Source organism: Rhinolophus hipposideros (genome assembly GCF_964194185.1).
Source record: "Rhinolophus hipposideros genome assembly, chromosome: X".
In the NCBI taxonomy this organism is placed as follows: domain Eukaryota; kingdom Metazoa; phylum Chordata; class Mammalia; order Chiroptera; family Rhinolophidae; genus Rhinolophus; species Rhinolophus hipposideros.
In genome coordinates, this window is record NC_138046.1 from 49,916,089 (window position 1) to 50,060,267 (window position 144,179).

At 45.9% G+C, this 144,179-nt stretch overlaps 1 protein-coding gene and 1 pseudogene across 21 annotated transcripts; both read left to right on the forward strand.

Annotated features, from left to right (window-relative positions):
- Positions 1-33,302: 33,302 nt before the first annotated feature.
- TSC22D3 (TSC22 domain family member 3) lies at positions 33,303-94,517 on the forward strand (the record flags this gene model as incomplete). 20 transcript variants are annotated; one of them, XM_081041836.1, is made up of 5 exons in its annotated part: positions 33,338-33,399; positions 35,009-35,431; positions 90,894-91,100; positions 91,816-91,867; positions 92,993-94,517. In XM_081041836.1, the coding sequence occupies 4 exons, from the start codon at positions 35,115-35,117 to the stop codon at positions 93,221-93,223; spliced, it is 807 nt and encodes a 268-aa protein (XP_080897962.1). In that variant the 3' UTR covers positions 93,224-94,517. The 20 variants fall into 20 exon arrangements, with proteins under 20 accessions (XP_080897950.1, XP_080897953.1, XP_080897947.1 ...); XM_081041833.1 differs by having other exon boundaries at positions 33,382-33,489; XM_081041832.1 differs by lacking the exon at positions 33,338-33,399 and adding an exon at positions 33,425-33,489 and having other exon boundaries at positions 90,834-91,100.
- A 28,293-nt stretch (positions 94,518-122,810) lies between these two features.
- LOC308494902 (small ribosomal subunit protein eS24-like) lies at positions 122,811-123,202 on the forward strand (annotated as a pseudogene). The gene has a single exon. The product of its transcript is annotated as a small ribosomal subunit protein eS24-like (transcript).
- The last annotated feature ends 20,977 nt before the right edge of the window (positions 123,203-144,179 follow it).

Genomic DNA, 144,179 nt, shown 5'->3' on the forward strand with positions numbered 1-144,179 from the left:
GCTTTCAACTGATGTTAACAAACTGGCTTACGCAATGAAATTATGTATTATCTCACACAATAGGACATCCAGGCATACTGTGTGCTGCAAAGTTAGTTGATTCAGCCATGGGATAATTTCATGAAAGACACAGTTTCTTCAGACTTTTTTTTTCACGATCTAAAGTGTCCAATTCGTCCTAGGGCTGGTTTCTCCTGTGGCTGTAAGAGACCGCTTGTAGCAATCACCATATATGTGTGTGTGTGTGTGTGTGTGTGTGTGTGTGTGTGTGTGTGTGTGCATATATATATATATATATATATATATATATATATATATATATGCACACACACACTTAGTCACATACAGTAGAAGGAGGGAAACACCTCTCCTTCAAGGATAAACTAAAAATACTTCATTTCAGTCTTGCTGTGTCCTCATTGGCCATTGTACACTCTGAACTTATTATTAACTACCATCACGGGATTGTCAACCTTTGATTGGCTTAACCCATGATTCCTAAACCATCACTAGCAAGAGGGAGAGAATTACTATAACTGATTTACACTAATGACAGTGTAAATCTGGGCTCTGCCATCTGGGACCCAGAAGGAGGATGGTCATGGCATGGAGAAGAGCCCCCAGGGAATCAGCAATGGAAATGTACTATGAAGAACACACTTTAGTGATGTTAAGCCACTGAGACTTTTTGGGTTGTTTGTTACCACAGCATAACCTAACCTATGCATATACCAATAGAAAAAGTAAAGTGTTGTAAACTGTATTGAGAGGATGGAGAGATGTGCAAGTAAGAGTGCAAGTGAGCTAAATCCTTATTTATGAAAGCAGGAAATCAATAGATGATGTTTAAAATGAAAATAAATACTACAAGTGTCATGTTATTTAGAAACATGGAGGAAACTACCAGGAAAGAAAGAAATAAACAAATGAACAGAAAACTGCTGAAAAAATTAAACGTTATTGCCCAGGGAATAAGTCTAGGGTGGGAAGAGCTGCAACAGGAGGATTTTTGCTTTCATTATAAACTCTTCTGATTTTTTTATGTTCTTAGATAATGTGCTTGTATTCCTTTGAGAATTTTTAAAAATTTTCCATTTATCTGACTTTACTTTATGCAAGCTCTAAACATTGATAATTTTGGGGTCCTGGGAACAAGGTCATAAAGCCCAACTGAAGTATTTCTGAAAGTGAAATCATGTTTTGGTTGACTCAGATCCTACATACCTAATTTATTCCTGAAGAACACTTCAGTTTTGACCACCTGATTGTCAAACTGGTAATCTGACAGCCACCTTCAAAATTAAGACAAGAATAAAAGAATATTTGTGTTTATGTAATTTAATAACTTTGCAGAGAGGAAAAATACATCAAAAGGGTTTCTGCTCAGCACATAAAGTAAATAAACTTGTTATGAGATGGGCTATTTGCTCACCTGGAGTTGTTCTTTCAAAGGCTTTTTGAGGGGCTAGTGCAGCAGGTTTTTCACTGGCAGGTTCCTGTCTTATGACAGGCCTGAGCTTGTTGTCCAAAACCTCCTCTACCAGCATCAAAGTTCTCACCAGATTCCTCTCTTACCTGGCAGGCCCCCAGGCTGGCCACAGGCATACTGTCTGCCCTCTCTAAAGCCTAGTTCCCAATCTGTGCAGATGATACGATCATCTAAGAAGGTCCCATTTACGAACCACATGGCATTTTCAGCATGAGCTCTGTTATAGTATTCCACAAAACAGAAACCACATGCCTTTTTCTTTATTTTATCCAAGGCCATAAAAACATTCCTGACATCACCACATCTACTAAAGAGCTCAAATATTTGCTCTTTGTTTGTATAAAAGGAAAGATTCCCCACATAGAGCATGCAGCTTACCTTCAGTAAATTTTCAGGCTCTTCATTATCACCACTGAACTTGTGGTCCTGGTACTCGCTCAGGTTCAGGTAGGAACCTGCACAAAATCTTCAGGTTGTTGGATGTGGTGCTCAGCAGGCACCATGAGGGCAGCAGGTTGTGACCCAGCTTGGCAGCGTGACACCAGTAAAACCCTAAATTAAATTTAAAAAAACAATAAAGTTATAAAGGCGGAAGCAGAAACACAAACCTGTGGGTATTTAAGACAGTTGTGCCTAGATGCATAGACACTTCAGCTCTTGACCAAGAGGAGCATGTCACGGCAAACCCAAAATGGAAAGTTCCAGGTCCCAGGAACATGGTCATAAAATGCAACTTTGCAACTTTTCCTGAAAAGGAAGTTATGCTTACTTTGTTTGACTCAGATCTTCCATACCTAATCTATTACCAAAGAATACATTTAATAACAATATGCTCTTGGAAAATATGGCATAAAACAGTACAATTTTTTCATGGAGAATGAGCACTGCTATCATTCCTGGTCAAGGACTAGACATCAGGTAATTCACATCTCTAATCATGGCCAAGTACAAATCCAGTTGTGACATACTTTCATAATTTAAAATAATACATTCGTGATTCAAGTCTATCATATGGGAATCAATATATTGTATTGTTAGGTTAGACAAAGAGCCTTTATATACAATATCAAGTATACAACTATTTCTATAAAAATGAAACTCTCTGGCATTATAAATTTGACCTAAATTAAGATTAGATTTTATTAGCAATAACCCCACTTGTCATCTTAGACTTTAGAGTACTTTCATTTAATTATTTGGACATTTCAAGTCCATTTAAAAAAATCTTCCTAGACAATTTAAATGAATGCCATTTCCCCACCTTTACTAAATTTTCCTACTGGGGTCAGAGGCATTAAAATGACCCCATTAGCTATACTTTTCAAAAATAGGCATTAGTTGCCCCCACCTCTCCTATTTTGTAATGATACCCAAATTTTAGTGTGAAAGAAAAACCTGCACAACACGATGAAATGAAGATTCTTGCAGCCAACACTTAAGAGATTCTGACTCAGCAGATCTAGAGCAAGACCCAGGAACTGACATTAAACGTTTACCCTGCACCCCTCAGTGATCCAGATGCAAGTTGTCCAAGGAACACACTTGAAGAAACTCTGATGAAGAAATGCCTTCATTTAACAAACATTTAATGAGCACTCTTTATTTGTCTGTCACTAAGCTAGGTGCTATGAATAATACATTAATGAAAAAGACACAGTGAAAGTACAATTTTCAGAAATCATTGTATTCCCAGCACCTAGCATGAACAATGATTTGTGCACACTGTAGACATGCAATAAATATCTGCTGAATGAACGAACACACAAGTTCAGAATTTGGTGATTAAGCCAGACAACTAAATAAGAAACATAATACACTGTGATCAATACTACTTTAGAGCTATACATGGAGGAAAGGGAGAAAGGGACTAACATTTTCTTGGGATCTACTTCATGATAGACACCATGTGCACTTTCTACTACATCACCTAGGAGGAGAAGCAATTATTCAGCTTGGGGACATCAGAGAAGGCTTCCAGAGGAGAGGCTGCATGCACTGATTCTCAAAGGACCAGGAGGGTGAGTTTCTGTGTGTGTGTGTGTGTGTGTGTGTGTGTGTGTGTGTGTGATGGGGGAGGATGTAGAAATTTAGGGAATGAACCAGACAGAGAAAAAACGTGCAAGGGCAGAATATAGTCAAAGAAAACTAAAAGCATAGAAAACTAAAATAGAAGCCTAAATGAAACCAGGTGCGAATGACAGTGCTATACAATTCAAAGCAATGATAATGGGCACCCCTGCCTGTTTAGATGTCATTTGAAGAGCAGTGGGAAGCCCACTGTCCACAAAGCATCTTTCTGACAGCCTGTAGCTGATGTCTGAAACTCTGCCACTGGAAACCCATTACTTTGAGTCATTGACAAATTGCCCCGTTAAAAAATAAATATCTTCCCCAGATTTCATCTTTTTTTTTTTTTAATCTGGTTACTAGATTGGCAGATCAGGGAATGTGATAGCTATAGTAGCTTTCATTTCACCCAGCCGTTATACAAAGTTTCCTACAATTTCATTGTAGACGAGAAGGCAAAATGTAGGCTGTGTGCTTCAGCTGTTTGTTGAGATGAGTCTGTAACTAGTTGAACAAACAAATGGTTTGGTGTCAGACTAGAAAGGAAATTCTAGCAGTGAGCCAAAGGCTCTATTCTTGGCTGTGCCTTGTTCGGCTCATTTATAATTTTCCCTTACTACAAACAAGAGCTTCTGAGAAAGTCAGAGCAGTCCAAAGCCGAAATGGGCTGTCTTGGGGAGGAATGAGTGCTAGGCACTAAGGGGTTCAAACCAACGTTGAGATAACCCTTGCCCAGTAGTCAAACAGTGGAGAGGCCCCTTTTAACCATGGCAGTGTTAGGAATCAAGCATGAATTTTGAAGTCAAAAGACCTCAGTTCAAATCTCAGTTTCACCACTTACAATGTGACCCTGGGCAAAGCGCTTAACCATACTGATTTCAGTGCATTCATCTGTAAACCAGGGATCAAAATACCTACCTTGAAGCATATGCTATGACAATGTCATATGGAAAAACACCTACCACAGTGCTGAACACACTGTAAGTGTTCAATATATAGGAAGTATTAGACAAATTATTTAAATTATGTAATTCGGTGACTCAGAATAGGACATATAAATACATATAAAATATGCCAATAACACTAAGGCAAGAGAGACTTTAACCACTCTGGAGGGTAAAAGAGATCAAATACAATGTGACAGAAGGACAATAAACTTAGGGGTTGTAAGCACACGATAAGATACACAGATGTACGATCAAAATGGCGCAGTGAGGAGAGCCTCTGTAAAGCTCCCCTGGAATTTACAACTAATCGAACAACTATAACTCCACAAAGGACTCCCTGCACATCAGACAGGCAAGATGAACAGGCCCACTACTGAATTCACCTAAAGGTGGGCGAATCGTGTAAGCGGGGAAGGAGGGAAGGGAGAAGTGTGGAGACAGAGCGGCACAGGCACAGGACACAGAACTAGCTCAGTGCTCCGAGCTTGCTGCATCCCGGAACTACCGCAGCTGCAGGAGAGGGAAGAACTCGGATGGCTAGGGCTCCGCTTATGGCCCACAGGACTGAGGAAGCAGCATATAACACGGCTGAACCCAATGCTCATGGCAGAGACCTCGGAGAAAAGACTGAGGGAAGAAGGCTGAAAACGATGGTTTAAGCCCTCACTGCCGAGCAGAGAACGGAAGCCTTAGGCACTGAGACTAGCTGCCCCCTCCCCACCCTCCCAGAACTCGCCCCGCCCCCATCTGCCCGGTGCCAAAAGCGGAACAGTAGCAGTGTCAGAATAAAAGAACAGAAAATTTGCTGTTCTGAGAACTGTGGACTGCAGACACAGATTCTCAGCCCAACTAGTTCCAGCAAAGGGCAGGGAGCTGTGGAAGCAGGACAGCTGTGGTGGTGGTCACCGCCACTGCTCTGGGGCACCTCTCACACCTCACCCCACCCCTGGCCCAACCTATCTGGGTGAATCCCTGCAGGAGTAAACAGAACTGCTGAAACATACGGGCTCTGAATCTGGTGCAGAAAGAGCTTTGGAACTTCAAAAGCTCTCCGCATCTCCACAGGAATGTGGCACCCTATAAAACAGTCGAACTGCTAACAGAGGAGAAGCCCGTTTCCCAGGGAATCCCCCCATTGTGTTAGAAGCTGGAATAGTGCAGAGAAAACAGCACTACTGTGTGAGAGAGGAAAAAAAAGGCTGCAGTCGAAGAGAAAATAAAACATTCTACCAACAAGTATTGGAAAACAAAAGAAAGACTTCTTCCTATCAACCTGTTGCAGAAGCCAATCCTGTAGATGTCTAACAAGAGAAATAATGAATCAGAAATTGCCATGAATAACCAAGGCAACAAGACAGCTCAGAAAGAAAGTGAAAAGTATCCAGAAAAGGAACTGAAAGATATGGAAATATGTGACTTACATGACAGAGATTTCAAGATTGCAGTTCTGAAAAAACTAAACGAGATAGAAGAAAACACAGAAAGGCAATTTAATGAATTCAGAAACGCAATCAAAGAACAACATGAGCATTTTACTGAAGACATTGAAATTTCTAAAAAGAACCAAATGGAATTTCTGGATATTAAGAACTCAATAAAAGAAATTAAGAATGACATAGCCATCTTAGGTAGTAGAGTTGACCAGATGGAGGAAAGAATCAATGACATCAAAGACAGAAACCTGGAAATTACACAGATGGAAGAAGAAAGAGACTTGAGACTTAAAAGAAATGAAAGAACTCTACAAGTACTTTCTGACTCTATCAGAAAGAGCATATAAGCACATAAGTATAATGGGCATACCAGAAGGAGAGAAACAGAGAAGGGAACAGAGAATATATTCAAACAAATTGTTGATGAGAACTTCCCAAACTTGTAGACAGAACTGGATCCTTGAATCCAAGAAGCAAATAGAACACCTAATTACCTCAATCCCAACAGGCATTCTCCAAGGCACATTGTATTGAAGCTGTCTAACATCAATGACAAAGAAAGAATCCTAAAAACAGCCAGTGAAAAGAAGATGGTAACCTACAAAGGAAAGCCCATTACATTAGCATCAGACTTTTCAGCAGAAACTCTATAAGCCAGGAGGGAGGGGAACCAAATATTCAAACTATTGAAAGAGAAAAATTATGAGCCAAGAATAATATATCCAGCAAAGATATCCTTTACATATGAAGGAGGAATAAAGACCTTTCCAGACATCCAGAAGCTGAGGGAATTTTCTAATACATGACCTGCACCACAGGAAATACTAAAGGAGGCTATTCGACCACCATCAACAGGGACAATTTGTGGCAACATAAAAAGGGGGAGACTAAAGGCCTGAACCGGAATATGGGAATGAAGAAAGTAAGTGTGCTGAAGAAAATGGAATACTCTAAATAACAAACTTTTTTAAAAATAAACTTAAAAGTAATCACTCAAAAAAAAATCTAGAACTGAAATATGTGCTGTAATAAAAGAAGAAACAGAGGGAAATATCATAGAATACCACCAAATAGAAATAAGAGACAACAACAAAGAGGAAAGAAACTATGGAGACACAGCCTTACCAGAAAACTAAAGATAGAATGACAGGAAATCCTCACGTATCAATAATCACCCGAAATGTAAATGGACTGAGTTCACCAAGAAAAAGATACAGAGTAGCAGATTGGATCAAAAAACTAAACCCAACCATATGCTGTCTCAAAAAGACACATCTCAGCAACAAGGAGAAGCATAGACTCAAAGTCAAAGTGTGGAAATTGATACTCCAAGCAAATGGTACCCAGAGAAAATCAGGTGTAGCTATAATTATATCAGATGAAACAGACTTCAGGTTGAAAAAGATAACAAGAGACAAAGATGGACATTTCATAATGGTAAAGGGGATTATACAACAAGAAGACATAACAGTCATCAATATTTATGCCCCCAATCAGGAAGCACCAAAATATATGAAACAACTACTAACAGAACTAAAGGAGAAATTGACAAAACACAATTATACTAGGACACTTAAATACATCATTGACAGCTATGGATAGATCATCCAAACAGAAAATAAATAACGAAATAGCAGCCCTAAATGACACATTAGATGAAATGGACATACTTGACATATACAGAGCACTTCATCCTAAAACACCAGACTATACATTGTTTTCGAGTATACATGGAACAATCTCAAGGATAGACCATATTTTGGGACATGAAATCAGCCTCAGCAAATTTAAGAAGATTAAAATCATACCATGCATATTCTCTGATCACAAGGCTTTGAAATCAGATATCAACTGCGAAAAGAAAGCAGGAAAAAACACAAATACATGGAGATTAAACCACATACTTTTTTATTTATTTTTATGTTATATCTTTTTATTTTTATTTTTTTTAAATTTATTGGGGTGACAATTGTTAGTAAATTTACATAGATTTCAGGTGTACAATTATATATTACATCGTCTATAAATCCCATTGTGTGTTCACCACCCAGAGTCAGTTCTCCTTCCATCACCATATATTTGATCCCCTTTACCCTCATCACCCACCCCCCACCCCCTTACCATCTGGTAACCACTAAATTATTGTCTGTGTCTATGAGTTTTTCTTTCTCATTTGTTTCTCTTGTTCTTTTTGGTTTATATACCACATATCAGTGAAATCATAGGGATCTCTGCTTTGTCTGTCTGACATATTTCACTTAGCATTATACTCTCAAGATACATCCATGTTGTCACAAATGCTCCTATATCATCTTTCCTTAACGCGGAATAGTATTCCATTGTGTATATGTACCACAGCTTCTTTATCCATTCATCTATTGAAGGACATTTTGGTTGTTTCCATGTCTTGGCCACCGTAAACAAAGCTGCAATGAACATTGGAGTACACGTGTCTCTATAGAGAAATGCTTTCAGATTTTTTGGGTTGATACCGAGGAGAGTGATTGCTGGGTCATATGGTAATTCTATTTGTAATTTCTTGAGAAACCTCCACACTGCCTTCCATAGCGGCTGCACCAGTCTGCATTCCCACCAACAGTGTATGAGGGTTCCTTTTTCTCCACAGCCTCTCCAACACTTGTTACTATTTGTCTTATTGATGAAAGCCATTCTGACTGGGGTGAGGTGATATCTCATTGTGGTTTTCACTTGCATTTCACTGATGATTAGCGATATTGAGCATTTTTTCATGTCTATTTGCCATTTGTATGTCCTCTTTGGAGAAATGTCTCTTCAGGTCCTCTGCCTATTTATCAATTGGGTTGTTTTTTTGTTGTTGTTGAGTTTCATGAGTTCCTTGTATATTTTGGATATTAGCCCCTTATCAGAGGCACTGTTTGCGAAAATCTTCTTCCATTCAGTTGGTTGCCTCATTATTTTGTCAATAGTTTCTTTTGCTGTGCAGAAGATTTTCAGTTTCATATAATCCCTTTCGTTTATTTTAGTTTTTACTTCCATTGCCTTTGGAGTCAAATTCATAAAATGCTCTTTGAACCCAAGATCCATAAGTTTAGTACCTATGTTTTCTTCTATGCAGTTTATTGTGTCAGGTCTTATGCTTAAGTCGTTGATCCATTTGGAATTAATTTTGGTACATGGTGACAGATAGCAGTCCAGTTTCATTCTTTTGCACGTAGCTATCCAATTCTGCCAGCACCATTTATTGAAGAGGCTGTCTTTCCTCCATTGTATGTTTTTAGCTTCTTTGTCAAAAATTATCTGTCCATATTTATGTGGTTTTATTTCTGGGTTCTCAATTCTATTGCATTGGTCTATGTGTCTGTTTTTCCGCCAATACCAAGCTGTTTTGATTATTGTAGCCCTGTAGTACAAGCAAAAATCAGGGAGTGTGATACCTCCAGTATTGTTCTTTTTTTTTTAATATTGCTTTGGCTATTCGGGGTCTTTTGTGGTTCCAAACAAATGTGATGATTTTTTGTTCCATTTCTTTAAAAAGTGCTATTGGGATTTTAATGGGGATTGCATTAAATCTGTATATGGCTTTGGGTAATATGGCCATTTTAACTATGTTGATTCTTCCAATCCATGAGAACAGAATGTCTTTCCATTTCTTTGTGTCTTCTTCAATTTCTTTCAAAAATGTCTTATAGTTTTCAGCATATAAATCCTTCACATCCTTGGTTAAGTTTATTCCTAGATATTTTATTCTTTTTGCTGCATTTGCAAAGGGAATTATTTTTTCTATCTCTTTTTCTGAGATTTCATTGTTGGTATATAGGAAAGCAATGGACTTTTATACGTTGATTTTGTAGCCAGCAACTTTACTGTATTCATTGATTGTTTCTAATAGCTTTTTGGTGGAGTCTTTAGGGTTTTCTATATACAGCATCATGTCATCTGCAAAGAGTGACAATTTAACTTCTTCATTCCCAATTTGGATGCCTTTTATTTCTTTCTCTTGCCTGATAGCTCTGGCGAGGACTTCCAACACTATGCTGAAAAGCAGAGGTGATAGGGGACAACCTTGTCGTGTGCCTGAACGTAGAGCAAAGGGCTTCAGCTTTTCACCATTACTTATGAGATTAGCTGAGGGTTTGTCGTATATGGCCTTTATTATGTTGAGGTATTTTCCTTCTATACCAATTTTAGTAAGTGTTTTAATCATAAATGGATGTTGTATCTTATCAAATGCTTTTTCTGCATCAATTGGTAGAATCATATGATTTTTGTCCTTTATTTTGTTTATATGATGTATCACATTGATGGATTTGCGAATGTTGAACCATCCTTGTGCCCCGGGGATGAACCCCACTTGGTCGTGATGAATAATCTTTTTACTGCATTGTTGTATTCCATTTGCTAGAATTTTGTGTAGGATTTTAGCATCTGTATTCATCAGAGATATTGGTCTGTAGTTTTCTTTTTTTGTGTTGTCCTTACCAGGTTTTGGTATCAGGGTAATGTTGGCCTCAAAAAATGAGTTAGGGAGTACTGACTCTTCTTCAATTTTTTGGAAGAGTTTGAGCAGGATTGGTATTAGATCCTCTTTGAAGGTTTGGTAGAATTCACTGGTGAAGCCATCTGGTCCAGGACTTTTGATTTGGGGAAGTTTTTTGATGACTGATTCAATTTCGTTACTGGTGATCGGCCTGTTAAGATTTTCCAGTTCTTCATGATTCAGCCTTGGAAGGCTATATGTTTCTAAGAACTTGTCCATTTCTTCTAAGTTATTAAATTTGGTGGCAGATAGTCCTTCATAGTATTCTTGGATAATCCTTTGTATTTCTGTGCTGTCCGTGATAACTTCCCCTTTCTCATTTTTGATTTTGTTAATTAGTGTCTTCTCTCTTTTTATCTTAGTGAGTCTAGCCAAGGGTTTGTCAATTTTGTTAATCTTTTTAAAGAACCAGCTCTTTGTCACATTAATTTTTTTCTATTGTCTTTTTGTTCTCTATTTCATTTAGTTCTGCTCTGATTTTTGTTATTTCCTTTCTTCTGCTGACCTTGGGTTTCGCTTGTTCTTCTTTTTCTAGTTTTTTAAGGTGTAACATGAGGTTATTTATTTGGGATTTTTCTTGTTTCTTGAGATAGGCCTGTAATGATATAAATTTCCCTCTTAATACTGCTTTCGCGGCATCCCAAAAATTTTGGTAGGATGTATTTTCTTTGTCATTTGTTTCTATGTACCTTTTGATCTCTCCTCTAATTTCTTCTTTGACCCAGTCGTTCTTTAAAAGTATGTTGTTTAATCTCCATGTATTTGTGTTTTTTCCTGCTTTCTTTTTGCAGTTGATATCCAATTTCAAAGCTTTGTGATCAGAGAATATGCTTGGTATGCCTCTTCGTCTTGCCTGTCTGCTGTGCAAGGAATCCTTCGTGGAGTTATTGTTGTCCGATTCGTTGTAAATTCCAGGGGAGCATAACAGAGTCTCACTCACGCCGCCATTTTTTTTCCCGCTCCATCCACATACTTTTAAAGAACGACTGGGTCAAAGAAGAAATTAGAGGAGAGATCAAAAGATACATAGAAACAAATGACAATGAAAATACATCCTACCAAAATTTTTGGGATGCCGCGAAAGCAGTTTTAAGAGGGAAATTTATATCATTACAGGCCTGTCTCAAGAAACAAGAAAAATCCCAAATAAATAACTTCATGTTACACCTCAAAGTACTAGAAAAAGAAACAAGTGAAACCCAAGGTCAGCAGAAGAAAAGAAATAACAAAAATCAGAGCAGAGCTCAATGAAATAGAGAAGAAAAAGACAATAGAAAAAAATTAATGTGACAAAGAGCTGGTTCTTTGAAAAAATTAATAAAGTCGACAAACCCTTGGCTAGACACACTAAGATAAAAAGAGAGAAGATATTAATTAACAAAATCAGAAATGAGAAAGGGGAAGTTATCACGGACACCACAGAAACACAAAGGATCATTCAAGAATACTATGAAGGACTATATGCCACCAAATTCAATAACCTAGAAGAAATGGACAAGTTCTTAGAAACATATAGCTTTCCAAGGCTGAACCATGAAGAACTGGAAAATCTAAACAGGCCGATCATCAGTAAAGAAATTGAATCAGTCATCCAAAACCTTCCCAAAAGAAAAAGTCCGGAACCAGATGGCTTCACTAGTGAATTCTACCAAACCTTCAAACAGGATCTAATACCAATCCTGCTCAAATTCTTCCAAAAAATTGAAGAAGTGTCAGTACTCCGTAACTCATTGTATGAGGCCAACATTACCCTGATACCAAAACCTGGTAAGGACAACACAAAAAAAGAAAACTACGGACCTATATCTCTAATGAATACAGATGCAAAAATCCTAAATAAAATTTTAGCAAATCGAATAGAACAATGCATTAAAAAGATTATTCATGATGACCAAGTGGGGTTCATCCCTGGGGCACAAGGATGGTTCAACATCGCAAATCCACCAAAATAATGCGTCACATAAAGAAAATAAAGGACAAAAATCATATGATTATATCAATTGATGCAGAAAAAGCATTTGACAAGATACAACATCCATTTATGAATAAAACACTTAATAAAATAGGTATAGAAAGAAAATACCTTAACATAATAAAGGCCATCTATGACAAGCCCTCAGCTAATCTCATAATTAATGGTGAAAAACTGAACCCTTTGTTCTACATTCAGGAACACGACAGGGTTGTCCCCTATCACCTCTGCTTTTCAACATAGTGTTGGAACTGCTTGCCAGAGCCATCAGGCAAGAGAAAGAAATAAAAGGCATCCAAATTGGGAATGAAGAAATTAAATTATCACTCTTTGCAGATTACATGATGCTATATATAGAAAACCATAGAGACTCCACCAAAAAGCTGTTAGAAACAATCAACGAATACAGTAAAGTTGCTGGCTACAAAATCAACATAAAAAAGTCCATTGTTTTCCTATGTACTAACAATGAAATCTCAGAAAAAGATATACAAAAAATAATTCCCTTTGCAATTGCAGCAAAAAGAATAAAATACCTAGGAATAAACTTAACCAAAGATGTGAAGGACCTATATGCTGAAAACTATAAGACATTTTTGAAAGAAATTGAAGAAGACACAAAGAAATGGAAAGACATTCCGTGCTCATTGATTAGAAGAATCAACATAGTTAAAATGGCCATATTACCCAAAGCAATACATAGATTTAATGCAATGCTCATCAAAATCCCAATGACATTTTTTAAAGAAATAGAAAAAAATCATCAGATTTGTTTGGAACCACAAAAGACCCCGAATAGCCAAAGCCATCTTAAGAAAAAAGAACAATATTGGAGGTATCGCACTCCCTGACTTTAGCGTGTACTACAGGGCTACAATAATCAAAACAGCATGGTCTTGGCAGAAAAACAGACACATAGACCAATGGAATAGAATTGAGAACCCAGAAATAAAACCACATAAATATGGACAGATAATTTTTGACAAAGAAGCTAAAAACATACAATGGAGGAAAGACAGCCTCTTTAATAAATGGTGCTGGGAGAATTGGATAGCCACGTGGAAAAGAATGAAACTGGATTGCTGTCTGTCACCATGTACCAAAATTAATTCCAAATGGATCAAAGACTTAAGCATAAGACCTGACACAATAAACTGCATAGAAAAAAACATAGGTACTAAACTTATGGACCTTGGGTTCAAAGAGCATTTTATGAATTTGACTCCAAAGGCAATGGAAGTAATAGCTAAAATAAATGAATGTGGATGGATCTTGAGAGTATAATGCTAAGTGAAATAAGTCAGACAGAAAAAGCAGAGAACCCTATGATTTCACTGATATGTGGTATATAAACCAAAAAGAACAAGACAAACAAATGAGAAACAATAACTCATAGACACACACAATAATTTAGTGGTTACCAGAGGGTAAGGGGGTGGGGGGTGGGTCATGAGGTTAAAGGGGATCAAATATATGTTGATGGAAGGAGAACTGACTCTGGGTGGTGAACACACAATGGGATTTATAGACGATGTAATACAGAATTGTACACCTGAAATCTATGTAAATTTACTAACAATTCTCATCCCAATAAACTTAATAAAAAAAAAAGAAAACGAATGGGACTATATGAAACTTAAAAGCTTCTGCACAGCAAAAGAAATCATCAACAGAATAAAGAGCCAACCAACTGAATGGGAGAAGATTTTGGCAAACAGTGCCTCTGATATGGGGCTGATATCCAAAATATACAAGGAACTCATGAAGCTCAACAACAAAAAACAAACAACCCAATTGAAAAATGGTCAGACGACCTGAAGAGACATTTCTCCAAAGAGGACACACAAATGGCAAATAGACATATGAAAAATGCTCAACATCACTAATCATCAGAGAAATGCAAATAAAAACTACAATGAGTTATCACCTCACCCCAGTCAGAATGGCTATCATCAACAAGACAAATAGTCACAAGTGTTGGAGAGGCTGTGGAGAAAAAGGAACCCTCATACACTGTTGGTGGATAGCAGACTGGTGCAGCCAGTATGGAAGGCAGTGTGGAGTTTCCTCAAAAAATTACGAATAGAATCACCATATGACCCAGCAATCCCTCTCCTGGGTATCTACCCAACAAATTTGAAAAGTTTTATACATAAAGATACATGTGCTCCAATGTTCATTCCAGGTTTGTTTACGGTGGCCAAGACATGGAAACAACCAAAATGTCCTTCGATAGATGAATGGATAAAGAAGTTGTGGTGTATATACACAATGGAATAATATTCGGCGGTAAGAAAAGATGATATAGGAACATTTGTGACAACATGGATGGATCTTGAGAGTATAATTCCAAGCGAAATAAGTCAGACAGAAAAAGCAGAGAACCCTATGATTTCACTGATATGTGGTATATAAACCAAAAACAACAAAAGATCAAGACAAACAAATGAGAAACAAAAACTCATAGATACAGTCAATAGTTTATTGGTTACCAGAGTGTAAGGGGGGTGGGGGGAGAGAGATGAGGGTAAGGGGGATCAAATATATGGTGATGGAAGGAGAACTGACTCTGGGTGGTGAACACACAATGGGATTTATGGATGATGTAATACAGAATTGTACACCTGAAATCTATGTAGCTTCACTAACAATTGTCACCCCAATAAATAAAACAAAGATACACAGATGTCATATATTTTAAAGTTGTACACCTGAATTTTGTATAATGTTATTAACCAATGTTACCCCCCCCCAATAAAGTAAATTTTTAAAAAGAAATAGAAAAAAGAAAGGATCTGGGTAGCCTTGGATAATTTTGAACCCAAACTGACAAAGTGATGGATAACACTTAAGAATACACATACCACAACTTCTTTATCCATTCACCTATCGAAGGACACTTTGGTTGTATCCATGTCTTGGCCATTGTAAAGAAAGCTACAACGAACATTGAACATATACATCTTTACAGATAAATGTTTTCAGATTTTTTGGGTATATACCCAAGAGAGGGATTAGTGGGTCATAGTGTAATTCTATTCTTAATTTTTTTGAGGAATGTCCACCCTGCATTCTGATAGATTATTGGATAAATAAGTTGTGGTGTGTATACACAATAGAATACTACTCTGCCATAAGAAAAGATGAAATAGTGCCATTTGCGACTACATTGATGGATCTTGAGATTATTATGCTAAGCGAAATAAGTCAGACAGAAAAAGCAGAGAACTATATGATTTCACTGATATGTGGTAAATAAAACTGAAAACAACAAAATAACAAGACAAACAAATGAAAAAAACAATCATAGACACAGACAATAGTTTAGTGGTTACCAGAGGGTAAGGGCGGGAGGGGGTGGTAGACGAGGGTAAAACGGAACAAATATATGGTCATGGAAGGAGAACTGACTCTGGGTGGTGAACACACAGTGGGATTTATAGATGATGTAATACAGAATTGTACACCTGAAATCTGTGTAGCTTTACTAACAATTGTCACCCCAATAAACTTTAATTTAAAAAAAAATGATCCAAAAGACGCATTAGAGCTGATGGTCCAGCTAGGTCTTATTTTGGGAGAAACACGGTAATAGGTCTTAGTGATTGATTGAACAAAGTGTCTAAGATGACTCCCATGTTTCAGGCCTAGACAACTGTGTAGACAGAGGTCTGAGTCACTAAAATGGAGATAGTGGGGTATATAAAAGAGGAGTGGCAGATAAGAGTCAGGCAGATCAATTTGTGACATACTGAATTTGTTTTTAAAGTACCTGCGAGATACATCATGTCCCATATGTTTCGTTGCAATTGAGTATTCAGGTTTGAAGCTTGCAAGAGAGGTCTGGAGCTACAGATATAGATTAGGGAGTCAACAGCACAAGATAAAATCATGAGGATAGATGAGATGATCTAGGGAAAAGGTATAAAAGGAGAAAAATCCTGGGAAAGACCAGCATTTAAGGGGTGGCAGAGGAAGAGCCCACAAAGGAGCACAAGAAGGAGTAACCAGGGCGGAAGGAGGAGAACCAGGAGAGGAGGAGCACCACCAAAGCCAAAGAGTAGGCGCTTTCAAGAGAGGCATGAGGACAGAAGTGGAGTGAGAGCGATCAATTATGTTAAATGCAACAGAGAAAGGCCCAGTAAAATAAAGAGTGAATACTGATAGTTGGATTTGGCAATCAACATGTCATTGGCTTCCTTAACAAGAGCAGTAACAGTCATGTTCTGGGGTCACAAAAGCAAGACTGGGGGGTGGAGGTGGGCCTGAGTTTTGAATGGCGGGGGTGAGGAAATGAAAAACTACTCTAGACTACTCTATTGAAGAGCTTCTGTGATAATGGAAGGGAAAAAATAGGGCGAGAACCAATTGGGGACAGAGTTGAAGGAGAGTTTTGTTTCTTTTTTTTAATGGGAGAAAGTTGAGCATACTAAATGCTAATGGGAAGCAGCCAGTAGAAAGGGTAAGAGTGGTTGAAGATACAGATGAGAGAGGGGATAACTGATAAAGAAAGATCCCCAAGGAGGAGGGAGACAATGGGTTCCAAATCATAAGCAGATGTTGTAACCTTGAATGGGAGAAGCTATGTCTACTCCTGAAAGATAAAAAGAAAGGAGTTTAGGACGTGTAGGGACACAGCTCTGTGGTAGGGTGGGGTGAGGACTGGAAAATGAAAGTTATTACCTGATGGCTTGGGTTTGCATAATGGAATAAGTGGTGAGGTCATCTTCTGAGAATAGAGTGGATCAGAAGAATAGGTTGGTGAAGTGGAGTGGAGGTGAAAATGATTGAAAAGATGAAGGGTCATTTATCCATGTAGATGGGTCGTTTAGAAGGACATTAAAGTTACTCAGGATAGTGGCCAGAGTTGGGGAGACTACAAGTGAGGTGCTGAGGTCCTCAATAAGAGAGAGTAGATAGCAGTAGGGAGGAAGGGAAAAGGGTAGCTGTCACAGTGGGCGGCCTGTGGGGTCTCTGCTCCCGCTCCCCACACAAGAACACAGGATGTGGCTAGGCCAAAACGGAACACCCATGGAACCATAGGTAGGGGAGTCATACCACTATAGTCTCACTGGAGGCTGGATTCACACGACGTGCGACCTGCTGTCCGCTTTTCTGCCAGCCGACCGACTCTCCTCGACTCCCCAGCGCAGCCGCTGCAGTTATACTAGTGCCCAACGGCTCAATGGTTACCACTGACGGCCATCCACTACCCGAGCCAGCACCTTTCCTCGTGAGGCCGAGAGCCTGGGAACTGCTCTCCTGGCTCTGTCCCCACAGTAGCTATACCACCTCCTGGCCCCACAGGGTAAGAGAGAACAAGGGACCTCTACCACTGAAACTTTGGAGAGGTTTCTTAGTAGATGTTAAGTATCTGACCTAAAGTAGATGCTCAATAAATGTGAAGACGTGACACTATTTTTTAAGCCAGCGTGATCATAAAATTGCATTAGAAGATCACAGGAAAGGACTGTCCTAATGGACTCAGCACTAGTCAAACCACATATGAGCCGTATGTCCATTTCTAGGGACCATATTTTAAAGTGAACATTTACAAACTGTAGTGCATCTAGATAAGAGTAAAAAACCACGGAGGACTGATTAGGAATTGAGTATGTTTAGTGTGGGGACAGAACCAGGAGTGCAGTTTCCAGGCTCTTGGCCTCACGTGGGAAGGTGCTGGCTCAGGTAGTAAATGGCCATCAACTGTGGTTGGATGGCCATCAGCTGTGGCTAGTTGGCCATCAGCTGTAACCAGTGAGCCATTGGCTACTAATATAACTGCCGTGGCTACGCTAGCAGAAAATGGGGACTAGCAAGAAGATGGTGGCTGAGCTAGCAAGAGTGGATTGCAGTTAGCATGGCAGATTGCAGCTAGCAGGTGAGGTGGGTTGGCAGAGGGAAGTGAGTGGATGGCCGGTTGTGGATCATGTGGCTCCTGCTTCCTGTGTCTCGAACCCAGCCGCCAGGGAGAATATAGTGGTATGACTCCCCTAGCTGTGGCTCCGTGGGTGTTCCTTTTTGGCCTCACCATATCCTGCGTTCTTATGCAGGGAGCGGGACCAGAGACCCTGCCTGTAACCCTGCATGACAAATGGCGCAGCGAGCAGGGTCTCCTGCATGACATTTAGTGTAGCAAAGAGATGGCTAAAGGAGGGTATGACAGCCATCGTGAAACATTTGAAGGGTTATTTCTGCTCCATATGGTAAAAGTTAGAATAATGGATAGAAGTTACAGAGAAGATTGCAAGTGTTTTTCAGCAGTTTTTCATTTGTCTGATGATGAAATGTGAACTTATCTAGTGCATACAAGTGGAGGCTGGATGAACACATAGCTGTGAAAGGAGTTAGAAAGGCCACAGTTTGAGAGAGAGAAGATGGAAAAGCAATCAAGCCATTGTGGGCCACAGATCATCAAGTTGATTTGTAGACATTGTGAGAGACTATTTTCTACTTTAAAAAGTAGAGCTTGGCTAGAATAGAAGGCCCTCCCTGACTCTTGCTATTGGGGAAGAATGAGTCAGAAAATCTAAAAATAGAAGAAGAACTTGAAGAATGGCTCAAAATGATCACAATCAAAATCCTAAGGGGAGAGAGGAAAGAAGGTGGCAAGATAAAGCAAATAACCTTCCAGGAAACAAATTTTACTGGCCTTCTGGAATTGGTGGGAGGACTCTGCAAAAAACCTTTTCAATGGCTGCCTTAAACTAATGCTTGGTATTATTTCAACTATACAGAAGAAATAAGGATCTGGACTCTTTAAAAAGCCAGATTATTTCCTGCTCCAGATGAAGTCAGTAGCTCTGAGAAAGGAAATTAGAAAGAGTTGGGACAGCAATGTTACATGCCTTACCTTCCTAACACTGTTCCTAGTGGTAGCGAGAGAGAGCTGAGAACAGCTGCTGAGGCCTAAAACCCCCTGGCCAGATACCTATCTTGTGCTGAGAGAAACTAATGCCTGATTGAGGCTGCTTAGGGCTCAGAGTGGTAGAAGATGCTCATACGTCTTTAACACTTATATTTAAAAGATCAGTTAAGCATAAGCTGAAAAAGACAGGCAGATCCAAAGCAAAGACAATGACCTGGGGGCAGCCTCCAGAAGAAATGGGAATAATAGGTGACTATTTAGTGTAGAAGCTTATCCTGATTCAGTAAGGTATTAACAGGTATTACAAGGTATTAATGATGCTTAAATGTTTTGTCTGTTTATCATTTGCATTATATGGATGGCCTTACTATTCAAAGCGTTGCCCATGAACCAACAGGAGCAACATCACCTGGGAGCTTGTTAGGAATGCAGAATCTCAGGACCCTCCCCAGACCTGCTGAATAATAATCTTCATTTTAACAAGCATCTGGTGATTTGTGTACACAGTACAGTTGAGAAGCACTGCTGTACCTGGTTTCTTAGTTGAACCTTTGCCTAGCAAAACTCTCTCCCTTCCTTCTTCCTTTTTTCCTCTCCCTCCACCTCTCTTGATTTCTCTGATCTTTGTTTCCTTTGTGAGATAACAAACAACTCTAATCATGGCTGACAGCCCTAAAAGTAGTTGCTCATGATATACCCAGATAAGGAAAAGGGTGGCTGGGTACAGATGGTAAAGCATGGGCTTGGAGAGTGTGAAACCACTGACTTGGTTTCCAGTTGTGCTGTTTGAGCAACCTTCATCAAGCTCATTGACTTTCTGAGCCTCAGTCTCCTCATCTGTAAAATAAAGACCATTCTAATATTTACCTCAGAATGCTGAAATGAGGAGAAGGTATGCCAACAACCTGACACAGTGCCGGACAGTGCCGGTAAGTGCTCAGCACATAGTTGTTATTATTATTGAAAGCCATCAATTTTGAAGTCAAGTTAGAATAATAAAGAACTAGTGTTATGACTCTACAGCCTTCCAAAATCCACAAAGTCCCGGTGAGAGCGTCCATGAAAGCCCCTTCTACCTCATCCAATTCAGCCTCCTTGATTCCAGCGCCAGCCAGCAATCATGCTAAAGCATTTCTTATTCCATTGGCCCATCTTCCTGTTTTTGCTGAATAAGTAAGATTTCTACCTTTTTATTGCAAATTGTGCACAGTTCTAGTACATTAAAGCTAAAAAATAATCTTTTGTGGGCTGACCTGGAAACGTAACAACCATTTATAACATATTTTTCTCCCAAGGAAAAATGCATGTCACCTTCCAAACAATTGACTTCAGAATGAACTTTGAATCTCAGCCTGCATACAAGTTGGAGGCTGCCTGTATGTCAACATATTGGAGTGGTGACAGAGGGCTAGATAAACCAAGTCCAGAATTCCAGAGGTGACAGAAAAATAAATAAGAATGCTCCACGGAGTGTAAAGTAGGGAAAATAGTTCATTCTGAGCACACAGTATCAAGATTTAAAAAGCTAATACAGGAAGGGAAATACACCTCAGTAACGATATTTAAAAAAAAGCAACAGAGACGTCATCAAAATGGCGGTGTGAGGTGAGCCTCTGTAAAGCTCCCCTGGAATTTACAACTAATCGAACAACAATAACTCCACAAAGGACTCCCTGCACATCAGACAGGCAAGATGAACAGGCCCACTACTGAATTCATCTAAAGGTGGGAGAATAGTGCGAGCCGGGGAGGAGGGAGAAGTGCAGAGACGGAGCCGAGTGGGTGCAGGACGCAGAACTAGCTCAGTGCTCCGAGCAAGCTGCATCCCGAAACTACCACAGATGCGGGAGAGGGAAGAACTCGGACTGCTAGGCCTCCGCTTACGGCCCACAAGGCTGAGGGTGCAGCATATAACACGCCTGAACCCAACACTCACGGCAGAGACCCCGGAGAAAAGACTGAGGGAAGAAGGCTGAAAATGGTTGTTTAAGCCCTCACTGCCGAGCAGAGAACGGAAGCCTTAGGCACTGAGACTAGCCGCCCCCACCCTACCCTCCCAGAGCTCGCCCCGTCCCCTCCTGCCCCGTGGTAGAAGCGGAACAGTAGCATTGTCAGATCAAAAGAACAGAATATTTGCTGTTCTGAGAACTGTGGACCCCAGACACAGATTCGCAGCCCAACTACTTCCAGCAAAGGGGAGGGAGCTGTGGAAGCGGGACGGCTGTGGTGGTAGTCGCTGCAATTGCTCTGGGCCACCTCTCACCCCGCCCCGGGCCCCAACTATCTGGGCGGATTGCTGCAGGATTAAACAGAATTGCTGAAATGTACGGGCTCTGAATCTGGTGCAGAAAGAGCTTTGGAACTTCAAAAGCTCTCCACATCCCAACAGGGATGTGGTGCCCTATGACCCAGGTGAACAGAGGAGAAGCCCGTCTCCCAGGAAACCCCCCCCATTATGTGAGAAGCTGGAATAGTGCAGAGAAAACATAGCACTACTGTGTGAGAGAAGAAAAAATGGCTGCAGTGGTCGGAGAGAAAATAAAACATCTACCAACAAGTACTGGAAAACAAAAGAAAGACCTCTTCCTATCAACCTGTTACAGAAGCCACTCCTGTAGATGTCTAGGAAGAGAAATAATAAATCAGTAATTGCCATGAATAACCAAGGCAACAAGACAGCTCGGAAACAAAGTGAAAAGTCTCCAGAAAAGGAACTTAAAGATATGGAAATATGTGACGTAAATGACAGAGAATTCAAAATTGCAGTTCTGAAAAAAACTCAACGACATGGAAGAAAACACAGAAAGGCAATTTAATGAACTCAGAAACACAATCAAAGAACAACATGAACGTTTTACTGAAGAGATTGAAATTTAAAAAAAGAACCAAATGGAATTTCTGGAGATTAAGAAGTCAATAGAAGAAATTAAGAATGAAATAACCAGCTTAGGTAGTAGAGTTGACCAGATGGAGGAAAGAATCAGTGACATCAAAGATAGAAACCTGGAAATTACACAGGTGGAAAAAGAAAGACACTTGAGACTTAAAAGAAATGAAACAAGTCTACAAGAACTTTCTGACTCCATCAGAAAGAGCAATACAAGAATAATGGGCATACCAGAAGGAGAAGAAAGAGAGAAGGGAACAGAGAATATATTCAAACAAATTGTTGATGAGAACTTCCCAAACTTGTGGACATAACTGGATCCTCCAATCCAAGAAGCAAATAGAACACCTAATTACCTCAATCTCAACAGGCCTTCACCAAGGCACATTATATTGAAGCTGTCTAAAATCAACGACAAAGAAAGAATCCTCAAGGCAGGCAGAGAAAAGAAGACGGTAACCTACAAAGGAAAGCCCATTAGATTATTATCAGATTTTTCAGCAGAAACTCTACAAGCCAGGAGGGAGTGGAACCAAATATTCAAACTATTGAAAAACAGAAATTATGAGCCAAGAATAATATATCCAGCAGAGATATCCTTTAGATATGAAGGAGGAATAAAGACCTTTCCAGACATCCAGAAGCTGAGGAAATTTTCTAATACAGGACCTGCACTACAAGAAATACTAAAGGAGGCTATTCGACCACCATCAACAGGGACAATTTGTGGCAACATAAAAAGGGGGAGAGTAAAGGCCTGAACCAGAATATGGGAATGGAGAAAGTAAGCGTGCTGAAGAAAATGGAATACTCTAAATATCAAACTTTCTTTTACATAAACTTAAGGGTAACCACTCAAAAAAATCTAAGACTGAAATATATACTGTAATAAAAGAAGAAACAGAGGGGAACATCATAGAATACCACCACACAAAAATAATAGACAACAATAAAAAGACAAAGAAACAATGGAGACACAGCCTTACCAGAAAACTAAAGATAGAATGACAGGAAATCCTCACATATCAATAATCACCCTATATGTAAATGGACTGAACTCACCAATAGAAAGTTACAGAGTAGCAGATTGGATCAAAAAAACTAAACCCAACCGTATGCAATCTTCATGAGACACATCTCAGTTACAAGGACAAGCACAGACTCAAGGTGAAAGGATGGAAATTGACACTCCAAGCAAATGATACCCAGAGAAAATCAGGTGTAGCCATAATGATGTCAGATGAAACATAAATTCATTGGGTGAAAAAGATAACAAGAGACAAAGATTAACATTTCATAATGGTAAAGGGGACTATACAACATGAAGACATTACAGTCATCAATATTTATGCCCTCAATCAGGGAGCACCAAAATATACCAAGCAACTACTAACAGAACTAAAGGGAGAAATTGACCAAAACACAATTATACTAGGGGACTTAAATACATCATTGACAGTCATGGATAGATCATCCAAACAGAAAATAAATAACGAAATATCAGCCCTAAATGACACATTAGATGAAATGGACATAATTGACATATATAGAGCACTTCATCCTAAAACATCAGACTAAACATTCTTTTCAAGTGTACATGGAACATTCAGAATGGCTATCATCAACAAGACAAATAGTAACAAGTGTTGGAGAGGCTGTGGAGAAAACGGAACCCTCATACACTGTTTGTGGGAATGCAGACTGGTGCAGCCATTATGGAAGGCAGTGTGGAGGTTCCAGAAAAAATTACGAATAGAATTACCATATGACCCAGCAATCCCTCTCCTGGGTATCTACCCCAAAAATCTGAAAACATTTATCCATAAAGACACGTGTGCTCCAATGTTCATTCCAGCTTTGTTTACGGAGGCCAAGACATGGAAATAACCAAAATGTCCTTCGATAGATGAATGGATAAAGAAGTTGTGGTATATATACACAATGGAATACTATTCGGCAGTAAGAAAAGATGATATAGGAACATTTCTGACAACATGGATGGATCTTGAGGGTATAATGCTAAGTGAAATAAGTCAGACAGAAAAAGCAGAGAATCATATGATTTCACTGATGTGTGGTATATAAACCAAAAACAACAAAAGAACAAGACAAACAAATGAGAAACAAAAACTCATAGACACAGACAATAGTTTAGTGGTTACCAGAGGGTAAGGGGGGCTGAGGGGTGGAAGATGAGGGTAGGGGAATCAAATATATGGTGATGGAAGGAGAACTAATTCTGGGTGGTGAACACACAATGGGATTTATAGATGATGTAATACAGAATTGTACACCTGAAATCTATTTAATTTTACTAACAAATGTCACCCCAATAAATTTTAAAAAAGAGCAACAGCAACACAAAACATTTTTCTACTATGTTAGATAAGGGGCCCATAATCATCTTAGGATCTACAAACAATATCAAGGCCTTACAAGCTATCTCTGCAAGATGGTTACCTTATTCCTTCCCCACTCTCTACACTTTTCCTGGATTCTCAGCTCATATAGGAAGACAGAAAGCAGTATACCCACCCCCCAATTCTCCTCACCCCCACACCCTGACAGCCAGCCCTCAGGCTGACAGCCAACCCTCAGGCTCGGTCAGCTTCGCTCTGCCCGTAAACCCCTTCTTTCCAAAAGAGGTCAAAGCTTCGGGAAGGTTCAACCTAGTTTTTCCTTACAAAAAGGAAGAGGATTCCTGTATTGGGTAAAATGAGATGACTGGTGAAAATAGGCTCCCCATGATGGAGAGGGGTGGAAAGCTGGTAACAAACGACCATGGGAAAGCAAAGGACTTTTATACCTTCTTACTGAAGTCTTTAGTGAGAAGATGGGTTATATCCAGGGGAATTCTGGATCAAGAGGGCAGCAAGCTAGCAATGTCTAATACCCACCATTTACAAATGTCCATTAAAATATCCATGAAGCTCTGCAAAAACACTGAAAAGCTTCACTAGCTATGGAAACGGGGCGGGGCGGCGGGAAGCGACTGCCAACTGCTAGTGGAGAAGAAGTTTCTGCTGGCTTTTGAGAGAAGATGGGATAAGATGAAGGAGCATACTTGAGGCCTATGTACACTCTACCCTCTGATCCAGACAATGAAAATGGCGAAAAAGATTTGGAAAGTTTTTGATTCACTTCTACTAGCTGTCTTCATCATAGCAATACCAGGGTTGTACTAATCAGGAAACCAGAGACTATCCGTTTACTACAAAGAAAATACTTTCTGAGGCAACCAGGGTTCTGCTCCACTTCTTTCAATGTCAGCTCCGCTATTTTCTATATGCTTTTGGAGACTATAACTTGAGTATACCACCTGGTCAGTGATGGTGGTAGTGACGGTTGGGCCAACAGCTGTTATTATATGATGAAAACCTACAAACATAAGAATGCTTAGAGACATCATACCTGAAATAATGTAACAGGACAAACTGCAGAGTCAGACAACCAGAAGATCAGAGACAGAAGATTCCATCTCAGTGCAGTAGAACCTAAAACATAATAAAACCACTAACAACAACACTATCAACTGTCCCATGTACTGTGCACCTATTATGCGTCAGGCACTATCTTACATACCTTACACGCATTATCTCATGTATTCCTCATAGCAAACACAAGTGTCATTCAAGTTTGTTTGAAAGGATCAGGTAATAATAATGGTATTTATCATTTGTTGAGCTCTTACTATGTGTTAAACCACTAAGTGTTTTATATCCCACTATCTCATTAGGTGAATGCCTACTAGGCACTAGAAAATGGGCTCAGCCTTCCCAGTTCATCCTTCAAGGCTCAGTTCAGGTATCACATCTTCCAGGAAGCCTTTCTTGACCCTTCCAATCTGGGTTAGGTACACCCACTCTGCATTACTTCCTTCACCACCCTGTACTTCCTTCTATCGCAACTTTTATCTATCTCCTCTCTCTCTCTCTCTCTCTCTCTCTCTCTCTCTCTCTCTCTCTCTCTCTCTCTCTCTCTCTCAGATGGCAGAATTGTGGGTGAATTTTCAGGCTTCTTCATACCATCCTGCACTAGCAATTTTCTGAAATAATTTTATAAATAATTTATATTACTTTTATAATAAAAATCTTTAACTTAAGCAAACCATACTAATTTTGGGGCAAATGGTAAAACAACAAAGTCCCTCTCCTTTACTCCTTGCCCCCACACCTAATCTCACCCCTGCCTTAGAAGTAAACACTGTCAACAATTTAGGTGAAATCCTTTCACAGGGAATATATTTTAAGTTCAACAAGGGAAAAAATGTGGCAGCTCTGAGTAGAATATACCCCAGTTATAATAGGAGGATGGAAAACCGAACTGTAGTAAAATAAATGAGTGTTTAAAGAAGATGTAAAAAAAAATGCTACTAGAGATTCTTGAGTGTCAGGACCATATACCACTATGACTACTTTTTTTTAAATTATTATAATGGTAACCATTTATTGAGCTTTATGGGAGAAGAATAAAATGGCCCTCACCTGAGATTAAGAAACCTGATACAAGTGCCATTTCATACATCCATCTATATAAATCCCTCTGACTTATACACAGCCATATTCAAACATCCTCTCTCTCTCTCTCTCTCTCACACACACACACACACACACACACACACGCACACACACACACACACACACACAATATCCATGCATAAGCAAAACTCCATACAGAAATATATTCACAATTACAAAGACTCAAATATCCTATATGTAATTGAGACTTACTTCTGTTTTCATTTCCATTCAAATTAGCTCTTAGTTAATGCTCTCTTATTACTTGCACATAACTTTTCATCTTGTTATTTTTGCATACAGAAAAACTGAAAGAAGGGATGGACATTGAGATCAGCTGGTCCAGCTCCCTGTCTGCAAACACGGCATCTATACTGTTTGAGACCTCAAACTAACTTCTACTTGATGATCCCTAAAGACACTTTAAATTTCCCCCAGTTGCTCACCTCCATATTTTATTTCCCCTTGGTCAATCAACCAACAAATATTTATTGAGCATCTGCTACACCCACGTATTGTGCTAAAAAAAAGTTTGCGGTTGGGAACACGACAGCTCCTAAACCTGGCTGTCTATAAGAATCACCTGGGGACTTTTTTTTAAATTATAGATTCCCTTGTCCCCACCCCAGACTTACTGATTCTGAATCCTTGTGGTTGGAATCTGTAATGGGCTATATTGTGCACCCCCCAGCAAATCCACATGTTGAAGTACTATCCCCCAGTACCTCAGAATGTGACTATCTTTGGAAAAGGGATCTTTAAAGAGGTAAGTTAAATCGAGATCAATAAGGTGAGTCCTAATCCAATATGATCGATATCCTTATAAGAAAAGAAAATTTGGACACAGACACATGCAAGGAAAGACAATGTGAAGATGGCCACCTATAAGGCAAGGAAAGCAGCCTCAGTAGAAACCAATCTTGCCGACACCTTGATCTCAGACTTCTAGTCTCCAGAACTGTAAGAAAATACATTTCTGTCATTCCTTTCCACTTGCCAGCTGTGTCACCTTGGAAAATTAATTAGATTTCTCTGAAAGCTATAAAGCGAGGCCACCTCATAGGCCTACTGTGAGGAATAAATGATAAACAGTTGTAAAGCCCCTTAGCACAGTGCCTATAGTAAAGGCTCATTCATGTTAGTTATTGTTATTAATATTAGAAGGTGGTTGGTCTAAAACAAAGACTCTTAAAAATGAAGAGGATAATAAGATTCAGTGGAAAAAATATTACCTCTTTATTTTCACCAACCTTTAGTTGAAATTTATATTTCCTTCAATTACAAATGCAGAGAACAGATCACAGTAGTACAAGCAGCATCTGTGACTTTGTTACCAGTAGAAAACAATTTCATGTCACACTACTGTCAATACAGGTGTCTTTATTTTTACACTCATCATTACCTTGAAGTTACCATGGTTATCAGAGCTGCATCTAGAACTTGTTATTTACTATATTAATAACAAGTATTTATATAACAAGTAATTTTCTCTTTAATATTTTGGTAATTGCATGACAGTATAATTGAGTTCCTTTGTAATCCTATGCACTTCATTTTATATATGTTGTGGGGACAAAGCCCCAGAGAGCAGTTTCTGGGCTTTCAGCCTCACATGGAAAGGTGCTGGCTCGGGTAGTAGATGGCCGTCAGCTGTGGCTAGTTGGCCGTCAGCTGTAACCATTGAGCCGTTGGCCACTAATATAACTACCGCGGCTGCGCTAAGGAGCTCGAGTAGAAGAGAGTCGAGTGGAGTCGAGGAGAGTTGGTCTGTCAGCAAAAAAGCAGAAAGCAGGTCGCACGTCGTGTGAATCCAGCCTCCAGTGAGACCATAGTGGTATGACTCCCCTACCTATGGCTCCGTGGGTGTTCCTTTTTGGCTTAGCCACATCCTGTGTTCTTATGTGGGGAGCGGGAACAGAGACCCCACAGGCCGCCGCGTGACAAATGGTGCAGCGAGCAGGGTGTGGTGTCGGCAGAAACTCTCCGGAATGTACTGGAGCAGTTTATACTTATAAAAGCTGTTTTGTAAGCAGGGTACGGTGCCGGCCAAAACCTACCAAAGCATGGTGGAGCGGTTTGTGCGTGTGAGAGCCCAGCTTCGGGAGGCCCATGAGGAGTGACACCGGGAACGGGAGGCGCGGTCTGCCTGGGAGACTCAAGCCTCCAGCTGGCACACCACCCTCTTGGCCATGGACGGCGTTGCCTTCATTTTGGTAATCTGCTGCGGCCTTAGGCTCCCAGGGTTGTGGACATCTTACACGGAGGCCTCCATCCACTCAGACACCTGGCATGGCGAGCAAGATTCCGACCAGGTAGGAATGGAGTCTGACTCTGGGTAGGAGGACATGTGGCCCCCACACAGTGTGTAGTGTCCGGTGGCCACTGTTCTCAGGAGTTGGACCCCCAAGAAGAGGTGGGAGGACATGGACGGCTCTCCGGCCAGCATGGAGGGAGCCCTGCAGGCTCTGGCTGAGCGGTTGCCGGAGGAGGAGAAGGCTACAGCCGGTCGTGTGGGCTGGATGTTCCTCACGGCTTTGAGTCTCAACATGGAAAATGCGCTTAATGAAATGGCCCAGGTGGCAAACCAGGTGACCTGGTTGGAAGCGCTGGAAGCTCGGGTCCGCCTGTTAGAAGAGAGGCCCCACAGTGGAGACTCTGAGGCAGAGGCAGAGGAAGCGAGTGGAGACAATGTAGCTCCCAACCCCCAAGCCCGGCCAATCTTGAAGCAAAGGGTAAAACGTGAGCAACCTTTGGGCCCCGGGGGCATTGCTGCAGGCAACCCAGCTGTGACTGAGTTCACAACCTACACCCCATACACTCCCACTGAGGTGCAGGAGCTGGGGAGGCGGTACCGACAGCGCCCTGGAGAGCCGGTCTCGGCTTGGCTACTATGTTTATGGGATGAAGGGGCAGACAACATTCTCTGCTCCCCAGGCGAGATGGAAAAGCTAGCCTTTGTGACAGTGCATCTGTCCCTGCGACAAAGGTTACAGAACTGCCATAGGTTGGCCCACGACCAGGGCAACCACACTCTAATGGAGTGGCTCACTGCTGTGGTACGCACAGTATGGGGACAGGCTGGCGAGCTGCCAGACACTGGGAGTCAATGGCAGTCATATACGGAACTTACTCAAATCATCCGTGAAATGGGTATGAGACATGCTATTTTCAACCTAACATGCAGGGGCCGGATGACAAGCTTTTTACAGCCAGCATGAGAGATCTGGTTTTGGATACTGCACTCCCCTACCTATGGCTCCGTGGGTGTTCCTTTTTGGCCTAGCCACATCCTGCGTTCTTATGTGGGGAGCGGGACTAGAGACCCCCGCAGGCCGCCCCGCACAACATATGTAAAAACATTGTTTTGATACCTTGATCTGAGAAGGGGTCCATAGGCTTCACTATACTGTCAAAGAGGTCCTTAGCATACACAAAAAGGTTAACAACCCCTGATGTAGACGTTTTTAAATCCTTATTAGCTATAATAGTGTACAAATCTGTGATGAACAATTATGCAAAGTTTCAAGAAGGGTAACGTGCTTTCCTCAGGTAAGAAAGGTTGATCAAATTGAATATCGATGGCAGGAAAATTACCTTGCCTAAAAATCATTGTTGTGCACCTTAACTTGGACCTAACTAGACTGGAAGTGCATAGAGGGCAGCTACCTATTCTCTACATGTGCCAAATAACCTCTCTGTGCCTGAGTCTCCTCATCTCTTAGGTGGGGATGATCAGATTATCTAACTCACAGGATGGTTGTGGTAATTAAATTGGATGATATGTACCGTGTAAAGCACTTGGCACAGTGCCTGGCACACGGTAGAAAATCAAAAATTCAGCTATTATAATAATTATTATACTGGATTTGTCAGTTTCCTTCCCGGTTCTCCACAGCATAAATAAAAAGCTTTTAAATATATTAGTCAGTAAATCCTTGAACTGCGTTTTTTGAGTAAGCAATCTTTTTAAAACAGATGTTATGCTTTGTAAATGTTTGGTAAACCCATCATTAAAAAGTCATCAAATGGTTAAAGGCACAAGCTTTGAAGTCAGAAAACTGTGAGTTCAAATCCAAACACCACTACTTATTGCTTATGTGACCTGAGAGCTTCTTTATCTTTTCCCAAGACCATTTCATCACTGGAATCATAATACGTACTTCATAGAGTTGTTTTGGGGACTAAATGAGATAATACATGTAAAGTACCTGGCATGTAGCTGAGACTCAATAAATGATATCTGTTCTTTTTTTTTTTTCTGTTCTTGTTCTTAATGATTGCTAAATGCATGGCACCCTTGTGAAGTGGGAGGATTCCCTTAATGTATCACACGAGGTTCCCTGAGTCCTGGTCCCTGATCCCTTCCCAGCCTCCACTCTCACTGTTCCATCTCTCACATCTTTTGCTCCAGCAACAGTGACCTGCTTTGCGATCCACACCTGGCGTCCAGAATACGTGCTGTTCTCCCCTTCAGGCCTCTGTTCTCCACTCTCTCCTCCTTGATTGCCCTTCCTGCCATCCAGAGCTAACTCCTCTTCTACTTCCCCCAGCATGTGCTCCCCACCCCCTCCCCCTCACACCAGGTCTCCATCATCACTTCCCATTAGTACTGTTTTTATCTGTTTGTGTATCTGTTTTGCCGCTTAGACCGAGTTCTTTGTGGGCTTGGTCTGTGTCTTCTTTACCTCTGAATCTCCACTAACCCCGTACCTGGCACAGGGCAAGTGCAGAGTAAGTGTGGAATCACTCCATCAGAGAAGGAGGTGTCCTGTGTATCTGCTTTCTGCTCCACCCAGAAAGCCAGCAGCTCTGTCTGAAAGTGGAAACCCCCTCTGACGGCTGGGTTTATGCAGAAACCTTTTTGCTGCTTGGAAGTCTCTCTATCCAACACAATATATGTGAAGAAAGCAAGCCTCCACAGAGAGGAGCCGAGAAGGCCCTGTCCAGTCAGCCTTCCCACGGAGGTAGGCTATATGCCAATACAAGCTGGACCTGTATGCAAGCACTTGACAGCTTTCTGAACTCTATCTCTGAACTATCTAGATTTTTCTATATCTTAGTTATATTTGCTCTTCATCAGCCTGGATATAGTATGCAAAGCTGTACTGAATTAACAATACTGCTTGAGAGCAAGGACTACAGCAAAAGAAATGTCAAGGGGACAAAATCTTGAGTTTAATGGTGCCAAATGCCAAGAAGGAAATACTTCCACCAGGGCCTCGTCCCAAGGTTATGCACAGATAAGAGGACACAGGCAAGTCTAGACGCAAAAGGCCCCAGCAGTTCTCAAAACACAACTTAAATAAACATTTATAGAACTAATATATTTTGTTATAACGTTTAACATAAAATAACTATAAACAAGAGGGAAAATCATAAACACTGTAATTAAAAACAATTCAGTAGGCTATAAGTCTACACAACACATATGAAATTTCATATTCTACTACCTCCTCTGGCTTTTACCCAAGAACATTAAAAAAGTCAATGAAGAAGAAAAGGGGAAATTAACGCATCAGTTAAAAAAAAGGCAACGAAAAAGAAGGGAAAATAAATTCATCTAAAGGATTGGCTGTTGAGAGAGCAAACCGAATCCTCAACGGTCAGTGAGAATTCAAGGACTGTATTCTTTGCACTGGTCTGGTCAGTGACCTCCAAGTGCCTCTTTCCTCTCTGATTCGGGGTTCTGTCAGGAGCCGGGGCTGTAGCTTGTTTCTGGTTTTCTGGCCCCTACAGCATAGTAGAGTATTGCCCTCGCTCTATTTCTGCAAACTGTGGGTGGGGCAGGGGGGGTAAGAGGGTAAGGGAGGAGGGGCAAGGGGGAGGGGGGAGGGGGGAGAAGGACGGGGGAGGCGCGTATAAGGCCCACAGAACCATATAGATCCCATATACCGTGTTTCCCCGAAAATAAAACCGGGTCTTATATTAATTTTTGCTCCAAAAGTCACATTAGGGCTTATGTTCAGGCGATGTCATCCTGAAAAATCACGCTAGGATTTATTTTCGGGTTAGGTCTTATTTTTGGGGAAACAGCATAAGACCACTTGGGAACAGGCATTTGTTGGAAGCCCTTTGCTCTTAATAACAGGGTTGATGCTTGCGGCACCTGGAAGGAATTTCAAATCTGTGGAGTGGCTCTGCCCTGATTAATGTCCAGGTGTTCAGCTTGGTAGTGCAAAGTATCTACCTTCTTCTTCCTGCTGTTCTCAGAACCAATGCGGTGTGGATTCCAGTAGGAGGCAGCCCGGGTGGCGTCTCCCAAAGATCCAACTCCGCGCCGCAGGCAGAAAATGCTCGACGTCTTGACCACTAGGTGGCAGTACGTACTGCTCTATGGCTAAGGCCCTGGGCTTGTGAATGAAGCGAGCTGAAGGGGGGTGGGGAGTGCTGACTGAAACGAAAATACATTTGAGTTTTATGTGAAAACTGAACATCATGAATATTTGGAACTCTTTTCAGGAACCAATAATTATTGAATTCTATATAGTCAGAGTACTCCGCGTGTGTAAGTCGTGGAAGTCTACCGGTCGCCCACCCAGAACATCCCCACGTCTCGTAGAGCGCGGGTATGACCCGGGGCACCAGCCTGCCTCGCTCTCCGCAAATCTGCCCTTTCACCTTGCCTCAGCTCTAGCCACAACAGGCAGTTTCACGACACCCCCCAGTGCTCGCTAATCGCGTCAGTACGTGTCTTGAGAGGGTAAGGGTCAGAAAAGAAAGAGAGCAAGTTTGGAAAAATAGGGGAAGCTAAAATGAAGTGAAGAGAAATGGAGAAAACCGAGGAGAAAGAGTGAGTGCTGAAGTGAGGAAAGCGAGGGGAAAATAAAATAAGGGAAACGAAGGGGGAAGACCTTGAGGAGAGAAAAAGAACCGGCGCGAGAAGGGGTAGATGAGGAAGTACGGAAAAGGAGAAAAAGAAATAAGGAAAGAAAGGGAAGAGCGAAACGGGTAGAGAGAGAGAGACAGAGAGAGAGAGAGAGACAGAGAGAGAGAGAGAGAGAGAGAGAGAGAGAGAGAGAGAGAGAGAGAGAGAGAGAGAGAAAAGAAAGACAGGGATAAGAAGTGCAGAGGGAAGGGTGCGGGGCCGGGGAAAGGGGGCGAACGGGGAAGAGAGAAGAGCGAGGGAGGGAGAAGGGGCCGGGCAGCGGGGAGCCGGCCGGGGGAGCTGGCATTCCCGGAAGCTGGGACGGAGATCGCCTCCGTTGGGGTTCAGGGAAGAGAGGAGAGAGCGAGTGTGTGGGGGGTGGGGGTGGGGGTGGGGGCGGACATAAATGAAGTGAGAAGAAAGGGACAAAAACCGAGGAGAGTTTGAGCGTGCTTCTGTGAGTTTTGTTTAAGGCGTTTATTGGGTCCTCCTGATGTGTGCCTGGCACGCTCAGACTCTCTTCAGGGGAAGCCGTTCCCTTTACCCGTCGAAACCAGGGTTATGCTTCGCACCCCTTGAAAAGAGACTTGTGGAGGGCAGCGGTGTTAAGACTGTAACTAGACGGGCTCTCGAGGGCGGTGTCTCTCCTGTAGGGGGACCCGTCTGCTGTGGGACGAGGGAAATTTGCCCTCCCGCCGAGCAGAGCGGGGCGGCGCGGCGGCCCCAGTCCGGCGGTTTGTAGATTTCTGACGGAGTATGCGCCGTGAGCGGCGAGACAACCCGAGCCCAGGCGCTGGGCGCCCGGAGGGAGGGAGAGCGGGGCCGGGCTCCCCGGAGAGCGGGCGAAGGTGTGAGCCACCGTGTGGGTGTGAGGGCGTGTGGATGAGGCGGGGCTGGGGGTTGAGGGCAGGCCGTGGGGCCGGAGCCCGCCGGGATAGCGGCGCAGGAGCAGTCTCTGCCGTCCCCCCGGGGCTAATTTACTGGCTGTCACGGCCCCGTGCGGGCTCCTGGGCGTGTAGCTCGCTCTCTGGCTCACTCGCGCTCCACTCCTGCCACCGTTCAGCCGGCACAGCCCAGGGGAACCCGAGAGAGGGCGAGCCAGCGAGCCAGGGAGGGAGGGATCGAGGAGGAGAGAACGAGGGCGCGCCTCGACTTTCCCTCGGCCGTGCTGCCCGCCCTTCCTGCTGCCACAGGTCCGCCCCGAGCCCCAATCACACTTGGGAAACTTGGGACAACGTTGGGGCCGCGTGCGGCACCTCGGGGGACGGCCCGGGCCTCTAGTGAAGGGGAAAAGGAGGAGGAGGAAGAGAAGGAAGTGAGCCCCAAGGATCCGCTCCGAACTGTTTATCCAGCTGTTTCTGTTCGTACCCGGAGCAGCACAGCCAGGAGGGGGCCGATCCGAGGGTGGTTGGCTGGAGGCGCTAATTTCCAACTCTTCTCGCAGCTTGTCTTTTCCAGACACCGTGGAGTCCCCTAAGGACAGCCCGGAGGGCGCGCACCTGCCAGCCGCCCCCGACCAGGCAGGTCAAGCTGCCCCCGAACCTGAAAAGATGGCCCGGCCCAAGACCGACTGCCGCTCACCTGTCGGTCTGGACTGCTGCAACTGCTGTCTGGACCTGGCCCACCGGAGCGAGCTGGGAGACAGCAGCGGGGAGAACAACAGCCCCGGCAGCCCTACCGTGAGCAACTTTCGGCAGTTGCAAGAGAAGCTGATCTTCGAGAACCTCAACACTGACAAGCTCAACAGCATAATGCGGCAGGATTCGCTAGAGCCGGTGCTGCGGGACCCCTGCTACCTGCTCAACGAGGGCATCTGCAACCGCAACATCGACCAGACCATGCTGTCCATCCTGCTCTTCTTCCACAGGTGAGGTGCCGGCCAGATGGGTGGGCGCGCGTCTGGGGTTGCACCAGCCTCTGCTGGACTCTCACCTGACAGAAGGGGCCACCGGGACACTGTGGAGGTCGGGCTCACAGGTTGCTGTGACTGGACCCCAAAGCTCCCCAGGATCCTTATGGGGTGGAGGGGACTCCTGACAGATAGGAGCTCTGTTTTGAAGGGTTCCTGCAGAGGCTTTCCTAGTGAGGTGCTGCAGTCTAGAAGGTGACCAGAGCCCTGGATGGTCTGGGAGTAGCTGGTGGCACCCCTTCCTCCAATGCACAATTTCCACCATTACGTTGGAGATTCTGCGGTGGATGTTCTTGGGATCTGAGTCCCAGGTTCTCAGAAGCCCATTTTTAACTACCGATTTGAACTCCGACTGAAACTGCAAGGGCATCTAAATTACTGAGTGGCCCTGACTGACAGTGAGGACAAGCAAAATGTCAAGACAAATGAAACAGCTGCTGATGTGTGGGTGGATGGGGAACAAGAGAAATTAAGACACTGGTGAGAATTTCTTGAGACTCTGGATGGGAGGACCCCCACCCCCTCTATGGATCACAGCCTTCAATTTCCGATGATGGCTAAAAGCAGCCTCAGAGAGATTCCTAGGATGAAAGAGTGGATGAATCCATGTCATCACACGTGTGTGTTCAGACTTTCTAGAAATCCTGCTGAAGGGCAAGGACAGGAGAAGGGAGGGGAGAAACACAGTGGGAAGCCCCAAAGTGGCTGCTGTCCTCTAGTCTGAGACACTTTGGTAAGAGCCAGTCTTTGGCGGGACAACTGTGGCCATTTTGAGGCAAAGGAGGCAACTTCAGGAAAGCCAGCCACCCCCTGTGAGTTTGGTGTTCTTGGAGCCATAGGAACAGGGCACCAGCGTGCGTACGTGTGTGTGGACAGGGTGGATTTTATTTTTTCTCAAAGATGCAGGTTATGTACAAAAAAGAGAACCCTGCTGTGGGAGACCTGGAGTGTGTGGAGTACAAGTCATGGCTCTACCTAACTGTGTGAGCCTCAGCAAGTCACCTGACCTCTCTGGTCTCTAAGGTTCCTTTTGGTTCTGAGATTCCAGGTCATGGGCAGGAGGTGTGTGCTCAGACAAGCTAATAAGAAATTGTGAGCACCTATAGAATATTTGAATAATTGGACGGCTTTTCAGAGAGGCACCAATAGAACGTTTTAAAGGCTATCATCGCGATAGGCAGGTACTACCCTCAGTCAGTGCTCAGACTGTTTGCCTCCTCAGCTCCAGAAGTTCCAGGAGGGGCAACAGAGCTGCCGACTTTGTTAGCATTATCATAACAAGTTGTATTTCTCAGGCATTTGCAATGCCATCAAAACCCTTTCTCATCTATTATTTCACTTTAGGCATCAATTTATCTCATTTTCTCAAAGAAACCAGGCCGCATATGAACAGATTTCTAAGGAATCTTCATTTCTGGTGAAAGATTACTACAAGCGTATTCAGACCACAGATGCTGTAGCCCTGTGGAGCAAAAGCCCTGACAGGCTCCTGACAATCCAGCGGGGCTTGGTAGGAGAGAAGCCGGTGTGCGGGGGGAGGGGTGGCTTGGCAGAGACACTTGGAAACAGCACCTGTCACATTTGTACTCTTTCAACTGGGAGAGAAACTGCCCCAAATGTCCTTGATGATGTGTAAGAGGGGACACTTCCCCAGCTTGGTTCCTAGGCTCTGGGCCTGTGAAAGTCAGATCTAGGTGAGTGAGGTGTGAGGCTGAGAGCTGAAGATCAAAGTGTTCTCTTGCGCCACACCTTGGGAGGCTTTCTGGTTGTGTGGGTTTCTTGAACAGAAAGACCTCCTGTGTCACCTGGTCCATTGACACCTGTCTATTGATGCTTAGTTCTTAGCAATGCCTAGAAATGCTACAGAATAGGGATGGGGGCACTGGTGGTGGGAACAGGGCAAATTATTAGGAAGGTGAATGAACCTGAGCACCCTGCCTCCTGGGATCACAGGGACTCTTGGTTGGTTCCAAATAGCTAAGCAGTGAACAGCAAGCCCTTCCTTGAGGCTGGGGAGTGACAGGGTCCTGTGGTGATAGCCGTCCGGTTCTAGCAGGATGAAGCATTCTTGCATTTTTTTTCTTGGCAACTAGGACCTTAGAGATTGGGGATTCTGAATTTGGTTTAGGATTTGCCCAGAGCGACATGCTCCTTAGTAGTAGTAGGAGACCGTTATTGCTTGGTCACGGCACTGCTCCAATATCTAAGCTGGACAGTCTTCTCCTGAGTGAAAATTTCCTCTTTCTTCATTTATTCTCTGGGTTTCTATCTTTATACCTAAGCCATCAGTTTTACTTCTGTTGCATTTAATGGTTTGATATTTCAAATGCCATCATTTTTACTTCTATTTAATGATGTGATATTTCAAATTCCTGTTTGCGTGTCTTTTTCTTTTAATTTGTCTACTTTGAAGGCCACCTCTCCTCCCGGAGAAGAGACTCTCCTTGCCTTTCCTCTTCCCCACCCCCCAGCCCAATTGCAGCCCATTTCCCTACTGGAAGGGCTCCTATATTCTTGGGAGGGATGGGCGGGGCACATTCTTGATTTCTATCTGGTTTGTCTACTTTGACCTATCCCTCCCTCCAAACTTAGCTCTTGGTGTCCTTGGAACACAGAACATAAGCAATTTGAGGGTAAGGTTGTGTTTTATACTCACTTGCTTTTCCCTGGATTTCCAGTTATACAACCAAAGGATTTTGGTTTTGTTTTGGTTTGGTTAGATGACTGCTTAATCATTAGTGTAACAATTGTAAAATGTAAAGATTTTACAACTTTAAACTAGTCTTGGGAAATCCTTATTAAGATTTAAATGTGATTTTTTTTTTTCGGTTTGAACCACATGTGTAAGTCTAATAGCCTGGAAGAAGTCCTGATGCATAGTGCTGTGTGTATACCCTTGAATCAGTGGGAATGGGCATGCAGTTTGTTGGTATGTAAATGGTGTCACTAAACGATTGGGAGGTGTGTTTTAAACACTATCCCTTCGATCTTATGTTAGGTAACTAATAATTATAATAGATTAATAGCTAACACTTACTGGGCATTTGCAGTGTGCACTAAGCATTATGTATGCATAATTTCATTTAATATTTATACCAACACAATGAAATGGGTGCTATTGTCTCCCTTCTTCATTTTATAATGAAGGAAATTGAGGCTTGGGAAAATTAAGGAACTTGCCCAATGCCTCATAATGAAAAGCAGAGCAAAACTCTAGAGATCAGTCAGACACTAAAGACTTGTCTATTAAGAAAGCATTGTTAAGCAGAGGTAAATATTAGCCAAGAGACTAACCAAATGATTAAAATGTGCTTATTAGGTAGGGTGACCAACTACCCTGTTTAGGGACGTAAGCCTTTCGATGCTCAAACTTGAACAGCCCCGGGAAACGGGGATAGTTTGTCACCCTATTATTAGGGGATTCCACCTTATCATTTAAATATGCTTCTAAAACTGGAAAATAGTAATAGTAGGAGATTTAGGTGGCCAATAAAATATGCTGGGCAAACAGCTAAAACTTCCAATTTAAATGTAGCCTATGAAAAAAACTGGCAAAGGTGAAATTTAAGGGGCCTTAATTCTCTGATCAGTAAGGTGTAGCAAGTGGAAAGGGGAGCTTTTGTGGTATTCTGTTGTTGTAACCTCAAATTTATTTCTAAGATTTTATCCAAAACTTCTTATTTTTTTAAATTTTTTTAATGTTTTTTTTTATTATTGGGATGACAATTGTTAGTAAAATTACATAGATTTCAGGTGTATAATTCTATATTACATCATCTGTAAATCCCATTGTGTGTTCACCACCCGGAGTCAGTTCTCCTTCCATCACTATATATTTGATCCCCTTACCCTCATCTCCCACCCCTCACCCCACTTAACTTCTTAATCAGCTCTATCCTGCCTTCAGTCCCTGAGCACACCTGCCCAGGATAGTCTGAGATATTCAGAATTGGAGCTCCCTTTCAGCTCTAAAAGCCCTCGGAGCCTACCTTTAAGCTTCTCACCTGGCACCAACTAGTTCCCACACTTAGATGCTCAGAAAATAACAATAGCAAAGATTTCTAATTGTTTTGTGCGTGCTAGATTCATTTAACTTTCCCTGTTGGGTTGATATATAGTAGTAAGGGGAGAGATCAAGTTTCCAAGAAAAATTTATTGCATAAATAAATATTCGTGCTTCTCTAAGTGAGTCTTAGAATTCATGATTTCATAAATGTATATTCCTGGACCTGACTTCTGAGGACGTAGCCACTTACATGGTGTGATTTGAGGGGCAAAACTACTCTCCCGCATGCCTGCTGTAGCGCTTAAATTCATACTCTAGGATTCAATTCTCTGTCCAGGTACCATCTAAAACTTCTCTCCTATAGCACAGTGGTATGTGGACCACACCGTGAGAAACCCTGAATTAGAGATTGCAACCCTTTGTCAACTAATTTGACATTTGATTTTGACGATGGAGTTCTTTGCTGTTGAGAGGTTTTGAGTTTCTGTGTGGTTAAGCCTGCCTTTCTTTGCCTTTGTGATTTTTGCTTTTGGTATCAAGCTTCAAAAGTCCTTCCCTAGCCCAAGGTAATTTAAAATAACTATTTCCTGAGTGCCTAGTGGTCTGACAAAGAATAGGCACTCTTAGATTAAGGCACATTTCCTATTAAAAACACAAATGCATTTGCAACTTAACATTCCTGGTTTGGATACCTCATCAGAATCTCGATATAAAAGAAACTGTCTTTTTTGCTGAGGCACAGATGGGAATTCTATGTGCTAAGTGGCCTATGAGTGACTCTAGTCCTCCACCAGCACACCTACCATATATATAATGTATATAAACTATCTGTGTATTACATATGCATATGTTACACATAGAGCAGTAAATCGTATATAACAAAATGTGTCACTCTAACCATGCTAAGCATATAATTCCGTGGCATTAGGTACACTCACAGTGTTGTGCAATCATCACCACTATCCAATTCCAGAACTTCGTCATCATCCCAAACAGAAACTCTGTACCTATTAAACAATAACCTCCCCCTTCTCCCCTGGCCCCAGCCCCTGGGAATCTCTAGTCTACTTTCTGTCTCTGAATTTGCCTATTCTAGTTTTTTCATGTAAGTAGAATCATATTATATGTGGCCTTTTGAATCTGGCTTCTTTCACTTAGCATCATGTTTTCAAGGTTCGTCCATGTTGTAGCATGTATCAGTGCTTCATTTCTTTTTATGACTGAATAATATTCAAGTGTATAGATATTCACCATTTTGTTTATCCATTCATTCGTCCATGGACACTTGGGTTATTTCCACCTGTTGGCTTTGGTGAGGAATGCTGCTATGAACATTGGTGTACAGTTATCTTTTTGAGTCCCTTCTTTCGATTCTTTTGGGTCTCTTCCTAGGACTGGAGTTGTCCAGCACCTAATTTTCAACCCAATTTTGTAGTCCTTTGGTCATAGTCCACATAAATATAGTAACTCTCATGAAAGGAGCAAATGTCTGTTTCTTTAAGGAGAATGCCCCCCCCCCACCTGAGTCAGCTGCTGGTGCTAGTGATTATAATGTAAAGAGAGCTAAGAAGTTTAACAAAGTGATGGAAATACAAGTTTTATGGGAGAAATGATGCATTTTCTGGATGCTCATGAATAAGGGACAGGCAAAAGTCTTAGTGCGTCTCTCATGAATGACCAGGGTCTACCCTGATTTGTGTCCCAGGGCTCACTTTTTAAAGGACTAGCGAGTGGCATCTTTACTCATCATCGACTGCTTTGGGTGGATTTGTTCATCCTTCATTCAGGGTGACGGCTCACAGGGAGTAGTGTTCTCTGGGAATGGGATGTGGGAAAGCCAAGTTTGGAGACGAGAGGTAGGGATCGAGGCTAGAGTCCATGAAAGGCCTGCTGCAGTCTGGGGCTCTGGACAGCATGAGAGCTTGGGAGGCCTGGATGGAAGGTTCATGTTCTTAAAGAAAAGTGGCAGGACCAGAGCATGACTTTTACCTGCTTCTCCAGTTTTCCAGGAGTGGACCCATGTGAGTCCACACCTCAGAAAGTAACTCTTTCCAGGGTGACCTTATTTTCCCTCTCCGCCTGAAGAGAAGGTTAACACTCTTGCTTATATTTGCACTTCCAGATAAAATAACAAACTCTAAATTCCAGGTAGAGCGTTGGCTCCTTTCCAGAACAGATCCTGAAGGCCAGGGAGTCTGAGTCAATGGAGATGGATGTGTCTGGCCACGACTGCGAGGGTCTCCGGATTCCCTGAGTTATGGAGCTCAGCAGAGCCCTTGTCCCCACCTGCTGGGCTGGCTGGGAGGAATGAGGGCGGTCGTGTCTGCACCTGGTGGTGGCCGTTGTGCTGTGTTTGCTCATCGCAATTCTGCTTCTGCCTGAACTTTCTCCTCTTATGTAAGGCATCCCTCAATATAAGTACAAAGCCGCAATGGGCGATGGCGGGCCAAGTTTACATAACTAAGGGGTTGGTCTCATGCACTACAGCCTCTGGAGCCCCAGACAAGCCAACGCGCTGAGTGGGACTGAAGCTTGGGGCCACTTGGTGGGGCACTCTGTGTGCTTGGTGCACTCAAGGGAGAGCATTCCATGACCACAGGGGTCAAAAAGACAAAATGTCCCTTTTAGATGAAGAGAGGAATAATGACCCAGGACACGCTGTGCTGTCCCAATACTTGCAATAATGGGAGAAGGGCTAGGGCTTCACTGCGGGTCTGCAGCTTTGGCAGAGCAGGCCCTCTACACAACCCCATGGACTAATGGGAACCTTGTGAAGCTCAGAAGGCTAGATCTCAAGTCTCAAAGCACGTTAGGTAAGGAGGCAGGGCAGGGAAGATGGCTTATGGAGGCCATTGTGGAGCTTCGTTAAGGCGTCCGGGTGGGGATGAGATGGGGGTCTGTGAGAGTAGAAAGCAAGCTTTTGCAAATCTGAACTCAAGCAGGAGAGAATCTTATCAGCAGGCAAGACAAATTCACTTCTACCTTCTAGCTGGAAATCCCTGCCCCAAAGTAGCTATCACTCTTTTGGAAACAGTTTAAGAAGTGTGAGATCACCGCCAGCACGGGAGACTGAATGGGAAGCTTTCCACTGTGCAGACACTAGCCTAAGGGGAAACAAGAGCTGGAAGCCTGTTTGGTCATTGATGCCCCAGGCACGCTATCAGCCTTCCTCCCCTGGGAGCCACTTTCCTCAAATAGGCCCAGCCTGAAATCAGGCCCTTGCCTGTGGATAGAGCACCACAGGGACCTTCCCCATCCTTCCTCGAAGGAAGAATTTACTCAGGAACAGCTTTGGGTATTCACCTCGCTTCCTCTTGTCTTCTCTTTAGGGGAGATGGAGAGCAGCTGCTCACAGCATAGGGGTCTGACCGGGATTTGGGATTTCCCCTGAGTTCTCTAGGCCAGTGATTGGCTACAGTTATCCCTGAGGAAGTGGGTGAGAAGTGAGCGGAAGGGAGATGGTTCCAGCGGCTCCTTCCTGGCTTACACCCCCCCCACACACACACACACACCTCCCATTTAGCCTTACTCGCAGACTAGACTGGGCCTAGGCCAGCCTGAGGGCTCTGACTCATATCGCGCCCAGTGCCTTATGTAACAGATAGGTTACTGAAGCATCAAGCTTCTGCTTGTTCAGTGGCAGGCCTCTCTGGGGCCAGGATTCAGAAGCCTGCTGGGGGTCTAAATTGAGCTCATCATACTCCCAAAGGAAAAGCCTGCTCTCCCTAGTGTCAGGCAAGCAGTCTGCTCAGAGACAAGTACCAGGCTGCAAAGGTGATCCCCCTGGAACTCCCACAGTCAGCAGTAAATGTAGGCAGGCAGGTGAGCTGCTGTGGGCTGAGTCTGGTTTAGGGCTTGTCGGGGGAGGGAGCCCCCTGCTATCACCTGATAGTACCTTGCTAAAAAGGGACAGCCTGCTGCCTCGGGGGGAGGTACAGAACAGGTCTCAGAAGTCCCTCTTCCTTTTTTATCTGCTTGTTGGTTCAGGAACTACTCTGGGGACCCCAAGCAGAAGGGTTTACGGGAAGCTGGAGGAGCTGTTTAAAGGAAGGCCCTAAAAGACCCAATTCCCAGTCCATTCTCCATGAAGTCTCCAAGTCCCCAGGCCGGCCTGAATTCTCGATGATTCTCAGCTGTCTTCCTGGCCTATTCAGTAAATTACATTACTGCCTTGGTACAACTGAGCCCCCAGTAAAGTCAGGCTGCTTGGATTCTATGACATGTTTTTCTAATAAGCTCATTTGACTATCACAGAATAGCCCCATGAATCTAATATTCCATTGGCTCAAAGTTTGTGACTAAACCAGTAGGTCCTCTTCGTGCCTTCCCTTGCCTTTACCCAGCCTGTCCCATTGTGTTGGTGGCGGGTAAGTGCCTCAAAGGCTGAGGGTGGCTCGGGGTGCTGCTCTCCAGTCAGAGAAAGAAGAAACGGGAAATAAAGTAAAAAAAAAAAAAAAAAAAAAAAAAAAAAAAAAAAAAAAAAAAAAGGCAGCTTGGGGATAACCAGTAGGTCTGGTTGCATCCAAAGCTCAGACACATTCATCCTCAGACAAGTTCAAGACCATCATCTCAGTGCTCCGGAGAGCTGGGCTTCCCAAGTCCCCTTGCTCACAGCCAGAATTCGGTCAATAGCGGGGGCCTGAGGTGGAAATGCAGCATTTCCCTTCCTCGAGACCTCTCCCAGGCTTCTAGCCACTCACTTCTCCCTATCCTCCTTGCTCTTTCAGTTCATAGTCAGTGCCGAGTGAAAAAAGAAACAAACAGGGAAAAAAAGAATAGGAAAAAAACCCTGCTCAGTGTTAAGGCAACATACTCTGCCTGCTCAGGTGCACAGCAAATGAATGATGGCAGCACCTCATTCAGCCTTGTACTGAGTGACCAAGCACTTCAGTGAGTCCATCCCTCCTATTTGACCAAGGGCCTGCAATTTATTGAGCACTTACTATGGATTTATCGAAGGCCTCCCTGCTGAGCATGGTAGAGGACACGGCAGGTGGCAGAGACTAGGGCAGGACCGCAGGACCGTGGGGAGCTGAGAGTGTAGCCGGGGGAGTAGAGCAGCTCTACCCACGGCAGGTGGGGAACAAAGTAGTGCCACTGGGGCTCTTGCTCCTGGAGGGAAAAGCTTCACGCTTATGGTGCCCGGGGTCTGCAGGGCCAGAGCGTGGGCAGTGCCAAAGCAAACTAGGAAGGGAGAGTCTCTTTATGGTGGCAGCTTCTATCAGAGCCTTAAAGAATGGGTTGGCTTTGGCATTGTGGGAAGTGGCTGCAGGCTTTCTGGTCAGGAGAGGGGAGGGGGACCTTGCCATCCAGTGGGGCTCATGGGTAGAAAGGGCCTGGCCTTGGGTAGAGATAGCGAGGAATACTTTCCATTCTTTCTGGGCTAGAACCCAGAGTCACCAAGGTTCAGGAATGAGAAAAAGGCCCACTCTAGCCCTCTTCCCATACCCCTCTCAGACTCAGAGCAAGCTGGCCCCTAGCAGTCTCCGTTTAAGGACCCGGGCTAGCCCTGGATGGGTGGAGGCCTTTCAGGACCTGGGAGCAGGAAGGCACCTCTCTTGGTGCCTGGAGAAAGCCCACTGGGACCAGGAGGGTTGAGCTTGGTAGTGCAGTCTGGGGCTGACACCAGAGGAGCCTGGGATGTGGCTTCATACCTGTGCACCTCTGGCCTCAGTCTCCACTAGGGCCCTTTTGAGGTGGGTAACTCCGATGGGGTTTCACAGTGCTCCCATGAGAATATACAGAGGGTGCCAAAAAAATGTATACACATTTTAAGAAAGGAAAAAAAACTGTATTAAAATTTCACTGATGGTAACCATTTTGAGCACCTCTTGGCATTGCAGAAGTCAAAAGTGGCTTGTATTCACCTTTTGTTATCAATATGTATTGAGTATTACAATTTTAATACAGTTTTCCTTTCTTAAAATGTGTACACATTTTTTTTTTGTATATACCATTTGCCCAAGTCTCTCTGGAAAAAAAGTTGCTGGTGGCCCCTCAGGGTGTCATTTTAGCCTTGTTCACACGTGGGTCAAACCCTTTGTTCCCAGATGCCCAATAAATGACGGCCCTGGGACAGGGCTGAGCAACAAGGGAAGCCTCAAGAAGACAGGAAAGGAGAGGGAACTGGGGTAGGAAAAGGAACCAGCCTCAGGTCACCTGGGGAAGGAGGGTGTTGCTTATGCCCAGCAGTGCTCGGTGGCTTTCTGGGGCCCTTTCCCACAGGTAGTATCCTGTGCATCCATTTCCCACTAGTGCTCTGGAGAATTCACACTTAATTTCACGAACAGATTCAGTCAATAACAAATCTTGCACACCTTCCATGTGCCAGGCTCAGTGTTAGGCACTGGGAATAGAATGGGAAACTCACAACAGGCACGGGCACAGCCATCATGGAATAGCCAGTGGAGTGGGGGAGATGGACATCAACCAAATAATCACACTAATGAATGTGTAATTTCAAACTAAGTGCCAAGAGGGAAAAGGAATGAGCTTCTGTCAGAGAGCATAACAAAAGATCAGGCAAGTCTTCCTGAGGAAGTCATACTTGAGCTAAAGAAATGAATCTCGAATGCTGAAATTCTAATCATCTGACCCAGGCCAAAGGAGACATTTTTAGACAGGAGTTTCAAAAGATCCCCTGAAACCGTATCATGTAGGTAGCTGCTCACACCCCTGGTAATATCTTTGTGGCCAGCAGGTCCAAAAGTAGAGGGCTGACAATATTCTGACAAGAGGAAGAAATGAGTTTCAAGCCCACAGAGCAACTAGTACTTAATCCTTTGCTAAAAATAGTCCATGACAGTATGGAAATGTGTAAAGACTGGCCCTGGGAACTGGTGATAACGTGGGTATAGCGGGGCGGGGGGGGGAGGAAAATTTGTTTTTGTAAATTATTTACTGTAAAGGAAAAAAAAAGGGGAGGGTCGTCTGGGTTTTCTTTGCCCTTTGCAGGCCTCCTTCTAAGTTACTATGAATGCTTCTCATTGTACAGAGGCAGTGGGGACAGTGCTTTGGACTGCATGCCTTTCTGGGGCTCGAGGTGTAAATTTTCTGGGCTTCAAATGTCAGATATTTGTCTGAAAAACAGCCTGAGTGCAGAAGGGAAGGGAGGCTACACCTCTGAGAGGGGCAAAGAAATTGATCGAGGGGCTCCAAAGAGCTTTCATGGCAGAGGGGAAATTCCACACAATGTCAAGGCAAGTGACAGCTGAGAGCTCAGCATGCTCCAAGGGAGTCTGATTGTATAGGGTCCAGATAGGGCTGATAAGACTTTAGCCAACAGGAGGGAAGCCTGGGACTTCAGAGGGCTGTGGGGCCAGGCTGTAGGAACTAAGATGAGTGATCTAGGAGGAGTTCAAAGGTGGAGTGGAGGGTGGTAGAGAGAGAAAAGAGAGATTGATCTTCAAATATAAGAAAAGTCACAACTCAGAGATGGTGACTAGCTGTTTCCAAACCACAGTAGGAACAGAACAAGAGGAAACAGGCCTCTACTGTAGCATGAAGAATTGAGATTAGATAGCCGAAAGTACTTCCTGACTGCAAACATTCAGAGAAGCTAGATAAAATTACCATGGGGTGTTATAGTAATTTATAAATATGGGGAAGGTGCTGATAGTAGCAATAAAGAACTGGATAAAACTGTGAGAGGGCTGGTTATAAGGACCATGGACAGAAGGAGACAGACAGGTGGGGAAAGCAAAGGAGTCAGAAGCAGGTGCTTCTTAAGGAAAAGGAAAGTGCATGTGTTGTATGTGTAGATGAAAGTGTTTTCATGAAAATACTTTCCTGATAAAAGTGTCTATGAAATTCCATTGGAGGTTAGTCATTAAAACGAGCATATACTTTCCTGATACCGAATGGCGTGGGAGAATGGACTAAGGAGCTGGTAGGGTCCGGTCCCTCATCCTTCTCCCTTCTCATTTCCTAGCCAAATTAGCCTCAGTGGGGCACCCACCTTCGACAGTCGAACAATTTTGGGGAGCACCCTGGGGGCACTGGAGTAAAACTGCCCCCCCCCAGGTACTTGGAGAGGAGGAGGATCTCTCCTTTCATGTACACAGCAAACATTAGACAAAGGAGCTACAGTGTCAGTCAACAAACCAGGCAGGATCCTGAGGCAGGAAACTTACACTCTAGTGGTGGAGACAGATGTCAAATAATCACTACACAAATAATCACATCATTACAATCGATCGTAATGAAGGAAAGTTGCAGGACGCTGCGAGAATGTATGCTAAGGGGGCTTCCCCAGGGTTACAAAAATCCTCAAAAAGAAAAGAAGTCACCTTGTTAAAACCATGGGCACTGCATGTGCCCTTCTGGGGGAAATTCTTGCCCCAAATCCGTAGCGAAGGAAGGCAAAATGGACCCAGTCACTATTAATGCCCTAACATGTGGATTTTGAAGCTCGTCCGGTTCACTGAGGCACTCGGATAGCAGCAAACCCCCAAGGAAATATTCTCATTGCCAAGATTAAGCAGCCTTGATTTAGGCAGAGTGATTCTCTAAGGCCTATAATGGCCTATCAGCTGAAAATCAGGATCAGGAAGACTGACGAGCTCATCATTTGCCAAATGAACAGGATGAAGGTCAGTGAAGAGAATAAAGAACTAATGCACCGGAAATTATGCTTGAAACTGGCCCCCAGAAACAACCATGTCTCCAAAATGCTGTGTCTTCCGTCTCCTATTCAAATGTGGGAGGCTTTGCTAGCATGTTCTAGCATTCGCGGCAAGGTGTACGCCGGGCTGTTGAATACTGGGAAAACAGGAGCCTAGAGCAGGGTTGGGAGGTGCTGGCACTTGTGAGGGAGCTGGGAGGGGCTTCTCTGCCTTTGGAAGGCCCTGGAGGGGCCACTGAGGAGCAGAGAAAGACATTAGCCACCGTGTGTTCGTGACACACAGGGCCTTGCCACTCTGATGGACAACCACTGACAGATTCTCTGACTCGGCTAGTGACAACTTCTCTGGACCTCAGCTTCTTCATCTAGAAAATGGGGGAAGTGTGGTTGTGAAGGTTAAGTGAGAGGACGCTCCCAGGAAGCGCTCAGTAAGAGGGAAGCCTTTGTTATCTTAGGCAAGCCATATGTGGAGCCAGAACAAAACCTTCCCTGACTTGCCTTGCCTCCCTCTGTCACCAGTGCCCTCACTGACCCTTCCCTTGCTCCATCAGTCAGGAACCCTCTCCTGCTCAGAGCCAGCTAACACCTGCCACCCAGCCTGGCCGCTCTCTCCCTGTCAAGGCTTGCTTGCTCTCTGAACATTCTTCATTCACACTCAGATATGACTGAGAAGGTTTTCTTCCACTGGGGGGGGGGGGGCATGGGGGCGAGCTGCCAGGAGCTTTGGAATTTTTACCAAAGATCAAAACCTACAGAATCACAAGGTCACCCTGCTGGCACAGCTAGCAAATGGAGAAGGATCCCAGAGCGCAGTGGAGCTGGGCACCGCTTCTTCAAGACCTGGAGCTTTCTCCCTCCTGGTGTTGGCTGCCTGCACCTTCTGCCTCCTTGTGCATCTTAAATGGACACACAGAGGCTCAGAAATCCTAGGGCTTTTGCAACCCTTCAGTCTGACTCCCTCCCATTACAGATGAGGAAACTGAGGCCCAGAGTGGGGTGGGTACATGCCCAAAACCAAACAGCCAATTAGTGTCCAGCTAAAAAGAGAAACCATATCTCCTGATTCTCTGATCCAATGGCCTTCTGACTTCTCATCTCTAGACAGCTGTGCACATCCCATCCCAGTAGGTACACAATTTCTCCATGCCAGGAGACCAGCTCTGGGTCCACCTGATGCCAAAAACGGTGTTTTTTTATTTGATTTTATTTAATGGAATTGACCAGTGGTTTGGGTGTTATGGAGCCCCAGCCCTGGAATTCTGCTTCTGCTCAGGCTGGGGCTGCATGCCACAGCCACAGTCATGCAAGGGGGACAGAAAGGCCTGCTGTTTCGGGTTGGAAAAGAAATCAGTTGCTGAAACATTGGTCTTTTTGAAAGTTCCAACCACAGGGGCTGGCTGGCAGAGCCGCCGTCTGGGCTCCCCCGGAGGATCCGGCCCTCCCCTTCAGTCTGGGAGTTAGTTTAGGAAGCTGGCCCGGCCTCGGCAGAAGATCTGGAGGGCAGCTTTCGCCCCAGGAGCTCCAGCCTTCCCTCAGAGCCTGGGAGCCCCCAAGACTCAGAGCCGGGAACTTCCTCCCGCCTGCACAGCCGAGCCAGCCCAGGCTGGCCACGGGACTCCCTGAGCACTTTTTCTTCCGAGCCTGGGAAAGAGTTTTCAGTTGTTCCCGCCCTAGCCCGGCAGCTACAGAGTGAGGAGAGAGAGAGCTAGAGAGGGAGAGAGGAGAAAGCGCTGGAGAAGGAGAGGAAGAGGGAGAGGGGAAGGGGGGGAAGGAGGAGAGAGAGAGAGAGAGAGAGAGAGAGAGAGAGAGAGAGAGAGAGAGAGAGACAGACAGACAGACAGAAGGGGAAAGGAACCAACCCCAGCCAGGCAATCAAGGCTTCCCTGGGCAGTGTTGAGATGAAGGGGGAAAGGCTGGAGGAGCCCCAGCTTGTGGAGGAGACCCAGCTTGGGGAGGACTCTGAACTCCTGGAGGAGGCACAGTTCCTGGAGGAGCTACAGCTCGAGGTGGTAGAAAGTGGGTCAGATTTGGATCCAGAAGATCTGGGTTCGAGTCCCGACTTTGCCACCAATCTGATGCTTGAGCTTGAGTAAGTAACTCCTTGTCCTTCTGTGGGCTGCTTTCCCTACTTACAAAATGGGGGAGGGGACAGACAAGATGGTCTCTAAGGTCTCTTCCAACTCAGATAATTCTGGAAGACCACACCTGTGTGGATGGGATGCACGGACACTTGAGTAAGTCATTGAAACCCCTGATTGTTAGAATGGTGGGGGTGGGGGAGAGAGGGTTCACATGAACCAGGAAAAACAGGAGAAGGTGGTAAATGTGTTAAAAGTCATGACCCCAAGAGGGAGTCCAGGCTGACTGGAACATTAGGGTCAATGTTCAAAACTCAAGAATGATGGGCTTGGAATAGGGGAGTGAGGAGAACCAGGGTGTTTGGGGGTGTGGTCAATGCACAGTTGCTAATGAGCCCTTCCACCAAATGTCTCCCAGTGGCTCCTTCATCCTCAAAGCTCAGAATGTTTTTCTGAGTTCTTCATGTGTGTCTTTGCAGAAATTCTCAATCAAATTGGGGGCATTTTCACATCTTGGATGTTCACGTCCGGATCTAAAATAGAGCCTGAGAGGGATGAGACTGGCCCCTTGTCTTAGAAACCTCCTTGCTTGGTAAATCCCCTCTCTCACCAAACCCACCGCTGCATGACTCAGTGTAGGGACCTTTGAGAATTTGGTGGTTACTATATATAGCTACTCTCCCCCCACTCATGCACAGAGGAGCTACCAAAAACCAATGTGCTTGCTGAGTGTTGGTGTTTGGTGCATTTCACGGCATTCAGAATTCTTCAAAGTTGGTCAATCTTCTCTGGGCTATATAGTGAGCTTCTATAAGCCATAGTAGGTAACATTTCACTAACCAGAGAGTTCCTTGCCATCCCATGCGTAAGAACTTGGTGTTCCCTATGTGGCAGACCATCTTCAATGTCCCCTGCCAACCGTGTACCCACCATCATCTCCACTACTGTGGAGACTGCAGTGGGGAGAGTGACTAGAAAAAGAACCACCTGCACCTACCCAGACCGCTGCCCGCTGCCCTAGCACCCTCCCCTGACCACCGCACACCTGCTCCCTCGCTGCCGGCCCTCTTTCTTCTTAGCTCACTTTGTTCAACAAGCATTTCTTGCCGCTCAATCCATCATAGGTTCCTAAGGCTGAAAGGGATCTCAGAATTCCCTCAGGGAATAGGGCTGCACTGTACCGAGCCCTTAAGGTCCTCCTTGGCCCCTTAGAGTCTCCAGGTAGGGGAGATGAAGGGAGAAAGGGAGGGCAGAAGAGGGGAGGACAACAAGAAAGAGGAAGCTGGACTGTGCCACCACCCTCACCAAATAGAGTTGACACCTCTAAACAAACAAGGACACAAATAAGAATCTACATATGTCCTTTAAAGGTTGCAAAGTTTGGATCCTCACCTAGCATGCTCTTCTCCCCAAAGGGTTCCATGGACTAGAAGGTGTCTCCTAGTGGTGGTGGAAGCTAGGGTGCTTTGGGAGCTCCTAGAGCCCAGTGCATGGAGCTCCCAGCCTCAGCCCCAACTCTCTCGGAGCCTTTCTGCTGCTCTAAGAACTTTGTATACAGAGACTCTGAGAGCGGCCTGGTGAGATTAAGGAGGGTGGAGGGAAGGGTGGGGTGTTTATCTATTTATAATAACAACAACAAACATATGTAAGCCCCTGAAGGACCTTAACTCTCCAGCTGACACAGGAATCGCTTCTAAAGCATCCCCAGGGGTTAGGCACGCCCACTTGGCTTGAGGGCGTGCAAGCTCGCTCCCTTGTTGGTCAGCCTTGGTTGTTGGATGGTCCTTTGGTTTAGCCAATATCGCACATGTTTTTCTGCCTCGAAGAATGTTTTGCCCCCACTTAGCGTGTTCCTGCTGAGGGCCTACTTTGTCTCCTGACCACCAGGTGATCAGGCTCAAGGACCGGGCAGGGGTCACTGGCTTCCCAGGGAAGTCTGTGTTCCAACTAGGGACCCCATGTGATCCTGGCTTCCCCAGCTGCTGCAGGTTGCTGGGGCTACTGATGTGGGCTGGGGGCACTCCAGCCGAAGCAACCCCTAGGGCCAAGGCGGAGGAAGTCCACTCCACAGAGGGCACTGTCCGAGTTAAGTGAGGTCTAGTGTGCAATTCTCAGCAGGGGAAATAGCTCGAGGGAAGGAGCACTTGACTGAGAATAAGGGCCCTGTGTTCTGTTGTAAACTCCAGCCTTGGCTGGGGCTGGCACCTGAAAGGAGGAAAATAATAAGGGCCAGGGCCCTAGCCCTGAGAGGAAGGCGAGAGAGGCAGGCTCAGGATGGTATCCCAGCCATTCGGGCGGCCTAAAGCCCTGCCGGCTTTACATTGGAGGAGGAAATAAAGCCGTGCTTGTTGGAGTTGGGGACCATCTGCGTGCACTATACAGAGACCACTGTTTCCCTAAGCGTGGTAAACATACACTGGTGGTGTGCAAGCTGATTTTAGGTGGTAGGTGGACCAACTTTGTTTTTCTATTTTTATAGCTATTTATAAATTTAACATGTATTAGGGGGAAATGTATCTAATCCATACACCCTGTAATTTCAAAAATATTTCTAAGGTGGAGGCATTTTTAAGAAGTGAATCTGCTTTAAGTTATTTTAGAGAAAATAGGAAATAAATAGCCTGCCGACAGCACTAACATATGGCCAACATCTTGACAAGGGTCGACAAATTTCTGGATGGGGTCCCTAGACCGCACCGTGTTAGCAGAGGCAGGCGAGAGGAGCCAGGGGGTCATGGAGGCCGCACAGTGTGGTTGGAGATTGGCTTGTCCCATGGACGCCTAGCTTGAAGGCCCCCTCTGACAGCCCTATTGCAAGCATAAGGACACCCTGCTATTTTTATATCCCCGTTGTCCTGCTCTGCCCCCGTGACACTCAACACTCCAGATTAGCAGCAGGCCTTTCCCTTGCTCCAGGCCACTGTCTGTCTCTGCCACACTCCCGCGCACACGGGGAAGCAGCCGCTGAAAGGGTGGTGGGGCTGTCTGTCCTCACCAGGTTCCACGGATTTCTTCTCAGCATTGTTCACGGGTGTAATCAACTCCAACGTAAGGAGGTATTTCCAGGAAGCAAGTCAAAGAGGTTACAATCTTTCTCTGAGTGCACAAAGCTACAGAAGGGCAGGAAATAATGTCACTGAAATCATTTCACATGTACTTGGGCCAATTTCCAGACAGATTTGGACATATTTTGTGGGACAACTGTATAAAATCACACTGGATAGGAGGGTTCCCACTTCCGTCGAAAGTTTGTGATGGGCTCTTTGGTCTACTTCCTCCTTTCACTGCCGTGAGATAGAGGACATGTTCCTTAGTCTTGCTTCCTCCCAGGGCTCACCTTGCAGATTATGAGTGTAAGCCCTGAAAGAAAGCAAGGGAGGTGAGAGAGGTTTGGGATCTGGTCTCCTGCCTTCCGGCTGAGTTGTGCCTCAGCAGCCTTGAGTGACTTGCCTATATTGTTGTTTCCCTGGAACTGTCTTTAGCAAAAGGCTCCAGCAGGGACAGCTGAGCTTCCAGCACCTCTAAGAAAGGAAATACCACAGCATCCTTTGGTTGTACAGACCCATGTTTAACAACCTCTGCTCTCTAAGACTGTTCCTCCTAAATCCTGTCCTCTAGCCTTCTTGTGCACCATTTAATATGCTTAAATGGTAGTGCTTATTTATGTACCTTGTCGGCATTCTTTTCCAAATTAGCTAGATCGATTTAAAAACTAAAGTCTTTGGACCAGCTTCCATTTTTCTCCATCCTTTAGACAATCTCCAAATTGTCCACCAGACGAGCAGACACACCTTTGCGTTCAGCCAACCACCGCAATCTCTCCTCTGACCAGTGACACACATTCGCAAGATGGCAGGTTAGGAAAGGAGCAGAGCTAACTGGACCCAATCACCTGCCTTAACACCCTGAGCTAGCTGTCCTATAGGAGACTGGAGCAGTGTAGGGTTTCATTAGTGGCTGATGGCCATGGAATAGAGAAGGAAGATGACCTCATAGTTCCTATGTGCCTTTTTCCTATTTAGAGCACCCAGGATCATGTTTGTTCCTTAATGATACCGAACTGTGTGCTAATGGTTCACTGCAGCCTCTGTCTTCAGCCGCCCTACCCACCCACACAGCCCCATTCTTGTATCTGGATAGAGTCACATTTTGATTATTCCTTTATTCATTATCCACTTTGTGGGCTATCCATAGCGATCACTAAATCCCAGGTTCCCCATCCTTTCTGCCTAGTCTCTGGGGACTCAGGCATGCGGGGTGACTTTGACAGCAGTCCAAGACGAGCATACAGAAAAGAAGGTCCTTGCGAAAATAAATCATCCACTCACACACAGATTCCAGATATAATCATAGTTGAATTTCACGTGGCTGGGGGTAACATCGGACGTGTTGCATGGGTAATCAAGATAGAAGATAATATTTTAAAAATCATGTACAGCTCTTGGAAATTGCACTATGGGTCTAATATTTTTCAGTAGTTATTTCTCCCTAATTATTTGTGCTGATAGGAAAATGAGCTTGCATCCCAGAGTATATGGAAACCAGGAGGAAAAACTGGACATAGGGAGAAGCTAAGCTGAGCCCAAGCATTGCCAGAGACAATTCACAAGTGAAAAAGCCACCCAGAAATAATTGGAAGTTGGTTTTCAGACATAGAGAAGTCTTTTCTGGGTCTATGAAATGTGTCATATGCATATTATGCCGTGGATTTGTCCAGGAAGGTCTAAGGGGCCTGTCCACTGATGCCTACTTTGATTTGGGGAGACACAGGGCCAGGGAGTCAGCAGGGAATCTTGATTCCCTTCTCCCTCCCCAACATGGCTTGATGGCTATATCACTGTGCCTGGTCTAGTCGTCTGACCTATGCAAGTCTGAAGGAGGTGGTGCAATTCATCTGAGGAAAATCACGTCTGAGACAGGAAGGGGCACGGCAACCTCTTCAGCCAAGGATTTATGTATTTGTCACAGGAGGGAAGTGTGAGCTGAGAAATGACTCCCAGAAGTGCTAGAATTGGAAGAGGCAGCACTGCTACCTTTCACAGTCAGTAGTGTATTCATTCAGAATCTATGCTACCTCGGGAGGCTGGCATCCCAGCCCTTCCTCCCTTCCTGGAGTCCCTTCTCCCTTCTCACGCCCTTCCTCCCTCACTGTCTTCTTCCTGGCTCAGGGAACACGTAAGAAAACAGCAGTGCTGGCCAGGTGCACTGTGCCAGGGGCCGAGCTGTAGGTGAAGGAAGGAGAGCAGAGGCTTGTGCTGCTTTTTGCATGGCACTTAGAGGCCAAACGGACGGGGCCCAGCCTCTCGAGCTAGCCACACAGTGGCACTGCGACAACCTGGGTGGGTGGAGTTCCTCCCGTCCCTATAGCCCACACAGGCCAGGGGGCTCACTCAGTCAGGCTCTACCTAGATTTAATGCTTGCTGTCTTTGTGAATTGATTTTTGCATTTTTGCCTGCCGTGCGTATCTTGGCTATGGGCCCTCTGCTGAGCCTGGGACTGTCTTTGCTCCACATCTCTTCCCCTGCCAAGAGGCTGCCAGACCCGTTCCCTTGGCAACCTCATTAGGCTCCCGCGGTGTCTCTGGGGACTCTAAGCTGGGCAGCAGTGCTCCATCTTTAGGGCTGTAGTTGTCCAGATGGCTTCTAACCTCTCCAGTGCAAATGGACCCCAGATGCCAAGTCCATGCCAGCTGTCTTTGGGAGCACCCACTCCACTCACGTCTGTGCCTGGCGTCAGTGGAGACAGAATCCTGGCCTCCAGGTGCAGCTCTTTGTGTGTTCCTTCCCTGTTCTTTGGCTCTGGGCAGGGGCTTGGCCAAGGGAGCAAATTCCACCACCCCTGCCATGACAAACTAAGGACTGTCCCTCTTCTTAGGAAGCAAGGGGTCAGCCGTGCCAGGCCTTGAAGCCCAGTAGGGAAGGTGAATGGCACCCCCACTCCAGACCTTGTTCCTCCTCAACCTGCACTAAGGGACCCTCATGGTCCCTGTGTTAACTGGGAGGAGGTGAGTATGAATTCTTGGGAAATGCCTGTCTAGAGAGGATGTGGGATCTCCCTTGTGTTAAACCCACTTGCCAAATCTGAAACATTGTCAGCTGGGGTACAGGAAGAAGGGCATCCCTTGGATAATGGTGACCTGGGGAGGATTTGTTTTTGATACTCTCTTTTCTCCCTCATTCCCCCTTGTAGCACAAGCTCCCTCAAATTATCCCCAGCTGCTCAGGGCTCTCAACTATAAGGTGATGTAGCTCACGTTCCAGAACTTTCCTCATCTCCCAGCATCTTAAAAATCCCCTAGGAGGAGCCTTGCTTTCTGCCATTGCTAATGTGATACAATGAATCCAGCAAAAGCGTAAACAGCTGATAGTAGCTGAATGTCATTCCCCTCCTACGTCACAATTCTACACAATTCTACCTTAAGGCAAGTGAGAACTGGGGCTCACCTGTGGGCTGCTGGAGTGGGCCTTCTGGGGCCTGAACAAGGTTCTTTGACCTCTAGCTCCTCAAATCACATGAAGCAGACAGCTACCCTCTCCATCTATGTGTAAGGCCATGCCTGGGGATGTGTGTCGTGGACGTTAGCAGAGGGGCCTGGGAGAGTTCTGGCTGTGTCCCCCCCAGTCCTGTAGATGCACAGACCCAAAGGGATGGGTGTCAGCGCGGAGGGGGGCGGGCCCTGGCTTAGCTTGCAGATCAGGTCGCTGGAGCCGCCCAGGCCTCTGTGCCCTCCCCCCACCAGCCTTGCAGGCACTTTTACACGATGCAGGGGAGAAACTGGAAATCCCTCGTCCTGTGTACCTGACTCAGTTGACTTTTTAAATACCTGAGAAAACAAGAGGGAGGCGGTTACAATAGGAAAACCATTCTTGCTTAAAGGGAGAAGCTCCTAGGCTTACAGCCCTTCTTCAGAAGGGTCTGTTGCAAAGCTATTTTGGGCTCATTTGCTCTTCTTTCCTCCTTGAGTGCTGTTCCTCTCCAGGCCCCTCAGGAGCCCCCCTCTCCACCTCCTTTCCCTATGTCTGTGCTCACACAGGCTTATGCAGGGGAAGTAACCCCTAGCCAAGCGATTGTCTCATCCAACACATTTTCCGAGATGGTCCCACTGCTCCCTTCCAGAAGACCGGGGACAAAGACTGTCTGGGCCGATGTAACGACCTCTTCCCCTCCGCCCAAGCACACCGGAATTCCAAATGCTCTCGTTTCCTTCAAGCACAAATGGCTTTTGCTGCTGATCCTCTGCTCTGGGTTACCCATTTCCTGCTCAGCCCTGGCACAGCAAATGTGTCTCTGTAGCAGCTACCTCAGGGTAATTTGAGAAGTAGCTCCGGGCCATCACATGTGGAAAAGGAATCAGGGGAAGACACATGTGGAATAAGAATCTCCTAGAGAAAGATGCTGGGCTTTTTGCAAAGGGCCTTAATAATATAGGAATACCAGCACCGGATATTTCTAGGATGCCAGCATCATTTACGCCTAGGTGATTATTATTATTATTATTATTATTATTATTATTATTATTATTATTATCATTGCTATATCTTCCCCGGTGCAGTGACTCTAATGAAACCCCTGACACTGCTCCATCTGCCTTAGGGAGTCAGCAACCACCCATGTCCTGGCTGTGAAACTCTGGGGCACACATACCCCCAGCCAGCCTGGAACCTTCAGGTTCCACCTGCAGTATCTGATCAGTTTCTGCCTCGTCAGTCAGCTGTGCCCTGTCGCTGAGCCTGTCTGGGTGGGGAGGGTGGGAAAATGAAGCCAGTGCTCCAAGAGGGAGCTGTTCTCTGTTTCCCTGCCTCCCTGGGACTCCCGGCTTCCCCTCCTCATTCTGTGTCTCTAGCTTCTGGGCCCAGTTGTGGCCATGGCCAATACCCCTGTGTAGAATAGTGGCTCTGCTGTTGTGCTCGGCCACCCAAACTTCCGCCACTCCTCTCCGTTCAGCCCCTGGACTGCTGGCAGATGTCTGTCTGCCTGGTCACTGAGCAGACCCAAAGCTGTCCGGCCAATTCCTTCTGGCCTTTTCCTCCTAATCAGGTCAGGGATGCCCATTCGTGGTCAGGCCATGAGTTGGAAGGAACTGCTTTAGCAGACTCACCCTGGGGAACAATTCCTCCACACCGAAGCTAAGGGAGAGAGGAGGCGCACTGCTCACGTTCATTTGGTCCAGGCCTTCGTTTCACCCATTGCTAGGTCCACATGTTTCACAGGACTTCCAGAACTGATTCACAAAGCTACAACCCCATTCTAGGGTAACCGGAGAATGCAGTCCTGGGAGCCTAGACAAAGCTGCTGAGTAGACAAAAGGTGTTGCACCCAAGCCTGTCTGCTGTTCCATAGCATTCTCTCACCCCCTTCTCTGTGCCCGGCACCTCCAGCCCTGCGGTGCCCCGGCTGTGGCTGCCTCCTGGATGCCCAGAGCACCACGTGCCACGCAAGAGCTCTTGCTCAATACCCCGGTTTTTCCAGTGTGCTCCTCTGGAATCCTAGGGACCCACCAGACTGATCTCAAGGGCACGTGGAGAGCCCAGCCAGTGGGACTCCATGCCACTGACCCCAACTTTAACTAGAGTAGATCTGCCTCGTCTTTTTTATAAATTGGATTTGCCATGTGAGACTGTTTGAAAGAAGGGGTCCACTTTTGTTTTTTTAATCACTCTTCTAGGTTTTTGTCTCTCCATACCCCAATTAACCCACTCCTTTCTTGTCCTCTTTCCTCAGAACTCTTCTAGGGGAGAGTGAAGGGGGCACATAACACTCATCAAATAACCATCCTGATTGATGGGTGGCCTGGCTACAGGCTGGCTGGCAATGCCAGTGCCTTCACCCAGGGAAGATGGTGAGGATAGTAAGCAAGTTGGTGCTCTGCTCCTCGTATCACGTGGCTGCCTCCCCACCCATCATTACTAATAATCCCTCACATTTGCATAGCACTCGACAATTCCCAAAGCATTTTCACAGACTGTGTCTTAATCTGATCCTTTGGAAAGCCTATGAAGGCCGCCAGGGCCGGGGCTGTTATTTACATTTTACACATTCAGGAGACTCTTGAGACCATTTACTCATTGGCTTCTCTGAAGAGCTTGCTAAAGAGAACTAGTCAATTTGAGCTGAAGAGCTGGTTAAAAAGAATGAGAGTTGGATGAAACAAGGGTTTTAAAAGGAATGACAGGGGAGGGAGATGAGGCAGAAGGGAACAACAGACCCACAGGGCCACCGGCTCTGCCAGGCTTGTTTGTGAAACTCTTCGGAAGTAGTATGAACTTTGGAAAGGGCCGACCCAACGAGGCAGAGAGATTTCCCCTTCCCTGTGATGGCGATGGCTCAGGCTCCTGAGCTGTCCACTGACCCCTCCTTGCCTCACCCCCATTGGACACAGCTCTCTTGAGGCTCAGAAAGCAGAATGTCAAGTCCTAGAACTGGAAAAGCCCATAGAGATCATCTAGTCCCACTCCTCATTTTATAGGAGAGGAAACAGAAGCCCAGAGACGGAAAAACAGTCTTGCCCAAGGTCACGCAGAGAAGCCAAGGCAGAGCTGGGTTGATACTTGCAGTCCAGAGTGCTTCCCACTATAGCCAACTGCCGCCTCTCTCTCTCTATCCCTCTTTCTAGGGGACTGTGTGTACAGGTGTGAAGGAGGGTTGTGTGCAGTGTCCTAATGTCTGTCTGGTGAACTGCTGTGGCCTGGACTTTGTACCCATGTGCAATGGCTGAGGCTTATAGCCATTTATGGGGCCTGGGATATGATAGGGTGTGAGAAAGGCAGGGTTCAGGGTTTCTCTCCCAAGGGGATTCACCCATATAAACTGCTCCAGGTAATTAAGATCCCAGAAGAATTGGCAGCTGCTTGCTGAACAAATTAGACTCTGCCTTTATGGGCATGTTCTGTGCTGGAGATCAGAGGGCCCTCCCTGATGTTTGGTTCATTAGTCATTGTTCCCTGTCAGAGCAAGCACTCAGAAAATTGGATGTCTGGCAACAGCCTGTATTCAGAAATTCAATAGCAGTAGCAGCAACAGCAAGAGCCGAGTATCTGGGAGAGTGCTCTATGCACAGTAGGTGCTTAGAAAATGCTTGTTAGCTAACTAATGAACCAAGTCAAGAAAGCCTTTAGTCCTACGCGCTATTCAGAATGAAACAGTGTCAGTAACACATCTGATTGCTTTTCACCGAGCCACATTTGAACTTTTTAATGTGCAGGCTGGCAGGACTTGGATAAAAACTCACTGGACCCTAGATTTTCTATGCAGACAGCACTGCGGAGATCACGGTGCCTGCCACTTGGATCTTAGATCTAATACTCACTGCTCCCTCTAAGCTTGCCCATGACTTCCTTCTAATCAAATCCAAAAGCTTTGCCCACTTCTAGTCTTCTTTGGCCAGTACAGAGTCAGCGTGGCGGGGGACAAGCTGAGGTTGCAGGGCATGAGTAGTGAGGGGGAAGGGAACAGGCTCTGAGAGGACATCCAGAGCTAGTAGACTTTAAGTTCAACTTGCCCTTCTTGCCAGGCCTGCCAGGTGAATTTGGACAGACACTTTCGTATTGTTCTTAAATGTCAGGGCAAGAGTTTTGTTTTGTTGTTTTGTTTCTTATACTAAATGTTCTTACTTCAAAATACCCAGGATTCCTTGCAAAGGTCAGCTAGCATAGCAGGACTAAGAGAAGCTTAGAAGCTTTTGGCAGTCACTAAAGGTTACCGCTGGTGTCTTGTCTATAGGCCAAGGGAGTAAACTCTGAGGGATTTCAAAAGTCCTTCATGGACTTTTCCACCATGTGAAGAGCCATTAGAAAAATTACTTATCTTATTAACCTAGCTATATAGTCATCCCTTTCAATCCTATCCACCAAGGAAGAAAGCACTAGAATTTATTGAGTACAGCCTCCTTTTGCCTTTGTTGAGAAGGAAGATGTGTATGAGTGTGTGCGTGCGCACCTGTGTACATATGTCAGGACTTGGGTTTATGGAGGGGGTTTGGCTGGTAATGTGGATATACATAAAAATGTTTAAATCTTACGGGAAAAGGGTATGACAAAATGTATGGTAAATCTATTTATGTGTGTGGGGAGGAGAGATACATGTGTTTGTGAAGGAATAGCTGGGAGGATGGCATCTGGGAGGTTCTTGTGTGTGCGAGACATGTATGTAGCTCCATTTGACTCTATTCCAGTTTATGAGATTTGAGAGTTAGAGTGAGGAAGGTACATGTGAAAAAGGTATGTGAGTGTGTGTGTGTGAGTGTGTGTGTGTGTGTGTGTGTGTGTGTGTCTGGTGAGGGGTTGTATAGGTGTGTATATATGGACTATCCACAAGTTTTAGACCTCCCTGGCCTCCATTCCCTTTTGTCCACTCACGGACCTCCTTAAGTTCTCTGCCTCTGTTTCCTCCTCCTTAAGGAGATGTTTCCTAGCGTGCATCCCTTCTTTCTCTGTTTCTGTATCATGCCCCACACTGCCCCCTCTCCCAGGCCACCTACAGTCTCTACCAACAAAGTGAGGGTGACTCCACTGTTGAGAAGGGCAGCACTCAATGATTGGGAAACAATCTCAGAGCCAATGACATGTCTGCCTACAGATTATTCTTGGAGCAACGGGAATCCCGTGGATCACCCTTGGACAGAGTCACATCATTAAGAAATGTAATATAGATATTCAATCCTAGAATTCTGGTGAATTAATTAAAGCCTTGTTTTTAGTTCTAGTGAGAAGGAAAATCATTTATTATCTTTAGTCTGACCCTGTGCCTTCAAGAGAACTCTTATTCTGTGAAAATAAGGGCTGAGGTAGGCAATTCACACATACTTGTGAAATCTAAGCAGATTATCTCACCAGTGGCTATAACTGTAATAAACTAAAGTGACCTCAGTTTAAACAAACAGATGTTTGGGGCTGACAATTGAAGTGCAAACATGATCCTAATTAATGACTTGGTTAATAGTAAGTAGTTCAGCTCTTTAGCGCAGGTCTTAGCTACAACACAGGTCTCCAGGCTCCCTTTGTATTCTTCCTGTCAGAAATGAAAGATTTCTATCTTACTCTGGCCAGGGAGGCCACTTGTAAAACAGGAGGGAAGGAAAACCTAGAGACAGTTCTGATTGGAAGGAGTGTTTAGGGAAACTTTCTCAAATACTCAAAGTTCCCATCCATATGTGTGTGTCCACCATCAAAACCAGTCCCCTTATATCTTCTCCTAGGTAAACCCATAAACAAGACACATTTTAATACCCACTAATGAACAAACATGATCTCTAATTTCAAATAATGTCCTATCAATAACTCACTCTGGATCTGATACAGTCAGTCCGGCAGCTAGATTCAGTGAGACCACCACTTCTGAAACAAACCTAGAAAACAGCCTAACACCCTACTGCCAAAGAGATGGGTGAAACAGAACAGAGGATGCTGGGAAATGGAGTGTCCAGCTCCTGGGTTTAATGGCCGCTTGGTGCGAGGCACCCCACTCTTTTCCCGACTGATTATTTGTTAGTTCATCAAGATAGGACGGGGATGGGGCGGTTAAGTCAACTGACATGCTGCCTTTGGGTGGCCCTCCCTTCAAGAATAGCTCTTTATTTGCTGCAGCCGATACATCCAGCTGCAGATTTCCATCATCACTGTATACTCTTGCAAATGAATTCAGAAATTATACTGGCTTCCCCGATTGTTGTGACTGAATTGAACAGCCCTATTGAGACCATCTTCTTGGCCACACCACTGTGCAGAGTGCCACAGGGGAAGGCAGGAGGGGAGAGAAAAGCACCAAAGGCCTGCTTTCCATCTTTCAGCAGCTTTGAGTCAAGTTGGGAAGATGAAATACATGCAGAGAAATCGCTCAAGAACAGTTACAAAGATATATGTCCACAGATGCAAAATGACACATACCAAAATATCCTATAAAATGATGGGCTCTGTAAAATGATAGGTGGAATGAAGTGACAGTTGTGACTGTCCGGAATTTTGGTGCAGAACTTCATGAGTGAAAGGTCAATAGGACTTTGTTCTGTCGCCTGAATAATGCAGCCCCCAGCAAGAACAAGACGAACTGAAGTGGCTGGAGTAGGTTCCAAAACATGTGTTTTAAGGGTTGAAAGCAGTGGACATGATTGTTTTCCGTGCTGAGCTCTGTACTTTAATAGAGCTTCTCCCAGATATCCACATCATCCTGTCTCAGAAGACTGCCATGTGCGGTTTCCACACTGGTCATAGTGAAGGGTTGACGCCTTCTAGTAGCGGGGGTTGGCCAGGTCAGAGAGAGTGGGGTCAACTTGGCTTCACCCCCAGTCCATGGCTTCAGCACATACCCTCAATTTCATTTTGGCCTGAGCATTCCAGGGTCAGCCCTGTGGACCTTGCCGTGTGCCTACAATCTGGCCCCAGAGTTTGCTCATTGTTAAGAAAGCTATCCATTGTTTATCACCTGCTTCAAGCCAGTAGGCACTCTCACCCACCCACTTTTTCCTGTTCATAACTGGAGCATTCCATCTGGGCTGGAAAAGAACAACATGGGCTCTGAATCCCAAAGCAGTGCTGAAGGCCACATATCGGGGTTTGTCCCCCACACTGACCCCCCCCAACCAGTGGACAAACTGGGGCTGGGCTTCTACCCCCTTTCAGAGTTTGAGCCCTCAGTAGGAAGAATATTCAAGAAAATTTAAAGACAGGGAAGAGCAGGGGTCCCCAACCCAACCAGGCTTGACATTGAGCCTCAGGTGTGATGCCACTTAGCCCAGTAATGTCTAGAGGGCTCACAACCCCACACTGCCCTCATGGCCACCCTCAGCTCACTAGGACACACTGCCCACTGCAACCTGGAGCTGGGCCTACAGCTTCTGGGTCCCCAAATTCCTGCTTGGGTCTTAAGTTGGTGTATCTTCTTCTAGCCATGGCCAGGACCCAGAAGTCTTTGTGACAGTGCATTGACTTGTAGTGCCAGGTTTTCTGCTAAGCAGCAGAAATCTGTCTCACTGGAGGCCTTAGTTTACACATATGTAAGATGAAATGGTCGGACTAGATGATCTCTAAGGTGCCTTCTGGCTCTCACATCTCAGAGTCTAACTGTGCTCCCTTTTTTCAATAGTAAACACATTTTTGGGGGGTGGGGGCAAGGGACATTTGAGGACTTTCAGTTTGGAAGCTGGTCCAAAGTTCCCAAGCTGTGTTTGTTTTTGTGTTGTGTTTGCTTCTTCCTAACTGGTTTCTTCCATCACTAAGGGCCAACAGCCACTCTTGAACACAGTGGGGTGGCAGGTCAGTGGTTCATGGCCACCCTGAGTTGCTCCAGGGGGAGTGGCTGCTTCCCCCTCGGGCTGCAGAGGAAGGTCTGCCACTCCTGCTGGAGCCGCCCTCTCCTGCCTGACCGGGCAGGGCTCCTCCTCTCGGTCACAGCCTGGTGAACTGACCCTGAGAGGGCCCTTCCAACACACCAGCCGCCTGGCGCCTTGGGGCCGCCTGGGTGTAGGAGTGGGTGCTGTGCTGGGGCTCTTGAGCAGTGATTTCTGGGGATGCTGTGAAGAGCCCGTGCTGACCCCTGGGCCAGATCAAGTTCCCCTCAGGAATCTGGGAAACTGGGACTGACGGAGGCCCTGCAGGGGCTTCTCAAATTGGGGGCCTGGGGACAGTTTGCCATTAGGGTATAAATGAGCCAGAGGGAAAGGTGGGGGCAGGGGGCTCTGTGGCATGCCATGCTCTGGTTCCTCCAAGGTCCCTTGGAGGACTTCACGCCAGGCTCCTCATTTTATGAGGGAGGGAGGAGACGGGCTTCCAAGAGGCCGTAGGACCAGGGGTTGGAGGGAGGGCTTGTTGTTCTGTGTGATCACGTGACCCTGGGACTCCCCCTATTTCCTAGTCCTTTCCAGGGAAACAGTGAGCTGGAAGGAGCCTGGGCAGGGATAAGAGTGATGATGTGCCACACAGAAGGCCGTGTCATCCACAACAAGAAGCACAGCGTCTCAGGCAGACACACGCACACACACGCACACACACACACGCACACACACGCACTCACAAACACATACGCTAAGGCCTCACTGCATGCCCTTCCCAGATCCCCAAGTGTGGGTCCTTGGCACTGACTTTCTGTGACAACAATCAGTGGCCCAGCCCACACACCTGTTGGTACAACTTCACTTTGCTCAGGTGTGGAGGAGGGGCAAGGTTCCTTGGAAGGGGTGGAGCATTTTCTATAGCTTAAAAAAAAAAGGAAAGAAAGAAAGAAAACAAAGCAAGGCTGAAGTCCTCCCACAGGCAGGCTCGTGCTCCGGGTGTGCTTTCACAGGCCAGAAACTACAGAACTGGGAGTACTGCCAAGTGCTTTATCAAAGGAAACAGCCCGCCCAACAGCTGGAGATGGGTTCCTGCCAGCTGTGTGTGCCTCTCGGTCTCTCCTTCTCCTTTTCTCTCCCCTTCTCCTATCTCTATCTGTCCATCTCCTGCATTCTTGTACTTCGTGTTGGGAGAGCCCACAGACAAGCTTTCTGGGACCACAAAGAGTACCCTGGATGCTGGGGAGCTAGCAGAGCGCAGGCGCAGCTGGAGGAGGGGCAGGGGGCTGTTGTGTGTGTGGGGGTGCTGCCCTGACATGAGTGTCCGGCACTGGGCAAGGGGCTGCTCAGTGGCAGCCACTTCTGCTGCAGCTGGAGTCTTGGGGAGACACAGTCGAGTAGTCCCCATGTCGCCTCCTTTTTGCCCACTGTGGGAGGCAGTGCCTGGCTTCGCTGTGTGTGCTGGCGGCAACAGGGTGTTTTCCAGCAACCTCAGCAACTTTGCCGTCCAGATTCATTAATTAGTTAATTACTTGGATTCATTTCTCTAAGCCTTGGGCTTCCCAGGGAGGAAGGAGATGATGTGTGGGTGGGGGAGAGCTCTGAAGAAGGTGGTTCTCCCCTTCCTGGCAGTGGGGGCCCACTGGCAGATGCTAAGGAGAGAGAGGGTGAGGGTAACCTCCTGTGGCTTCACCCCTTCTCCCAGCCCTCACCCATTTCAGGTTCCTGGTTTGCCAGCTAAAGTGGCCATCACAGCCCTGAAAGGCGGCTCTGAGCTGCATTTGTAGGAGCAACCAGTGGAGAATGGTGCCAGTGGGGCTGCCCAGCTCTGCGAGTGGGGCCAAAGGCAGCAGCCCCATCCCTGGGGAGGCCCAGGGACTTTATTCTGTTTCCTGACTGTGCACAGCCTTCACCCCTCGCCTCACTGGGCCCCTGGGCATGGCTCAAGGCAAGTTGAACGTCCCCTCTGCCATAGCGGCCACATGTTAAGGGCAGGAGTCCTGCTGGGTTCGTCTCTATACTCCCATTGCCTGCCACATGATGGGGGCTAAAGCAGCGTCTGTGACCTGGCCTCTGGGGAAACCACATTAAAGCTTTGGTCTTACCAAGTAGGAGGCAGCAACTTGGTCTGTGTGTCTTCTCAACAAGCTGCCATGTTGAGCCTATGCGTTCTTTAGCGGTTTCCCTGAGTGAGTATCAAGGAGATGGCAGGGCTGTGCTGGGAGCTGCGGGGCTTACCAAGAGGAATGAGGCCCAAACTTAGGTGCTGTTAGCTTCCGGCGTCTGCTTGGCCTCCTGCTGCCGATCCTTCCTCTTGCACACCCTCTCTCACCATCGTGGTTCTCCCAAGGCCAAGTTCTTGGACCTTCTGTCTTACCCCTCTCTTCCTTCCTTCCCTGAGGCTTTTTGTACAGATGGACCCTTTCACATGCTTAGTCACGTGGGCTCTGTAGTATAACGAGCGCAGGCTTTGGAGTCAGACAGGCCTTGAATCCCTATTCAGCCACTCACTATACCTGGTGGGACTTTGAGAAAGTTATTTCGTCTCTCTGAGCCGCGCTTACAATCCCCCTCTGTGAACTGAGAATGATACAAACAATATCAACCCAACAGGGCTTGGGGAAGATTCATTGAGATCATATATATATTGAATATGAAGTGCTTTGAACTACGCCTGGTATAAAGTAGGCACTCAATGAATGCAAACTGCCGGTGTTCGATACTGCTGCAGTGTGTGAGTGTGCGTGTGTGTGTGTGTGTGTGTGTTTGTGTGTGAGTGTGTGTGTGTGTGTTGAAGACATCTATCATGTGCAGCAAGGCTGATAGGACTGACTACGTACTGAACCATAGACAAAGCGGAGGCCCTGGTGAGGACACTCAGAAGACTTCAGCAGTTCCATTTGTCCAGTCCTGGCAGCCACAATCCCAGGTGGAACAAGGTGTGGAAGTTGAGAGACTGAGGCAGAGTTGAACCCTTGATTTCTGATCCAGCCCCTACTAAGTAACATTTCCGCTCAGGACATAGGATTGACTGGACTGGCTCCTGGGCATGGATGGGGCCAAATGTCTTCTGGGAAGCTTCCCTTTCCCCACAACTTCTCTGAACTCTGGCTTCCTGGGTTCTCTCATTTGGGATCCTCTTTCTGTCACCTGTCCACCCCACCCTACATGCTCTAACACACATGCCTATGCCACATTTCCCTCAGCATATTGTCAACTCTGAGTGTATCTAAAAAGACCAGGCCAGGACTCACAAGGACTATTTGTATCATGCCCTGCTGCTGATGTTAACCGATGGCCATTGGTGTCAATTCAACACCAACAGGGTGCACCCAATTTGGGGTGCAACGAGAAGGAAACTTTATTCAGTGCAAACAGCTTAATTGTGAAACAGCATGGCTGTGAGAACAGCATGGCTGAGGAATAGCTCAATAGTATTACTGCTCACTTATGAAGCAGCATGACTGCGAGGTGTCCCTGGGACCAGATGGCTCTTGGGCCAGGCCCTTTCTGCTAAACAGTTCTGTTCTGCACACACTCCATGCCGGTCTGCTCTGCTCTTCTCTAGTCCGGTAAGACCTCTTCGGTGTTTCATCTTTGGTATTACAGCTCCAGCCAAGGAAGCCATGGAAAGGGAAAGTGTGTACTCTTAGGGCCCCTCTCCAAGCCAGAGGGGAGCTGACTTATATGGACAGAAGTCCTCACCTCTGGCCCCTGATTTGTCTGTCCTCATACAAATGAGGATTCCAAATCCTCGCAGTTTGATTGGTCCAAAAGGCACTGTCCTGAGTGGTCAGAATTGAGTTGCTCTGATTTTTTGGTAAAGATTCTGATGGGGGAATATAGCTGCACAGCTCCAATTGGACGGGGAAAGCCTCCGTCCTATTGGTTGAAATACGATTCCAGGAACGCTTTTATAACCTAGCTCAGATGGCAGGAACGCAGTGCAGGCAGGCAGTTCAGGGCAGGCTTCTCCCTAAAGTGCAATATGCGTAAGAGGCCCCTGTGTAGAAATGGCTGCTAGGCTCTGTTTTTAAATTTGAGCCCAGATAGCCACCAGCGGTCCTTGTTGGTAGGTATCTTCTTTCTCAGTGTCCACAGTGACCGTGTGTGTGTGTGTGTGTGTGTGTGTGTGTGTGTGTGTGTGTCTACAACTTGCAGCCTTGGGATACCAGTTCCTCTGCCTGTTTAAGCCTTGTGACACCAACATTTCTCACTCCTAGTCTAAATACTGACTGCTCGATCTTCCCTCAGCAGCAGCCTCTGAGAGCTGGGCAGTCAGAAGGATGCTGACATGGGCATGTACACGATTTGTGATCTAGGTTTTCACGAATGGAAGTTTGTGGGGCTTGCCCCCTCCAGTTCCCTTATGGGGGCACTTCCGATGGTTGGCACCAGCAGCATGTCAGCTGCAGGGAGCAAATGGTATGAGGGAAGAGATTCCAGGTCTTCTTTGGCTACGGATGATTCCTTATTTCCTCTTTCCCAGTTTGGGAGCATTTGTTGCTGTCTGAAGGGCCGGGCAGTGCCAAGACCACAATAAACAGCTTGTCCAGTACACACAAGCTCTTTGGACCCTGAAATGTCAGCTGGCCAACTGGCTCACAGCGAGACTCTGCTGCGTGCCGTTTGCATCCGGCCCTGACAATGCCGCTCAGCACTTGTAGAAAGAACCATGTGTCATAGCAACAAGCCTGGGAGTAGGGGCTCCACGGTGACCTGGCCCTAGCTCTGAGATGCCAAGTATAGGGGCTAAACTTAGGGTACCAGGCAAAAAAACAAACACACAAAAAAACACACAACTGTCTTAGGGACCCAGCTCTGCAGGTCTCAGACCAGCAAAGCGGCCTGCCCTTCCCCTCCCTCAGGCAGCCAGACTCCCTATGCCCCATATGGCTGAAGCACTGACTGCTGTTGGACAGAAACATCTCGCCCAGTGAAAGCTAGTGGGGTGCAGGGCACGTGCCTCCAGAGGGTACAGACAGAGCACAAAGGGCAAGAGAGGAGAGGGAGAGGTGGTGGGCTCTGGTGGCCAGAGTGCCAGGCCAGGATCCAGGAAACCTGGGCTCCACTCCCAGCCCCTGCCACCAATTCCCTGGGCGTCCTTGAGCAAGATCACCCAGAGGGCAGGGTTGGGGGAGCAGGCAGAGTGCCAAGACCTTGCTTAGAAGAAGAGCTGTACAGTGTAGCTCATGCCTTCAGGAGGTCGGGGTGCAGTGTTTAACCAGGAAAACTTTGTACTGAAGAGCCACCTGGGTGCCTTTAAAGGCCTTGTCTACACGTTGAGCAGCAGAGGAACCGAAGTCAGGTGCCCAGGGGACATGTTAGAAAAGAGAGAACCTCTTATTCCAAAGTGCCCTGTCCTTTGCCTTGTTTGGAAGGCCATCAGGCAAGGATCCCTGCTTGAGGACTGAGGGCAGAGGGTACAGTTGTCCCTTAGCTGGGGAAGGCCCGGCGGTTGTCCTCGCTTTGGCCTCTTGTAGCCTCTGTGACTCAATATCCCCCATGTCCAGAGACCCACACCAAGGACCGTGCTTACTCTCAGGACCTGCCTTCATATCTCCTCCCTGAACTTCCTCTGCCTGGAAGCAACAAATGTGCTGTTTCTGCCCTCTCGATGGGGACTCAAGAGGTAGATAGTCTTCAGCAACATAAAACACAATTGATAGAAGCTACCAGCGTCTGCCACAGAGTAGATGCTCAATAGATATTTGTCAAATAAATCCACAATCCTGGAATAAATTCACAATCCTTTCCTATAAAAGACTGCACTTAATTGTAGAAATGTTAGCCTCTGGGATAGGACTCGATCAGGGTCAGGAGGAAGAAGCCTGCTTGTGACCCGGCAGATAACAGCATGGGGGCAGCCACCCTCTGTGTGTATGGAGGGGAGGTAGGATACACCCACGGAGGGTGAGGGAAGGATGTCTGGGAAAAGGGCCAGCATACACTCCAGTCCGAGGGCCTCAGACACTTTCCAGTGAAGGAAGGCCCCATGGTGTTGTCTAATTGGCTTTCTAGTTGTTCTCTTCCTTTGTGAAGGTCCTGTGGCAAAGCCAGGGTGGGGCTGAGCCTCCAGAATCTCTCCTGGAACTCTGGGAGGCTTCTGGTTATTCCCAACCAGGTGCCTGTTGAGAAGGAGGAGCTTGGATTTGATTAGCACCGCCTGAGAGAGCCAGAACGGCCTTGGCCAGGGTCTTCAGAAGTCACTCAGACCTCAGCATGCCCCCTCGCCTCCCACTTCAGTTCAGGGGCTCTGGGAGCCATGGTCTGGTCTTTGCAGCTTTGCTTGCCAGATTCCTGTGTTGTCTATGGCTTCACAGCAGGGTAGGTGAGACAAGAGTGGCCCAGGAGGAAAAAACAAACAGAGGAAAGGTCTTTGGGTCTGTTGACATTATAAGTGCTATTGATTTTACAAGATTTTTCCATTGGAAGGACAGTGAACTGACCTCGTTTTGCAGCCGGCTTGGGCTTTGACGCCACTGTCTAGGCCATGAACCAAGAATCTGAGAGGCTATGGCTTTATCTCCGCACATGCCTGATAGTCACCACTCTCGGCAAGGCCAGGCTAGGGCCTCCCTTGGTGGGTTAAGGGAGGATGTGGGTGGTTACAGGCCTCTCTGCTTCTTCCGCCGTTCCCCAGGGACCCTGTATGACTCTGGGCTCAAGCACTCTTAGATCTCACTGGACCTGGATGTCAGGGGAGAGGGCTTTTCAAGGAAGAAGGACTCTTACACAGGAAGCTTAGACAGGAAGAGAGGGGTTGGAAGGGCACTGAACTAGGAGTTGGTGACTTGGGCTTGTATCCCGCTTGGCCACTAATTAGCTCTCTGATTTCAAGCAAATGACTTCCCCTCTCGTGGTCTCAGTTTTCTCGTCTGTTTAGTGGTACGTGGAACTGATGATCCCTGAGGTCCCTTCCAGCTCTAAAATCCAGCAAGGTTTGTGAAAACTGCACCAGTTAGGAAGGGGAGAAGAATATAAAGAAGAGAGGAAAGAGAAAGAATGAAACTTTCCAGTACAGCACAGAAGTGGGAAAATGGCGGAGAGGTGCAGTGCATTGTGGTGGAGCAGAAGAGCCCCAAGTGGAGATTCGGAGGTCTCAATCCTGTTCTTAATTCTACCACTAATGAGCTGTCTGACCTTAGGCAAGTCACTTACCCTCTTTGTACCTCATTCAAGTGGGAGGTACTAGCTCCCTGCCCCCAGACTACATTCTTGTTGGGAAACCTATGTACACACATGGGAACAGAATCATGCTCAGTGGTGTGACATAGACCATGGGTGTGTTGGGAGAAGGGGCAGGTGATCGTGGCTGGTAGGCTGACGCCTTTCCTAAAGGGCAAGGAACAAAATTAAAGGAGCAGCAGCCTCAGAATCAGACAGACCTGGATGGAATATTGGCTCTGCCCCCGCCTGGCTGTGGGACCCTGGGCAAGTCATTTGCTCTATCCAAATTTCAGTTCCCTTACCCACAAAAAGAAGGAATTGATCTAGTTGATCCGTATGGTTCCTTCCATCTCACTGAATACGTGGGAAAACAAAACACAACAAAACGAGGCCGGAAGATGCCAAGTAGGCCAAAGGGGAGAATTGCATGTTCAAGGAGGAGAAAAGAAGGGTGGTGTTCCTAGAGCAATAGTGGGTGGCAGGGGGAGGGGGCGGTAGGAGAGGAAGGAGAAGGGGAAGAGGAAGGAAAAGGCAAGGCGAGGTCTTCTCAGGATAGTGATTGGAAGGAACACTGAAGCGTGTTGGGTGAACAGGGGCTTATTGGAGGGCCTGCTTATAGGAACCGCCGCCTGGCACGGAGGTCCTGAGTAGGTTGCAGACCAGATGCTGAGGGTAGTGATGAGTGCTACAAGCAGACTCACCCAAAGCTAAGCCCCAAGTGGCGGGCGAGGAGCTGGAGCGCTTTCAAGCTGGCAGGCCTTCCACGGGGAGGGCGGTCAGGGGCCCCTCACTAAGCGGCCAGTACTCTTGGGTGTTATGCAGCACCGATCCCTGCCCACACCCACACAGATTTGTCACATGACAACTTCACGGCAAAAGTCGGTCTCCCGACTCAGAGCCCAGTGCTTTTGTGTGACTCCTGCCCCCTCCATTGCATGCACTGAAACAAATCCTTGGTTAGACTTGTGGGCCTCTTAGGAGAAAAAAAAATGGACTGAAGAAAAAGCAATTCCAGGTAACTGAGGCTCTCGGGGCCTTGTGAGGTCAAACCATGCTAGAAGGTGCCAAGTGGGCCCTTTGGCCACAGGGCAGTGAATGCTGGGTAGTTGTAAAGAGTGTGGGTTCTAGAGTCATCTAGTCCTCAAATCCCACCTCCATCTGTGTGACCTTGGGCTGGTCACCACCTCCCTGAGCTTCTAGTTCTTCATCTGTCATCTGTGAGGGAAAAAAATATTTTTTTTCTTTTTATATAAGATCGTGAGGAATAATTGAAATAATGCACAAAAAGAGCTTGGCACAGTGCCTGGCACATAAGAAACTTCAAATAAGTAGTAGCTGTTATCATTACTCTTATCGTTACTGGTTTAATAAATGTGAGAGTTTGTGATCTTTCCCACCAACCTCCCACCGTCATCAAAGACCTAAACTCTGCACTAGCAACTGCCCTGTTCCCTCGCTCACCTCAGAATCCTGCCACTACTTCAGCTGCTGGACCTATGGGCCTCTGAGGCCACCTTCGTCACCTCCATTACAGAACCAGCTTTCCCAGGGTGGCCTCTCTGGAGAGTCCCATCTCCTCCTGACCTGCCTGCCAACATGGGGCCCCAGCAGCGCACAGAGGGAGGGAGACAGGTGGCGGGGGCCAACAAAATGAGGCCATGCATTGCCACCCTGTCACCAGTTTCCTGGCAGGGCCTACTACCGTGTTTTCCCGAAAATGAGACCTAGCTGGGCAATCAGCTCTAAGGCGTCTTTCGGAGCAAAAATTCATATAAGACCTGGTATGATATTATATTTATATTATATTATGTTTACAATATTACAATATTTGTAATATATTATATATTATAAATATTATATAATATTAAAATTCTATGGCCTTCAGCAAGTCACTCGGAGAGATGAAGTGACTTGCCAAAGGTCATACAATTACAATATTATAATATAATATTATATTATATATTATAAATATTATATAATATTTATAATATACATTATAATATAAATATTATATTATATTAATATTATATTATATTAATATTATATTATATTAATATAATATTGGGTCTTATATAAATTGTTGCTCCAAAAGACGCCTTAGAGCTGATTGTCCGGCGAGGTCTTATTTGCAGGGAAACACGGTAGATAGCAAGGTCACCTTTTGCTTCTAATGTCCTCCTTTGAGGAGAAGAGGTTGAAACAAAGCCCTGAGCATTCGGATGAAAGCAAGGACTCTGCCCCTACAATTTGGGCGAAAGCTTCCCTCCAGTATTTGCCAGACCGAGAGGCCTTGCAGCCAAAGAGATGAGCATCACGTCATAGAGGAACAGCTCTATTCGATCTGTGCTCATCTGTGGTGGGTGTCATCCTCCAGCCACTCGGAAAGCTCAGGGGCCCCTCATTCTGGGGAGGGAAATCCAGGTTTCCTCAGGTGAAAAGACTCTTGGGTGCGGCCCTTCAGAGGGAGCTGATTGCTTATGCTGGGAAATTCAGAGGGTGCCCCAAACTGCTCCCAGCCTGTTGTTCCTTGGAGGAAAGGTGGGGTCACTAGAGAAACTGGTGGCACTAGGCCAGAGAGGCTGGAAATCACATTCTAGCGTGCAGGTCCTGGAGATGAAATAGCCCAGCCCATTCTCTGGGTTGCGAGGTGAAAAGGAAGATGGGTGGGAAGAGCAGGCGGGTGGGGCCTGGTGAATCTAGAGGTAGCAGAGCAAGCAATGGCCTATCTGGCGAGATTTCATGTGCCCCAAAGCAGACTCCACCCCAAGTTTCCCCCAGCACATGTAACCAAACGATCGTGTGTTTCTGAGCACATGCCGGTGTTTCACATTGTGCTCAGCCTCTGTAGCAAATTGTCAAGTTCAGTCATTACCATCCCCACCCTGCAGAGTTCTTCTTCAAAGCTTCCATGGTGACTGGCTGAAGTCAGGCATGGGGGAGCGGAGTTGTTTGGCACACCGACGGCCTGGAGAGGGGAGAGTGTGGCGGACAGTGAACGAAGGCCTGAGGCTGACAGGATGGGTGGTGAGGGGACAGGCGTAGAGAGGGAGATGTTAAAGCACGGCGGAGACCACATCTGGCTAAGGACCAAGCCTTGGAGGAGAGGCAGAGGATGGACGAGAGGAAGGGGGCAGACCAAAGGGATAGTGGCAGGGGTTTTCGTTTTATTTATTTAATTTAATTTAATTTTATTTTGTAAAGAGGGCTCTACTGAGTAACCAGAATGAGTTCTTCTAGCACAGCAGGGGGGAGACATAATAGTCCCTGATATCTATCCAGAGCCTTGCCACTCAGAAAGCACCCCCTGACACACACACACACACACACACACACACACACACACACACACGCATGCATACAGACTCTCCTTTAATTTTTATAACAGCCCTGTTAAGGTGGATAGGGCATGGGGTAATTACGCCTATTTGACAGATGAAGAAACTGAGACTTGGAGAGATGAAGTGACTTGCCGAAGGTCATACAATTTTAATGGAAGAGAAGGGGCAAGCACTAGGGTCTCCTGACCCCTAAGGCTGGGAAGGCCAGAACTGGCCTAATGAGCCTCCAGAGTACGGAGGTAACCATCTACACAGTGTTATCTCAGGAACACTGGGGAAACCCTGCCCCATAAATCTCTCTGTCTCCAGTCACTAATGCCTGCAATTACACTCTTACAGATTCATTCTTTTGGCATGAAACTGTAGACCCTGTTAAGACGTGGAAGGGTGCTGGAGTGGGGGCACGGGAGAATATCTCAGTGCCTTAGAATAAAGCCTAGGAGTGTTTCTAGCAGAGGGCCCTGGTCAGAGTGGGACGGGGAGGGGAGGGCAGGGCAGGGGGGTTGTTAGGAGGAAAGGAGAGGGGAGGGAGCAGCACTGGCAAACTGTCCCCTTTTGCGTAAGAAGAGGAGGAGTTGCGTCAGAGCGTGAATGCTGGCGACATGGAGAAGGGGGACAAGTCCAGCCAGAAGCAGGCCTCAGAGGGCTCTATTGGGCGACTGTACCTGGAGTCCTTGGAGGAAGGCCAGGGGAGGGAAAGACTTCCATGTAGCTGCGGGGAAGGGCAGCTGAGGAAGCAGGTTGGCCTAAGAAGCTGAAATTGTGGAGGGGTTGGTGGGAGTGGGGGAGCTATTCAGGGCTCTGGCTAGGGGCCAGGGGCTAGTCCCAAGGGGGTGAGCTGAGGCTTGAGAGCTCTGGGCCCCATTCCAGCCCCTGACCTTGAGTCACCATGCAACTCGGCACTTTTCCTACCTCAGCCTATACACCCATCAGGTCTCTTATCTCGGCTTCCCGTTTTACAGAAAACTGTGTAAAAGTGACTATCTGGACTCCTCCTGACCAACCTTGTCCTTCCTACAGCCCTCGCCACCCCCATCCAGCATCCTGCAAGCCTTTGGAGCCGCATAGAAACTCTGGCCTGCTGTCTGTGTTCCCAGGGGCCCCTCCACAGTGCAGGCTGCCTCTGCACCATATGGTCCTGAGAGCAAGGGCCTGAAGGCCTCAGCCAGCCCTTGGCCTGGTCCCTCCACTGCAAATTGCTGCATCTGAGGAGATTGAGACTAGTACTGTTAGGACTAGCAGCAACTTTGCTTAGAGGTCACTTTGCTGTTCATTCATTCATTCATTCATTCATTCAATTATCCCATCGTTGCACGCTTGCTATGTGGCAAACACTGTTATAGGCCCTTGGTATAAGACTTCGTGGAGCTCCCAGTCTAAATCAGGCTATCACTCATCCAATAAGTACCCAAATAAATGTAAATTTGCAGGCCTGATCATCTCATTTTACATTTAGGGAAAACCAGGGCCCAGAATGGTTACGGGACTTTTCCAAGTTTGTTCCGGTAGCAGGGGCAAAACCGGGTCAGAACCCAGGTCTCCTGACTACTATTCCAGTGTTCTTTCCACCATGTTCTGGAAAGAATACACCATGAGTATAAGGACATAGTATTTATCCCTCTATGTAGAGCCGGACTTAACCTACATTCAGAGTAGCACCTGGCCCACTTGGCAAGATTTGAAGATTACTTATGAACAATCTCTCCTTCCCACTGTTGCCCCCTCAGCTTGTTCCCACCCCACCTGCAGCCCCCAACCCATACCTGAAATTATATCACTGACAGAAATCTTTGGATTAAAGGCCCTGTGATCTGACTGGGCAAAACCTGTTAAACCATTATCTACCATTTACACACATTTCTCTGATTTGTTCTTTAGGATTGGCCCAAAGACCAGGCACATTTGATTGGAGGAGAGAGACTGGGAGTCCCCTGAAAGGGGGCATGGCTAGGGAGGGCAGGCTGCCCCCCAGACAGTAGAGAGGGGTCCCATATAAGTCAGGCACAGGTCACCTGAGGGGACAGGCAAGAGGAAGGTACCTGAGAAGGAAGCAGGAAGGTTCTGAAGACAGACTCCTACTTCACAGTTTAGCCTTGGGGCCAGCCCTGTACCGACACGGTGACCGGTGACATATGGTTTCAAAATACATGTTTCCATTTCGTCTTTTCCTTATACTGGATTATACTGAGTCTTTTGTCCCTTCTCCAGACTGAGTAGTTTGTAGATTTCTGAGGGGCCTTCCTTGAATCTGGTCAAGCAGTTGCCCTTAAATAAATTGTCTGCCAGCCCCTGAATTGAAATGCAGCTCTGTCCCATCCTGGCATGCTAGAGGGTATCCCCTTCTCCAGAGAATCGCAGTGGGAATCCTGTAGTCAATGGAAAGATCCAGCCCCCACTGGCGGGCTTCCCTGCCCTGCCCCTGATAAAGGCCTGTTTCCAATTCCCCTGCAGCAGTGACGAAGGGGGTTCAGTGGGTAGGGATGTTCGTGCTTAGAATGCCACCCTATCTGGAACTCTCGAAACTAAGTGAAATGCCCTGCTAAAAACTGCACAGAGCTTTAGAATCACACACCAGAGATTCATATCTGGCCTATGACACTAGCTGGGTGACCCTAGACAAGTCAATTAACTTCTATGAGCCTCAGTTTCTTCATCTGAGAAAATGGGCCTAAGGACAATATGATACCCAGTTTCTGCCATCAGTTATGCAACCGTTGACGAGGTTCAAAAGGCTAATGTATGTAAGGCTCTTGGCATGGTGCCCACTCAATAACCAGTACGTGGGAGTTACTGGTGTTATTACGTAGGCCAGATGTGGCTTCGAGATCTCCCAGTGATAGGTCAAGACCAAACAGCAGTCCATTCTGGCCCTCTTGTTGAATCGAGGTTTGATTATGTCAGGTTTGCTTAAAGCAAGGCCCACCTGCAGGGCATTCCCTGCCTGGGGATTCATGGATGGTGTGCATGCCATCCACCTATTTAAGCTGTTCTACATTTTCTTCCCCCTGCCATGGACGTGTTTACACAGGGGAGGACAATCCCAGTCAAAACAAGATGAAAATACACTGCTGGCTGGGAGCCTCAGGCTAACTGGTTTCAGGTCCTCTCCCAGCTGTCAGCGCCTCACAATAGGGCCATGGAGGTGGTGGGGGGCTGCCCAGCCCTACTCCCCGGCCTCCCTCCATTGGGCCAGCTCTGCCCGGTGGCAGGCGGTTGGCCATCCCCTGGTCAAGACAGAGTGAGAGTCCGAAGCCCCAGTTTTATAAGGGTAAGAAGGAGGGGTGCTGAGAGGCAAGGGCTGTCCTGCTATGACGATTGCGTCTGCTGCCAGGGCTGCCTGCTGCATAGGCAGAGAAGGTAACTGCTAACAAGGAGTGGCGGAAAGCATCCAAACAAAGTTTCCCCAGCATTCTCCCCTTCTGCCTGGCATTGCCCCAACTCAGACTCATTCCTGTGGGTTAACTAGAGGCTCTTGGTAAAAGAAAGGAAAAAGAAAAAGAAAGAAAAAGTTACCCCAGGGAAGGAGAACCCATCAACCCCTTCATCGAGCACAGAGACTTCCTGGGGGTCAAGTTCTCACCTGTGCCAAAGTGTAAATGAGTAAGCAGAACTTAAGGAGGACCTGTCCAGAAAACACGCTTCGATGAGCAGGCGAATGAGATCCCCCGGACACTCAGGCAGTTTGGTTTCTTGACAGCGATGCCAGGAATATTGGGGCACATTTGCCTGTCCCCTGAAAGCGCAAGGCCACCAAGTTAGCCAGGACCCATTGTGAGGCCCTGCTCCAGGCAGCAAACCCCCAGTCTCCACTTAGTCCGCCTGGGTCACTTCTCCTAGAAACACCCCACTATTCGGATCACATTGAGCAGATCATCATGTTTCTTTCCTGAGAAAAACTAAACAGTTCCCCTTCCGAGAAAGACTTTTCATTTTTAAAGGGATCCTCAAGATTTCAAACGCAAGGGTGACATTAATGGTGAGAATGCCCTTTCTCTTGGCGGTCATCAGGGTATTTTTAGTCAGGATGGTTTCTCCTTCTCCCCGCCCCCAGTCGTTCCAGTTATATGGCTGTCACTTGCTCAGAATCAGTCCTGCTAGTCCTAAATCCGTCTTTGATGTCGCTGCCAGCTGAGACTTGGCTGCCCTACTCCTGGGCTTCATCAGCCTCCACTGCTCCCTGTGGGTGTCCTGTTCTCAACTGACCCAACCCCTCCAGTTAAAGATGGAAACTGACCAAAGTCTTAGTGTTAGTGGAGAACCAGAAGCATACACACACACGGGTGAATTATCCCTTTTATTGAAGAAGTTGGGCCTTGGTTCCAGGTCATTAGTGGCCACTTACTCAATTAAATTGTGTTTGGGTTCGGTTTCCCAAGTATGTTTGATTTTCACTAGCCTTTCGTGTTTTTAACTGCAAGGTTGCTCTCAGACAATGATCATCCCCAAATTAAAATGTTAACACAAGGCAAATTCATGAATTTGCCTATCGTTCTTCCCCACGGGGGCCATTAGCAAAGTTCTAACATTTTTCCAGAACATTGTATTTATTTGTTAAGCACGTATTTACCTCCTTGAGGCTGTATGCCAGGCCCGGGTCCAGACCCTGCAAGCACAGTGATGAATAAGGTAAGCCCCGGCTCTCGCAGAGCTTGTATTCTGGTCTAGGAAGCCCGCTTAAAACCTTCTGCACTGCCCACTTCCGCTCATGGTCTTATCTGGCTGTGCCTTCGGTATTGTTTGCAAGACTAGAGGTCCTGCTGATTACTGAGTACTTGTGCCACTGGAGAGGCTCTCAAAGCCAAAACCTTGTGCAGGTTTGAGATCCTACTTACAGAGAAAGACTGCTAAGATCTTCAAGAGACTAAATTGAAGTACTGATTCCATTTTCACATCAATCCCTCTAACCACCCCCTCCCCATGAGCACTGTTGATAACTTGTGAAACCACAGAAACAACAATTGGAACCGGACAGAAAGTTAGCAGTGCTGGACTTTGAAACCGCATCGATAGGGCTGTTGACTTGGGGAGCAATTTTGCCAGCAGTGTTTGGGGACCACGGCCTTTGCTCATCATGGAGCATATCATATTCTTCTTGCTTCCCAAAGAACTCAGTTATGCCGCCTACCACATGTCCGCCACGTCTGGAAGTACGGGCAAATACATGTGTTGTTGTCAAGGACATCATCAGTCTGCAAAAAAATACAGTATTACCTCTGTTTCTAGACTTTAGGGTGTCCATAAACGTATACGCCTTGTGTAGTATGTATGTTGGGGAGGGAAGCATCATTCCCATTTCATGAATGAAGAGCTGGCAGTATAGGGGCTTTAGAAACCCTCTAAGCAGCACCGCCCCCCCCCCAAGCTGGCTAGTGGCCAAGTTGGAAAAAGAAAACATTTTCTTCCCACTTAACCAAGTTCATTTAGAATGGGTGCTAGAGCTGTGTTTCTCGGGCGGCACCTCCCCTGCCATATACACGAGGGGAATCTCTCTCAGTTCTTCTTGTCGTCACAGGTATACCTCGGACATATTGCAGGTTCGGTTTCATTGCCACAATGAAGTGAACATCACAATAAAGAGAGTCACACAGATTTGTTGTTCCCGAGTACATATCAAAGTATGTTTACAGTATACTGTAGTCTATTAAGTGTGCAAGAGCATTAGGTCTAAGATAACAATGCACATACCTTAATTAAAAAAGTACTTTATTGCTAAAAAATGTTAACCATCATCTGAGCCGGCTGGAAAATGGCACCATAGACTTGGTCGACACAGGATTGCCACAGACATTCAATTTGTAAAAAATGCACTATCTGCGAAGGGCAGTAAAATGCGTCATGCCTGTAAGTTCTGTCTGAGAGCTCAGGACCAGCTCCAGGGGCCAAGCCGGCTATTACAGCAGTGTATTGTCGGAGAGAGATTGTCGGGTGACATGGCACATGCTGCTGAATTATCTCCCAGCCGTGCTCAGGCCCTGGTGCTGCAAGGCGCCCAAGGAGTATCTGTGAAACTCCCTTCTTCTCACCTGCTGAGCTAGTAACTGTCGTACTTGGCCATTCCTCAGTTTCCATATTTACTTTAGCTCTTCTGCAATTCTGTCAACAAACTCCATGGTATTATTAGTTTTAGCAAATAACAGGATATCAGAACAGTTGACCAGGATTCATTACTTTGCTGTTAGAGCTCTGTCCCGGGACATAGGAGCCAGTGTTTCTCTTAGTTTGGAAGGTGTCTGAGCTTTGGCAGGAGGCCTTTCCCGGGCAGGCCCACCACGCTCAGCTTAGGCTATAAGCCTGGAAGGCTGCTTTGCTGCCACAGCTCTGCCCCCAAAGACCTGGCCCCTTCTGTCTTTGCTTAGTGGTACAAAGACGTCTGTAAGTAGATTTTTCAACAACAACAAAAAATAAATACAAACACTTTGAATTTTACATTTCTGTGCTTTACCCTTAAGGTCTTGCCGTGGCCTTTAAAGGAAGTCTATACTTGGTAAGGTGGCGTCAGGAATTAACATTGATGTTGTCAAGAAGGGGACGAGGGGCTGTATTTTAGGCTGGCACTGAGAATTTCCCGGCTTTTCACTCAAAATATGGTCCTTTTCCAACCCCACCCCCAACACTGCCTGTCTCAGGACCAGAGGAGAGGTTAAAAGGGTCAATGTGTTGCTGACAGGCAACCAGGAAGTCCAGGCCTTCGGGGAGGCATAGACTTTGTTTATTTAAGCCCCAAACCTAACAGGCAGTATAAATTAAACATCAAAATAAAATAAAATAACAAAATGCAGACTGGATGTATCCCACAGGGAGCAGCGAATTCCCCTTCTGCAGTCCCCTGGGAGAGGGGTCTGTGAGCATTGGGGCCTCCTGGCAAGGGGGGTGTTCACAAGCCAAGGGATGGGGTAAGGATGGCAGGGGCAGAGGAGCGCAAGGCTTGAATCAGGGTGGGGACAGGCATGTAGTCAGCTCCAGCAGGTTCCTAAAGGGGAATGAGTCCCAACCTTGCAGCCAATCTCAAAATGGACCCACATTTGACCGGGTGGTGACAGCCACCAGGCTGGAGGAGGGCTGGCGTTTGTAGAAGATAGGCAGGGCTGGTTCAATGAAGAGGAATCAGCCCCTCCCAGTTCTCACCGTCTCCCCAGGTTCTTCTTCCTACGTGCCCTGTGATGCCCCCCCCATGTCCCCAAGCTCCCAGGCAAAGAGTCACCACCACCACCACAGCTGTGAAGTAAAAGCGATGTGTTCCTCATAACAGGGGCCACATTTGCCAAAGATTAATTTATAAATCAGAGCAGGTTTGAAGTTTCCTTCTAAAAGCAGCTCTCATTCATGTTCTGATCGAGTTCAGGAGTGAAAGGAAAAGAGATGGCCAAACAGACATTCGGCCCAGAATATGCTGCACCCCATCATGGTGTGTCATCCAAAGTGGGTCTTGGTGACGGTGGCACTACGGGGGTTCACCTTTAGGCCAGTGATTCCCAAAGGGACTTCCACGGACCACGGCCGGAAAAGCTGCATCCGTATCACCTGAATACACCCTCCCCACGCCACAGACCTATTCCACGAGCTTGAGCCCAGGACAGCTGCACTTTCCACCAGCTCCCCTCCTCCATCCTGACATTAAGAACCTCATTTCTCTCCCCCCAGAGCCCACCACAAAGTTTACCCGTTGTGTGTCCAGTAGTCTGATGCTGATTTGCCAACGACTACTCTTGAAAGTCATACAATAATTTAGCTCCTAGTTAAATATTTGTGACTAATTATGGCAGAATGTGGCACCTTCCCAGGGCTTTTTGCATTTCTAATTCCTCAAAGTGTGAAAAGCTCCGTCAGACCCCAAAGATGTGAGTCAGAGGCTGATGTCTGTAGACATGTCAGAGTCAGGTCGGGCCAATGCTTGGGCTGAGAGGAATGTATTCTCAGTGCCCTTCAAATCACACTTCTCAGGTAGCCAGTCACATATGGCATCTACGCTGGGACTGGCTCCAGTTAAAGCTGTCCTCTCCAGCAGCCTATGGGAATCATTTCTTAGGCGTGCATATGATTGATTGGGCACAAGTGCCGCTTGTTTTTATTTCCCTTTCATTTTAATGTGTGATTGACATCTTTGAACGCTGTGGGCCTGGCAGCACCAGGGCTTCCTGTTCCTGGTATACAGCGTAAGGCTGCAAGCTGTTTCCCCCGTGCCCACCTGACTACCACTCCAAGCTTCCCTTAGGACCCTGTCACCTCTGACCCCTGCACAGCACACAGCCAGCTGTGGACGTCAGAGAGAGCAGAGGCCGTGACTTTTGACACTCATGGCCTTGTCTAGAGTGTCCTGCCTTGCTATTTTCCCATGTCCTGTTGCCTCACTACCCCTTCGGGGTCACAGGGAAGCTGGCAAGAAAGAGAGAGACTGAGAGAGCGAGAGCGAGAGAGAGAGAATGATGCCTTTCTGCCTTCCTATCTCTGTGTTTGCATAAATGTGTGTGTGCTTTCATGCTTCTCTTTCTTCCTGATAAGGTGTGTGTATTCCCTGTCAGAAATTCTCAAACCGGGCCAGGAGGCCTTCCTTAACCCCTCCCAGAACTCCTTTGAGCTCCCTGGCACTGTTCCCATGGCTAGAGCGGTGGCGGGGGGAGTGCTGCCCCGGGAGGAGCTGGCCTTATTTCTTTCTTTTCTGTTCTGGGAGTAGTGTGTCTCCTGCCCCCTTCTGGCAATACCTCCCAGCTGGGCTGCCTTCTCTCCACCCAGGAAGCCCCAGGTGGGGTCGGTGCTAGAGGGCCAGAGGCCCCTTGTCATTGCATGGCCCCTCTTCACAAGTCACAGAGTCCCACAGCAGAGGACCAAGGAGAATCCTCCAGTGAGCCCCACTGAGTCGCTCTGCTGTAAGGTAAGCGAGAGCCTCAGAGTGCCTCATAATCCAGTGTGAGAGCACTGGGAGCCTCATCGTGCTTACCCATCATGGCCAGGAGCCCGAGTGCCTGAGCAGGCTGGCATATTACCGTGCTTTTGTTCTCCAGGGAACCTGTACTACTTCAGATGTCACCCAAAGTGGCCCTGGCCTCCCACAGTCCCCTCGTCTGCTGGCCTCATGTCCCCGACAAGGCCCTCCTGGCTCTTGTCTTCCAAGTATTGCCAGTAGCCCCATGTCCTTCACATACCACCCAGAGTAACCTTGACAACTGCCAGAAAAACAATGACTTTGAATTTTGGCTCTTGGGACTGCTCCATAGAGCAGAGGAGCCGGGGAGAGGCCCGGATAGTCTGGTAGAGGGCTGGTGCAGGCAAGCACGCAGCGGCTGTGTTCCTGCCACTTTCTTTTCCAGCCTCTCTCTGGGAAAGCTGCAGGGGGCGAGCGTTCCCAGAGCGTGGGCCATGATGAGGGGGACTGTTTGCTCATCTGAAGTTGCTTGCTGGTCTGGGAGGGCGAGATTAATCAAGAGTAAGATGAGGAGCTGGCCACAGAAGGGAGGCCAAGACGTTCGTAGGTAGAAGTGACCCCTGCACTAAACATAGACTCCCTTCTCAGAAGGAAGGAACTAGCAACTCAAAGAACAAACACATGTGCCTCCTTCTCTTGGTTGACAAACCCCAAGGGTTAAGAAAGGAAATGGGAGTCGGGGAGCCTGGCACTATCAGCCGCAATGCCAGAGGAGCCTTAGGTCCCAGAGCAACTCTAAGCTTTGTGGCTGCTGTGTTATCCCCATCTGCACAGGCAAGGGCCAAAGGGCAGGGCGGAAGAAAAAAAAAAGCACTTCCAATTCAGAAGAAGGAGCTGATGCCCAGCGGGGCCAGTGGTGTGGTCCTCCCAAAGCCCGGACTGCCCTCCCAAGCACCCCTAAGCCCTAGGTTTTCTCCTGAAGCACACATTTCACTATGATCTAACCAGTAGGGAGACTTCTGAGGTGGCCACAAGCTCAGGGTATTCTGAAAGGAAGCACGATTTTTGACTTATACTACCAGTTTGTTTGTTTTTGACTTTCCTCAAATGTACCTTGCACTTTGAATAGGCATTTCAGCAACTTGGAATTGAATTGAGTCGAACTGAATTGAATTGAATAATGACAACCAGTGTGGGGAGCAGGGAGGAAGTGATTCCATTTACGGGGGTTACTTCTACAATCACTTTTTCAGGAATATCTGTTTCATACTTGTGGATGGGTAATGGGGAGGGTGAGAAATGAGAAAGGAGAGGGTTTGGAGAAATTATGGAGGTAAATTTTCCCAGCTGCAAGACATGAGGGGAAGGGAGACAGGCATAAATATTGACACAAGGTTCATGCAGTTGAAGGTCCCCGGAGCTAAACTGCATTCCTGGATCACATTGCCAATCCTTCTAGTCTCGCTGAGACTCTGGGACAAACTGCCCATAGTTAGCCACCAAAGTTGGAGTGACAAAGGTGATTTGACAAGAGCACTTTTTTCACTTCTCTGAATGAGGGTGAGTGGGGTAGAATGGCCAAATGGGGTTTGGTTCTGCCTGTCATCCCTGGTGTCACTCAGAGATTGTTTGTGAAGCTCACATGGGACCCTATCCGGGACGGAGCTGAAAGGCACAATTCATTGCTCCTGCCATCACTCAGTGCCAGGGTTTGGCCCAAATCGGGTGCTACAGCTGCTTTTCCCAGTGACTGTGTCCATCTCCGCCAGGATTCTCCTTGGGCTCCCTCCCACCACCGCCTTCTGCATCTGTGTCCGCAATCTCCTCCCCGTTCTCCTGCCCCCCAAAGTTGGGGTTCTGGGCCTTGGTCATGCAGGGACACTCACATGACCCACAGAGGACAAGGCACTTTCTCTGTCACAGTCTTTCCTTCTTGCTTCCCTCCTTCTGGACTTTGGGGATTTTCCACAAAGCCAAAGTTACGATGTAAGTGGCAGCAGTCTTCCTGTCTATAGTCCTCCACACTGGAGTGGAACCAGAGGGGAAGAGAGAAGATAAGAGAGAAGCAAGGACAAACTAAACGATGGCATTTCAGCCTCCTTATTCCCCCAGCCTCTTCAGAAAAAGGGACAAGTAAGTAATTAGAAGTAGACAGAGCTTCAGCTGGAAGGGGGCCTCCATGGAGGAGTAAGTGGGGAGTGCTGTTTCGCAGCCATCCTGTATCCCATTAACTGTGCTAACGCTCCCATGCTCAATATCCTTTTGGGTTTCCTTTTCTAGTGCCTAACCCAGTGATTGCTTTCTGGCTTGTCCCACACCCCTCACGTCGTGTCTGTTTCCCCTTCTCCTGACACTAGACCCTGTGTTTTGCTGGCAACGGTACTGAATCTTTGGGTGGAACATTCCCCGTAGAAAATAAGGAAGACTTGCCTATAAGTAGTTTCCTTTGGGCTGCATGGTACACAATGCTTCGAGTGTGACAAAGAGAGAAGTAAGATGTTCCCCCTCATTGCCACCCCCTATCTCCCGCACCCACCTGGAGTCTGCCCCCCCACCCGTTGGCAGCGGGCTGAGATCCTACCCCCGGGTTCAGTGGTCCTGGCTGCCCAGTATCCGTCCCACTGTCCCATGGGAACCCGAAGCAGGAAAGGCTCTTGTCTAGAGAGTCTGGCTTTTGAAGTGGAACAGACCAGTGGGAATGCTGAGACACTTCTTCCAGCTCCAAGGGGACAAGTTGGCTGCCAGGGCCTCCTGGAATAGAGGAAGTAGTCCTGGTCCTCATTATACCACCCTCTATCTAGAAGGTCGCCCCTGAGAGAGGAAGGGTTAGCTGTGTCTGTGTTATTGCTGAATCCCCAAGCCGTGGGGCTAGATCTGAGAGCCAGCAAAGGACCTGGCTCGTCAGCTGGGAGCTCTTGCTGTGCTGGCTCTGGGTCCAGCCTACCTTGTAAATGGAGGATGGGACATAGGGAGTTTGGAGACATTTACACAAGGTTGCCAGGCTGTTGAATTCCTAGGCCACTGTTTTCTGCCTGGGGCTCACCTCAAAGTCCACAAGACATAAGCATGCTTAGAGCCTCATGGATCAGCACTTGACTCAGAAAAGTTAGATCAGATCATAGATATCTCGTACAGGACTCACTGCAAGGTTTAACGCAGCTATTCCAGGCAGAGGAATTTTCTCGTGCTCTGAGGGTTCAGCAGAAAAAAACCTTTTGGGTTCTTCCTTCTTGTCTCCTTCTCCTACCTTCCCTTATTTGAAAATCTTTCTATGGGGACATCTGTGTCCATTGTCTTACCCTAAGCAAGCCCTGGGATCCTGGGGTCCAGCCCCTGTTTGACGAGGGAGGACCCCAAGAAGTGATCACTTCTCATTTGGCTGGTGGCTGGCAAAGCAGAGGTGTAGAGAGAATGCACGATTGCCAGAGTGTGGGCTGAGCCTGGGGCATCCCCTCAAAGTTGTTGTTTTCAACTAAACCCCTGACATGAGCTTGTTTTCTTGTTGTTGGCTTCATTCTCTTCAAAGCTGAGCACAGCAGGAATGGGGCGGGGGGGGGAGAAGAATTCGTTTAAGGTGCCAGTTACTGGGCCCTAGGAACAGGAGATTTGACCGGACTGCGGATTACTCCAAGACTCAGGCCTTATTTGGGATACCCTGTACCCCAGGATGATGTACTCCATTTTGCAAGCCACCCGGTTGCATTAATGTTTCACATTCCCTAGACAGAGCGCTTTCTTTGAGGCCTGCATGGCTGCCTTTCAAATGATGTGGGTGCTCACAGCCCTCTTATGGAAAAATTGGACTCTGGTTATTCTTCCTGTGCCCCGATGCTGCTCGCCCTTCCTGTGAGTGTCAGAAAAGCCGGCTACACTCATGGAACTCAGAGGCGGCCTCTGGACCTCTCTCTAATAGGAGTCAGTGCTGCAGGTTTCCCACAGGTCCTTCTGCCCTTCACCCTGTCTTGCCTCCTCGCCACTTTCCTGGCACCTCCAACCCATCCCCCAACTGCCTGGACTCACTCATTTAACAAACCTACTCCCTGCCCCACTAGGACTAGTAAGTGTAGTAGGAACGAGCTTGGTCTCACAGTCAGGAAGACGTGGGCTGGACTCCGGGTTCTGCAATTTCTTAGTTGTGCCACCTTGGGCAAGATAGCCTCTCAGACCCTCGGTCTCTTCCTCTGTGCAGTGATGGTGACAGTGCCCACACGCACGGTTTGTGGCGCAGCCAGCACAGCCGATGGTGAGCTGGTTAAACAGTCGCTATTATTGTCAGCGAGTCTCAAACTCAGCTCATTTGATAGTATAATTAACATGCAGTTCGAACACAGCCTCGCTGGCAAACTTAGCCTCTTGTCTTTTCCCTCCCTGAACTACCTGGATTTCTCTGCCTCTGTCTCCATGTAAAGGAGGCCCCCCTGAAGGAGCTAATTTTTCTTCGGTCCTATGCCCGGTTTTCCTGCTGTGTGTTTTTTTTCCCCTGCCAACCCAATTTATTTATCTCTCCCTTTTTCTTTTCATCGTCTCCCTTGGAATCGCAGGGTGGGTAGCAATAGTTAGTTTAGGAAATATTTACAAGCCAGTGAAAGGTCAACTCAGAGACTCTTCCTGAACCAAGAAAGCTCTATGTGGTATCGAGGGCAGACTAATATATCAGGAGATTCCAATATCAACTAAGCTCCTGACTAAAGGTCTTGTGTGTTTTTTTTTTTCCTCAGCTAATGTGCTTGATGGCCTGTAAATATAGTCTGCACTTTGCTCTGTGTAGTACACAGGGGTCTTAGTGCAAACACCAATGTTCAGGCAGCTTGGGACCAAAACGTAACCTAATGTTCTGAAATTGAGATTGTCTCCCACCTAAACGGGGATAAAGAAAAACACCACCCTGGCCTAGTACAGTAGGTTTGCTTGGATAGTTCTATTTGTCATCCCTTCGCAAACAGAATGGCCCTTGTGCACGCATTACCACCAGTGGGGTCCAATGGGAGCCCTGCGTCAAAGTGAAAAATGTCGGCTGTCCGGTGGCATAACTGCACTGGCAGGCTAGAAAACGTCAAGGCCTTCAGATTGGGCTTAGCCGGTGCCTTGGCCAGGGCGTCAGTGCCAGGCACCTGGTTAGGAGAAATATCCCGAAGCAAATAATAATTACCTTCTGTGCTGATAAGAGAGCCACAGTACTTTTCCAATAGCAAGATTGCATTAAGGGATTTCTTCCCACCACAGCCTGAAACACAAACCGACTCACGGGTACTGGCCTTAACTTCAAGCAAACTACTGTGTATTTGGCGGAACCCAGTGTCTCCTTAAGGCCCTGACTTGGTGTAAATAGTACTCGCAGTTGCATCACCTATCACCTGTCCCTTGTTGTGCCCGGGTTGCTCCTTCTGGCTGCAATTCTGCGTCTTTCCACCAGGTGGCCTCACATAGGAAGGAGCCAGAGAAAAGGACCTCCAGCCTCTGATCTAATTTTTTTGTTTTAGGCTTGTGGCTGAAAAGAATGAAAACATGTTTTGATGGAAATGTGTGTGTGTGTGTGTGTGTGCGTGCGTGCGTGCGTGCGTGTGTGTGTGTACACATATGAGGACAAGGACAATGAGATGAGCAGGCCTGAAGCTTCCAAGCCTGAGAGGGAATTCCTATCTCAGGCCATCAAGCACATTAGCTGAGAAAAAAAAAAAAAAAAAACCTTTAGTCAGGAGCTTAGTTGGTATTGGAATCTCCTGATATATTAGTCTGCCCTCGGTACCATATAGAGCTTTCTTGATTCAGGAAGAGTCTCTACTAAGAGTTCTATATATATATATATATATATATATATATATATATATATATACACACACACACACACATATATATGTATATATACGTATATATGTATATATACGTATATATATGTATGTGTGTATATATATGTGTGTGTGTGTGTGTATATGTAAGAGGCAACGCTCGTCTCATTGTCCTTGTGACATGGACATCTGTTTGTGTCTGAAGTACCCTATAGCCCTATGTATGCCTGGACCCAACACGGGGTTGGTGTTTTCCTGCGATGGTTTGGTTTGCAGTGCTGTTGTCTTTTGCTGTTTATAGGAAAGTCACAAAATCTTGTCTTTAAAAATAGGTACATGAGATCTTGGATAATGTTGAAGGTGTGTTCTTTGCAGAGTAGGGTGGGGAGACCCAAGAGAAAAGGGCTGGCATCTTGTGGTCACTGCAGGGCTCGAGGCCCTCCGTCTCCTCCCCGCCTCCTCTGCCACCCACCTGGGCCCCTGCTGCTCCCTGTATGTGTTTCCCCGCTCATCCGAGCTCCGGATACTCTCTCCCCCACGCATGCACATTGGCACGCACAGAGTAGCTCAGACCCGTGCACACATCCCGTGCGTGTCACAGGTCTGCACGAGTGTCAGTACACAGACACACGCATCCAAAGGAGGAGCTGAGTGGATAGGTGCTGGGTCAGGGTGGGCCAGCGGGCAAGCTGACTGGGTGAGGGGACATGCGGGTGACAAAATGTGCATTCAGGAGGGAGACTGAGAAGGCAGGCGGTGGGAAGAAGACCGGGCTCCTGGTGGTGAGGGTGGGTGTCCAGGGAGTGTGGCGTGTGTTAAGCATTGCAAAACCATAGGGGTATGCTGGCTGAGGCCTGAAGAGGAGCTTTTAAAACCGGCGCTGCCCTCTACTGCACACTTTCTTCCTCCTGTTATGGTATTTGTATTTATTTCTCTAAGAAGTCAGTTCCAGTTTGGTTTTCACCAATCTCCAGAGCCCTCTTCGGAGATGCCAGTTGGCACAAGAAAGTGCTGAACTGTTTACAGTCCCAGCCTCAGGTTCAGGGAGGGGATGTGGTTTCACTGGGCCACAAAGCCCAGTACACGGCTCATTTGCATGGCCCCTGACGCCATGTGACGCAACCGGCTCCTCCTATATAATGAAGCAGGAGCCGAAATATCTCTGAGTCTGGGTTGGACTGGCGGCCGTGGAGTTTGTGACACATTAGGTGACACCCCTCGATTTACTTCCCTTCAAGTCCGGCGTGCTTGCCTAGCTTTGAGTCTGTTCGGCAGCCTTCGCCCCTTCCTAACCCCAGGGCCGGACGCACACAGCCCAGCCCGGCGCAGCGCTTCAGCATTCCCGCCCGCCCAGCCCGGCCAGAGCTCCCTGGCAGCCCAGCTATGAACACCGAAATGTATCAGACCCCCATGGAGGTGGCGGTCTACCAGCTGCACAATTTCAACATCTCCTTCTTCTCTTCCCTGCTTGGAGGGGATGTGGTTTCCGTTAAGCTGGATAACAGGTAACCACTGGCCGCAGCTCCAGAGCGGGCGCCGGCGGGGGATGAGCTGCTAGCAGGATCTCAGAGCGAGCCGCGCGCCGCCGGTCTCGGTTCCCCGCTGTGCAGCATCCTGGGAAGGGGCGGGGGTAGGGGACGCAGGGAGGGGCGGTCACCGCCGCGCTGGGATCCGCGGTCGGAGCGTCCCTGCGGCCGTTGCGCCGTGAGAACGAGCAGCTGCAGCCCGAGGCGGAGGCGGAGGCAGAGGGGCGGCGGACGGGGCTGGGCAGGGGGCTGGGTGCCGCTGGGGAGCAGGCCTGAAGCTTCCAAGCCGAGAGGGAATTCCTAGCTAGCTTCGGAGCTTGGTAGGTTTGCCCAGGACCTTCTGGGCCAGCGCTGCAACGGGCCGGCGGCGGGGGCCTCCCTGGGCCGCGAGCCCCCATTGTTTGCTGTCGCCCGGGCTGTCCAGCAGGCCACGCCGGCTCCTGCGCCCCGGGACCTGCGCGCTGCTGCACGCCCAGCTCCGGGCGGTGGCGGCGCGGAGCCAGCCCGGGTGGGGAGGTACCGCTTCCTGCAGGGGCCAGGAAGGGACCTGGGGACAAGGTGCCCGGAACTGGCGGGCCATGGAGGCGGAGGAGAGGAAGAGCTGGGGGCAGATGGAGGACTTTGGCCACAGCTGCCAGCTACTCAGAGTGGAACGCAGTGGGTAACCGGGTCGCTTTGCTTCTTGTCTTGGCAGTGCCTCCGGAGCCAGCGTGGTGGCCATAGACAACAAGATTGAGCAGGCCATGGTGAGTGGCATCACTGCGTCATTCCCATCCCCAGACCTGGCTGCTGCTTATGTAACTCAGGGCAGGACTGAGAGGGTGCATGCAAAAGCCCATAGCCAAGAGCCTGCTTCGTCTCCCCCAGAGGCCTTGAGTAGAGTCCCATCAGAGTGGCATCTCTGAGGACATTTCCAGTCTACTCTTGCTTGGCTCCTTCCTTCCAGCCCGCCCTTGCCCATCCCCGAACTTCGTAGCAGCCTCTGGCTCCCTCCCAGGCCTCTTTCAGGGCAGTGTGCTCAGACACTTGCATTTGTCTGCACCTCACATTTGGCAGAGGCCAGAGCTCATCGGATGCAGCCGCACTGCAGTGCTCTGCAGAGCCTGAGCTGGGGTCAGGAGTTGGGAGAGAGCAGGAAACAAAGCACCCCACCCCTCCCGGTCCCCTCACCAGGTGGAGGGCATGTTCTACCCAGCATCCATCATGGCTGCAAGGGGTTAAGGCATCCAGCAGTTAGCAACCACTTAATTGTGCCCTGGAGCCTAATGGCACAGTTCCCTTCCCCCAGCGCAGTCATCAAATTCTGAGAGGATACAGCAATCCAGTCCCTCCCCCAGGGCCAGTGTCTTGTCGTGCCAGGCTGCAGGACAGCTGCAACTCAGTGTGCTGGGTCGTGTGGAGAGGAGGACACTCCAAAATGGCCAATTTTATTGTCTCGGTGAAGATGTGTAAAGCAGACAAACAGCGTAGGGGCATGGAGTGCAGTGCAGGGCCTCCCTGGGATCTGGGCCAGCAGCAGGACTTTCCGTGGCAGTGGGGATATAGCCAACCGCCAGCAACCAGCAGCAGTCTCACCCAAAAAGTTCCTACGCGGCCAGCTTTGCAAGTGATGAGCAATTTGCAAGGAAGATGCCGTGTAGCTCAAAGCTGGGCCTCCCAACTCAGGCGGGGCTTTGATCCTTCAGCCCTCCTGAGCGAGACAAGGGTGTAGGACGACTGGGGCTGCAGGGCCAGCATGCTCGGGGGCTGCTGAGGGAAAGCTGGGGGTCAGTGGCCTGAGGGACAGCGTGGGCACCTGGACGGCGAGGTGAAAGGGCTGCGGAGGTACCATGCCGGCTCACGAATGTCTTTGTTGTGATTTCTTCTGACAGGATCTGGTGAAGAATCATCTGATGTACGCTGTGAGAGAGGAGGTGGAGATCCTGAAGGAGCAGATCCGAGAGCTGGTGGAGAAGAACTCCCAGCTGGAGCGTGAGAACACCCTCCTGAAGACCCTGGCCAGCCCAGAGCAGCTGGAGAAGTTCCAGTCCCGGCTGAGCCCTGAAGAGCCGGCTCCCGAAACCCCACAATCGCCTGAGGCCCCTGGTGGTTCTGCGGTGTAAGTGGCTCTGTCCTCAGGGTGGGCAGAGCCACTAAACTTGTTCTACCTAGTTCTTTCCAGTTTGTTTTTGGCTCCCCAAGCGTCATCTCACGTGGAGAACTTTACACCTAGCATAGCTGGTGCCAAGAGATGTCCCAAGGACATGGCCACCTGGGTCCACTCCAGTGACAGACCCCTGACAAAGAGCAGGTCTTTGAAGGCTGAGTTGCATGGGGCTTCGTCACCCCAAGCCAGTGAGCCTCTAATGCCACCGTGCCCTGGGGGCTCCCAGGGCCCAGGCAACTTAGCTGCTACTGGCAAAGGAGAAAGGTAGTTTGAGATGTGATGCCAGTTTGCTCCAGAAAGCATAAGGGGTTCTGCTTTTCATTTCCATGGACATCTTCAACAGCTTCACCTAACAACTGTTCCTATGAAGAAGCCACTTGTGTTTTAAGCAGAGGCAACCTCTCTCGTTTCCCCTGCCTCGCCAAGGCAGTGCCACCGATGGGAGAGATTGAGCCAAGTCAGCCTTCTGTTGGTTCATATGGTATAATGCATGGCTTTGTGCACAGCCCCAGTGTGGGATTACGGCTTTGGGATGACTGCTTACAAAGTTCTGTTTGGTTAGTAATGGCATAGGTTTTCTATATAGCCATACATGCGTATATATACCCATAGGGCTAGATCTATATCTTAGTGTAGCGATGTATTCATATACACATACACCTACATGTTGAAGGGCCTAACCAGCTTTGGGAGTATTGACCGGTCCCTTATCTCTTAAGGCTAATTCTTTGACTGTGTTTGTTTACCAAGTTGATCCAGTTTGTCCTCTAGGTTAGGTAAGACTAAAGAGTAAAGGCAGGGAGGGGGCCAGCCTCTGAATGCAGCCACGGATGCCTTGCTGCTGCAGCCCTTGCCCCACTTGCTCCCTGAAAACATGTGAGGTCCTCTTTTGGATGCCAAACCCACCATTCACTGGTGCTGACTACATAGAATGGGGTTGAGAGATCAGCAGGGACTTCACATTGTCATTTGAAAACTTTATTTTTAAAATGTTTGTGGAAAACTTTTGAGTGAAGAGAAAAATTGGCTTCCTGGTGTCCTTTTGTGGACAGGGAAGGACAAGAGAATGGCTTTGACCTGAAGGTGCCTGGGTGATGTGCTCAGGGAGCTTGTCTGAGAGGGGTTCTGAGGCAGTGAACACTTTCCACTTTCTGACACCTTATCCTGACGTATGTCTCCAGGATTTGGATTTGGATTTTTCAATTGTAGCTTGAAGTTTCAATAAACTTTGCTCTTTTTTTTTCTAAAAATAAACCTGGTGTCTGACTGAATATAAATGGAGTGGGTGGTAAGGGCCCCTTGCACGGTTGGGAGCATTGTTTCCTGACTCACTGACCACTCGGCAGCACCCCCTCAGGGGCAGGCCTGTACCACCTCCCTGATCTTCTGTAACCGTCACAGTACCCCCACTTGTACAAGTGAGGAAACAGAGTCAGTTTAAGTGACTTGCCCAAAGTCACACAGCTATTAGGGCAAATTGGACTCCACCCTACATCCATCCCTCTCTGTCCTACCCCTGCTTTCATATGACGTGTTCAGAGTGAGTGGCAAGGTGACTTATAACACACAACCTCAGCTTGAGGGGCTGACATGGGAGGAAGGCTACCCCAAGAAGTCCCAAAAGAAAAGGGCAGGGTATACATGTGAGGGAGCAAGAAGAGAAGAAGCAAATAAGCACGAGTCGGCCTCTTTCTGCTTCGAAAACCATCATTGGGATCACTTAGTACACTTGCCTTAATACCAATCCACACAAGACCCTCGACCTTGGCAAAGGATTAAAAGGACCTTAGTGAGAAAAGGACGCAAAGTGTATGCAGTGGCCAAAACACCATCTCTCTCCTCCGAGGAAAGTTGCTCTCAGTCCCTGCTGTTCCACTTGTCACTGCTGGAAGTTCGCTCACAAAACCCAGCAGTCACGTGGGCAAGACCAAGTCTAAGGGTCCTGACTTCAGCTTCCTTTCTCTGCCTCTCTTTGGTGTTCGTCCTCACCCATCACCCTTTCAAAGCCCCATGTCCTCTGGCAGCCGGAGTCCTGCCATTTCTCTCATTGGCTGTCGATGAGCATTTGGTGTCTACCACACCCTAACCCGGAGCCACCCTGGACCCTGAGCTGTGTTCTAGGCCCACTGTGTTCCCAGTGGAGGCTATCACACCTGTGAGTGACCTGTTCGAGCTCAGCTTCCCATAGCATATATATCGATTCTTTTGCCCCTTGCAATTGAACAGAAAACCTGGACTTTCCTGAACCACAAACCTCAGACACCAGGGGGTCTTGGCGCCATCTTTTGCGCCAATGATGGCCTAAATATATTCAAAATGTCATGCTTTCTCTACTGTAAAGCTCATACATGTTGGCCTGTTCTTTTCTAATCACCAAAACTCCTCTTCAGAGTGTTGCAAACCCCTGCTTGGTGGCCTCTCAAATCCCAATTTCCCACCCACTCCTAACCTCCCTTTTCATGATGCCAAGTTCATTGTCTACACCTGCCAATTTGGTCATGGTGTCCGGATTTCACAGCTACTGAACGGATGCCAACTTTGGACCAGTCAGCCACCCCTGACATGGACAGGCTCTCCTCAGTCCCCACTTAACTCCCAAACACTCCCCCTTTCAAGATGAGCTGAGGGACTTTTTCAGCTCCTCTATAGACTCCCCACATGTGATTTTCAGCCAAACAAGAGCTAACAGATGCAAAAAAGAAACTCAGAAGATGGCCCAGCAAACACACAGGCCTCTCTGGTGATCCATGCCTTCCCTACAAGAAAGGGGGAAAAACTTGCCCACAGTCACATAGTGGGAAAGAGAGAACAGCTTTGTTTCCTAGGCAACCCCGACTAAACAGAGACAAACACTGCCACTTCGGTGGCCACAGCGGTTGCTAGACCAGATAAGAGGAACTTCTGTGGCTGTTTGTTAGTCACATAAAGGAACAGCTCGCTGTTGTCATCCCACAGAAAAACAACTAGGGGTGGGGAAAGGCAGAAGAACACATTGCTCCTGGAAAGATCTTTGCGGGCTTTAGGGTTCTGGACTCAGCTGGTCCAGCTGGAGCTGGAACAAGGAAAAGAAAAAGAGAAACAGCAGCAATAATGTTCCCTCTCCCTGTCCCCGCCTATTTATTATCTCATCTGATCCTCACAGCCGCTCCCGCCACCCCCCCCCCGCCCCGCCCCGCCGCATGTTGACAAGAATCACAAGGGCACACCTCCATGTCTCTCCTCATGAATACAGAACATTCTGTTTCCTGCCCTTAGAAAAAGAGGCAGTTATGATTTACCTCCATTTGACAGACAAGAAAACTAAGAGCCAGAGAGCTCAGTGCTACTCTCACAGCGCCCACATGTCCCATGGTACAGCGGTTCCCAGCCTGTGTGACCACAAGGGCCTACTTTAAGTATGAAAAAATATCGTCAGACCTCCCCTAACCCAATAGTAGCTGAACTTTTAGCATTCACTGCCAGAGAGCACAAAGTGACAAACTGACTGAGTTCAGTGGGTGCTTTTAAAGGAATGTAGTGTGTTTGCCACAAAAGCACACAGGTGGATTTGAAAAGTAGAACAGAAATGTGGGCGGTAGATGATTCACAGACAAGGAGTGCTGGGGTGCAAGGTGCAAGGCTCTCAGGCTGGAAACTGTCACCAGGGAAGGTGCTCCCTACTGCGCTCTGGAAGGAACCCAGAGAGTGAGCAGGTGAGGAAGCAGGGCCATTGGAACCTGGTGTGTAGGGAGAAGGCCTCTAGAAAGACCATAGAAAAGAAGGTGCACAACCCACTGTCCCTTAGAGTGTTTTGAAATTGTCCCAACATCATCCTACTTATCCTAGAAAAATCTTGCTTTCAAATCTCCCCTCCTCTCCTCCTTGTAGGTTAGGAATTAATGGACACAATTAGAGCTTTGTGGACAGCCCAGTTCTTCAGGTTGTCTCATGCAGAGAAGCTCATTGGAACTAAAATACTTAACACTTAACCATGTCCCCTAGATCGTGCAAGGTTTGACAGAGAACTCCATCAGTGAGCTATTCCAAACAGAAGTGGCTTCCAGGGAGGAGCTGGCTGGAAGGGGCCATCATAACAATAATTAATAATAATAGCTAACACTTACATGGCACTTGGTGTCAGAGACTGTTCTAAACCCTTGATTCTTTTCATCTTCTCCACAAACCCATGAGGATGTGCCATTAAGATCCCCATTTTACAGATGAGAAAATGAGAACACTGAGGCACAGAGAAATGAAGCAACTTGCCCAAGTCATTCAGCTAGTGAATGACAGAGCCGGGACTTGGGGTGGGGTGGGGGAGACAATTCATTCAGAAAAAGGATGGAGAATCCCAACTGTTTTTATGATTCCCCTGTGTAACCAGAAGTGTTCCAGGGGTGGGGAGGGGAGGGTGGAAAGGAGACCACCCCAAACTAGCAGAGGGGCTAACATAAGATTTAAAATGGCCAATAGAGCCTGGAGGGATGGAAGTAAACAAGGAAGGAGGAAAGGGGAAGAATGGGAGGCTGACTTGGCTGGCTCCCAGCCAAATGAAGTGAGATAGGATCTAATAAGTCTGAGGGAGCTACAGTAGGCTTCTGAGCAGGGAAATGATGTGATGCCAAAGATATTTGCAGAAGATGGGTCCTGGCAGCTGTAGAGGATGGAGCAGAGAAAGGCTAGCTGAAGGCAGGCCAGCTGTTGTTATAATCCAGGTGTGAGGAGATGAGAGCCAGCCGGGACAGGGAGAGGGGTCGTGAAAAGGAGACAAAGGGACAAAGCCGAAAGGACACCGAAAGGCAGTATTTCTCCGAGTGTGGTCTGTGTCCCTCTGTATCAGGTTTGTAGGGAAGTTTGTTTAAATGCAGATTCCAGGCCCTAGTCCCAGACTAGAGGGGAGTAGCACTCAGGCAAGCTTCCCTGGTGATGCTAGAGTATATGAAAGTTTGAGGAACTTCCACTAAGTGAAAAATCAGCATGACCTGGTAACAAAGTGACCTGGGGAGGAGAAAGCAAAGTATCCATGAGTTAAGGATGACTTGAAAATTCTTTTTTTGTGTGTGTTTTTAATTGTGGTAAAATAATGTTTCATCTTAACCATTTTTAAGTGTGCAGTCCAGTAGCATTGAGCACATTCACACTGTTGTACAACTATCACCACCATCCATCTCCAGAACTTTCTCATCTTCCCTGACTGAAATGCTACCCCCATTAAACACCAACTCCCCATTCCCACCTCCCCCCAGCCTCCGGGGCCCTGAAAGGTTGAGTCTGGAGGATTGGGAGAATACAGAAGTACTGAAGGAACCAGATGTAGAAAAAGGCTGCAGATTTTCAGAAAAGAAAATTAATTCCAATTTTGATTTCCATCTGAGCTAAGCATATTTACATAAGCACATTTACATATTTATCTCCGAACCAGCTGTAGAAAGAAGTGTGAAGTCCAGGGCTAGAGCACCAGATGTTGGAGTGTCACAGGAGCTGAAGTGACATGAGAAGACGTGGGCCCCAGGAAGTGGGTGTAGAGGAGGCCTAGCAGCTGGCCTGGAGCCTGAGCCTCGTGAGGCCGCCCACAGAAAGGCCATTTGAAGGAGGAGGAAAGGCCAGCTGCGGAGGTGTCAGAGACAGACATAGGAAAATCCTAGCTGACGATTGTGACCTCCTCTCCATTTTTATCTTTTTGTCTATTTTTTTTTTTGGCATTTCCTCTTCCTACTCCTTACCACAAGCCCCACCGCTGTATAAAATTAAACTGGCCCCTAAAGGTCACTTTGAGAAAGACTGAGGCAGCTGAGGTGTTCTAGGAAGAGGAGTCAGGGGTCGTGGGGTGTGGTCCTTGTCATTGGCTAACAAGCTATATGACCTTGGGCAAGTTATCAGTGTCTCGAGACCTGAGTGTTCCAATTTGCAAAACAAAGCGGTTCTAGGATCATTTCTAAGCCAGATGCTTAGTAAGTACCCAGGCCTGGAAGAGCCCTGCACCTGTGAGCCTTGTACACATTACCTCTTTGCTGGAGCCCTCAGTTTCCCTTCCAGCCCCCAGATTCTATTTATCCTCATACCGAGGTCTTATCAAGTTGCTGAAGAAACAGCCACTTTTAAAGACCAACACATGACTGAGCACCACAACACCTCATGTAATTTCATAGAGGAAGGAATCACCTACAGCCTTACTTCCCAGCCTTTATCATTTCCTGAACCATTTCTGGTTGAAGAGGGAAGATTCGCCTTTGAAAGACTTGAGACTGATGCATATAAATGGAGAGGGAAGGAAAGGAATGAAAAAGAGCTGACTCGGAGGGAGTGGTCAGGGGAAGACAAGAACTAGAAGAGGAGGAACATAAGCAGAAAAGACAGCCCCAGCCCAGTGGACTTTCCTCAGCTGGCTCCTCCGCTGTTTTGTTCTACTGATGAACTTCCGGTTGCCACGACCTAAGAGAAAACAGGACACCACAGACTGCTCCATGGGTCCTGAACTGTCCCCACACATCCCTGCTTTGCTGTCCATTGCAATACAGAACTCAGTCATTCCGGTGCAAAACTAACCTAACCATCATGCAGAAGCATCTTCAGGCACAAATGATACCGTATTCCAGGGAGTTAAGTCACTCTTGGTGTGAGGATAGAGCCAGGAGTGCAGTTTCCAGGCTCTCAGCCTCACGTGGAATGGTGCTGGCTCAGGTAGTAAATGGCCATCAACTGTGATTGGATGGCCATCAGCTGTGGCTAGTTGGCCGTCAGCTGTAACCATTGAGCTGAGCCATTGGCCACTAATATAACTGCCGTGGCTACGCTAGCAGGAAAAATGGGGGCTAGCAAGAAGATGGTGGCTGAGCTGGCAAGAGCAGATTGCAGCTAGCAAGGGGTCGGTTGGCAGGCAGAAAAGCGGACAGCAGGTCGCACGTCGTGTGAATCCAGTCTCCAGTGAGACTAGTGGTGTGACTCCCCTACCTATGGCTCCGTGGGTGTTCCTTTTTGGCCTCACCATATCCTGCGTTCTTATCCTTCCCGCTCTGGGGAGCGGGACCAGAGACCCCGCAGTCTGCCCTGCATGACACTTGGGATCAGAGACCAGAGTAATATGCCATTAGGGCCGAATGGGGCTCTTGAAATTAACTGTTCCAGTCTCCTCACTGAAACTTAGAGAGAGAAACAGGCTTGTCCTAGCCACACACGTAGTCAGCAGCAGGGCCAGGACGAGCCCTCTACGTTACACATGAGCCTCTTTCTCTAAGCCTCAGTGTCCCCATCTGTAAAACAGGAGCAGTGTTTTTTTTATCCTTGGTTATGTGTTAGAACCACCTGGAGATCATTTAATGCAGTACTGATGCTTGAAGCCCACCCCCAGAAATGCTGACAAAAAATGGGTCTGGGCTTGTAACCTGGGTATAGGCATTTTTAAGCTCCCTGGTTAATTTCTGGATGATCTGTGAAGACTGTCTTAACCTTGACATCCAGATACACTCATTCAACAAACATCGGCACCTACTGTGTGCCAGGCCCTCTGCTAGGCACAGACCAGTTCAGACAGGGGTTCTGTGCTCCTGGAGCTCATTCTATGTTTCCAGAAGAGAGAGCTACTCATAGTAAGTTGCTCACAATAGCAGGCCTGTTTACAGACAAGTCTGCTCCTTTTTCTCCAAGCAGCTCTGTGATTTATGAAGGCGATACTCCTGTCTCCTACCTGACTCATATGTATGTCTCTTTGATTGATTCTGATTTCAGACAGAAAACAACAGATGCTATTGATTAGCCTCCTCAAATTCTAAAGCGTGCTGTTGGGGATGGTGGATAGTACACAAATAATTCTAATTTTCATAATTTTCAGTCACCTTTGCAGGTTTCTCCTACTTTAACTGCTGGAGTGCCTCTGGACTCAACTCTACCCCTCTCTATACTCTTTCTCTCTGATGGATTCCATCTATTCCAAGGCCTTAAGCAACATGAAATTTATATTTCCAGTCCTAAGCATTCCCCTGAGCTCTGGGCTCAAATAGTCAACTGTCTCCACGACAGCTTCATTTGCGTGTTTCACAAGTACGTCAGTATATACATGATCACAATCAGTCTTGACTCTCACCTCCCCCAGTGCCTCTCACCCCAGTGGAAAGCACCACCATCTACCTACACAGTTGTTCAAAGCAGAACCCTTGATTCCTCCCTCCCCGTTGACTCCCACCGCCAATCCATTGCCCAGTGTGGTCCACTCGATCTCCAAGACACACCTCGAGTCCCTGCTTTAAAGCCCCATTGCTACTACCTGCTCTAAGCTACCCTCCTCTCTCACATGGAGACAGCCTCACACCTTGGTCTCCCCGCTTGCACACTGGTCCTTGTCTAATTCCATACAGCAGCCAGACTGACTTGCTTAATGCAAAATCAGATCCTGGTGTTTCCATGCTTCAAGCTTATCAAAGACTTATCACTGCACTTAGAATAAAGTCCAAACTCCTTCCTACAGCCTACAGATGCTTACATGATCCGGCCTCTGATGACCTCTCCAGGCTTTTCGCACATCACACACCCCCTTTACCCAGCTCCAGCCCCACTGAGCTTCTTTCATTCCTTAAACACACCGCAGAGCCTTTGTGCATGTGGTTCCCTCAGTCCAGAATGCTCCTACCATTTTCATGGCTGTTTGTTCCCATCCTTTAGCTGACTCCCTTCCTCTGAGAGGCTTTCAACCATACCGTTGTCTAAAGAAGTTTCCCCCATTACTGTTTCTCTCCTTGCACTTATCCCAGATTGTAAAGACCAGTTCACATATTTTTGTTTGTTGTGTCTGCCTCACTGCACCAGAAGTTCCCGGAGAGCAGGACGCTACCTGTTCTCCTCACCACTATATCCTCAGAGCTGAACACAGTACCTGTCTCAGGCTGATCAGGAAATAAATGCACGCAAGATTCAGATGTGGTGGAAGAAATTTTGTGCATGGGTATGAGGGGTGAGCTTTCCCAGTCTTTCAAATCACACAAGTAAACTGGCCTGTTAATTATGTCAGTTACGAAAGCAACAAACTGTTTATTCTTTCAACAGTTTTTAATTGCGACTGTTCTATTTGTCAGGCACCAGGTGAGGCACTGAGGATACTGCGGCAAATCTGAGATGTGGCGCAGGTTCTCATGGGCTTTACTGTGAAGGGAAACTGCAGACAGCCTAGAGGCATTCCCATGGTTCTTTCCTAGGAAAATTTCAATCAAAGAAGGCAGTATAGGGTTGATAGGGTGACTCTATAAAGTCACCAGACACCCAAACTTCTTCCAAGTTGCTGATCCACCATATTTAGCATGTTGCCTCATTGTCCATGATGGTTGCTTAAGCTCCAGCCATTGTATCCACAATCCAGAGAGCATAAAGGAGGAAGGGGAAGAAAAATCTCTCCTTCTTTTTGAGGAAGCTTCCCATAAATACTGCACAACACTTCTGCTTACATCTCATTGGCTAGAATGTAGTCTGGTCACTCCTGCTAAGGGCAGCTTTCTTTAACTGGGTATATTGTTATTCCCAAACAAATTCAAGTTTCTGTTTTTAAGGAAGAGAAGAATGGATGTTGGAGTAAGTAACCAGCGTTTCTTCTTCAGGTATTTGGAGAGATGAGAAGAAGAAAAGAGGAAGAGGGCATAGAAAAGGCCATCATAAAAGGGTCTATGACCACTGCCTACTCCAGTGGGCTAGAGCTGGCTGGAAGCTGTGACCACGTGCTCTAGGAACAGAGCAAGCAGAGTAGACCCTTGCTGGGCGGGGGTGTCTCTACTGCTATAGAACTGTTTTTCCACAATTTCCCTGCCAAGGGGCTTTTAGGAGGTAACCAAAGAAGCCTCTCAACAGAAAGATTCCAGAAACTGGGAGTTCAGACTGTCCTCTTAAATGTATCTATGGAGTCAAAAGGGAAAGTGATCCCTAAAACAGGAAGCCCCAGGCCAAAATCTGGGGCTCCAATATACAGTCAAAATTCCAGAGAAGACCATTTTAAAAGGAACATCAGCACAGAATCTTCAATTCTTGGGGCTGCAAGAGGCCTTGCACATCATCAAATCCGGCCTTATCCCACTAATCACCACTGTCTTCCACCCTTCAACCTTACACTCAAGACAGGCAGGCTGCATTGAAGAGATGTTAATCTGAATTTCTAGTGGCTCAGTGTGGACAAACCTGAGATTTAAACACTCCAGGAGACCACCCAGCTATTTTCTATGAGAATGTACCTTTTTGCAGAGCCAAAATATTTTTGTGGGTAAAAATGACCCAATAACACCCAGTTCCCCTGCTTCTGGGCAGAGCCCTTTCTAGTCCCAGGCTGAGCTATGGAAGTTTGTCACGTGACCCTGCCCATCCAGTGAGCAGAAATTCCTCAGGCAGAACACAACTCCTGCCCCTCCCACAAATGCTGAACATTCCGTTTTTTTGCCCTTAGGAAGAAACTGGTAAATAACTGCACGCTCTTCTCCCAGTTGCACGCCTCCTTCTTGTCAAAACCAAGAAATTGGGTCACATGACCTAAGTCTATGTGATTTTGAAGGGTTCAACATCAAGCTTCCAATTGTTGTCAGACACACTTGTTCAAGCACAGACTGTGTTCTGGCTGACACACAGGGAAGCTGCTGAGTTCCAAAGTTCGGCAAGTTGTTTTCCCATACACTTCTGATCATCTTAACCCATGTGACCTATTTGCGTTCCTCTCCTAGAGAGGCATTAAGCTCTCTTAAGAGTACATAAAACTAGCCCAGACAGGCACCCCCGTCAGGGTATGGAAAAGGGAAAGTTCCCAGAAATGCCTGCCATCTGATTACAAAGGTAAATCCCCTCCTTTTGTAGAGTCAGTCATTCAATCGTCCATTCATTCATTCAACAAGTATTAGTACAGAACCTATTTTGTGCCAGGCTCTCTGACTGATGAGATTCCTGATCTCATGTAGCGTACATTCCAGTAGAGACAGACAATAAGTAACCAAACAAGAACCGCATCAGATAGTGAGGAAGAAGAGGCCGGAAAAGAGGAAGGGACTTGCCCAAGATCACACAATCTAGATCTTCTGACTCCCAGTCCCCCCACTTTTTCATTAAATGTACATTGAGTGTTGAGCACCCACCATGTGCCAGGCACAGTACTAGGCACTGCGAATATACTCCTAAAATGAATAAGACAGATAAAGTTCCTGTCTCACAGAGATGACAGGATAATCAGGGAGACAAGACATAAATAAACATACAGAAAAAACCATGGAGACTTGTGGTATCCAGTTTGGCATGTGAGGAGCTTAGAAGTCTCCACTCCATTGAACAATTAAAAAGCTCAGATCCATAACAGAAGTGAAGTCACAGGCCAAAATACTACCCCTCGAATTGGAGAGACAGACAAGGAGATACAAAGAATCACAACTTAGAGCAGAAACCCGGGAGCAGAAGAAACCTCTGTGGGAACTAGTATCGGGGTAGGAAAACCTGAATTGTCATTGAAGAATTTCTAGTGGCGCAGTGTGGACAAACCTGAGATTAAAAAACTCCAGGAGACCACCCAGCTTTTGTGAATATTATCTCCAGGAGCTCAACCAGGTCTTCAGACTGAATATTGGAAAAATCTCCTTTGTGCTTCTCGCAGGGAAAGATGAAAAGTAATTATTTTGAAATGCACCAGAACATTCTATTCTTCCTAAAAAGTCCTGCCCTCTGGAGAAACTGATTTACCAGCACCTAACCTTCTGGGGTTTTAGCAGAGCCTAATTGACCTAGGGGAAGGAAATATTTGACTCTAGCTGGCGCCAGCCTTCCGTGTGGGGCAAGGGAAATACCCAACTCCAGCCTACTCTAACCACTCTTATGGGGGGGAAGCTGAGAAACACTGGTGATGTTCACGGTTCAGGGGCACAGCATCGCAGAAGACTGAGACTTAATCATAGGATTATGGAACGCTCCTCCTCTCCCACGACTCACCACCACATTACTAAAGGCCTGTTTACTGCAGTTCCTTTTACCCAGTATGTCATATTCACCTTTCAACAAAAAAATTATAAAACATGCTAAAAGGCAAAAACAAAAACAAAAAACACAGTTTGAGACTAAATAAGCATCAGAACCAGACTCAGATGTTGGAATTACCAGACCAGGGATTTTTTAAAACTATGATTGCTATACTAAGGGCTTTAATGGATAAAGTAGACAACATGCAAGAACAGGCAGATAATGTAAACAGAGAGATGGCAAGTCTAAGAAGGTATCAAAAAGAAAGACTAGAGATCAAACATGCTAATAGAAATGAAGAACACCTTTTATGGGCTTATTAGTAGACTGAACGTAGCTGTTGAAAGATCTCTGAGCTTGAGGATATGATGATAGAAACTTCCAAAACTGAAAAGCAAAAACAAACAAACAAAACTGAAAAAAAAGAGTATCCAAGAACTGTTGGAAAACTACAAAAGGTGTAACATATATGTGATGGGAATACCAGAAAGAAAAAGAAGGAGAAAAAGAACAAACTGAAAGAATTTATTACAACCAAGCCAGCATTGCAAGAAATACTAAAAGGACTTCTGTAAATAGAAGAAAGATGAAAACAATTTACTACAAATTTAAAAATGGCAATAACTATGTACCTATCAATAATCACTTTAAATGTAAACGGATTAAATGCTCCAATCAAGAGACATAGGGTGGCTGAGTGGATAAGGAAGGAAGACCCTTGTATATGCTGTATACAAGAGACTCATTTCAGATCAAAAGACACACACAGGCTCAAAGTGAAGGGTTGGAGTAACATATTTCATGCAAATGGAAGCCAAAAAAAAGCTGGAGTTGCAATACTTATATCTGACAAAATAGACTTTAAAATGAAGAACGTATTAAAAGACAAAGATGGGCATTATATAATAATAAAGGGATCAATCCGACAAGAGGACATAACCCTAGTAAACATCTATGCACCTAACATAGGCGCACCTAAATATATAAAACAGGTACTGATGGACATAAAGACAAAGATCAACAGCAACACTATCATAGTAGGGGATTTCAACACACCTCTGACAACAAGGGACAGGTCCTCCAGATAGAAAATCAATATGGAAACAACAGCCTTAAATGATACTTTGGAGCAGTTGGATTCAATTGATATTTTCAGAGCATTTCACCCCAATGCTGCAGAATACACGTTCTTCTCAAGTGCACACGGAACATTTTCCAAGATAGATCATATGTTAGGACACAAAATAAGTCTTGATAAATTTAAGAAAATTGAAATCATACCAATTGTCTTCTCTGACCACAGTGCAATGAAATTAGAAATGAACTACAGGGGAAAAACACCAGGAAGACACACCAATTCATGGAGGCTGAATAACATGTTACTAAATAATGAATGGGTCAAGCAGCAGATCAAAGAAGAAATCAAAAGATATCTAGAGACAAATGAAAATGAGAACACGACAACCCAAAATCTATGGGTTGCTGCGAAAGCAGTCCTAAGGGGGAAGTTCATAGCACTGCAGGCCTACCTAAAGAAACAAGAAACATCACTAATTGACAGTTTATCTTCACACTTAAGGGATCTGGAAAAAGAACAGCAAAATAAGCCCAAAGGGAGCACAAAGAAGGAGATAATAAGGATCAGAGCAGAAATAAATGAAATAGAAACCAGAAAAACAATACAAAAGATCAATGAATCCAAGAGTTGGTTCTTAGAGAAGATAAACAAAATTGACAAACCTTTAGCCAGACTCATTAAAAAAAAGAGAGAGAGGACCCAAATTAATAAAATCAGAAATGAAAGAGGAGAAGTGACAACAGATACCACAGAAATACAAAAAATTTTAAGAAATTACTATGAGCAACTATATGCCAACAAATTTGACAATCTGGAAGAAATGGACAGTTTTCTAGAGGTGCACAACCTTCCAAGGCTAACTCAAGAAGAAACAGAAAGCCTGAACAGTCTGATTACCACCAGGGAAATTGAATCAGTAATCAATAATCTCCCAACAAACAAAAGCCCTGGACCGGATGGCTTTACAGGTGAATTTTTCAAAACGTTCAAAAAAGAATTATCACCTATTCTCCTCAAGCTCTTCCAAAAAATCCAGAAGGAAGGAAAACTCCCAAACACTTTTTACGAAGCAACTATCACCCTGATCCCCAAAGCGGACAAAGACACCACAAAAAAAGAAAACTACAGGCCGATATCTCTAATGAACATAGATGCAAAAATTCTCAACAAAATATTAGCGAACAGAATTCAGCAATACATTAAAAAGATCATACACCATGATCAAGTGGGATTCATCCCTGGTATGCAGGGGTGGTTCAACATCCCCAAATCAATTAATGTGATACACCACATTAACAAAATGAAAAATAAAAATCACATGATCATATCAATAGATGCAGAAAAAGCATTTGATAAAATACAGCAACCTTTTATGATAAAAACCCTTAAGAAAGTGGGAATAGAGGGATCATATCTTAACATAATAAAGGCCATATATGACAAACCCACAGCTAACATCATACTCAATGGGGAAAAGCTCAAACCATTCCCCCTAAGATCAGGAACAAGACAAGGTTGCCCACTTTCTCCACTTCTATTCAACATAGTGCTGGAAGTTCTAGCCACAGCAATCAGACAAGAGAAAGAAATAAAAGGCATCCAAATTGGTAAGGAAGAAGTAAAATTATTATGTTATGCAGATGATATGATATTATATATAGAGAACCCTAAAGACTCCACCAAGAAACTATTAGAACTGATAGATGAATTTAGTAAAGTAGCAGGATATAAAATTAATATTCGGAAATCAGTTGCATTTGTATACACCGATGATAAAACATCAGAAGGAGAAATTAAAAAAAACAATTCCATTTACAATTGCTCCAAAGACTATAAAATATCTGGGAATAAATCTAACCAAAAATGTAAAAGATCTGTACTCAGAAAATTATACGACACTGAAGAAAGAAATGAAAGAAGACATAAATAGATGGAAATACATTCCATGTTCATGGATAGGAAGAATTAATATAGTTAAAATGTCCATACTGCCTAAGGCAATATACATATTCAACGCAATTCCTATCAAACTACCAACGAGGTTTTTCACAGAAATAGAACATATAATCCTAAAATTTATATGGTACCATAAAAGACCCCGGATAGCCTCAGCAATTTTGAGAAATAAGAACAAAGTGGGAGGTATAACGATACCTGATTTCAAACTATACTACAAGGCTACAGTAATCAAAACAGCATGTTACTGGCATAAAAATAGACACATAGATCAATGGAACAGAATAGAGCGTCCAGAAGTAAATCCATGCCTATATGCCCATCTAATCTACGACAATGGAAGCAAGAATGTACGATGGGGTAAAGACAGTCTGTTCAATAAGTGCTGTTGGGAAACCTGGACAGACACATGCAAGAAAATGAAGCTGGACCACCTCCTTACACCATATACAAAAATAAATTCAAAATGGCTTAAAGACTTAAATGTAAGATATGAAACCATAAAATACCTAGAAGAAAATATAGGAAGAAACTTCACGGACATTACCCAGAGTAAGATTTTCACTGATATATCCCCTCGTGCGAGGGAAGTAAGAGAAAAAATAAACATGTGGGATTACATCAAACTAAAAAGTTTTTTCACAGCAAAGGGAACCATCAATAAAACAAAAAGGGATCCTACTGAATGGGAAAAGATATTTGCCAATGATATATCTGATAAGGGATTAATATCACAAATCTATAAAAAACTTAACTCAACTCCAAAAAAACAAACAACCCAATTAAAAAATGGGCAGAGGACTTGAGGAGACATTTTTCTAAAAAGGACATACAGAAGGCAAGAAGACATATGAAGAAATGCTCAACCGCACTAACCATCAGAGAAATGCAAATAAAAACCACAATGAGATACCACCTCACTCCAGTCAAAATGGCTATCATGAATAAATCAACAAACAACAAATGCTGGCGTGGCTGTGGAGAAAAGGGAACGCTAGTGCACTGTTGATGGGATTACAGATTAGTGCAGCCACTATGGAAAACAGTATGGAGGTAACTCAGGAATCTGAAAATGGAACTACCCTATGATCCAGTAATTCCACTCCTAGGCATCTATCCGGAGAAATCCAAAACTCCAATTCAAAAATCTGTATGCACTCCTATGTTTATTGCAGCACTTTACACAATAGCCAAGATATGGAAACAACCGAAATGCCCATCGGTAGATGACTGGATTAAGAAGCTGTGGTACATTTATACAATGGAGTATTATGCAGCCATAAAGAAGAAAGAAATCTTATCATTTGCAACAACATGGATGGATCTAGGGAACATTGTTAAGTGAAATAAGTCAGAAAGAGAAAGACAAATACCATATGATCTCACTTGTATGCGGAATCTAAAGAAAAGAATATGTGAATGAACTAATCAGAAACAGTTTTGGGGACACAAAGAAAAAACCGAGAGTTGTTAGATGGGCGGGGGGTGGGGGTTGGGGATATAGGGAAAGGTGAAGGGATTAAGAAGCAGCTGGTAACCACAAGATGGCCTCAGGGTTTTTTGAAAATTAGTTTGGGGAACTTATTCAATAATGTTGTAAAGATTTTGTTGGGTATCCGATGGACATGCGTCCTATTTGGGAGACCACCTCAGAGATACTGTGGATGCCTGATCATGGCATTGTACACCAGAGGCTGGGTATTGATGAATGCCAACTATAATTTTATATATGTGGTGTGGTGGCTCGGTGTGGGGTCGGGGGGGTGGTGGGTGGGGGGAGGGGGGTTCACAATGTGAGGGATGTGAATGATGAACGTCTAAGTATTACCTTGTCTTTTACACCTGAAACTAATAAAAAATTTTAAAAAAGAAAAAGAAGGAGAGAGAGGAGGGGAGAGAAGGAGGGAGGGAGGGAAAGAGAGAGAGCGAGAGAGAGAAGAAGGAGGAGGAGGAGAAGGAGGAGGAGGAGGAGGGCGAGGACGAGGAGGAGGACGAGAAAAAGGAGAAATGTTTGAGCCAATATGATTGAGAATTTCCCCAAATTAATGTCATATACGAAACTACAGATCCAGGAACCTCAGAGAACACCAAGCAAGATAAATGCCAAAGAAACTACTCATGGGCATATCATGTTCAAACTTCAAAAAAACAAAGATAAAGAAAAATATCTTAAAAGAAGCTAGAAGAAAAAACATCTTACCTATAGAGGAGCAAAAGTAAGTATTTCATCCAACTTCTCTTCAGAAACCATGCATGCGAGAAGAAAATGGAGTGAAATATTTAGAGAAAAAAAGACACCAACATAGACTTCTGTAATCTGAAAAATTATCTTTCAAAAGTGAAGGAGAAATAAAGACTTTCTCAGACAAACAACAATTGAGGAAATTTGCTGCCAGTAAACCTACCTTGCAAAAAATGTTAAAAGAAGTTCTTTAGTGACAAATCATTTGATTTTGGTCAGAAACTCAGATCTACATGAAGAAAAGAAGAACATGGGAGAATTAATATATTAATGTAAATTAAAATTTTTATTTTTCTTATTCTTAATTGATTAACAGATAATAGTTTGTTCAAAATAATAATAGTAATAATGCATTTGAATATGTTTGCTTATGTATAAGTGAAATGAAAGATAGCAACTATACTTGGATTACTTGTAAATATATATATTGCAAACTCTAGAGCAATCACTAAAAAGGGCAGGGAAAAGAAGTATGATTGATATACTAAGAAAAGAGAGAAAATTAATCATATGTAATGCTTGAAACCAGAGAAGGCAGAAAAAGTGTGGAAGACAAAAAGAAGAACAAGAGCCACAAACAGAAAACAGTAACAAATAGACATTAATACAACTAAATCAATAACCACTTTAAACATCAATAGCCTAAATATACTAATTAAAAGACAAAGATTATCAGAGAGGATCAAAAAAACAAGACCAAATTATATGCTGTCTACAAGAAATTCACTTTAAATATAAAGACACACATAGTAAAGGGATAGGGCCTGCCCGATGGCTCAGGTAGTTGGAGCACTGTGCTCCTAACGCCAAGGTCGCCTGTTCAATTCCCACATGGGCCAGTGAGCTACGCCCTCTACAGCTAAGATTGTGAACAATGACTCTCCCTGGAGATGGGCTGCCTTGAGGAGCCGGAGGTTGGTGTCAGCTGCTGCGGGCTGCCGTGGGCTGCCTCGGGCTACGATGTGCTGCCATGAGTGGCCGGCAGCCAGCGTGAGTGGCTGACAGCCAGCAAGAGCTGCTGTAAGTTGCCATGAGCTGCTGTAAGTGGCCGACTGATGACCAGTTACAGATTGCCTCAGCCGGGGGGAGCGCAAGGCTCATAATACCAGCATGGGCCAGGGAGCTGTGTCCTACACAACTAGACTGAGAAACAACGGCTTGAACTGGAGTGGGGGGGAGGTGGAAGAAGGGGAAAAAAATAAAGGGATAGAGAGAGATATACCATGCTAACACTAATCAACATAATGTGAAAGTAGGTACTGTCTTTTGCCATGTTTTATGCACACGTTTTTGCCCAAATTTGGGAGGGAAAAATAAGGATGTGCATTATACATGGGTAGTACTAATTTTGTAACTATATAAATATTTTTAATTGTTTTATTTATGCTTATGAATTAAAAGTTTAACTGTAGAAATTAATAACGATATCCACATGAAAAATGATACCCTGGAATATGATAATCAGTTTTGTTGAACTTAGGATGAACTTGCAACGACGAAGAGATCTTGGCCTTCTATGATGCGTAAATATCGTGAATTTGTCACCAATACATAAAATTTCTTGTACCTTCTATCTGTTCTCGTGTTTTGTAATTGTGGCATAAATTTTCCTGTACCATAATAGTTAAAAAATAAATGCCAAAATTTCTTTATAATACAAAAACAAGTACCTAAATGTAAACAAATAAAAACTTGAATTAAAAAGTTAAAATGAATAGTACTCCATTGTGTATGAGAGGTAGTGTGATCAAAATGGTGGTGTGAGGTGAGCCTCTGTAAAGCTCCCCTGGAATTTACAACTAATCCAACAACAATAACACCACAGAGGACTCCCTGCACAGGAGACAAGCAAGAAGAAGAGGACCACTAATGAATTCACCTAAAGGTGGGCGAATCGCGTGAGTGGGAGAAGAGAAAAGGGAGAAGTGCTGAGACGGAGCCGCGCAGGCGCAGGACGCAGACCTAGCTCAGTGCTCCGAGCTCGCTGCATCCTGGAACTGACGCAGCTGCGGTAGAGGGAAGAACTCGAACTGCTAGGGCTCCGCTTATGGCCCACAGGGCTGAGGGGGCAGCATATAACACGGCTGAACCCAACGCTCACGGCAGAGATCTCGAAGAAAAGACTGAGGGAAGAAGGCTGAAAATGGTGGTTTAAGCGCTCACTGCCAAGCAGAGAACAGAAGCCTTAGGCACTGAGACTAGCCGCCCCCTCCCTACCCTCCCAGAGCTCGCCCTGCACCCACGTCCCCTGTGCTAGAAGAGGAACAGTAACAGTGTCAGATCAAAAGGACAGAATATTTGCTGTTCTGAAAACTGTGGACCACAGACACAGATTGGCAGCCCACTAGTTCCGGCAAAGGGGAGGGAGCTGTGGAAGCAGGACTGGCTGTGGTGGTGGTCGCAGCCATCGCTCTGGGCCACCTCTCACAACTCACCTGGCTCCTGGCCTCACCTATCTGGGCAGATGCCTGAAGGAGTAAACAGAAGTGCTGAAACATATGGGCTCTGAATCTGGTGCAGAAAGAGCTTTGGAACTTCAAAAGCTCTCCGCATGCCCACAGGGACGTGGCGCCCTATGACCCAGGCAAACTGTTAACAGAAGAGAAGCCTGTTTCCCAGGGAATCCACCCATTGGGTGAGAAGCTGGAATAGTGCAGAGAAAACATAGCACTACTGTGAGAGACAGGAAAAAAAAGGCTGCAGTCGGAGAGAAAATAAAACATTCTGCCAACAAGTATTGGAAAACAAAAGAAAGACCTCTTCCTATCAACCTGTTGCAGAAGCCACTCCTGTAGATGTCTAGGAAGAGAAATAATAAATCAGTAATTGCCATGAATAACCAAGGCAACAAAACAGCTCAGCAAAAAAGTAATAAGTCTCCAGAAAAGGAACTTAAAGATATGGAAATATGTGACTTAAATGACAGAGAATTCAAGACTGTAGTTCTGAAAAAACTCAACGAGATGCAAGAAAACACAGAAAGGCAATTTAATGAACGCAGAACCGCAATCAAAGAACAACATGAGCACTTTACAAAAGAGATTGAAATTTTAAAAAAGAACCAAATGGAATTTCTGCAGATTAAGAACTCAATAGAAGAAATTAAGAATGAAATAACCAGTTAAGGTAGTAGAGTTGACCAGATGGAGGAAAGAATCAGTGACATCAAAGATAGAAACCTGGAATTACACAGAGGGAAGAAGAAAGAGACTTGAGACTTAAAAGAAATGAAAGAAATCTACAAGAACTTTCTGACTCTATCAGAATGAACAATATAAGAATAATGGGCATACCAGAAGGAGAAGAAAGAGAGAAGGGAACACAGAATATATTCAAACAAACTGTTGATGAGAACTTCCCAAACTTGTGGACAGAACTGGATCCTCTAATTCAAGAAGGAAATAGAACACCTAATTACCTCAATCCCAACAGGCCTTCTCCAAGGCACATTGTATTGAAGCTGTCTAAAATCAACAACAAAGAACGAATCTTCAAGGCAGTCAGGGAAAAGAAGATGGTAACCTACAAAGGAAAGCCCATTAGTTTCTCATCAGATTTTTCAGCAGAAACTCTACAAGCCAGGAGGGAGGGGATCCAAATATTCAAACTATTGAAAGAGAGAAATTATGAGCCAAGAATAATATATCCAGCAAAGATATCCTTTACATATGAAGGATGAATGAAGACCTTTCCAAATATCCATAAGTGGAGGGAATTTTCTAATACATGACCTGCACTACAAGAAATACTAAAGGAGGCTATTCGACCACCATCAACAGGGACAATTTGTGGCAACATAAAAAGGGGGAGAGTAAGGGCCTGAACTGGAATATGGGAATGGAGAAAGTAAGCGTGCTGAAGAATATGGAATACTCTAAATATCAAACTTTCTTTTACATATATTTAAGGGGAACCGCTCAAAAATAAATCCAGAACTGAAATATGTACTGTAATAAAAGAAGAAACAGAAATAAAATAATACAATTCCACCACACATAAATAATAGACAACAACAAAAAGGCAAAGAAACAATGGAGACACAGCCTTACCAGAAAACTAAAGATAGAATGCCAGGAAATCCTCACGTATCAAAAATCACCCTAAATGTAAATGGACTGAACTCACCAATAAAAATGCAGAGTACCAGATTGGATCAAAAAACTAAAGCTGTCTCCAAAAGATGCATCTCAGCTACAAGGACAAGCACAGACTCAAAGTGAAAGGGTGTAAATTGACACTCCAAGCAAATGGTACCCAGAGAAAATCAGGTGTATCCATAATGATATCAGATTAAAAAGAATTCAGGGTGAAAAAGATAACAAGAGACAAAGATGGACATTTCATAATGGTAAAGGGGACTATACAACAAGAAGACATAACAGTCATCAATATTTATGCCCCCAATCAGGGAGCACCAAAATATACCAAGCAACTCCTAACAGAACAAAAGGGAGAAATTGACCAAAACACAATTATCCTAGGGGACTTAAATACATCATTGACAGCTATGGATAGACCATTCAAACAGAAAATAAATAACGAAATATCAGCCCTAAATGACACATTAGATGAAATGGACATAATTGACATATATAGAGCACTTCATCCTAAAACATCAGACTATACATTCTTTTCTAGTGTACATGGAACATTCTCAAGGACAGACCATATATTGGGACACAAAATCAGCCTCAGCAAATTTAAGAAGATTGAAATCATACCAAGCGTATTCACTGATCACAAGGCTTTGAAATTGGATATCAACTGCGAAAAGAAAGCAGGAAAAAACACAAATACATGGAGATTAAACAGCATACTTTTAAAGAATGACTGGGCCAAAGAAGAAATTAGAGGAGAGATCAAAAGATACATAGAAACAAATGACAATGAAAACACATCCTACCAAAATTTTTGGGATGCAGGGAAAGCAGTTTTAAGAGGGAAATTCATATCATTGCAGGCCTATCTCAAGAAACAAGAAAAATCCCAAATAAATAACCTCATGTTACACCTTAAAGAACTAGAAAAAGAAGAACAGGTGAAACCTAAGGTCAGTAGAAGAAAGGAAATATCAAAAATCAGAGCAGAACTAAATTAAATCGAGAACAAAAAGACAATAGGAAAAAAATTAATGTGGCAAAGAGCTGGTTCTTTGAAAAGATTAACAAAATCGACAAACCTTGGCTAGAGTCACTAAGATAAAAAGAGAGAAGACACTAATTAACAAAATCAGAAATGAAAAAGAATCGCTTCTCGGCCTTTTGGCTAAGATCAAGTGCAGAAATGAAAAAGGGGAAGTTATCACAGACACCACAGAAATACAAAGGATTGTGCTAGAATACTATGAAGGACTATATTCCACCAAATTCAATAACCTAGAAGAAATGCACAAGTTCTGAGAAATATACAGCCTTCCAAGGCTGAACCGTGAAGAACTGGAAAATCTAAACAGACCGATCACCAGTAATGAAATTGAATCAGTCATCCAAAACCTTCCCAAAAGCAAAAGTCCTGGACCTGATGGCTTCACTAGTGAATTCTCCCAAACCTACAAAGAGGATCTAATACCAATCCCGCTCAAACTCTTCCAAAAAATTGAAGAAGGGACAGTACTCCCTAACTCATTTTAGGAGACCAACATTACCCTGATACCAAAACCTGGTAAGGACAACACAAAAAAAGAAAACTACAGACCAATATCTATGATGAATACAGATGAAAAAATCCTAAACTGAATTCTAGGAAATCGAATACAACAATGCATTAAAAAGATTATTTATCACGACCAAGTGGTGTTCATCCCCGGGGAACAAGGATAGTTCATCATCCGCAAATCCATCAATGTGATATATCACATAAACAAAATATAGGACAAAAATCATATGATTATATCAATTGATGCAGAACAAGCATTTGACAAGATACAACATCCATTTATGATTAAAACACTTAATAAAATAGGTATAGAAGGAAAATACCTTAACATAATAAAGGCCATATATGACAAGCCCTCAGCTAATCTCATAATTAATGGTGAAAAACTGAAGCCTTTTGCTCTATGTTCAGGAACACGACAGGGCTGTTCCGCTTCACCTCTGCTTTTCAACGTAGAGTTGGAAATCCTTGCCAGAGCAATTAGGCAAGAGAAAGAAATCAAAGGCATCCAAATTGGGAATGAGGAAGTTAAATTATCACTCTTTGCAGATGACATGATGCTATATATAGAAAACCCTAAAGACTCCACCAAAAAGCTGTTAGAAACAATCAACGAATACAGTAAAGTTGCTGGCTACAAAATCTTCGTACAAAAGTCCACTGCATTCCTATATACTAACAATGAAATCTCAGGACAAGAAATACAAAAAACAATTCCCTTTGCAATTGCAGCAAAAATAATAAAATACCAGGAATAAACTTAACCAAGAATGTGAAGGACCTATATGCTGAAAACTACAAGACATTTTTGAAAGAAATTGAAGAAGACACAAAGAAATGGAGAGACATTCCATGCTCATGGATTGGACGAATCAACATAGTCAAAATGGCCATATTACCCAAAGCAATATACAGATTTAATGCAATCCCCATTAAAATCCCAATGGCATTTTTTAAAGAAATAGAACAAAAAATCATCAGATTTGTTTGGAACCACAAAAGACCCCGAATAGCCAAAGGAATCTTAAGAAAAAAGAACAATACTGGAGGTATCACACTCCCTGACTTTAGCTTGTACTACAGGGCTACAATAATCAAAACAGCATGGTATTGGCAGAAAAACAGACACATAGACCAATGGAATAGAATTGAGAACCCAGAAATAAAACCACATAAATAGATATGTGGTTTTATTTATTTAGATATGTGGAGAGATAATGTTTGACAAAGAAGCTAAAAACATACAATGGAGGAAAGACAGCCTCTTCGAAATATGGTGCTGGGAGAATTGGATAGCCACATGCTAAAGAATGAAACTGGACTGCTATCTGTCACTATGTACCAAAATTAATTCAAAATGGATCAAAGACCTAAACATAAGACATGAAACAATAAACTGCATAGAAGAAAACATAGGTACTAAACTTATGGACCTTGGGTCAAAGAGCATTTTATGAATTTGACTCCTAAGGCAATGGAAGAAAAAGCTAAAATAAACGAATGGGACTATATGAAACTTAAAAGCTTCTGCACAGCAAAAGAAACCACGGACAAAATGAAGAAGCAACCGACTGAATGGGAGAAGATTTTTGCAAACAGTGCCTCCGATAAGGGGCTAATATCCAAAATATACAAGGAACTCATAAAGCTCAACAGCAGAAAAACAAACAACCCAATTGAAAAATGGGCAGATGACCTGAAGATACATTTCTCCAAAGAGGACATACAAATGGCAAATAGGCATACGAAAAAATGCTCAACATCACTAATCATCAGAGAAATGCAAATAAAAACAAAAATGAGATATTACCTCACCCCAGTCAGAATGGCTATCATCAACAAGACAAATAGTAACAAGTGTTGGAGAGGCTGTGGAGAAAAAGGAACCCTCATACACTGTTGGTGGATAGCAGACTGGTGCAGCCAGTATGGAAGGCAGTGTGGAGGTTTCTCAAGAAATTACGAATAGAATTACCATATGACCCAGCAATCGCTCTCCTGGGTATCTACCCAGAAAATCTGAAAGCATTTCTCTATAGAGAGACGTGTACTCCAATGTTCATTGCAGCTTTGTTTACGGTGGCCAAGACATGGAAACAACCAAAATGTCCTTCAATAGATGAATGGATAAAGAAGTTGTGGTATATATACACAATGGAATACTATTCCGCGTTAAGGAAAGATGATATAGGAACATTTGTGACAACATGGATGGATCTTGAGAGTACAATGCTAAGTGAAATAAGTCAGACAGACAAAGCAGAGAACCCTATGATTTCACTGATATGTGGTATATAAACCAAAAACCGCAAAAGAACAAGACAAACAAATGAGAAAGAAAAACTCATAGACACAGACAATAATTTAGTGGTTACCAGAGCGTAAGGGGGTCGGGGGTGGGTGTTGAGGGTAAAGGGGATCAAATATATGGTGATGGAAGGAGAACTGACTCTGGGTGGTGAACACACAATGGGATTTATAGACGATGTAATACAGAATTGTACACCTGAAATCTATGTAAATTTACTAACAATTGTCACTCCAATAAATTTAATAAAAAAGAAAAAAAAAGGAAAAAAAAAAAGAAAAGAAAACAACAGCTTGAGCTTGGAGCTGAGCCGCCTGGTGGACAGCCGTTTTCTCAGTGGTTAGAGAGCTATGCTCATATCACCAAGATTGCCGGTTCGATTTCCACATGGCCCAGCAACAGCTTGAGCTGGAAGCTGAGCCGAATGGTCAGTTAGCTCAATGGTTAGAGAGCGCAGTGCTGATAACATCAAGGTCGCCGGTTCGAATCCCACATGGGCCAGTGAGCTGCGCCCTCCACAACTAGATTGAAAATAACGACTTGACATGGAACTGATGGGTCCTGGAAAAAAACACTGCTCGCCAATATTCCCCAATTAAAAAAAGAAGAAGAAAGAAAGAAAATGAACAACCCAATTAAAAAATGGATGAAAGACCTGAACAGACACTTCACCTGGATACCACGCAGATGGCAAGTAACCATACAAAAAGATGTTCAACATCATATGTCATTAGGGAAATGCAAATTAAAAAAACAAGATACCACTATACACTTATTAGAATGGCCAAAATCCCAAACTGATAACACCAAATGCTGGAGAGGATATGGGACAACAGGAACTCTCATTCACTGCTGGTGTGAATGCAAAAAGGCACAGCCACTTTGAAAGACAGTTTGGCAGGTTTTTAATAGAACTAAACATACACTTAATCATGCAATCCAGCAATCATGCTCCTTGGTATTTATCCAAATGAGTCAAAAACTTATGCCAAACATAAAAATCTGAACGTGGATGTTTATAGCAGCTTTATTCATAATTGCCAAAACTTGGAAGCAACTGAGATGTCCTTCAACAGGTGAATGGATAAACAAACTGTGGAGCATCCAATGGAATATTGTTCAGTGCTAAAAAGAAATGATCAAGCCACGAAAAGATATGGAGGAAAGTTACGTGTATATTACTAAGTGAGAGAAGCCAATCTGAATTATCCTAATTATGTGACATTCTGGAAAAGGCAAAACTATGGAGACAGTAATAAGATTAGTGGTTGCTTAGGGCTGAGAGGAAGAAGGGATGAATTAGTGGAGTAGAGAGGATTTTTAGGGCAGTGAAACTATCCTGTATCATACTGTAATGGTGGATACATGTCGTTATACATTTGTCCAAACGCACAGAATGTACACCACCACTAAGGACATTGGGTGATAATGACGTGTCAATATAGGTCCATCCAATGTAACAAAAGTACCTCTGGCGCAGGACGTCCACAGTGGAGGACGTTGTGCATGTGGGTGGGCATGGGTACATGAGAACTCTGTACTTTTCACTCAATTTTGCTGTGGACCTAAAACTGCTCTAAAAAATAAAGTCTATTGATAAATATAAAAAATAAAAAAAATGTGCGTGTGTGTGTGTGTGTGTGTTTTGGAGGGGGGAGGGCAGATCTCTTAGAGATCATCTGTCCCGTCTACTTTTTTTGGCAGATGGAACAGCTGAAGCCCAAAGAGCTTGAGGTACTTGCCTCAAGTTATACGGCAAGCTTGCTGCAGAGCCTGGACCCAAACCTAATGTTTTGCTTCTCTGTCCAATATATATATATATATATCATGCCATGTAAGGAGGGCCAGCATTGTTTTGCAGTTAGACAATGACTTGCATGAGCTCTTCTGAAACAGCTTACAGGTTCCGTTGTCTGAAAAGGGACAGAATGTCTTAGCCCTAAGTCCTTCGTCCTTGGAGCACAAACTGTGACCGATGGGCCTGTCTGCTTCATAACAGATCAGCCTGCGGCCACACGCAGGCCTCACTTCTGCCCGTGTTCTTCTGTACCTTCAAGGTTAGGGGTGGCCTTAGAGGTGAGAACCAGGAAAGGAGCCTGCAGCCTTTCTCCCTGACCTGCTCTCAGCCCTCCATCTCCTGGCCAAAGTCCAGCGCAGGAAAGAACGATTGGCAAACCCATGAATTAGGTACTATTTATTCATTGTAAAGTCTCATCATTTGTTTTAAGGGAGACTTTTTACCTTGATTAACATCATTGCCTCCCTTGTGTACATTAAACTGCATTTGAGTCTGTACAAACACGCCTGAAATGTGTGCTGTTTGCAGTTGGCAGCGGGCAACCAGCATCTGTCAGAACTGTCCTCTCCAGATGCCTATGACCAAGGCCCGGGGTTCTATTTGAATTAGCACATGATTACGCCCGTACCCTCCAAGCTTGCAAAGAGCCCGAGTGCATGCATGGATAATTTGCTCTTCACTGCTTCCTTCACATTGAAAATGATTTCATGAGAAGTTACCCTTCAGAGAGAGGTCTGCCTTTTCCCACTCAACCCTGCCCCTCTCCCTGGCCTCTCCATGCCAACCTGATTCTACCGGTTAATTCCTTTTTTTCTGGGTTTTCAGCCTTGCATGTCTGCTGACTTTCTCTACAACTGAAACAGCCTTGCTTGTCTCGTCCTTATAATAATGACTCTCCTCCAACCCTTCACCCTCCCTTCTCCCAGCTTCCATCCCTCCTCACTCCTTCCCTTCCTGTCAAAGGTCTTTGAAGAAGAGCCTGCCTCACTGGCTGCACTTCGTCACTTCTCCCATGTTCAGCAGTCTCTGCAGCTTGGCTTCACCGATCCTCCCATCTGCTCAAGGGACACTTTGCAGCTCTTAGTTTAGGGACACCCCTGCAGCCCTGGGCACTGCTGAGCACCCTCCCCTCAAAACTCTCCCCCGGGGCCTCCATGGCCCTCTTCTCTCTCTTAGCCCTGCTATTTCTAGTACAACTCTTTTGTAGCCCTTATGGAGTCTTCATCTTCTGTCCCTCTGTCATGTTAGTGTTCCCCAGAACTCTGTCCCCAGATCTCTTCTTGCGGTAATACTGCACTCTCACATTCTGGCCTCATCTTTTCAACCTCCATTATGTGGTCCCACAGCCACGGGGCCAGCCCGCACCTCTCCCTTGAGCCCCAGACCTGTGCATCTAAGTGCTGGGTGTCGCACTGACACCTCACACTTGACATATCCACGCCGTGTCATCATCTTTTCCCATAAATTTTCCTCTTTCTACTGTGCTCCCAATCTTGTTGAGTGGTTCCATCAGACACCTAATCACTTAAGCAAGAAATCTGGAAACTATTCCAGAGTCTTCCTTCTCCTTCACCTTCTCTCACATCCATCCCATAAGTTTGTCCCGCCAGCTGTCCCTTCAAAACACATCCATAACATGACCACTCCTTTCCACCTCTACGACTACCTTCCTGGTCCAAACCACCACCCTCTCTTGCCTGGATGGCTGCAGTAGCCTCCTAATGGGTCTCCCTGCTTCCATTTTGTTCCCTTTCAGTCACACCCCGCATTACAGCCAGAGGGACTGACGCAGCATGAAAAGGCCCATATCATTCCTCTGCTCCAAATGGCTTCTCATCTCACTTAGAATACAATTCAAACTCCCTACCACCGCAGAGCAGGAAGTCCACATTCTGGTTCCGGCCTGCCCTAGCCAGCATTCTTCTACAGTAGTCCCCTCCCCGCAATGCTCTGGCCACTTTACATGCCAGGCTATCTCTCCCTTCTGGATCTTTGCTCACAACCGTTCCCTCTGCTTGGAATAATCTCCCCATTATGGACAGCCAACCTGCTGACCACGTATTCATCTTTCAAGACAGCAACAGAAACTTCCTGATGCTCCCAGGCTGAATCTACCATTCACTCTACTGCCTTCTAGACCACCTGGAAGTCATTGTCAGGAAACGTCTACTGAGAACCTACTGTGCATTGTTCCCACCCAATCTTGTAGATACTAATTCCATTAGTTTCTGGTTTATCTTATGTTTCTTTTTGTACAAATGAGCAGATGCATCTGTATTTTCTTACTTCCCCTCCTTCTTACACAAAAGGAAGCATACTACAGATACGTTTTTGCACTTTGCTTTTTTTTGTTTTTAACTTACCAATGTATCCTGGAAATCACTCCCTATCAGTTCACAGGGGATGTCTTCATTCTTTTTACAGAAGTATAGTACTCTGCTCTGTGGCTGTACCAAAGTCTATTCAATCACTCTCCTACGTATGGACATTTAGGTAGTTTCAAATATTTTGAAATTATAAAGAATATAATCCTCTTTTCCCCCTGGCTGCTTGAAGGCCCACTGCCATCATGAATGACACAGTAACTATCCGGACCGGGAAGTTCATGACCAATAGACTACTTCAACGGAAACAGATGGTCATTGACGCCCTTCACCCTGGGAAGGCAACATTACCTAAGACAGAAATTCGGGAAAAACTAGCCAAAACCTACAAGACCACACCAGATGTCATCTTTGTATTTGGATTCAGAACCCATTTCGGTGGTGGCAAGACAACTGGCTTTGGCATGATTTATGATTCCTTGGATAACTTAAAGAAAAATGAACCCAAACATAGACTTGCAAGACATGGCCTGTACGAGAAGAAAACGACCTCAAGAAGACAGCGAAAGGAACGCAAGAACAGAATGAAGAAAGTTAGGGGACTGCAAAGGCCAATGTTGGTGCTGGCAAAAAGTGAGGTGGAGATTGAATGGCAGAGGAGTAAAGAATTGTCAGTGACTGTGGTGATTGAGCAGATTTTTCAGGAGAGGACTAATAAACTAAGAACTTAAAAAAAAGAACATAATGAATAACTCATACATGTGCCTTTGCATACTATTGGAGGTGTATCGTGGGGTAAATCACTAGAAAGGGGATTGGTGAATCAAAAGGTAAATGCATATATCATTTTGAGATATTGTCAAATGCCTCCCCAAAGAGTTATGTCAATTTTATTTTCCAGCAGTGATGCACGAGAGTCACCTCAGGCATTTTTGGAGGAGGGTTTTCTCAGAACATTAACTAGCTCCATTTCCTAGCTGACTTGTCTCTGTGTATGACTGATCCATTCCATTACACACGAAGGCCCCTCAGCCACTCAGCACAAAATCTTGCTCCTTGAGAACTCCCATGCCAGGCGGAGCATGGACAAACCCATGTCCACCATTGCTGGCAATGCTGCTGCATCTTATGCCTTTCACATTCTTTGTTGAGGAGAAACAGTAAGTAAATCATACTGGCTCCAAGTACGCAAGGCGACAGGCCTATCAGAAAGTTCTTAATCAAGGGTCAATCAACTTGAGGAACACAGGAGGAAGTATAAGGAAAGGTTAGTACTTTTCCAGGCTCACCAAGTACCAACTTGGTTTGTTTAAAGGCCCCTAATGAGGACAGGCATCCATCTTGTAAATAAGTAAACCGCCCTATTGAGAAAAATAATAATAAAAGTAATTTACTGTGCTTCAAGGATCACAAAGTGCTTTCACACACACACATTATCTCATTTGATCCTTACAATAGAAGCCTCCACGCTGGAACAATTGCTTCCTTGGCCAATCTTTGATGTACATTAAGTGGTTTGTGAACTTTAACTGTGATGTATCCACCCAGACTTCAAAGGGTTAATGAGAGCTGAACTCTGAACAACCTGAACTTATTAGAGGCACAGGGCTGGAGGAAGCCTGGGAGCAGGAAGTGGTCAGGAAGCCGAGTCAGCCTTAGGCTCAAATTTCCCTGACAGAGAGCCTCAGATGAATTATGGTGGAAAACCCCCAACTGGACAGTATCCCCTACCTTTAATTTAGGTATTTAATAAACACATTGCATTGTTCTCCAGAAACGAGGAAGGCTAATTATTTTTTTGGATGGAGCGTTCCAAGCAACCCTTGCAGCTTTGTGAAGACCTTCAAAAGAACTTCTGCAGGCAGAGTCTGTGAAACTTTTTATATTTGTCTATTAAATTTTCACCAGGCTCCCCTGTCCTCATTAATATCATTAAAGTAGAGACCTGAGAATCTGTGTAGTATTTGTCAGCTATCCCACAATCCAAGAAAGGGATCTGAGGCTATAAAGTGGGTAATACCCTCATGAGGCACTCTTGCCAACTTTCCCAGGTGGCGGTGCCCTCCTACTTTCCCCTGGGTGCCCAGGACCCCTACCACGGCACCATTACCAGAAGCTAATTGAAACAGGCCTTCTCTTGACCCCTCAGCCCACAGCAACAAAGTGTCCACCTGCTTCTACCAACATGTCAGGCTGGCAATCCAAGTGTAAAATGGGGAGGCGTGGTCATTTTCTCTCTTGGGCGTTCCTAGCTTGTCAGGGCTTCAAGAGCAATTTGGATTGTGTAGAGCCTATAAAGTCACTGCTTAGGGAAGCAATTACGAATGTGGGGTGTGGGATCAGACAGCCCTGAATTCAGATCCAGTCTCTGTTCTTTGCTGTGTGTTCTGGAGTAAGTCACTTAACCTCTCTGGGCCTCATTTCCTCATCTGTAAAGTGAAGGGGGGATAATAGTATCTACCTCACAGGAGTTGTTGTGGGGATTAAATGAGATGAGGAATGTAAAATGGCAAGCCTGGCATCTGGTGCATAGCAGCTATTAGGTTCCTAGCATGTCACAACTAAATGTGACCTTGGAGAGCATTTACTTGGACTTCTCATTTTCTAAATGGGGAAATGAACCTAGAGGGAGGTTTTCCAACTTGTTCACAAAAGAAGCAGGATAAGAAAGATTCCCTAATCCTTTTCAATCCACCGTGGTGCCACTCTTGCCCAAAGAACCTGACTCCCAAAGTACATGGGTGGGTAGTGAAGTGAAGACCGAGCTGCCGGAGCCAGGTTGGGCAGGTAGACAGCAAACGCCTCTTTGGCTGGTGCAGTAGAAGTGAGCACTGACACTGACTAGCAAAAGAGGCCTGTGAGACTGTTCCTGTTTGGGATTATTTTCATGATTCTCTACACCCAAGGCTGTTTCAGCAAAGTCTTGATTGACCATCCATTTGGTGTCACTTCTCTCTAATTGGTTGTCGACTGAGTTCTCCCCAAAGAGCTAATGTTTCACTTCAGGAAGCAGAGCATTCATCTCCTTGGGCTGTGAGCCAGGTGCCTCTCCACAAGGCCTTCTGGGCTGGGTGTGGGGCAGGGGAGGGAAGCAACTTCTCTCCCTAGCTCACTTTGTGGCGGGAAGTTCTGTGGTTTTCACTAGGGCAAGCACAGAAGGAAATAAAAAAGAGCAAGTATGCTGTGGCTCTTGTGATTGGCCATCTACAGAATCGGTGTGTCCAAGAGCAGTCAATTCCATGCAAGCTCGGGAGTGCGGCCCCTCCCCGCTGACCTCACGTGGCCCCGCATGAGGTTGCTGCTTGCTTGCTCTGAGACCAAGGAGCACTGGGAGTTCTGCCCAGCTGGACACTTGGTTATACTATGTAGGCTGGAAGGAACTGGCCAGTAAATACTTAGCTGATGGCTGAGCAACAGCCAGACTAAACAGGGCTGGGATAGGCAACTGAGGGCTGTTGCTGGCTTCATTGCACCCCCAGACAGTGGAACTTCAGAGTGCCCGAATAATGGATACCAGAGTCACTTCATCTCCCTCCCACTCTGAGCATCTACATCAGCTTCCAGACCCCCATGTGTGCCCCAAGTCATCGATGAATTCATCCTACTCTGGTACATTAAAAAACACAATAAATGTATGATCGCCCCTTGTCCCCATCCAAATATTTCTTTCCCGACCCACCGTCACCTGCCACAACGTCTGAAACTTGCATACTGTTTGTTATTCACTTTGCCTTCTCTGCTTGGTTCTCTGTTAACCTCCCTCCTGTGGGAGAACAGGACAGGGAGGCAGGGTGACCTTGGGCAAGTCACTCCCCTTATCTGGGCCTCAGTTTCCTCATCCTTAAAATGTGTGGGCTGAACTGCTTCACTGAGGTCTCCGCAGCCATCACCCTAGGCTAAGGCCAGGTCACCATCAAAACCTCCTGATTTGTCTCTCTGCTTCCACTTCTGCCCCCTTCAATCCATTATCAACACAGCAGTCAGGGGACTGTTTAAAACTCAAATTAGATTGTACTAATCTCCAGCTTTAAATAAAATGCCAACTCCTTACTGTGACCCGCAAGGCCCCTGCCGAGCTGTCTAGTCTCATCTCCGGCCTCCCACCCCCTCACTCCCTCTCCCCACCACAAGCAGCCCTCTCTCATGTTCCACAAACACACACGCCAAGCTTGTAACCATCTCAGATCCTCACATGTCTGCACCCTCTGCCTGAAATGCTCTCCCCCCAGTTTTCTTGCCTATTTCCCTCTTGGCCCTGCTGTGGTCCTGACTCAAGGTCACTTCCTTGGGTCCACCCTCCTTGAACAGCCTCCTCCCTCCATTTCCGCCACGCTCATTCCGGGTCTCCTGTTATGTACCCTGTCAGCGCACACTGCTCTTTGCCTTCGCAGCACTTCTCACAACTATAATTCATTAATTTGTCTTCCCTACTAAACTGTAAGCTCTGTGAGGGCAGGAAGCTTGTCTATCCTGTTCACCATTTAATTTTTGGTAACTTGTGAGGTGACTGGCTCATAAGAGGAGCCCCCTAAAAATTGATTGAATGAGTGAATGAAGCTCCTCACGAGCCTGGGCAGCCCACAGTGCCAGTCCTATAGTTCCTTAGCCTGGTGGCTGCGTTCCCACCCTTTCTGGAGCTTTAGCACAGTGGTGTTGACCTATTGACCTCACTCTTAGGTAAGCCAGTGGAGCAAATCTGTTGTTGGAAGACTTGCAATGGGGTCACTCCTAAAGCCAAAAACAAAAGACTTTGGTTTACTCGTTATTCATGCCTCTGGCTCCTTTCATTAGTAATTCAACCCCCCCAAGTACTATTGGGCACCTACTGTGTACCTGGCCCTGTCCTAGATGCTGCTAGTCTAAAGCCATTCATCTTTCCAGACTTTATCTGGGCTCTTCAAAAGCTCACATGTAAACAACCAATTCTTATGCACGTCAGCCTGTACTAAGTGCCTGAGAGGACAGAGGAAAGAGCAATTGAACACTGATTGTCCTGTGGACATTTAGTGGGGGAAGGAGGAGGGGCAGAAGATTGTGCAAGAGGATAATCTGATTAGCGGTGGAGCAGGAGGCCTTTCCTGATGGAAAGATGAGCAGCAGGGAAGGAAGCCCATGTTGGGGAGGGCTCTCTGTCCATTGAGTGGCCACCAGGTGCTGTGTGCTGGGTAGCAGGCCCATAAGCACCCCTAATCCACACTCACATTCTCTGCCACAGCAGCTCTCACATTACTGGGTCTCGGAACCACCCAGGGAACTCCTGAAACACACAGAACCCACACCTTCCTCTGACCCAGCCCTGTATATTCTGATGGATTAGGTCAGGCATAGGGGTTGGCCATCTGCATGTTAAGTAAACATCCCCCCAATATCGTTCTGAGGCTGGTGGTCCAAACAGAACACTCTGCGGAACACTGGTCAGGTGAACTGGCAGGCAACAGAAGCAAGTGGGAACTTAAAAGTGGAAGCCTAGCACTACAGTGTACCTTGAGGACGTGGGACGCATCACTGACTGATGGGGGTAAGGAGGGAGTTTGTGGGTGAGTGGCAGAGTCTGGGTGAGGGGGGCGGATTAATGGTGTAAGACAGGAATCCTGAGCCCATGACAAGAGTTCTCAGGGCCTTGGTGGCCATCCATTCCTGGGTGTTCCACTCATCCCAGGATAGGGATCTCTGGTATGCCCCGGGGGTTTCTGGGCCAGAAGGGAACAAGATGAGAGTTTTTCTAGGGGTGAATCTGGGAACAGTAGAATCGCCATGCCTTTAAATGGGCAGTGCTAGAAACAAGCACTGGAGTCCAAACGCCTAGTCTACAGGGGAGAAGGAGAAATAGAACGGCAGACGACATGAATGTACTTCATTCATTCATTCATTCAATCATTTATTTGTTCCATAAATGAGTGCTGAAGGCCAAGCAGTGCACTAATTGCTATCAGGGTTGGTGGTGCAACTATTGCCCACCTGCCAAAGCCAGAAACCAGAGCGTCATCCCTAGACTCTTTGATCTCTTAATTATCCCCTCCAGGCAATCCGATTACTAAACTGCATTGATTCACCTCCTAAATGTCTATTGACTCCAACCCTCTTCCCCAACCCCTCTGTCGCTGCCTTAGTGCCAGAGCTCACTATTTCTGCCTGGACTTTTGTGGAATTTTCTTCACTGCTCTCATCACACCCAGGCTTGCCCCACTCCAATCCATTTCCCACACTGCAACCAGACTGATGGTCTCTTATTTTTAAACTGCCTAATTGAGGTATAGTTTACATACTATGAAATTCACCTGTTTTAAGTGTACAGTCCAATGATTTTTGTATATTCAGAGTTGTATAACCACCACCACAATCCAATTTTAGAATCTTCCATCACCCCAAAAAGGTCCCTAATGCCCATTAGCAGTCACTTTCTATTCCTACCCCAGCCTCAGACAACAATTAATCTACTTTCTGTCTCTATGGAGTTGCATTTTCTGGTCATTTCATATAAATGGAACCAGGCACCGTGTGGTCTGTTTTTGTTTGGCTTTGATTACCTGTCTTAATACAGAAGTCTGCTTAGTTAAAACCCTTGAACGAAATGTTAACTAGTTGATGGATGTGTTAACTAATCTTACTGTGATAATCATTTTACAATATAGAAATATATCAACTCATCAAGCTGTATACCTTAAATTTACACAATGTTCTGTGCCAACTATAGCTGAATAAAGCTGGAGGGTAAAACCCTTGAATGGCTCCCCATCATCCACAATCCAAATATCTCTAATTACTTTTCATGGTCCTTCTCACCTTGCCCTGAGCTTGAACTTCTTATGCTTCCCTTACACACCATGCTCTTTCTTGCCTCCATGCCTTGGTACCTGAGGTCCCCCTGCCTAGAATGCCCTTGTCCCCCCACCCCACTAAGGGAGCCTAACCTCTGCTATAATGTCTCCAACATCCCATTTCCTAATTTCTGTTCATCATTTTGACCTCCGTAAGCACTTTGCACGTTGTATATGCTTTCTTCATTGCACAACTCATGTTGCTTTGTAAGTGTCCATACACATTGGAACTCCCGAACTAGATCATGAGTTCCTTGAGACCATGAGTTGTCTTCCTTGAGAGAGAAGGCTCCATTCCAGTCATTTCTGTATCGTCACATCAGGAACAGCTCCTGGCTCAGAATGGGCACTTAAATAAATGTTCATTAAGCCAAACAGAACTGCATGAGACTCAGTCCAGAAACTGCCCTTGAGGAGCTGACAGTTTTGTCAGAGAGTAATTAAGCCACTGCTCAACCAATCTACATTTACCGAGGCCCCACTACACAATGGTGGGAGGAGGGAGAGAATCAAAAGGATAAGGCCTGATGCCTGCCCTCTTGGAGCTTACAATCTAATCGAGAAGATACACTCGCCACAGATCAGCAGGTTGCAATGCAAAACATGACGTGACCAAATGTTAGGTGGGACAGTGAGGTGTGTCAAGACCCCAGAAGTCAGGAGCATGAGTGTTGTTGGGACTCTTAGAGAGAGCATCATGGAGGAAGAATTTGAGTGGGGACAGAAATGGGAAATGTAAAGAACATTCTTCAATGGTAATGATGGAATGGTCTGAGCAACATTCGGGGGAAGAATGGAAGATGGTTTAAAACAGGGAGAGCCCAGGGGCCAAGGGTTCAGTTTGGACACTGGTAACTTCATAAAAGAGAGTGATGATAAGGGCCTGAAGTATAGCTACATCAGTAGAAATGGCTATGCTGCTGTAGTAGGGTTTCCAGATTTAACAAATAAAATTACAGAACACAGTGCAAGGGACATACTTAAACTAAAAAAGTTATTTGTTGTGTATCCGAAATTCACATTTAATTGAGCATCCCTATGCTGGTGGAGAGCAAGATTGGACCAAACCATGAAAGCCCTGAATGACGCACCCAAACGTTTACCCTGCGCCCTGATGATAATGAAGACCCACTGAAGGGTTTTGAACTATAAGACTGACACGATCAGACATGCCTTTCACAGAAAGATGGCTTAGATAGCGGTGAGGAGAACTGATTGGCGGAGGGGGGATCTGGAAATTGTGGCAGCAATTCAGGGGACAGAGGCTCAAGGCCCAAGTCATTACAGAGGAGGGGGGCATAGAGAAGAGGCTGGTGTCCACCTCAAATCAGATGATGGTACCTTAGTAAGAAGTACCCGTTGGGGGTTTTGACTCAATGCCCAGGGCCTGTAGGGGTGCAACCTCCAAGTGGGGGCCAGGTGCAGCATCATGTGATTTCTCCCATGAGCTCCTGTTGCCAAGGGAAAGAGGTGAGGCTCACACTGGTGAAGCAGAAACCCCTCCCCCTCTTTCCCCTGGCCAGTCAGTCCGCACACTTCCCTTTGCCCTCGGGCTCCGGCACCAGTGCAGGGCACACCGTGTTCTCCCAGGCAGGTGCACATGTTCTAGACTCGGTGATTCCTTGTCCCTGGCCGGAAGGGCCAGCCTGCTACAGCAAGGACCAGGCAACCCCAGGGAGCATTCCAAAGGGTCCCCTGTGCACAGCCTTACAGAAAGGTTCACGTGGGGGGAAACAATAGGTGTCAAATGGTGCTGGCTGTTTCTGGGGCAATTTTCAGCACAGCTAATGAAAGAGATGCTCCATCTTAGCCCTGCTGGATGGGAACACCTAAAATTCTCTCCTAGCTCAAGTCTTGCACTCCTTGGGGTTGCAAGAGCCAAGAAGGCAGAGCCTGCTTCTGTGTGTCAATTTGTTCCTCTCTAGCCCAGACACTTGTGCCAACCTCAAATCCCGCCCCTATCCCATGAGCCTCTTGGCTGCACGTGGATCTGCAGGGAGTGGAGGCTGCTTGCAAGGAAGGGCTCTTCCTCACAGGCTACAGAAATGGGCAGAGAGGGTCAGGTAAGAATTTTCCCATGACCCCTGCTGTCTGGCCCCAGGATTTGTGGGATACAGTAGTCCTGCGGGGCCTGCAATGTAGTTGCCAGCACCTTCCTCGGTAACCTCTGAGGCCATTATGCCATCAGTGGGGAGGCGAGTTAAGGGCAGTGGCTCTAAAGTCAGATGGAGCTGAGTTCTAGGCCTCACTCTTCCCCTACTAACCGTGGACCTTGGACTAGTTACTCAACCTGGCTGAGCCTGAATTTCTACTACCAATGTGTAAAATGGTGGCAATTAGGGTAGTTGAGAGAATTAAATGAGATTACCCATGTAAAGCATTTAGCCCTTCCTCTGGCGCTTTGTAAGCATTGAATACACATTAGTTAGTATAATTGTCCTCCTTCATTGCCCATTGCCTATCTGTTCTCTCTCACCCCTCATCACATTCTTTATCTCAAGGTCACAGTTCAGAACTATGCCCTTCAGGCCACCATTGCCTGGCCACAGAGCCCTCCCCAAGGATCCTTCTCTGAGGAACTCCATCAGTGCTCCATAGATGGTGGTTCTCCCAGGGCCTCTCATCCTAATTCAGAGCCACTTGCCCTGTATAGCTCAATCTTTGGCCTTTTATCTCCTGTGCCATTGTTGGAGAGGGAGCCAGAGATGAGGACAGAGGGCAGGGGCGGAGAGCAGGCTGGCTGGGCCAGGCGGGAGGGAGTTGATGCTGAGTCTGTGCTGTCAGCACTTTTCAGTGTGGCCGCTGAGGGCCCCTGCTTCTGCCCCAAGCAGGCCTGCCCCTGGCCACCGCCTCCTCCCCAACAGGCTCTCTGATTTCTTGGGTGGAAGGAAGGAACAAGAAGTTCAACGAGCTCCAAAGCTTACCTCCCACATAGTCCTCCTGCCTGCCCCTCAGCCCAGCCCAGCCTTGCCATCCTCCACTGCTCTCTCGCAGGCACCCATGTGCCCTGATTCATACTAAACACTGAAAATTCAAGGAGCAAAGTTAGTCTTGAAAAGAGACGCGGCCTTGGAGAGCCAGGCAGTGACCCGCCACCAGAGGCCTTTGTTTGCTCTTGAAACTGTACACCAGGCCTCCAAATTGCATTTATGTATCCCTAGACCAAGTGTGAAAATGTCCCCGGTGCTAAATCAATTAGCATCACCTTAGCCATCAAGCTTTTCCCCAGCTTTTACTGGACCTTCTAGGTAGAATCTCATTAAATCATTTCCAATTTCTAGGAAAACAGACAAGCAAACACTTGAGAAAAGGAGGACACAAATAGCTGCATTCAAGCCAACTGAACAGAGATAATAAGCAGTCAGCGGGGGTAAAAAGAGACGTTAATGCTTAAAACATCTGGGAAGTGGTATATGTCCTGTGGAAGCAAGGCTGGATGGGGGGCCTTTCCATCCGCCTTGCCAAGTTGTCTTCCTCGCACTCAGAACGAAATGTTCTGTCTTTTTGTGGTTGTAACCTCTTTTCACTTGGAATGACTTGCTGGAGTCTGGACCTTGCTCAGAGCTGCAGCTCTAAGACGCTCTCACGCAACATGCTGAATTACCCAGTCAGCCTCAGTTCAACGTCCCCTCCCCCGCCCCACCCCCTTTCTTCCCCTCCCTCTGTCCTCCTCATCCCACTTGAAGAGTCACTGTGGTTGGTGTTTAGGCGGCTTCCAAGTCTAGGCAGACCGGCAGCTCTTCCCTCAGTCTCACCGTCCCCGTGAGCACGTTATCCCATGCCTCCTCCACTGGGGGACACGGGAGGACATGTGGGCCGCCAAGCGGCCACCAGACGAGGGCGTGGCAGGGAAACGGGGTTAGGGAGGAGGAGGGGGGCCTTCAGGGCGAGTCCTGGATTACTTACCAGGGGAACCTGGTAGGATCCGAGTTCTTCAGATTTTTCTAGAAGCCCCTGATAAATGTCCTTACCCAAAGCCACCCAAGAAAACAAAACAACCTGCACAAACAAGGGACTTGAGGGAGGAAGGGGAGGAAATATTTGGCTCAAAATTCCAGCACTGGGGCTGCGGTTAGCTCAGTTGGCTAGAGCTCCGTGCTTTTAACAGCAAGATTGCTGATTCCATCCCCACATGGGCCACTGAGCTGCACTCTCCACAACTGGATTGAAACAACTATGTGACTTGGCGTTGATGGGTCCTGGAAAAACACAAATAAATAAAAGTTAAAAAAAGAAGAATCCCAACACTAAGGTGGGATGAAGGGGGCCTGGGAAGCCAAGCTTCAGGGCTGAGCTTAGCAGGGGTCCAATGCCCCAGGAAGGTTGTGCCTGCAGTTAAGGGGAAAGGACAAAGTGGCCAGGGTGTAAGGTGGTAGTTCTCAAACTTGGCTGCAAATTAGAATCACCTGGGGAGCTTTAAAACTTCTGATTCAGGGGTCTCACCCCAGACCAATGTCATCAGAATCCTCAGGGGTAATGGTCCCATGCATGAGTAGTTTTTAAAACTCTGCAGGTGTACAGGTGGTTCCAATGGGCAGCAGAATTTGAAAGGCAGCCCTGTAAGAGCTCCTCGTCGCTACTCCAGGGACCGGCAGCCTTGACCCTGGGGAGCTTGTTAGAAACGCAGAACCTCTGTCCTAACTCAGCCCCACTGAATCAGCACCTGCGTTTTTCAAGTAATAGCTTTCTTAAGGTATCATTCACATACCACAAAATGCACCCTTTAAAAGTGCACAATTCCGTGTGGGTTTTTTGTTTGTTTGTTATTTGTTTGTTTTAGTATATTCACAATTCTATGCAACCACCACCTCTATCTACCTGGTTCCATTTTCATCACCCCATAAAGAAACCACATAGCCACCAGCAAGCTCACTCCCATTTCCTACTCCCTCCAACCATGAGCAACCACTATTATACTTTCTGTCTCCATGGACTTGCCTGTCCCGGATGTTAGCATCTGCATGTTAACCGAATTCCCAGGTGATTCCTCGGCACATTACAACTGAGAAACCTAAAAGAAGGAGCCCTCACTCCCTTCCCACATCCTGGTCATGTGGACATGTGGGTCCAGAGCTGCTAGATTTTCTGCTTTTTCAAAAGAAGCCAGAAATCTGGATCTTTATGTGAAATCCACTTTTTAAAAGATTGGCAACTAATTCAAATTTTTCAAAAACACTGTTCGGGCCAAACAAAACATGCCTGAGGGCTGGATTCAGCCTGTCAGCTGCCAGTTTGCAACTTCTGATGGTCACCAAGTTCTTATCCACGCCCACCAAAATCCTTCCTACTCAGCTATTGTCCATTTCTCCTTGTTCCAGGCTCCTTGGCAGTGGAGGAACAATTACTTAGTGATTCCATAAGATCTTCTCACATCTAATACTTCCCTTCTCCAAACTGACAACTATGCATATATTGAGGACCTGCAATGTGTTTGGTGCTTTACGTTTTTGGAATCACTTAAATCTTTACAATCTTTATGGCAGATATTATTATCCTAGCTTTAAACACAAGGAAACCGGAGCTCAGAGAGGTTAAGTAACTTTCTTGATGATGCACAGTTGCACAGTTGTCTAGCTCCTGGACATCGGTGCCCAAGTTCTTTCTACCTCATCATGCGGCCTCTACTTTACCGGTCCTTGCCCAGACGCCCCATTTTTTCATCTTTTTTCTTCTTCTGAACCTTCTCCATTTCCTCCAGATTCTGGACATAGCTCTCTGATGGAGACGAGGCTGTCACAGAGCATGGTCTCAGTGAGCCTAGGACCTAGGTTTGCTGAGAAAAATCTCAATTCCAAACGCCCAGGCTTGTTTCCCCATAAGTACACTCATCCTTGTCAAATATGTGTCCTGATCTTTGGTTTGGAAAATGTGGCCAACATAAGTGAGCCATGCTCTATTTTGAGGCTGATTTACATTCAACTTGCGGTGAACTCCCTCCCTCTTTCACTTGGTGTATTTCTTGTTTATTTGTGCTGCACCAAATTATGTTGTTAGGTTTTGTCACTAACAGACCCCTTGCACTTGTCCCCACTGAATTTCATCCTGGTTTTGCAGGACCTTCTTCCTCCAACCTGTCCTCCTGAAAGTTCTTCCCCTATCTCCTGTGAACTTGGCTCCTCCCAATCTTCTTTCATTTCCAAGTTACTTCAGATTTGGGGAAATCATCTCCACACTCCACAAAAGTCCCATCTGTCTCCCTCCTTTCATCGCTCTGGGAACACTCATGAGGCTTCCTGGGGGATGGTGCAGACAGGAAGGAGGCTGAATCTGTTCCCCAAAATTGGTTGGGAATGGAGGAAGGTCTGGTTGTGTCCGGGAGTGTCCCTTCATGGTGGCCTTAGGTTGGAAGCTTCAGACTTAATTTGGCCCCAGGAGGGTGGCAGGAGGGCCTTTAACTCAGTCCTGGCCCTTGGGGACATCCCATTGTCTGAGTGCAGTGGAATCCCAGGCCAGTTGCTAGGCACGGAACTCTCAAACAATGTAGTGTGACAGTTCCCCAGCCCGCCCCAGGGGCCTCCCCAAGCCACAAGGGTGTGGTTTGCAGTCTGGGTACATTCTGTACCCTTACTCTGGGGCGGGTTTGTGGTTTCTGGTGCTGTACAGCAGAGCCCCGCCCATGCCTTTCCTCTCCAGCCACAAAAACAAGCTTAGACACCAAGAGGGGAGGAATTGAAACAGAGGCTGTTACTGTACAGCTCCTCCCTGGAGACTCTGGGTGGACCCACCCCCTTCCCCTTCTCTGAAGACGTCCCATACAGAGTAGGCCAGCAGTGTCTGATTCTTCACTTCCCTCCCCATGCCTTCTTGAATGGCTGCCTAATCCACCAAGCAATGACCTAGGGAGGATGCAAGGCATGCTCTTTGGGGACTGGCTGTCACTGTCTTCCTGAGAGACTCCAAACCATGGCTTTCCTTTCTCTAGCAGCACTCAGTGTCTCCACATTCCTCTGGCCATGACTCTGACTGCTCAGCGTTCTGGATCTCTGGTATTAACATTATTATTATTATTATTATTATTATTATTATTATCCACCAGAGCTCGAGTATCCATATGGCCCTGGGTGCTTTCAACCTTTCCCACTTAATCATCACAAGCACTTTGTGAGGGAATGCTATCTAATACTTGTTTCACAGTCATTAAATGCAGGCCCCGTTGAAAGCACTTGACATATCTCACTAGTCCTCACAACAACTGTAAGATGAATCCATGTGCCATTATTAATCACATTTTACAGAAAAGGAAGCTGAGGCAGAGATGTTAAATACTGTGCCCAAGGTCATACACAACAAGTGGTAGAATCAGGATTCGAACTCTAGTCTCTTACACTTCATGATCCTTCCTCTGGACTGGACTCCCTCCTTTTCCCGCAAGTCAATCCCGAGGATCAGACAGATGGCACCTCTCAGCAATCTTTGTACTGGAGAATAGACTGGCTCGAGCCTTGGAGGGGAGGACGTGCTCCCTGGACAAGCTGGGAGAGGCAGTTACCACCTTTGCTCAGTTTTAGGGATTCCCCAGGACTCCCTGGAAGTTAGGCCGCTCCAAACCTGCTGCTTCTGCTGGGCTGGCAGGCAGTGTCTGCTCTGGAGTGGAGTAGGTGAGTGTGTGAGTGTGTGTGCGTGTGTGTGTGTGCGCGCGCGCGTGTGTGTGTGTGTGTGTGTGTGTGTGTGTGTACAGGCTCTCACACGCAGACTGGGGGTGGGGTGGGGTGAGGGAAGGAGGAGGTTGAAGAACCTCACCGTCCTGGAGCTCTCTGGCACCCTCTTCAGGCAATGCACACTCACTGCCTCTCCTCTCTCTGGGTGACCAGTTTCGGCCATCTGAGGCAATGTCCCTGGACTCAAAACCCACCACCATTCCCTGTTGGCTGTAAGCTCAGTGGAGTAGGCAGCTTCTGGGCCTGTTTTTACCATTTGAACCATTTTGTAAGTGTACAATCCAGTGACATTAAGTACATCTACATTATTATACAACCATCGCCGCTACCCATCTCCAGAACTTGTACATCATCCTAAACTGAAACTCTGTCCCCATTAAACAATTAATTACTCCCCACTCCTCCCTCCCCCATCCCCTGGTAACCACTATGCTACCTTCTGTCTCTATGAATTTGATTGTTCTAGGTACCTCATATCAGTGGACTCGTACAGTATTTGTCCTTCTGCGTCTGGCTTCTTTCACTTAATCTAATGTCATCAAAGTTCATCCATGTTGCAGCATGAGTCAGAATTGCATTCTTCTTTAAGTAAGGCTGACTAATAGAATGCATACACCATATTTTGTTTATCCACTCATCAACTAGACATTTCGGTTTCCACTTTTTAGCTGTTGTGAATAGTGCTGCTGTGAGCATAGGTGTACAGGTATCTGCTCAAGTCTCTGCTTTCACTTCTTGGCGATAACTACCTGGGAGTAAAGGTTAGGGCTATTTGCCTATTCCGTGTGCGACACTAGCAGCCTGGCCTTCCTAGCTTTCTGCCCTTACTCTGCGTTGTTTCAGTGCACCTGTCAGCAGCTCTAGGAAGCTTCCATACTTCACCCCACCGTACCCCCACCCTGTTGCCAGTGATCCCTGGCACTGACTCTGACTGGTGAGCCTCTCTTGGCTTCATTTTCTACTTCACTGAGTACTTCTGGTCATATTCTCTCCCCGTGAAGACCATGTCAGTCTTCGGTTGTCCTCTTCGTCAGCTCCCTGAGGACCAGGACCACAGCTTCCATGGTCTTTGCACAACCAGTGGGAGACCGTGTGGTGCAGTGGCTAAGGCCGTGGGTTCTGGGGCCAAATTGCCAGGGTTTGAATCCTGGCTCACTCCTTGTGTAAAGTTGGGCAAGCTACTTGGCCTCACCATGCCTCAGTTTCTCCATCTGTAAAATGGGGATGATAATAATATCTATCTCAAGGGGTTATGAGGAATACAATGATATAATATACACAAAGCCATCAGGGCAATGCCTGATGCATAGTAAATGCTAAATAAATAGGAGCTGTCATTTGGAAGTCCCCTTTCTCCCCCTCACTGCCTCTTTGATGACAACAACAACAAACATCCAGGAGAGAGTGGGAGCCACCTCAGTATATTTTCCAGGGATGGTTGGTGTTGAATTGACAGGCTTCCCTTTCCATCGTCCACCACCCCCTTCTCTGTGTTGATAGTCTCCTCAGTCTGGCGCCCCTCCACTTGTGTGAAATGCTTTTCTTACGTTAGTATAAACAATATAGAGATGGTAGAGATTGTTCTCTTCACTCCTGTTGCCCAGCACATGGCAGCCATTGTGTGTGCAAGAATTTGGAGGTCCTGTGGGGCTCTCAACTCAGGCCAGATATGGCTTGGGAAAGCTGCCAACAGCAGCTGGCTTTAAGAAACTTCTCTTTCCCCTCAGGAACCTGTGACAGAAGGGGCACATTGTTTACGGCTTCCAGGCCAGGCTCAGTGTATTTCACGTTATCAGTAAAGGTAGCCCTATCCAGTTCATCCTCTGGGTTAAAGCAACACATTCGGAGCGTCTGTAAATAGGAGCAAGACACGAAACAGGCAGGGGAGCAGGACACAGAGCATGGAGAAGTACTTTCTCATTATGGGCGGTTTCTTTGTTTTGTAAGAGTTTGGACTTTATCCTGCAGGTTTTCCAACGGCTTTTCCTGAAGGCCTTTGTGGAGCTACCCCAGTTGCTTCTGGGGCTGAGAGGGGAAGAAGGGGCAAGGAAGAAGCTAAGTGGATGGGGCTATAGCATATCTGCTTCTCTCCAACTAGAATAGCTCCACTTTTACTTCGGTTACAAAGTTTTGTTTGTTTTTATAAAAAAAATGTGTTTTTTTTTTTTTTAAAAGTTCCACTGTTATAAACAGAACACCACTGCCACATAAGTTTGAAAACTAGTATTGAGAACAATGGGCAGATAAAAATCAAATATACATGATAAAACAAATATATTGACTCCTTTACTTTAGATCCTTTATTATTCGCCCATTGTCCACAATAGTAGTTTTCAAATATGTAATAGTTTTAATATCTGCTATATGTGTGCAGAATGGATTAGAGGAGGGCAAGAGTGGAGGTAGAGAAACCAATTAGAAGTCCAGGAAAGAGAATATGGTGGCTCAGGCTTGGGTGGTAGCTGTAGAGGTGGTGAGAAGTGGTAGGAATAGACCTAGGTTTAGGCAGCAGAGTGGGCAGCATTGGGTGGCAGGTAGGGTGCGGGAAGATGATGTTAAGGATGACGCCTAGGTTTTTGTGTAGGGCCACGTGCTGACGTGAAGACGTCTGCTTTGGGCAAGGACTGGAGCTCAGTTTGAGCTGTACTGGTTGGAAGTGCCCGTGAAACACCCACGTGGAAATGCCCTGTAACTGGTTGGATATATGAGTCTGGAGTTCAGAGGGGAGGTGTTGAGTGGGGCTGCAAACTCAGGGTTCACCAGCAGTGAGACTGAATGAAGTCCCCATCACAATGAGTACAGGTAGAGGAGAAGAAGGCTGTAAGAACTAAGCCCTGGGCACTCCAATGTTTAGAGATCACAAAGATGAGAAGGGCCCTGCACAGCAGACTGAGAAGGAGCAACCATGAGGTAGGAAAACCAGGAAAGTGTGGAGGAATCCCATAAACAAAATGAAGAAAGAGTTTCAAGAAAGAGTGATTGATGGGACAACTGGTGTTGAGAGGCCTAGGAAGTTGAGGACAGAATTGACCATTAGATTTGGTACCTTGGAGGGACTAGGGACCTTGACAAGAACAGTTTTGGTGAAGTGGTGGGGATGGAAGCCACATGGTAGTGGGTTAAAGAATGAATGGATTAAAAAAGAAGAGTAAATGGGAAGTGAAATATTGAAACTGTGCTTGGAGACAATTCTTTCCAGAGTTGTGCTTTGTTTTAGAGAGGAAGGTGGAAATAGGTCAGTTTGAGGCAAGTTGAATCTGAGGTACCTTTAGGACATCCAGACAGTGTCCAGTTAGGCAGATAGCTACAACAGGCCTGGAGCTCAGAAGTCAAGTCTGGGGTTTATATAGATTCGAGTCATTCATTCAATAGGTAATCATTTGAAGCTCTGGGGATTGATGAAATTGGAAGAAAGAAGGTTAAGGTGGTGAATAAAGATACAGATAATTTGGTGGACGGTAGGTTGGAAGTTGAGGGAATTCCTGGCTAGTAGCTTGATGGGAGCTAGTTAGCTTGGTTCTGTTGTAAGGGACATAAAGCTGGTCCATAGAAGACTAATTGGAAGACCTCTCGAAGCCCAAGGCTGTGAGGAAATTAGGAGCTCTGTGGTGAAGGCAAGGCTAGATGGGCTCTAATCATTGACATTTTATGATCTGGAAACTGGGTGAACAAGGTCATCCACTACAGCAGATACAAAATTAATCACTAAAGCTTAAAAGGAAATGTATACCATGACACCATTTATGCAAAATAAAAAATCAATACTATAGAATATTTATGACTATACACTATGTGATTAAATCGTAAAAACATACATAGGAAAGACTGCCATCAACCACCAACTTCAGAATAATGGTTGCCAGTGAGGAAGGTAGAAGAAGAATGGGATGGGGAGAATGTTAACTGTTTCTGCAATGTTTTATTTATTTTCTTTTTTGCTTCCTTTTTCTTTCTTTCTTTCTTTCTTTCTTTCTTTCTTTCTTTCTTTCTTTCTTTCTTTCTTTCTTTCCTTCTTTCTCTCTCTCTCTCTCTCTCTCTCTCTCTCTCTCTCTCTCTCTCTCTCTCTCTCTCTCTCTCTCTCTTTTTCTTTCGTTTAAGGGATCTAAGGTAAATATGGCAAAAAGTGAACATTTGTTAAGTCCGGGTCTTGGCTACATAGGTGTTTATTATAATGAAGTACCAACTTCACTGGGTTGTTGTAGAGTGAGTTAATCCACAAAAGTGCTTGGAACAGGACTGCTATATTCCGGTCCTCAAATATCAACTATGAGAATCAGCTATTATTGCTTCTGTAGTTTTCCATATATTTGAAGGTGTTTCTGAATTTAAGAAATATATATTTCCAGTCCATGGAAAAAGGCAACTATTAACTTCTGAGCACTTTCAACTCTGATGAGAATGATCACTGTGGTAATTAGTACCACAGTGAAACGGCACTCATTATGACCCAGACTATCTACCAGTGGCAATGCTGCAGTGCAAAACAGACAATATTGCATTGCATTGAAAGGAAAATGCAACTAGCTAAACAGTGGGCCAATCAGACCTTCCAGCTAGGCTTCCCTTGAACTTCTTACTGTGTTAAATTGGAAATCAGACTACTACAGTCTCTAGGAGCATCTCTGCCAGTTTAGAATATTGGTAATTGCAGGAACCTCTCTTCTATGGCCGAGGAGTAGAATTGTCTTGTGAGCAAGTCCAGTGTAGGCACACCTGCTACAGACAAGAGGGAATGAACCCATCCTCTAGCAGAGGGCAGAACCAGCCACGCCGCTTAGATATGTAGACTGGCTAACAGGTTGGGAAACTCCCAGGGGAGGGGTAGAGACCATATAAAAAGTGGTAGAACCATGAACTGTCAGAGCTGGAAGGGCACTTAGAGGTCATCTAATCTTTCTATCTTTATGGATTAGAAAACTGGGGCCCAGGGAGGGGACAACACTTGTCCAAAATTGCCTAACCACTCAGTGGCAGGTGTGGGAAGAGAAGTCGGGGCTCCGAATTTTTCTATAATCTTTGTGATCTTTTCCAGAGACCACTCTTCCTTCCTGGCCCTTCAAGCCCTTCACCTGGGAAACAAAGTTAGCTGCCTTGGGCCATAGCTCCCTTCTAAATTCATCTCGTCTCTGGAACCTTCCCTTGAAGCTTTGCCCACCTTGGTCTAGAGCGGTAACCCGGGCCTGTGAGGCCTTGCTGCTGTAGCACACACTACTCACATTACCAAACGCAGGCCCAGCTGCCAGGGGTACAAGCTGGAACCTTGGGTGGATGCAGAATGGTCCTAATACGTGGCCAGGAGCCAGGGTTTTCAGTCCTGGAATGATCGAATCAAGCACAGAAAGGCTGTCCACAATGTATATGGAGCTGAGGACTGTGGCAAGGGGTGCGGGTGGGGAGGCAATGACAAACAAGAGAGTCCCCCCTCAAAGCCCCAAAGCAATAAAGGTCGGTTGAGTTAAAAGGTTGGAGGGGGAGCAATCGGTAAGCAGGCCAGAGGGGAGCACCAGGAAGCCGATGAAAGGATATGATGGGGGTTAAAGGAAGGGTAGGTGAGGACTGGAGGTAGTCAGTAAAGCCAGGCAGTTGTTTAATTATTCCAACTTCACCTTTTCTCAGTAAGAAAGAAAATCAAGTAGCTTATAAGGACACACGACATAAGTCAAAGCGGCATAAATTAAAGATAGAAAAACAAGAGTGGGCAGAAAGTGCGGCCAAAATGAGGGTAGACATTCATAGCATAAAAGCCTCTGATCCAATAAGGGCGGGCCCAAAAGTTGGCTCTAAGCTTTCTAGCAGCTAATGGGAAAGGGGAAACCTTGTTTTTACACAATTCACAATGTCCAGGAGATAAAAACAAGCTCATTGCTCAGAAGGGCAACTGTTCTCAGTACTAAAATCAGACAGGAATTCCTCCCCGGGATCCCTCAGAGAGGATTCTGTGGGACACAATGAACGACATCCTTGACGACATCCTCACACAGAGGTAGCAACAAGTTTCAAAGGGCTGTTTTTCATAAAGACCCTCGGGACCAACTGCCAGTACCCCGCTGCAGCCAGGCAATAAGAAGCTAAAAATAGCGTGTGAAGGTGCAGAACAGTGCGTCTAGTGTATTCGCACTGGTGGGAAAAATGACGGTTATATATAGGCATTCATATGCATAGAACTCCTCTGGAAGAATAAATTTGTAACAGCGTTTGCCTCTAGGGAGAGGAAGTGGAGGACTGTGGCCTGGGATAGGAGAGAGACTTCCTTTTCATCGTATACCATGTTATACTGGCGGGAATGTTGTTACTAAAATAATAATGCCATTCCGAGTTCAGGGAGAGAACTGAGCTTTATCTCTGAGCCACAGCCAAGCTGACCATGTCTGACAGTTCTTGATGTTTAAGGAAAGAAGAATAACATTTATTGAGCAGCTCCTGGGTGCTAAGGGCTTTCATTTCCATTAGCTCATTTAATCCACACAATAATCCTGTGAGAGAAATCTGCCTCACAGACAATCAATCCAGTTTCCTTGGAGAAGACACATGAATTAAACAACTGCTTATTTTTCTTCCTGCTACTGATTTTTAGGAGAAATGAGCAACTGGGAGGAAAACAATCAGCTATGGGGCATTTAAGCTAGCAATTGCATGGGACATACTTATACTACAAATGTTTTCATTGTTTACCTGAAATTCAAATTTAGCTAGACATATAGTATTTGTTTTAACTTAAAAATATTGAGATATAATTGCCATATAACATGATGTTAGTTTCAGGGGTACAATATAATCATTCGATGTATGTATATGTTGCAAAATGATCACCACAATAAGTCTAGTGAACATCCACTCAGTGTGTTTTTTTTCTTCAGTTTTCTAAACCCACTGCGCCAGCCTAAGACTTGTAATTGGTGTACTTAGACCATATTCATCAAATGTGATTATTTGCTAGATATGCTGGCGATCAAGACCACTATTTTATTGCTTGTTTACTGTTTGTTCTGTTTTTTGTTTTCTTGTTCTCTTTTACCTAACTTCCTGTGGGTTACTTGTACCATTTTTAGAATTCTGTTTTAATTATCTATAGTGCTTTGGGGTGTTTGCATAACTTCTCTAGTGGTTGCTCTAGACATTATATAATATATACACAATT